This window comes from Coregonus clupeaformis, unplaced genomic scaffold (genome assembly GCF_020615455.1).
Source record: "Coregonus clupeaformis isolate EN_2021a unplaced genomic scaffold, ASM2061545v1 scaf0237, whole genome shotgun sequence".
Taxonomy (NCBI): domain Eukaryota; kingdom Metazoa; phylum Chordata; class Actinopteri; order Salmoniformes; family Salmonidae; genus Coregonus; species Coregonus clupeaformis.
In genome coordinates this window covers 20,665-153,974 of record NW_025533692.1, presented here as the reverse complement: position 1 = coordinate 153,974, position 133,310 = coordinate 20,665, and the positions used below count along the sequence as shown (strand labels likewise).

Here is a 133,310-nt window from a genome sequence, read left to right as displayed (position 1 = left end):
AGACCATGTGACCTGGTAGCAAAGCTACAGTGTTTCGCTTGTTAATTTTATGTTTCTCTAACATTCAGTCAAGTGAGTAATGAAGAGAGTAAAAGTCAAGTCTAGTTAGGTGTTCAGCAGCTAAATCGGTCAAACCTTATTGTTGGGACAAAAATGCAAATTCCCGTGAGATGATATGGCCCAGGAGGGTGCAACCTCGCATGATGGTAAAAGGCCACACCCTCCCATGCGATCCCATGCCAATTGGCCAGATGGTGGCGCTATAACAAGTGGTTGAACATGCACAATTTGAAAGCTCACGCCCCGCACACCATGTGACCTAGAGTCGTGAAATTTCGTACATAGGTCTCTCGCCTCTCAAGGAAGAAATCTGCCTCAGAACCTATAAAATCCGCTATGATGGATTTCCCGCCATTTTGAATTTTGTGAAAAACACTTAAAACGGTACTTCCCTGGCACCGAATGACCGATCGGCGTGAAACTTGATACATGGCATGTATTGACCAAGGGTCTCTCAACGCTAAATTGTGCAGGCTAGTATTTCAAACAACGTGTGGGCGTCGTCTAGCATTTAAATGCAATTAAATCAGACACCGGTATTCATATTGTAACAAAACTTGGTACACATCTTCCAGACACTGTCAAGACTCACCAAATGCGAGCACATTCAGATCGACCACACGGTGGCTCTATAATGGGCTCATGTTCATTATCGCTCAATCTGTTTGATTCAGAGTGATGAAATGTGCCACACGTGCTCAGGATATGAGTCTAGCTAACCTGTGAAGTATGGTTCAGTTATGCCACATGGTGGCGCTGTTGAAACCATTCATGCAAGCTCATTGTCTCATAGCGGCCATATTAATTGAGCTAGAGTCCTGGAAAATGTTTCGTTTAAAGACAAGAAGAAGACGTTTAAAGACATGGGTACATCGATGATGTACCAAACTTGCCAATCGGTCCAGTGGCCCTGGAGAAGAAGACGTTTAAAGTAGTCAACATCATTGAAAATGATTCAAAATACCTCAAAAGTATTCTGCATGATCTGTTCGATGTTGAGTTCTGATATTTGGCAAGTGTGGTAAACAGTGCAGCAGTAGCTCATCCTAGGGCCGGATGGGGGCACACAGCTGAACCCAGGCAAGGGGGTAATAGTGTAAGCCCATCAAAAGATACATCTGTTTTTTTTGTGCAAAAAGGGTTTAGAAGAAAAAGTCCAGGGAATTCCAGAATATAAGAACGCTGTTATCTTGGAGGAAACTCCCAGATAGAAAGAGAGAGTGAGAGAGAGAGGCTGTGAACGATCTGAGAGACAAGGCAAGTAGGGCTTTCTATGCCATAAAAAGGAACATAAAACTCGACATCCCAATGTTGGCTAAAGATACTTGAATCAGTTCTAGAACCCATTGCCCTTTATGGTTGTGAGGTCTGGGGTCACCAACCAAGAATTCATAAAATGGGACAAACACCCAATTGAGACTGCATGCAGAATTCTGCAAAAATATACTTTGTGCAACGCAAAAACCCAAACAATGCATGCAGCTCAGAATTAGGACTATACCCGCTAATGATCAAAATCCAGAAAAGAGCTGTTAAATTCTACAACCACCTAAAAGGAAGCGATGCCCACACATCCCACCACAAAGCCCTCACCTACAGAGAGATTAACCTAGAAAAGAGTCCCCTCAGAAAGCTGGTCCTGTGGCTCTGTTCATAAACACAAACAGACCCCACAGAGCCCCAGGACAACAACACAATTAGACCCAACCAAATTATGAGAAAACTACAAGATAACTATTTGACACACAGGAAAGAATCAACCAAAAAACAGAGCAAATTGGAATGCTATCCGATGCTAAACAGAGAGTACACACTGGCAGAATACCTGACCACTGTGACAGACCCAAAATTAAGAAAATCCTTGATTATGTACAGACTCAGTGACCATAGCCTTGCTATTGAGAAAGGCCGCCGTAGGCAGACCTGGCTCTCAAGAGAAGACGTTACGTGCACACTGCCCACAAAATGAGGTGGAAACTGAGCTGCACTTCCTAACCTCCTGCCAAATGTATGACCATATTAGTGACACATATTTCCCTCAGATTACACAGACCCACAAAGAATTTGAAAACAAATCCAATTTAGATAAACTCCCATATCTATTGGGTGAAATACCACAGTGCCACAAGAAAAGGGCAACCAGACAGAGAGAGAGAGCGACAGAGACAGAGAGAGAGAGAGAGAGAGAGAGAGCAGAGAGAGAGAGAGAGAGAGAGAGAGAGAGGACAGAGACAGAGAGAGAGAGAGAGAGAGAGAGAGAGAGAGAGAGAGAGAGAGAGAGAGAGGACAGAGAGAGAGAGAGAGAGAGAGAGAGAGAACAGAGACAGAGAGAACAGAGACAGAGAGAGAGACATAGAGAGAGAGAGAGAGAGAGAGAGAGAGAGAGAGAGAGAGAGAGAGAGAGAGAGAGAGAGAGAGAACAGAGAGAGAGAGAGAGAGAGAGAGAGAGAGAGAGAGAGAGAGAGAGAGAGAGAGAGAGAGAGAGAGAGAGAGAGAGAGAGAGAGACAGAGAGAGAGAGAGAGAGAGAGAGAGAGAGAGAGAGAGAGAGAGAGACAGAGACAGAGAGAGAGACAGAGAGACAGAGAGAGAGAGAGAGACAGAGAGACAGAGAGAGAGAGAGAGAGAGAGAGAGAGAGAAGAGAGAGAGAGAGAGAGAGACAGAGAGAGAGAGAGAGACAGAGAGACAGAGAGAGAGAGAGAGACAGAGAGAGAGAGAGAGAGAGAGAGAGAGAGAGAGACAGAGAGAGAGAGAGAGACAGAGAGACAGAGAGAGAGAGAGAGACAGAGAGAGAGAGAGAGACAGAGAGACAGAGAGAGAGAGAGAGAGAGAGAGAGAGAGAGAGAGAGAGAGAGAGAGAGAGAGAAAGAGAGAGAGAGAGAGAGACAGAGAGACAGAGAGAGAGAGAGAGAGAGACAGAGAGAGAGAGAGAGACAGAGAGACAGAGAGAGAGAGAGAGAGAGAGAGAGAGAGAGAGAGAGAGAGAACAGAGAGAGAGAGAGAGAGAGAGAGAGAGAGAGAGAGAGAGAGAGAGAGAGAGAGAGAGAGAGACAGAGAGAGAGAGAGAGACAGAGAGAGAGAGAGAGAGAGAGAGAGAGAGAGAGAGAGAGAGAGAGAGAGAGAGAGAGAGAGAGAGAGACGAGAGAGAGAGAGAGAGAGAGAGAGACAGAGAGACAGAGAGAGAGAGAGAGAGAGAGAGAGAGAGAGAGAGAGAGAGAGAGAGAGAGAGACAGAGAGAGAGAGAGAGACAGAGAGACAGAGAGAGAGAGAGAGACAGAGAGACAGAGAGAGAGAGAGAGAGAGAGAGAGAGAGAGAGAGAGAGAGGATGTAGCAGCTCACATTGTTCTAGAATGAGATCACCTCAGAGTTCTCAGAATAAACCTTGCTCCTCTCTCAGTCTCAGTGAACACACCCCCTAATAAGATCTCTGTCCTCACCTCCTCTCTCAGTCTCTCTGTACACACTCCCCAAGATCCATGTCTTGACTACTCAGTAACACAGTACACACATAAGATGTCTCTCTCCACACACACACAAACACAAGATGACATATCACTCTATACACACCCAAAGATACAGCTATCTTTAATTTGACCCGTTTCTAATAGCAGGAAAATAATGCTGCAGCAACAGGAAATGTTCATTATTATGGTGATTTAAATCAATGGATATTTTTGTAGAAGTTGATACATTTTTTGTTAGGGCAAATGAAGTCTGACAGTTTGATGTGAAAATGATCAACTTTAGAAGCCTTTTTAAACCTTGAATACACTAAAACTTGCATTTCCTGCTGTGCAGGGTTCTCTGTGACAACAGAGAGATCAGATTAAAGATTGCACAAAAGTAAAAGATAAAAAACGGTTAAAACATTGTGATTGTAATGTATAAATGGAAGTGCAATTGATTTTGTTTGAACTGATTCTGTTACCTTGAAGACCTCTAGCTACTAGACATCCCCCGGAAACTCACTGTTTAGATAATGCCAAGTGAGCGTGCCGTTGAAATAGACAAGTGGATAGGCCTGCTGCGGAGTCCCAAATGGCACCCTATTCCCTATATAGTGCACCCTATTCCCTATATAGTACACCCTATTCCCTACATAATGCACCCTATTCCCTATATAGTACACCCTATTCCCTACATAGTGCACCCTATTCCCTATATAGTGCACCCTATTCCCTATATAGTGCACCCTATTCCCTATATAGTACACCCTATTCCCTACATAGTGCACCCTATTCCCTATATAATGCACCCTATTCCCTATATAGTACACCCTATTCCCTACATAGTGCACCCTATTCCCTACATAGTGCACCCTATTCCCTATATAGTACACCCTATTCCCTATATAGTGCACCCTATTCCCTACATAGTGCACCCTATTCCCTACATAGTGCACTACTCTATGGAGCCCTGTTACTGTACTGTTTCATAGCAGGCTAGATAGTAGGTTAGTCATCGAAACCCTTTGACCTCACTGTCAGAGGTAGGAGACGTTTACATTTACATTTACGTCATGTAGCAGACGCTCTTATCCAGAGCGACTTACAGTTAGTGCATACATTTTATTGTTATATTTTTTTCTCATACTGGCCCCCCGTGGGAATCGAACCCACAGCCCTGGCGTTGCAAACACCATGCTCTACCAACTGAGCTACACAGGCACCCTATTCCCTATGTAGGGCTCTGGTCAAAAGTAGTGCACTATATAGGGAATAGGGTGCCATTCTCTGGTCTAAAGTAGTGCACTATATAGGGAATAGGGTGCCATTCTCTGGTCTAAAGTAGTGCACTATATAGGGAATAGGGTGCCATTCTCTGGTCTAAAGTAGTGCACTATATAGGGAATAGGGTGCCATTCTCTGGTCTAAAGTAGTGCACTATATAGGGAATAGGGTGCCATTCTCTGGTCTAAAGTAGTGCACTATATAGGGAATAGGGTGCCATTCTCTGGTCTAAAGTAGTGCACTATATAGGGAATAGGGTGCCATTTGGGACACTACCAGACAGTGACAGTCAGGACAGTGATTTCCAAACACACTGACTGAAAACCTCATCAGTCAATACGGAGCTTTACCTGTTCTGACAAAACAAAGACCTCAGCTTTCCTGTCATATAATCTTATCACGGAAACACATATTGAAATATTATCAATCACTCCAACCTTTAGACTCTGTAGCCATTAGTAACCAGGTAACTAAGGTTGCATCCCAAATGGCACCCTATTCCCTATATAGTGCACTACTTTAGACCAGAGAATGGCACCCTATTCCCTATATAGTGCACTACTGTAGACCAGAGAATGGCACCCTATTCCCTATATAGTGCACTACTGTAGACCAGAGAATGGCACCCTATTCCCTATATAGTGCACTACTTTAGACCAGAGAATGGCACCCTATTCCCTATATAGTGCACTACTTTAGACCAGAGAATGGCACCCTATTCCCTATATAGTGCACTACTTTAGACCAGAGAATGGCACCCTATTCCCCTATATAGTGCACTACTTTAGACCAGAGAATGGCACCCTATTCCTTATATAGTGCACTACTTTAGACCAGAGAATGGCACCCTATTCCCTATATAGTGCACTACTTTAGACCAGAGAATGGTACCCTATTCCCTATATAGTGCACTACTTTAGACCAGAGAATGGCACCCTATTCCCTATATAGTGCACTACTTTAGACCAGAGAATGGCACCCTATTCCCTATATAGTGCACTACTTTAGACCAGAGAATGGCACCCTATTCCCTATATAGTGCACTACTTTAGACCAGAGAATGGCACCCTATTCCCTATATAGTGCACTACTTTAGACCAGAGAATGGCACCCTATTCCCTATATAGTGCACTACTTTAGACCAGAGCCATTTGGGATGTAACCAGGATCACTAACATCATAGTACATTAGGCTGCTAAACATGGATGGTAACAAGCATCAGGCTGCTAAACATGGATGGTAACAAGCATCAGGCTACCTGCTATGGCTTTGAAGTTGGACTGATTAACTAACTGTAAGCACAATTTAGGAATCAATTGAACAAGTGTTATGATATGGGGGGGGGAAGGGTAGTGTTAGGATGTAGATAAACACCCAGGATACACTTCCACACTCTATCCCCCAGGGGGCAGCAGCAACCTTGTCCAGATGCTGAGCCTGGTTGATAAGCACGTCAGGTGCTGCCAACTAAGGTGATCGTCAGTCAGTGTCCCAGTTGGCAGAGCCGTTTGGTGATTTTCAGTCTTTAGTTTAGGCATGCCTGTTTGTAGTTTTCCTTTCTGTATATATTTGCTTCCGTCACCATCTGAACATAATAATAATCTGCTTGGGATCACCGACCCAAAGGAGTCAAGACAGAGCTGGCCCTGGACCTAAGGTAAGGTTGCTGTCTCCCTGGACCAAGGTAAGGTTGCTGTCTCCCTGGACCTAAGGTAAGGTTGCTGTCTCCCTGGACCTAAGGTAAGGTTGCTGTCTCCCTGGACCTAAGGTAAGGTTGCTGTCTCCCTGGGCCAAGGTAAGGTTTGCTGTCTCCCTGGGCCAAGGTAAGGTTGCTGTCTCCCTGGACCTAAGGTAAGGTTGCTGTCTCCCTGGACCTAAGGTAAGGTTGCTGTCTCCCTGGACCTAAGGTAAGGTTGCTGTCTCCCTGGACCTAAGGTAAGGTTGCTGTCTCCCTGGACCTAAGGTAAGGTTGCTGTCTCCCTGGACCTAAGGTAAGGTTGCTGTCTCCCTGGACCTAAGGTAAGGTTGCTGTCTCCCTGGACCTAAGGTAAGGTTGCTGTCTCCCTGGGCCAAGGTAAGGTTTGCTGTCTCCCTGGACCTAAGGTAAGGTTGCTGTCTCCCTGGGCCAAGGTAAGGTTGCTGTCTCCCTGGGCCAAGGTACGGTTGCTGTCTCCCTGGGCCAAGGTAAGGTTGCTGTCTCCCTGGGCACATGTGCATTCAACACGGTCCTCAAAATCTGATTTCTCACATAAATGCACACATTCGTTCAGGTTACAGACCAGTTAACTAGTCCTAAGACCCCTAGATAAACAGGGACTATCATAGTCCTCAGTGCAGCCCGCGTCTAGACAAACAGGGACTGTCATAGTCCTCAGTGCAGCGCGCGTCTAGATAAACAGGGACTGTCATAGTCCTCAGTGCAGCCCGCGTCTAGATAAACAGGGACTGTCATAGTCCTCAGTGCAGCCCGCGTGTAGATAAACAGGGACTGTCATAGTCCTCAGTGCAGCCCGCGTCTAGATAAACAGGGACTGTCATAGTCCTCAGTGCAGCCCGCGTCTTGATAAACAGGGACTGTCATAGTCCTCAGTGCAGCCCGCGTCTAGATAAACAGGGACTGTCATAGTCCTCAGTGCAGCCCGCGTCTCGATAAACAGGGACTGTCATAGTCCTCAGTGCAGCCCGCGTCTAGATAAACAGGGACTGTCATAGTCCTCAGTGCAGCGCGCGTCTAGATAAACAGGGACTGTCATAGTCCTCAGTGCAGCCCGCATCTAGATAAACAGGGACTGTCATAGTCCTCAGTGCAGCCCGCGTGTAGATAAACAGGGACTGTCATAGTCCTCAGTGCAGCCCGCGTCTAGATAAACAGGGACTGTCATAGTCCTCAGTGCAGCCCGCGTCTTGATAAACAGGGACTGTCATAGTCCTCAGTGCAGCCCACGTCTAGATAAACAGGGACTGTCATAGTCCTCAGTGCAGCCCGCGTCTCGATAAACAGGGACTGTCATAGTCCTCATTGCAGCCCGTCTCTCGATAAACAGGGACTGTCATAGTCCTCAGTGCAGCCCGCGTCTCGATAAACAGGGACTGTCATAGTCCTCAGTTCAGCCCGCGTCTAGATAAACAGGGACTGTCATAGTCCTCAGTGCAGCCCGCGTCTAGACAAACAGGGACTGTCATAGTCCTCAGTGCAGCGCGCGTCTAGATAAACAGGGACTGTCATAGTCCTCAGTGCAGCCCGCGTCTAGATAAACAGGGACTGTCATAGTCCTCAGTGCAGCCCGCGTGTAGATAAACAGGGACTGTCATAGTCCTCAGTGCAGCCCGCGTCTAGATAAACAGGGACTGTGATAGTCCTCAGTGCAGCCCGCGTCTTGATAAACAGGGACTGTCATAGTCCCCCAGTGCAGCCCGCGTCTAGATAAACAGGGACTGTCATAGTCCTCAGTGCAGCCCGCGTCTCGATAAACAGGGACTGTCATAGTCCTCAGTGCAGCCCGCGTCTAGATAAACAGGGACTGTCATAGTCCTCAGTGCAGCCCGCGTCTAGATAAACAGGGACTGTCATAGTCCTCAGTGCAGCCCGCGTCTAGATAAACAGGGACTGTCATAGTCCTCAGTGCAGCCCGTGTCTAGATAAACAGGGACTGTCATAGTCCTCAGTGCAGCCCGTGTCTAGATAAACAGGGACTGTCATATTCCTCAGTGCAGCCCGCGTCTCGATAAACAGGGACTGTCATAGTCCTCAGTGCAGCCAGTGTCTCGATAAACAGGGACTGTCATAGTCCTCAGTGCAGCCCGTGTCTCGATAAATAGGGACTGTCATAGTCCTCAGTGCAGCCCGCGTCTAGATAAACAGGGACTGTCATAGTCCTCAGTGCAGCCCGCGTCTCGATAAACAGGGACTGTCATAGTCCTCAGTGCAGCCCGTGTCTCGATAAACAGGGACTGTCATAGTCCTCAGTGCAGCCCGTGTCTCGATAAACAGGGACTGTCATAGTCCTCAGTGCAGCCCGCGTCTAGATAAACAGGGACTGTCATAGTCCTCAGTGCAGCCCGCGTGTAGATAAACAGGGACTGTCATAGTCCTCAGTGCAGCCCGGGTCTAGATAAACAGGGACTGTCATAGTCCTCAGTGCAGCCCGCGTCTAGATAAACAGGGACTGTCATAGTCCTCAGTGCAGCCCGCGTCTCGATAAACAGGGACTGTCATAGTCCTCAGTGCAGCCCGCGTCTAGATAAACAGGGACTGTCATAGTCCTCAGTGCAGCCCGCGTCTCGATAAACAGGGACTGTCATAGTCCTCAGTGCAGCCCGCGTCTAGATAAACATGGACTGTCATAGTCCTCAGTGCAGCCCGCGTCTAGACAAACAGGGACTGTCATAGTCCTCAGTGCAGCGCGCTGTCTAGATAAACAGGGACTGTCATAGTCCTCAGTGCAGCCCGCGTCTAGATAAACAGGGACTGTCATAGTCCTCAGTGCAGCCCGCGTGTAGATAAACAGGGACTGTCATAGTCCTCAGTGCAGCCCGCGTCTAGATAAACAGGGACTGTCATAGTCCTCAGTGCAGCCCGCGTCTCGATAAACAGGGACTGTCATAGTCCTCAGTGCAGCCCGCGTCTAGATAAACAGGGACTGTCATAGTCCTCAGTGCAGCCCGCGTCTCGATAAACAGGGACTGTCATAGTCCTCAGTGCAGCCCGCGTCTAGATAAACAGGGACTGTCATAGTCCTCAGTGCAGCCCGCGTCTCGATAAACAGGGACTGTCATAGTCCTCAGTGCAGCCCGTGTCTCGATAAACAGGGACTGTCATAGTCCTCAGTGCAGCCCGTGTCTCGATAAACAGGGACTGTCATAGTCCTCAGTGCAGCCCGCGTCTAGATAAACAGGGACTGTCATAGTCCTCAGTGCAGCCCGCGTCTAGACAAACAGGGACTGTCATAGTCCTCAGTGCAGCGCGCGTCTAGATAAACAGGGACTGTCATAGTCCTCAGTGCAGCCCGCGTCTAGATAAACAGGGACTGTCATAGTCCTCAGTGCAGCCCGCGTGTAGATAAACATGGACTGTCATAGTCCTCAGTGCAGCCCGCATCTAGATAAACAGGGACTGTCATAGTCCTCAGTGCAGCCCGCATCTAGATAAACAGGGACTGTCATAGTCCTCAGTGCAGCCCGCGTCTAGACAAACAGGGACTGTCATAGTCCTCAGTGCAGCGCGTCTAGATAAACAGGGACTGTCATAGTCCTCAGTGCAGCCCGCGTCTAGATAAACAGGGACTGTCATAGTCCTCAGTGCAGCCCGTGTCTAGATAAACAGGGACTGTCATAGTCCTCAGTGCAGCCCGTGTCTAGATAAACAGGGACTGTCATAGTCCTCAGTGCAGCCCGTGTCTAGATAAACAGGGACTGTCATAGTCCTCAGTGCAGCCCGCGTCTCGATAAACAGGGACTGTCATAGTCCTCAGTGCAGCCCGTGTCTCGATAAACAGGGACTGTCATAGTCCTCATTGCAGCCCGTGTCTAGATAAACAGGGACTGTCATAGTCCTCAGTGCAGCCCGCGTCTAGATAAACAGGGACTGTCATAGTCCTCAGTGCAGCCCGCGTCTCGATAAACAGGGACTGTCATAGTCCTCAGTGCAGCCCGTGTCTCGATAAACAGGGACTGTCATAGTCCTCAGTGCAGCCCGTGTCTCGATAAACAGGGACTGTCATAGTCCTCAGTGCAGCCCGCGTCTAGATAAACAGGGACTGTCATAGTCCTCAGTGCAGCCCGCGTCTAGACAAACAGGGACTGTCATAGTCCTCAGTGCAGCGCGTCCTAGATAAACAGGGACTGTCATAGTCCTCAGTGCAGCCCGAGTCTAGATAAACAGGGACTGTCATAGTCCTCAGTGCAGCCCGCGTGTAGATAAACAGGGACTGTCATAGTCCTCAGTGCAGCCCGCATCTAGATAAACAGGGATTGTCATAGTCCTCAGTGCAGCCCACGTCTCGATAAACAGGGACTGTCATAGTCCTCAGTGCAGCCCGCGTCTAGATAAACAGGGACTGTCATAGTCCTCAGTGCAGCCCGCGTCTCGATAAACAGGGACTGTCATAGTCCTCAGTGCAGCCCGCGTCTAGATAAACAGGGACTGTCATAGTCCTCAGTGCAGCCCGCGTCTAGATAAACAGGGACTGTCATAGTCCTCAGTGTAGCCCGCGTCTAGATAAACAGGGACTGTCATAGTCCCTCAGTGCAGCCCGCGTCTCGATAAACAGGGACTGTCATAGTCCTCAGTGCAGCCTGCGTCTCGATAAACAGGGACTGTCATAGTCCTCAGTGCAGCCCGCGTCTAGATAAACAGGGACTGTCATAGTCCTCAGTGCAGCCTGCGTCTAGACAAACAGGGACTGTCATAGTCCTCAGTGCAGCGGCGTCTAGATAAACAGGGACTGTCATAGTCCTCAGTGCAGCCCGCGTCTAGATAAACAGGGACTGTCATAGTCCTCAGTGCAGCCCGCGTGTAGATAAACAGGGACTGTCATAGTCCTCAGTGCAGCCCGCGTCTCGATAAACAGGGACTGTCATAGTCCTCAGTGCAGCCCGCGTCTAGACAAACAGGGACTGTCATAGTCCTCAGTGCAGCGCGCGTCTAGATAAACAGGGACTGTCATAGTCCTCAGTGCAGCCCGCGTCTAGATAAACAGGGACTGTCATAGTCCTCAGTGCAGCCCGCGTGTAGATAAACAGGGACTGTCATAGTCCTCAGTGCAGCCCGCATCTAGATAAACAGGGATTGTCATAGTCCTCAGTGCAGCCCGCGTCTCGATAAACAGGGACTGTCATAGTCCTCAGTGCAGCCCGCGTCTAGATAAACAGGGACTGTCATAGTCCCCCAGTGCAGCCCGCGTCTCGATAAACAGGGACTGTCATAGTCCTCAGTGCAGCCCGCGTCTAGATAAACAGGGACTGTCATAGTCCTCAGTGCAGCCCGCGTCTAGATAAACAGGGACTGTCATAGTCCTCAGTGCAGCCCGCGTCTAGATAAACAGGGACTGTCATAGTCCTCAGTGCAGCCCGCGTCTCGATAAACAGGGACTGTCATAGTCCTCAGTGCAGCCCGCGTCTCGATAAACAGGGACTGTCATAGTCCTCAGTGCAGCCCGCGTCTAGATAAACAGGGACTGTCATAGTCCTCAGTGCAGCCTGCGTCTAGACAAACAGGGACTGTCATAGTCCTCAGTGCAGCCCGCGTCTAGATAAACAGGGACTGTCATAGTCCTCAGTGCAGCCCGCGTGTAGATAAACAGGGACTGTCATAGTCCTCAGTGCAGCCCGCGTCTCGATAAACAGGGACTGTCATAGTCCTCAGTGCAGCCCGCGTCTAGATAAACAGGGACTGTCATAGTCCCTCAGTGCAGCCCGCGTCTAGATAAACAGGGACTGTCATAGTCCTCAGTGCAGCCCGCGTCTAGACAAACAGGGACTGTCATAGTCCTCAGTGCAGCTCGCGTCTAGATAAACAGGGACTGTCATAGTCCTCAGTGCAGCCCGCGTCTAGATAAACAGGGACTGTCATAGTCCTCAGTGCAGCCCGCGTCTCGATAAACAGGGACTGTCATAGTCCTCAGTGCAGCCCGCGTCTAGATAAACAGGGACTGTCATAGTCCTCAGTGCAGCCCGCGTCTCGATAAACAGGGACTGTCATAGTCCTCCAGTGCAGCCCGCGTCTAGATAAACAGGGACTGTCATAGTCCTCAGTGCAGCCCGCGTCTAGATAAACAGGGACTGTCATAGTCCTCAGTGCAGCCCGCGTCTCGATAAACAGGGACTGTCATAGTCCTCAGTGCAGCCCGCGTCTCGATAAACAGGGACTGTCATAGTCCTCAGTGCAGCCCGCGTCTAGATAAACAGGGACTGTCATAGTCCTCAGTGCAGCCCGCGTCTAGACAAACAGGGACTGTCATAGTCCTCAGTGCAGCGCGTCTAGATAAACAGGGACTGTCATAGTCCTCCAGTGCAGCCCGCGTCTAGATAAACAGGGACTGTCATAGTCCTCAGTGCAGCCCGCGTGTAGATAAACAGGGACTGTCATAGTCCTCAGTGCAGCCGCGTCTAGATAAACAGGGACTGTCATAGTCCTCAGTGCAGCCCGCGTCTCGATAAACAGGGACTGTCATAGTCCTCAGTGCAGCCCGCGTCTAGATAAACAGGGACTGTCATAGTCCTCAGTGCAGCCCGCGTCTAGATAAACAGGGACTGTCATAGTCCTCAGTGCAGCCCGCGTCTCGATAAACAGGGACTGTCATAGTCCTCAGTGCAGCCCGCGTCTCGATAAACAGGGACTGTCATAGTCCTCAGTGCAGCCCGCGTCTAGATAAACAGGGACTGTCATAGTCCTCAGTGCAGCCCGCGTCTAGACAAACAGGGACTGTCATAGTCCTCAGTGCAGCGCGCGTCTAGATAAACAGGGACTGTCATAGTCCTCAGTGCAGCCCGCGTCTAGATAAACAGGGACTGTCATAGTCCTCAGTGCAGCCCGCGTGTAGATAAACAGGGACTGTCATAGTCCTCAGTGCAGCCCGCGTCTCGATAAACAGGGACTGTCATAGTCCTCAGTGCAGCCCGCGTCTAGATAAACAGGGACTGTCATAGTCCTCAGTGCAGCCCGCGCCTCGATAAACAGGGACTGTCATAGTCCTCAGTGCAGCCCGTGTCTCGATAAACAGGGACTGTCATAGTCCTCAGTGCAGCCCGCGTCTAGATAAACAGGGACTGTCATAGTCCTCAGTGCAGCCCGCGTGTAGATAAACAGGGACTGTCATAGTCCTCAGTGCAGCCCGCGTCTAGATAAACAGGGACTGTCATAGTCCTCAGTGCAGCCCGCGTCTAGATAAACAGGGACTGTCATAGTCCTCAGTGCAGCCCGCGTCTAGATAAACAGGGACTGTCATAGTCCTCAGTGCAGCCCGCGTCTAGATAAACAGGGACTGTCATAGTCCTCAGTGCAGCCCGCGTCTAGATAAACAGGGACTGTCATAGTCCTCAGTGCAGCCCGCGTCTAGATAAACAGGGACTGTCATAGTCCCCAGTGCAGCCCACGCCTAGATAAACAGGGACTGTCATAGTCCTCAGTGCAGCCCGTGTCTAGATAAACAGGGACTGTCATAGTCCTCAGTGCAGCCCGTGTCTAGATAAACAGGGACTGTCATAGTCCTCAGTGCAGCCCGTGTCTAGATAAACAGGGACTGTCATAGTCCTCAGTGCAGCCCGCGTCTCGATAAACAGGGACTGTCATAGTCCTCAGTGCAGCCCGTGTCTCGATAAACAGGGACTGTCATAGTCCTCAGTGCAGCCCGTGTCTCGATAAACAGGGACTGTCATAGTCCTCAGTGCAGCCCGCGTCTAGATAAACAGGGACTGTCATAGTCCCCAGTGCAGCCCGCGTCTCGATAAACAGGGACTGTCATAGTCCTCAGTGCAGCCCGTGTCTCGATAAACAGGGACTGTCATAGTCCTCAGTGCAGCCCGTGTCTCGATAAACAGGGACTGTCATAGTCCTCAGTGCAGCCCGCGTCTAGATAAACAGGGACTGTCATAGTCCTCAGTGCAGCCCGCGTCTAGACAAACAGGGACTGTCATAGTCTTCAGTGCAGCGCGCGTCTAGATAAACAGGGACTGTCATAGTCCTCAGTGCAGCCCGCGTCTAGATAAACAGGGACTGTCATAGTCCTCAGTGCAGCCCGCGTGTAGATAAACAGGGACTGTCATAGTCCTCAGTGCAGCCCGCGTCTAGATAAACAGGGACTGTCATAGTCCTCAGTGCAGCCCGCGTCTCGATAAACAGGGACTGTCATAGTCCTCAGTGCAGCCCGCGTCTAGATAAACAGGGACTGTCATAGTCCTCAGTGCAGCCCGCGTCTCGAGAAACAGGGACTGTCATAGTCCTCAGTGCAGCCCGCGTCTAGATAAACAGGGACTGTCATAGTCCTCAGTGCAGCCCGCGTCTAGATAAACAGGGACTGTCATAGTCCTCAGTGCAGCCCGTGTCTCGATAAACAGGGACTGTCATAGTCCTCAGTGAAGCCCGCGTCTCGATAAACAGGGACTGTCATAGTCCTCAGTGCAGCCCGCGTCTAGATAAACAGGGACTGTCATAGTCCTCAGTGCAGCCCGCGTCTAGACAAACAGGGACTGTCATAGTCCTCAGTGCAGCGCGCGTCTAGATAAACAGGGACTGTCATAGTCCCTCAGTGCAGCCCGCGTCTAGATAAACAGGGACTGTCATAGTCCTCAGTGCAGCCACGTGTAGATAAACAGGGACTGTCATAGTCCTCAGTGCAGCCCGCGTCTAGATAAACAGGGACTGTCATAGTCCTCAGTGCAGCCCGCGTCTCGATAAACAGGGACTGTCATAGTCCTCAGTGCAGCCCGCGTCTAGATAAACAGGGACTGTCATAGTCCTCAGTGCAGCCCGCGTCTCGATAAACAGGGACTGTCATAGTCCTCAGTGCAGCCCGCGTCTAGATAAACAGGGACTGTCATAGTCCTCAGTGCAGCCCGCGTCTAGATAAACAGGGACTGTCATAGTCCTCAGTGCAGCCCGCGTCTAGATAAACAGGGACTGTCATAGTCCTCAGTGCAGCCCGTGTCTAGATAAACAGGGACTGTCATAGTCCTCAGTGCAGCCCGTGTCTAGATAAACAGGGACTGTCATAGTCCTCAGTGCAGCCTGTGTCTAGATAAACAGGGACTGTCATAGTCCTCAGTGCAGCCCGCGTCTCGATAAACAGGGACTGTCATAGTCCTCAGTGCAGCCCGTGTCTCGATAAACAGGGACTGTCATAGTCCTCAGTGCAGCCCGTGTCTCGATAAACAGGGACTGTCATAGTCCTCAGTGCAGCCCGCGTCTAGATAAACAGGGATTGTCATAGTCCTCAGTGCAGCCCGCGTCTCGATAAACAGGGACTGTCATAGTCCTCAGTGCAGCCCGTGTCTCGATAAACAGGGACTGTCATAGTCCTCAGTGCAGTCCGTGTCTCGATAAACAGGGACTGTCATAGTCCTCAGTGCAGCCCGCGTCTAGATAAACAGGGACTGTCATAGTCCTCAGTGCAGCCCGCGTCTAGACAAACAGGGACTGTCATAGTCCTCAGTGCAGCGCGCGCCTAGATAAACAGGGACTGTCATAGTCCTCAGTGCAGCCCGCGTCTAGATAAACAGGGACTGTCATAGTCCTCAGTGCAGCCTGCGTGTAGATAAACATGGACTGTCATAGTCCTCAGTGCAGCCCGCATCTAGATAAACAGGGACTGTCATAGTCCTCAGTGCAGCCCGCGTCTCGATAAACAGGGACTGTCATAGTCCTCAGTGCAGCCCGCGTCTAGATAAACAGGGACTGTCATAGTCCTCAGTGCAGCCCGCGTCTAGACAAACAGGGACTGTCATAGTCCTCAGTGCAGCGCGCGTCTAGATAAACAGGGACTGTCATAGTCCTCAGTGCAGCCCGCGTCTAGATAAACAGAGACTGTCATAGTCCTCAGTGCAGCCCGTGTCTAGATAAACAGGGACTGTCATAGTCCTCAGTGCAGCCCGTGTCTAGATAAACAGGGACTGTCATAGTCCTCAGTGCAGCCCGTGTCTAGATAAACAGGGACTGTCATAGTCCTCAGTGCAGCCCGCGTCTCGATAAACAGGGACTGTCATAGTCCTCAGTGCAGCCCGTGTCTCGATAAACAGGGACTGTCATAGTCCTCATTGCAGCCCGTGTCTCGATAAACAGGGACTGTCATAGTCCTCAGTGCAGCCCGTGTCTCGATAAACAGGGACTGTCATAGTCCTCAGTGCAGCCCGCGTCTAGACAAACAGGGACTGTCATAGTCCTCAGTGCAGCGCGCGTCTAGATAAACAGGGACTGTCATAGTCCTCAGTGCAGCCCGCGTCTAGATAAACAGGGACTGTCATAGTCCTCAGTGCAGCCCGCGTGTAGATAAACAGGGACTGTCATAGTCCTCAGTGCAGCCCGCATCTAGATAAACAGGGACTGTCATAGTCCTCAGTGCAGCCTGTGTCTAGATAAACAGGGACTGTCATAGTCCTCAGTGCAGCCCGCGTCTCGATAAACAGGGACTGTCATAGTCCTCAGTGCAGCCCGTGTCTCGATAAACAGGGACTGTCATAGTCCTCAGTGCAGCCCGTGTCTCGATAAACAGGGACTGTCATAGTCCTCAGTGCAGCCCGCGTCTAGATAAACAGGGACTGTCATAGTCCTCAGTGCAGCCCGCGTCTCGATAAACAGGGACTGTCATAGTCCTCAGTGCAGCCCGTGTCTCGATAAACAGGGACTGTCATAGTCCTCAGTGCAGCCCGTGTCTCGATAAACAGGGACTGTCATAGTCCTCAGTGCAGCCCGCGTCTAGATAAACAGGGACTGTCATAGTCCTCAGTGCAGCCCGCGTCTAGACAAACAGGGACTGTCATAGTCCTCAGTGCAGCGCGCGTCTAGATAAACAGGGACTGTCATAGTCCTCAGTGCAGCCCGCGTCTAGATAAACAGGGACTGTCATAGTCCTCAGTGCAGCCTGCGTGTAGATAAACATGGACTGTCATAGTCCTCAGTGCAGCCCGCATCTAGATAAACAGGGACTGTCATAGTCCTCAGTGCAGCCCGCGTCTCGATAAACAGGGACTGTCATAGTCCTCAGTGCAGCCCGCGTCTAGATAAACAGGGACTGTCATAGTCCTCAGTGCAGCCCGCGTCTAGACAAACAGGGACTGTCATAGTCCTCAGTGCAGCGCGCGTCTAGATAAACAGGGACTGTCATAGTCCTCAGTGCAGCCCGCGTCTAGATAAACAGGGACTGTCATAGTCCTCAGTGCAGCCCGTGTCTAGATAAACAGGGACTGTCATAGTCCTCAGTGCAGCCCGTGTCTAGATAAACAGGGACTGTCATAGTCCTCAGTGCAGCCCGTGTCTAGATAAACAGGGACTGTCATAGTCCTCAGTGCAGCCCGCGTCTCGATAAACAGGGACTGTCATAGTCCTCAGTGCAGCCCGTGTCTCGATAAACAGGGACTGTCATAGTCCTCAGTGCAGCCCGTGTCTAGATAAACAGGGACTGTCATAGTCCTCAGTGCAGCCCGCGTCTAGATAAACAGGGACTGTCATAGTCCTCAGTGCAGCCCGCGTCTCGATAAACAGGGACTGTCATAGTCCTCAGTGCAGCCCGTGTCTCGATAAACAGGGACTGTCATAGTCCTCAGTGCAGCCCGTGTCTCGATAAACAGGGACTGTCATAGTCCTCAGTGCAGCCCGCGTCTAGATAAACAGGGACTGTCATAGTTCTCAGTGCAGCCCGCGTCTAGACAAACAGGGACTGTCATAGTCCTCAGTGCAGCGCGCCTAGATAAACAGGGACTGTCATAGTCCTCAGTGCAGCCCGCGTCTAGATAAACAGGGACTGTCATAGTCCTCAGTGCAGCCCGCGTGTAGATAAACAGGGACTGTCATAGTCCTCAGTGCAGCCCGCATCTAGATAAACAGGGATTGTCATAGTCCTCAGTGCAGCCCGCGTCTCGATAAACAGGGACTGTCATAGTCCTCAGTGCAGCCCGCGTCTAGATAAACAGGGACTGTCATAGTCCTCAGTGCAGCCCGCGTCTCGATAAACAGGGACTGTCATAGTCCTCAGTGCAGCCCGCGTCTAGATAAACAGGGACTGTCATAGTCCTCAGTGCAGCCCGCGTCTAGATAAACAGGGACTGTCATAGTCCTCAGTGTAGCCCGCGTCTAGATAAACAGGGACTGTCATAGTCCTCAGTGCAGCCCGCGTCTCGATAAACAGGGACTGTCATAGTCCTCAGTGCAGCCTGCGTCTCGATAAACAGGGACTGTCATAGTCCTCAGTGCAGCCCGCGTCTCGATAAACAGGGACTGTCATAGTCCTCAGTGCAGCCTGCGTCTAGACAAACAGGGACTGTCATAGTCCTCAGTGCAGCGCGCGTCTAGATAAACAGGGACTGTCATAGTCCTCAGTGCAGCCCGCGTCTAGATAAACAGGGACTGTCATAGTCCTCAGTGCAGCCCGCGTGTAGATAAACAGGGACTGTCATAGTCCTCAGTGCAGCCCGCGTCTCGATAAACAGGGACTGTCATAGTCCTCAGTGCAGCCCGCGTCTAGACAAACAGGGACTGTCATAGTCCTCAGTGCAGCGCGCGTCTAGATAAACAGGGACTGTCATAGTCCTCAGTGCAGCCCGCGTCTAGATAAACAGGGACTGTCATAGTCCTCAGTGCAGCCCGCGTGTAGATAAACAGGGACTGTCATAGTCCTCAGTGCAGCCCGCATCTAGATAAACAGGGATTGTCATAGTCCTCAGTGCAGCCCGCGTCTCGATAAACAGGGACTGTCATAGTCCTCAGTGCAGCCCGTCTAGATAAACAGGGACTGTCATAGTCCTCAGTGCAGCCCGCTCTCGATAAACAGGGACTGTCATAGTCCTCAGTGCAGCCCGCGTCTAGATAAACAGGGACTGTCATAGTCCTCAGTGCAGCCCGCGTCTAGATAAACAGGGACTGTCATAGTCCTCAGTGCAGCCCGCGTCTAGATAAACAGGGACTGTCATAGTCCTCAGTGCAGCCCGCGTCTCGATAAACAGGGACTGTCATAGTCCTCAGTGCAGCCCGCGTCTCGATAAACAGGGACTGTCATAGTCCTCAGTGCAGCCCGCGTCTAGATAAACAGGGACTGTCATAGTCCTCAGTGCAGCCTGCGTCTAGACAAACAGGGACTGTCATAGTCCTCAGTGCAGCCCGCGTCTAGATAAACAGGGACTGTCATAGTCCTCAGTGCAGCCCGCGTGTAGACAAACAGGGACTGTCATAGTCCACAGTGCAGCCCGCATCTCGATAAACAGGGACTGTCATAGTCCTCAGTGCAGCCCGCGTCTAGATAAACAGGGACTGTCATAGTCCTCAGTGCAGCCCGCGTCTCGATAAACAGGGACTGTCATAGTCCTCAGTGCAGCCCGTGTCTCGATAAACAGGGACTGTCATAGTCCTCAGTGCAGCCCGCGTCTCGATAAACAGGGACTGTCATAGTCCTCAGTGCAGCCCGCGTCTAGATAAACAGGGACTGTCATAGTCCTCAGTGCAGCCCGCGTCTAGATAAACAGGGACTGTCATAGTCCTCAGTGCAGCCCGCGTCTAGATAAACAGGGACTGTCATAGTCCTCAGTGCAGCCCGCGTCTAGATAAACAGGGACTGTCATAGTCCTCAGTGCAGCCCGCGTCTAGATAAACAGGGACTGTCATAGTCCTCAGTGCAGCCTGCGTCTAGACAAACAGGGACTGTCATAGTCCTCAGTGCAGCCCGCGTCTAGACAAACAGGGACTGTCATAGTCCTCAGTGCAGCCCGCGTCTAGATAAACAGGGACTGTCATAGTCCTCAGTGCAGCCCGCGTCTCGATAAACAGGGACTGTCATAGTCCTCAGTGCAGCCCGTGTCTCGATAAACAGGGACTGTCATAGTCCTCAGTGCAGCCCGCGTCTCGATAAACAGGGACTGTCATAGTCCTCAGTGCAGCCCGCGTCTAGATAAACAGGGACTGTCATAGTCCCTCAGTGCAGCCCGCGTCTAGATAAACAGGGACTGTCATAGTCCTCAGTGCAGCCCGCGTCTAGACAAACAGGGACTGTCATAGTCCTCAGTGCAGCTCGCGTCTAGATAAACAGGGACTGTCATAGTCCTCAGTGCAGCCCGCGTCTAGATAAACAGGGACTGTCATAGTCCTCAGTGCAGCCCGCGTGTAGATAAACAGGGACTGTCATAGTCCTCAGTGCAGCCCGCGTCTAGATAAACAGGGACTGTCATAGTCCTCAGTGCAGCCCGCGTCTCGATAAACAGGGACTGTCATAGTCCTTCAGTGCAGCCCGCGTCTAGATAAACAGGGACTGTCATAGTCCTCAGTGCAGCCCGCGTCTCGATAAACAGGGACTGTCATAGTCCTCAGTGCAGCCCGCGTCTAGATAAACAGGGACTGTCATAGTCCTCAGTGCAGCCCGCGTCTAGATAAACAGGGACTGTCATAGTCCTCAGTGCAGCCCGCGTCTAGATAAACAGGGACTGTCATAGTCCTCAGTGCAGCCCGCGTCTCGATAAACAGGGACTGTCATAGTCCTCAGTGCAGCCCGCGTCTCGATAAACAGGGACTGTCATAGTCCTCAGTGCAGCCCGCGTCTAGATAAACAGGGACTGTCATAGTCCTCAGTGCAGCCCGCGTCTAGACAAACAGGGACTGTCATAGTCCTCAGTGCAGCCCGCGGCCTAGATAAACAGGGACTGTCATAGTCCTCAGTGCAGCCCGCGTCTAGATAAACAGGGACTGTCATAGTCCTCAGTGCAGCCCGCGTGTAGATAAACAGGGACTGTCATAGTCCTCAGTGCAGCCGCGTCTAGATAAACAGGGACTGTCATAGTCCTCAGTGCAGCCCGTGTCTCGATAAACAGGGACTGTCATAGTCCTCAGTGCAGCCCGTCTAGATAAACAGGGACTGTCATAGTCCTCAGTGCAGCCCGCGTCTAGATAAACAGGGACTGTCATAGTCCCCAGTGCAGCCCGCGTCTCGATAAACAGGGACTGTCATAGTCCTCAGTGCAGCCCGCGTCTCGATAAACAGGGACTGTCATAGTCCTCAGTGCAGCCCGCGTCTAGATAAACAGGGACTGTCATAGTCCTCAGTGCAGCCCGCGTCTAGATAAACAGGGACTGTCATAGTCCCCAGTGCAGCCCGCGTCTAGACAAACAGGGACTGTCATAGTCCTCAGTGCAGCTCGCGTCTAGATAAACAGGGACTGTCATAGTCCCCAGTGCAGCCCGCGTCTAGATAAACAGGGACTGTCATAGTCCTCAGTGCAGCCCGCGTGTCGATAAACAGGGACTGTCATAGTCCTCAGTGCAGCCCGCGTCTAGATAAACAGGGACTGTCATAGTCCTCAGTGCAGCCCGCGTCTCGATAAACAGGGACTGTCATAGTCCCTCAGTGCAGCCCGCGTCTAGATAAACAGGGACTGTCATAGTCCTCAGTGCAGCCCGCGTCTCGATAAACAGGGACTGTCATAGTCCTCAGTGCAGCCCGCGTCTAGATAAACAGGGACTGTCATAGTCCTCAGTGCAGCCCGCGTCTAGATAAACAGGGACTGTCATAGTCCTCAGTGCAGCCCGCGTCTAGATAAACAGGGACTGTCATAGTCCTCAGTGCAGCCCGCGTCTCGATAAACAGGGACTGTCATAGTCCTCAGTGCAGCCCGCGTCTCGATAAACAGGGACTGTCATAGTCCTCAGTGCAGCCCGCGTCTAGATAAACAGGGACTGTCATAGTCCTCAGTGCAGCCCGCGTCTAGACAAACAGGGACTGTCATAGTCCTCAGTGCAGCCCGCGTCTAGATAAACAGGGACTGTCATAGTCCTCAGTGCAGCCCGCGTCTAGATAAACAGGGACTGTCATAGTCCTCAGTGCAGCCCGCGTGTAGATAAACAGGGACTGTCATAGTCCTCAGTGCAGCCGCGTCTAGATAAACAGGGACTGTCATAGTCCTCAGTGCAGCCCGTGTCTCGATAAACAGGGACTGTCATAGTCCTCAGTGCAGCCCGCGTCTAGATAAACAGGGACTGTCATAGTCCTCAGTGCAGCCCGCGTCTAGATAAACAGGGACTGTCATAGTCCTCAGTGCAGCCCGCGTCTCGATAAACAGGGACTGTCATAGTCCTCAGTGCAGCCCGCGTCTCGATAAACAGGGACTGTCATAGTCCTCAGTGCAGCCCGCGTCTAGATAAACAGGGACTGTCATAGTCCTCAGTGCAGCCCGCGTCTAGACAAACAGGGACTGTCATAGTCCTCAGTGCAGCGCGCGTCTAGATAAACAGGGACTGTCATAGTCCTCAGTGCAGCCCGCGTCTAGATAAACAGGGACTGTCATAGTCCTCAGTGCAGCCCGCGTGTAGATAAACAGGGACTGTCATAGTCCTCAGTGCAGCCCGCGTCTCGATAAACAGGGACTGTCATAGTCCTCAGTGCAGCCCGCGTCTAGATAAACAGGGACTGTCATAGTCCTCAGTGCAGCCCGCGTCTCGATAAACAGGGACTGTCATAGTCCTCAGTGCAGCCCGCGTCTAGATAAACAGGGACTGTCATAGTCCTCAGTGCAGCCCGCTTCTCGATAAACAGGGACTGTCATAGTCCCCAGTGCAGCCCGCGTCTAGATAAACAGGGACTGTCATAGTCCTCAGTGCAGCCCGCGTCTCGATAAACAGGGACTGTCATAGTCCTCAGTGCAGCCCGTGTCTCGATAAACAGGGACTGTCATAGTCCCCCAGTGCAGCCGCGTCTCGATAAACAGGGACTGTCATAGTCCTCAGTGCAGCCCGCGTCTAGATAAACAGGGACTGTCATAGTCCTCAGTGCAGCCCGCGTCTAGATAAACAGGGACTGTCATAGTCCTCAGTGCAGCCCGCATCTAGACAAACAGGGACTGTCATAGTCCTCAGTGCAGCGCGCGTCTAGATAAACAGGGACTGTCATAGTCCTCAGTGCAGCCCGCGTCTAGATAAACAGGGACTGTCATAGTCCTCAGTGCAGCCCGCGTGTAGATAAACAGGGACTGTCATAGTCCTCAGTGCAGCCCGCGTCTAGATAAACAGGGACTGTCATAGTCCTCAGTGCAGCCCGCGTCTCGATAAACAGGGACTGTCATAGTCCTCAGTGCAGCCCGCGTCTAGATAAACAGGGACTGTCATAGTCCTCAGTGCAGCCCGCGTCTCGATAAACAGGGACTGTCATAGTCCTCAGTGCAGCCCGCGTCTAGATAAACAGGGACTGTCATAGTCCTCAGTGCAGCCCTCGTCTAGATAAACAGGGACTGTCATAGTCCTCAGTGCAGCCCGCGTCTAGATAAACAGGGACTGTCATAGTCCTCAGTGCAGCCCGCGTCTCGATAATCAGGGACTGTCATAGTCCCCAGTGCAGCCCGCGTCTAGATAAACAGGGACTGTCATAGTCCTCAGTGCAGCCCGCGTCTCGATAAACAGGGACTGTCATAGTCCTCAGTGCAGCCCGCGTCTAGATAAACAGGGACTGTCATAGTCCTCAGTGCAGCCCTCGTCTAGATAAACAGGGACTGTCATAGTCCTCAGTGCAGCCCGCGTCTAGATAAACAGGGACTGTCATAGTCCTCAGTGCAGCCCGCGTCTCGATAAACAGGGACTGTCATAGTCCTCAGTGCAGCCCGCGTCTCGATAAACAGGGACTGTCATAGTCCTCAGTGCAGCCCGCGTCTAGATAAACAGGGACTGTCATAGTCCTCAGTGCAGCCCGCGTCTCGATAAACAGGGACTGTCATAGTCCTCAGTGCAGCCCGCGTCTAGATAAACAGGGACTGTCATAGTCCTCAGTGCAGCCCGCGTCTAGATAAACAGGGACTGTCATAGTCCTCAGTGCAGCCCGCGTCTCGATAAACAGGGACTGTCATAGTCCTCAGTGCAGCCCGCGTCTCGATAAACAGGGACTGTCATAGTCCTCAGTGCAGCCCGCGTCTAGATAAACAGGGACTGTCATAGTCCTCAGTGCAGCCCGCGTCTAGATAAACAGGGACTGTCATAGTCCTCAGTGCAGCCCGCGTCTAGACAAACAGGGACTGTCATAGTCCTCAGTGCAGCTCGCGTCTAGATAAACAGGGACTGTCATAGTCCTCAGTGCAGCCCGCGTCTAGATAAACAGGGACTGTCATAGTCCTCAGTGCAGCCCGCGTGCTAGATAAACAGGGACTGTCATAGTCCTCAGTGCAGCCCGCGTCTAGATAAACAGGGACTGTCATAGTCCTCAGTGCAGCCCGCGTCTCGATAAACAGGGACTGTCATAGTCCTCAGTGCAGCCCGCGTCTAGATAAACAGGGACTGTCATAGTCCTCAGTGCAGCCCGCGTCTCGATAAACAGGGACTGTCATAGTCCCTCAGTGCAGCCCGCGTCTAGATAAACAGGGACTGTCATAGTCCTCAGTGCAGCCCGCGTCTAGATAAACAGGGACTGTCATAGTCCTCAGTGCAGCCCGCGTCTAGATAAACAGGGACTGTCATAGTCCTCAGTGCAGCCCGCGTCTCGATAAACAGGGACTGTCATAGTCCTCAGTGCAGCCCGCGTCTCGATAAACAGGGACTGTCATAGTCCTCAGTGCAGCCCGCGTCTAGATAAACAGGGACTGTCATAGTCCTCAGTGCAGCCCGCGTCTAGACAAACAGGGACTGTCATAGTCCTCAGTGCAGCCCGCGTCTAGATAAACAGGGACTGTCATAGTCCTCAGTGCAGCCCGCGTCTAGATAAACAGGGACTGTCATAGTCCTCAGTGCAGCCCGCGGTGTAGATAAACAGGGACTGTCATAGTCCTCAGTGCAGCCGCGTCTAGATAAACAGGGACTGTCATAGTCCTCAGTGCAGCCCGTGTCTCGATAAACAGGGACTGTCATAGTCCTCAGTGCAGCCCGCGTCTAGATAAACAGGGACTGTCATAGTCCTCAGTGCAGCCCGCGTCTAGATAAACAGGGACTGTCATAGTCCTCAGTGCAGCCCGCGTCTCGATAAACAGGGACTGTCATAGTCCTCAGTGCAGCCCGCGTCTCGATAAACAGGGACTGTCATAGTCCTCAGTGCAGCCCGCGTCTAGATAAACAGGGACTGTCATAGTCCTCAGTGCAGCCCGCGTCTAGACAAACAGGGACTGTCATAGTCCTCAGTGCAGCGCGCGTCTAGATAAACAGGGACTGTCATAGTCCTCAGTGCAGCCCGCGTCTAGATAAACAGGGACTGTCATAGTCCTCAGTGCAGCCCGCGTGTAGATAAACAGGGACTGTCATAGTCCTCAGTGCAGCCCGCGTCTCGATAAACAGGGACTGTCATAGTCCTCAGTGCAGCCCGCGTCTAGATAAACAGGGACTGTCATAGTCCTCAGTGCAGCCCGCTTCTCGATAAACAGGGACTGTCATAGTCCTCAGTGCAGCCCGCGTCTAGATAAACAGGGACTGTCATAGTCCTCAGTGCAGCCCGCGTCTCGATAAACAGGGACTGTCATAGTCCTCAGTGCAGCCCGTGTCTCGATAAACAGGGACTGTCATAGTCCTCAGTGCAGCCCGCGTCTCGATAAACAGGGACTGTCATAGTCCTCAGTGCAGCCCGCGTCTAGATAAACAGGGACTGTCATAGTCCTCAGTGCAGCCCGCGTCTAGATAAACAGGGACTGTCATAGTCCTCAGTGCAGCCCGCATCTAGACAAACAGGGACTGTCATAGTCCTCAGTGCAGCGGCGTCTAGATAAACAGGGACTGTCATAGTCCTCAGTGCAGCCCGCGTCTAGATAAACAGGGACTGTCATAGTCCCTCAGTGCAGCCCGCGTGTAGATAAACAGGGACTGTCATAGTCCTCAGTGCAGCCCGCGTCTAGATAAACAGGGACTGTCATAGTCCTCAGTGCAGCCCGCGTCTCGATAAACAGGGACTGTCATAGTCCTCAGTGCAGCCCGCGTCTAGATAAACAGGGACTGTCATAGTCCTCAGTGCAGCCCGCGTCTCGATAAACAGGGACTGTCATAGTCCTCAGTGCAGCCCGCGTCTAGATAAACAGGGACTGTCATAGTCCTCAGTGCAGCCCTTCGTCTAGATAAACAGGGACTGTCATAGTCCTCAGTGCAGCCCGCGTCTAGATAAACAGGGACTGTCATAGTCCTCAGTGCAGCCCGCGTCTCGATAAACAGGGACTGTCATAGTCCTCAGTGCAGCCCGCGTCTCGATAAACAGGGACTGTCATAGTCCTCAGTGCAGCCCGCGTCTAGATAAACAGGGACTGTCATAGTCCTCAGTGCAGCCCGCGTCTAGACAAACAGGGACTGTCATAGTCCTCAGTGCAGCGCGCGTCTAGATAAACAGGGACTGTCATAGTCCTCAGTGCAGCCTGCGTCTAGATAAACAGGGACTGTCATAGTCCTCAGTGCAGCCCGCGTGTAGATAAACAGGGACTGTCATAGTCCTCAGTGCAGCCCGCGTCTAGATAAACAGGGACTGTCATAGTCCCTCAGTGCAGCCCGCGTCTCGATAAACAGGGACTGTCATAGTCCTCAGTGCAGCCCGCGTCTAGATAAACAGGGACTGTCATAGTCCTCAGTGCAGCCCGCGTCTCGATAAACAGGGACTGTCATAGTCCTCAGTGCAGCCCGCGTCTAGATAAACAGGGACTGTCATAGTCCTCAGTGCAGCCCGCGTCTAGATAAACAGGGACTGTCATAGTCCTCAGTGCAGCCCGCGTCTAGATAAACAGGGACTGTCATAGTCCTCAGTGCAGCCCGCGTCTAGATAAACATGGACTGTCATAGTCCTCAGTGCAGCCCGCGTCTAGACAAACAGGGACTGTCATAGTCCTCAGTGCAGCCCGCGTCTCGATAAACAGGGACTGTCATAGTCCTCAGTGCAGCCCTCGTCTAGATAAACAGGGACTGTCATAGTCCTCAGTGCAGCCCGCGTCTAGATAAACAGGGACTGTCATAGTCCTCAGTGCAGCCCTCGTCTAGATAAACAGGGACTGTCATAGTCCTCAGTGCAGCCCGCGTGTAGATAAACAGGGACTGTCATAGTCCTCAGTGCAGCGTGCGTCTCGATAAACAGGGACTGTCATAGTCCTCAGTGCAGCCCGCGTCTAGATAAACAGGGACTGTCATAGTCCTCAGTGCAGCCTGCGTGTAAACAGGGACTGTCATAGTCCTCAGTGCAGCCTGCGTGTAAACAGGGACTGTCATAGTCCTCAGTGCAGCCCGCGTCTCGATAAACAGGGACTGTCATAGTCCTCAGTGCAGCGCACATCTAGATAAACAGGGACTGTCATAGTCCTCAGTGCAGCGCACATCTAGATAAACAGGGACTGTCATAGTCCTCAGTGCAGCGCACATCTAGATAAACAGGGACTGTCATAGTCCTCAGTGTCTATGGCAGGGTTTCCCAACTGGCGGCCCGCGTCTGAATCTATATATTTGCTGATCCCTGGTCTATGGGATAATATCTTTGGTAGAGAGTGTGTGGGATAATGCCTCACTCTTTGGAAACAAATCAACTTCCCCCCTCTAACTCCCCAGTGCTTTTCCTAAGAAAATACACAAATACACGTCCTCATGTTGATAAATAACTAGAATGAAGTCCCATCTGGACACACGGTACCAGCAGACAGACTGACAGACATCCCAGCTAACAATTCTAGGGAGAGAGAACGTTTTTGTAATGTTAGCTGTAATGTTCCCCTAATGTTTGCTTCCAGTTTTCTGTCAGTTAGGGGAACATTCTGTATATGTTAGCAAACACAATCTGAGAACCTTTTTAGCATGTTAGGGCGATAAGTCAATCTCAGCTCTGTTAAAAATACACTCAAGAAAAACTATTATATTGATCATAGTGATTCAGGAGTATCGTTAAAACAGGTTAACATGCCCCACCAACATTAGACAGCTATACAGAAAGCCCTTACATTTCTGAAATAAGTCGATCAAATCAATGATGAGAACAGTCAGATTAACGGACATGTAGCGGGAAGAGCCGAGTACCGTTCAAATCCCAGGTGAGGACGTGTTAAATAATAATTATATAACTGCAGAAACGACCATGCGCAATGTAATCATCTATGTCAGTGTGTCAAATATGTAAGTTGAAAACACTGTATTTTAAAAGCTCTGTGTGTGCGTGTATGTGTGTGTGTGTGTGTGTGTGTGTGTGTGAGACAGTGGAGGTTGGTGGGAGGAGCTATAGGAGGACGGGATCATAGTAATGGCTGGAATGGAATAAATGGAACAGAGTCAAACGTGTGGTTTCCACATGGTTGATGTGTTTGGTACCGTTCCATTTATTCCATTCCAGCCGTTACAATGATCCCGTCCTCCTATAGCTCCTCCCACCAGCCTCCTCTGGTGTGAGCATATCCCTAAACTTGTCAACAGACAAAGAGCTATGAATGGATCAGTGGTTCACCAATCAGGGCCTTGATTGGCTTGGTAACAGTAACAAGGCGCGATGTGTAATGAAAACATTTTTGGAGGGGGGGGGGAGAGAATGGTTATTTGCGACCATGAGGCGACGTCCTGACAACTGATACACAGAAATGTTTCTGCTACGTTCTCATGAAACGTGTCTAGAACATTCATATCATTAATATACTGTATATATAACATTTATATTTTGTCCAAGCAGTAACACACCGGATTCTACTCTTCAACTAATCACGGTCTCCAATCAATACTTATTTTTGTCAATACATTTTATTTGATCACAAGAATTGATATGTAGAAGTATAGAAACAATGTACAATATCAACAGAAATAATTAGAACTGATGTGTTCCAAAAAAACAGGATAGTCACTTATGGCCGAGCATTAGTATCTAAACGCCACTAATAAATAGTGATATTTTTATTTTTTACACCATGTGTCCAAATCCCTCCCACCTACCTGAACCTCCCATATCTGGTGGTGAGTGGAAACGCCAACCGGATGCTTCATATTTATACATCCGGTGAAACATCTGGCTCATTGATCTATCTGTGGCGGGAAGCTGTGTGTGCATCAGGATACAGAGTTTTTCCTTTTCCAGCTCAGTATTTTCTTCATAATCACAGTGTGTACTACAGAGAGAGACCTTTTTCCCTCCTCCAACGTCACAGCAGAACTTCCTGGCTAGAACTTCCACAGCTCAGGCCCCCCCCCAACCACTCAGTCAGACCAAAGGAGCCTGGTCACAGGCCTGTACAGAACCCTCCCGTTCGCCCCTGACAGTACCCATAGGCCCAAGTCCAGCTCTTCCGCGGCCAGTCAGCATGTAGGGGGACGGAAACACAGAGGAGAGGCGCAGGCCCGTGCACAGCACCCCGTGAGTACTGTCTTCAGTAGGGAGGTGCTGCTGCTTCTGTGGAGGTGATGGTCTGAAGACCAAGCTGGCTACATTCGAGAGGAAGGAGGACTGGGGGTCGTTCGTAATTCATCTAGCACGGAAATACTACTGGGACTCACGAGTGTCTGAGGGATGACGTCATCCATTTTGTTCCCTCCCAGAGTACGTCAGGGAGGACTACGACCAGCTGGTCACGCAGCTGCAGACAAGGTTTGGCCAGAAGGAACCAGCCACGACTGTGAGGAGGAAGCTATGGGAGTTTAGGCAGGGGGTGGAAACATCTGCTGAGTTTACCGAGGAGGTCATCCGCCTAGTTTTTCTTGCTTATCCTATTGTTGGCTTGGTGCTTCAGGATCAGCTTGCCACTGACGCTTTCCTTAAAGGACTTACAAACCAAAAGGTGGCCGATGAACCGGGACCCCGAGACCCGGGACCCCGAGACCCCGGGACGTTGGCTGTGACAGCGATTCAAGGCTCAACACTTATAGTGGAGTCACAGCTGGACAAGGTCACCCAGGAACAGCTTGATTCTAAGATGGAGTCACAGCTGGACAAGGTCACCCAGGAACAGCTTGATTCTAAGATGGAGTCACAGCTGGACAAGGTCACCCAGGAACAGCTTGATTCTAAGATGGAGTCACAGCTGGACAAGGTCACCCAGGAACAGCTTGATTCTAAGATGGAGTCACTGCTGGACGAGGTGAAACAGATGCGGGTGGAACTGAAAAGCCTTACACAACCCCCTGCACCCCACAAGTGACATTCAGGTCCTAACAGAGCCACCTGTTACCAATGTGGGGATGAGGGGCATTTCCGCAGACAATGTTCCAGATGCCCGAGGCCTGCCCCGTACAGAGCTTCAACTGCAGGAAACAGCTCCGCTCCAGGTACCAGCACCATCCCATCCACAGTCCCCGGTCCCCTGATATGGGCGGGTTGCACTCGGGAAGGACACTGTCGCTCCCCCTGAACATGGGTGCCTCTCCTGGAGGTCGACAACCCCAAACCTGGCGCTCGGACTGTTCTCGAGCCACTGAACATGGCTGAGGATGTCTCCTCTGACAGTGTTGCAGTTCCCCCTGAGCCATCCAAACTGCAGCAGTGGGCCAGCCTGACACCCCACCAGCCAGAGAAGGAGCCTCACCAGGGTCGTCCTCACCAGGGTCTTGACTGCAGTTCGGCGTCGTAGCCGACTTCAGTGGGAAAATGCTCACCTTCGATTGCCACTGGCACGCTGGAGAAGTGTGCTCTTTACAGATGAATCCCGGTTTCAACTGTACCGGGCAGATGGTAGACAGCGTGTATGGCGTCGTGTGGGCGAGCGGTTTTCTGACGATAACGTTATGAACAGAGTGCCCCATGGTGGCGGTGGTTATGGTATGGGCAGGCATAAGCTACGGACAACGAACACAATTGCATTTTATCGATGGCAATTTGAATGCACAGAGATACCGTGACGAGATCCTGAGGCCAATTGTCGTGCCATTCATCCGCCGCCATCACCTCATGTTTCAGCATGATAATGCACAGCCCCATGTCGCAAGGATCTGGACACAATTCCTGGAAGCTGAAAATGTCCCAGTTCTTCCATGGCCTGCATACTCACCAGACATGTCACCCATTGAGCATGTTTGGGATGCTCTGGATCGACAGCGTGTTCCAGTTCCCTCTAATATCCAGCAACTTGCACAGCCATTGAAGAGGAGTGAGACAACATTCCACAGGCCACAATCAACAGCCTGATCAACTCTATGCGAAGGAGATTCCTGAATGAATCATGAATAATGATGAGTGAGAAAGTTACAGACGCACAAATATCATACCCCAAGACATGCTAACCTCTCACCATTGCACATATAATCTCTTGCACATCTAGCATTCCAGTGTTAATATTATTGTAATTATTTTGCACTATAGCCTATTTATTGCCTTACCTCCATAACTTGCTACATTTGCAAACACTGTATATATATTTTCTGTTGTATTTTTGACTTTGTTTTGTTTACCCCATATGTAACTCTGTGTTGTTTTTATCGCACTGCTTTGCTTTATCTTGGCCAGGTCGCAGTTGTAAATGAGAACTTGTTCTCAACTGGCTTACCTGGTTAAATAAAGGTGAAATTAAAATTAAAATTAAAAAATTACAATAACAGGGAAGGTTAGCATTTTATATCATACCCCCAAGAGATGCTAACCTCTCACCATTACAATAACAGGGAAGGTTAGCATTTTATATCATACCCCAAGAGATGCTAACCTCTCACCATTACAATAACAGGGAAGGTTAGCATTTTATATCATACCCCCAAGAGATGCTAACCTCTCACCATTACAATAACAGGGAAGGTTAGCATTTTATATCATACCCCCAAGAGATGCTAACCTCTCACCATTACAATAACAGGGAAGGTTAGCATTTTAGAGTGGGTATGATATTTGTGCGTCTGTAACTCCCTCATCATTATTCACGATTCATTCAGGACTATCCGTAACCATGGTAGCATCCACATCAATGTAGAAGTGTTTAGAAACATATTCTATTCTTATTTACAATGAAAGTGACTCCAAAATGACACAATACATTATTTACCATTAATTTCTATTGGGCACAAAATTATCTGAAACCCAACCAAAACAAACAACAAATGCATCCAACAAGTTGGTGGAGTCACAAGCTTCATGTGATCGTTGTGTGCTACGAATATGGGACCAAATACTACACTTTTTACTACTTTAATATATACATAAGTGAATTTATCCCAATACTTTTGGTCCCATGTTCAAAAAGTTCTGTAATTTCTAAACGGTTCACCCGCTATGGATGAAAATACCTTAAAATTAAAGCTGACAGTCTGCACTTTAACCTCATAGTCATTGTATAATTTCAAATCTAAAGTGCTGGAGTACAGAGACAAAATAAGAAAATTGCTTCACTGTCACATTAATTATGGTGGGCACCGTATGTGCATGAGTTGCAGTGTTATGTTGGCATCATTCACATTTGGGGTCAACTTGGTAGTAGAACTTAGCCAGCTTGGCCAGCTTGTGACTTCTATGTATCACTTATCCAACCCTGTTCCTGGAGAGCTACCCTCCTGTAGGTTTTCGCTCCAACCCTGTTCCTGGAGAGCTACCCTCCTGTAGGTTTTAACTCCAACCCTGTTCCTGGAGAGCTACCCTCCTGTAGGTTTTAACTCCAACCCTGTTCCTGGAGAGCCACCCTCCTGTAGGTTTTAACTCCAACCCTGTTCCTGGAGAGCTACCCTCCTGTAGGTTTTAACTCCAATCCTGTTCCTGGAGAGAGCTACCCTCCTGTAGGTTTTAACTCCAACCCTGTTCCTGGAGAGCCACCCTCCTGTAGGTTTTAACTCCAACCCTGTTCCTGGAGAGCTACCCTCCTGTAGGTTTTAACTCCAACCCTGTTCCTGGAGAGCTACCCTCCTGTAGGTTTTCGCTCCAACCCTGTTCCTGGAGAGCTACCCTCCTGTAGGTTTTCGCTCCAACCCTGTTCCTGGAGAGCTACCCTCCTGTAGGTTTTCGCTCCAACCCCAGCTGTAACTAACCTGATTCAGCTTCATTTAAACAATTGACTGTCTGTGATGGATAAAAAAAGGGAGGTTAATATCATTAGACGCCTAAAAGGCATCCGATCGCGTAGAGTGGGATTACCTCTTAGCAACGTTAGGAAAATGTGGACTTGGCTGCAGTTTCATTTCCTGGGTCAAATTATTGTATGCTTTACCATGTGCTTCAGTAAGAACGAATGGCCACAAATCACAATATTTATTCAGTAAGAGCGAATGGCCACAAATCACAATATTGATGCCTTGCTTAAGTCCGCTGGGGCTGATATGCTTGATCCATTTCTGCTGCAGCTCTCTGCCCCCCGATTGCTGAATCATTAACCCATATTTTAACCTGACGATTACAGTGGCTTGCGAAAGTATTCACCCCCCTTGGCATTTTTCCTATTTTGTTGCCTTACAACCTGGAATTAAAATTGATTTTTGGGGGGTTTGTATCATTTGATTTACACAACATGCCTACCACTTTGAAGATGCAAAATATTTTTGTTGTTGTTAAACAAACAAGAAATAAGACAAAAAAACAGAAAACTTGAGTGTGCATAACTATTCACCCCCCAAAGTCAATACCGCACAAGGAGAGGCACCAACTCCGCCGAACGCCGCACAAGGAGAGGCACCAACTCCGCCGAACGCCGCACAAGGAGAGGCACCAACTCCGCCGAACGCCGCACAAGGAGAGGCACCAACTCCGCCGAACGCCGCACAAGGAGAGGCACCAACTCCGCCGAACGCCGCACAAGGAGAGGCACCAACTTCGGCGGAAGTCGTGACAGACCCACCAGGGCAATTGAACTGATTCCAGAGGCTGATCCAAAACACCGCCAGCGGAGAAGAGGTATTCGGAGTGGACTTCTAGTCCGACTCAGGAGGCGCGCACACCATCTACCGCTTCCAAGTATATTACTCGCTAGTGTTCAGTCTCTGGATAATAAAGTAGACGAGCTCAGGGCGAGGATCTACTTCCAGAGAGACATTAGGGATTGTAACATACTCTGTTTCACGGAAACATGGCTCTCTCGGGATATACTGTCTCCATCCATTCAGCCAACTGGGTTCTCAGTTCATCGCGCAGACAGGAATAAAGAACTCTCTGGGAAGAAGAAAGGTGGGGGTGTATGTTTCATGATTAACTACTCATGGTGTGATTGTGATAACATACAGAAACTCAAGTCCTTTTGTTCACCCGACCTAGAAAACCTCACAATCAAATGCTGACCGTATTACCTCCCAAGATAATTCTCTTCTGTTATAGTCACAACTGTGTATATTCCCCCTCAAGCCGATACAACGACAGCCCTCAAATAACTACACTGGACGTTATGCAAACTGGAAACCACATATCCTGAGGCCGCATTTATTGTAGCTGGGGATTTTAACAAAGCAAACTTGAGGAAAACGCTACCGAAATTCTACCAACACATTGACTGTAGCACTCGCTCTGAGAAAACATTGGATCACTGCTACTCAGCTTTTCGAAATGCCTACAAGGCCCTCCCCCGCTCTCCCTTCGGCAAATCTGATTACGACTCCATTTTGCTCCTCCCTTCCTATTGGCAGAAACTCAAACAGGAAGTTACCCGTGCTAAGGTCTATTCAACGCTGGTCTGACCAATCGGAATCCATGCTCCAAGATTGTTTTGATCACGTGGATATGTTCTGGGTAGCCTCTGAGAATAACATCGACGAATACATGGATACGGTGACTGAGTTTATCAGGAAGTGTACAGGAGATGTTGTACCCACTGTGACTATAAAACCTATCCAAACCAGAAACCGTGGATAGATGGCAGCATTCGTACAAAACTGAGAGTGCGAACCAAGCAAGGTGACTGGGAATATGGCAGAATACAAACAGTGTAGTTATTCCCTCCTTAAGACAATCAAACAGGAAAAACGTCAGCACAGAAACAAAGTGGAGTCGCAATTCAACGGCTCAGACACGAGACGTATGTGGCAGGGTCTACAGACAATCACGGACTACAAAGGGAAAACCAGCCACGTCGCGGAAACCGAAGTCTTGCTTCCGGACAAGCTAAACACCTTCTTCGCCCGCTTTGAGGATAACTCAGTGCCACCGACGCGGCTCACTACCAAGGACTGTGGGCTCTCCTTCTCCATGGCCGACGTGAGTAAGACATTTAAGCGTGTTAACCCTCGCAAGGCTGCCGGCCCAGACGGCATCCCTAGCCGCGTCCTCAGAGCATGCGCAGACCAGCTGGCTGGAGTGTTTACGGACATATTCAATCTCTCCCTATCCCAGTCTGCTGTCCCCGCATGCTTCAAGATGTCCACCATTGTTCCTGTACCCAAGAAAGCAAAGGTAGCTGAACTAAATTACTATCGCTCCGTAGTACTCACTTCTGTCATCATGAAGTGCTTTGAGAGGCTAGTTAAGGATCATATCACCTCTATCTTACCTGACACCCTAGACCCACTTAAATTTGCTTACCGCCCCAATAGATCCACAGACGATGCAATTACCATCACACTGCACACTGCCCTATCCCATCTGGACAAGAGGAATACCTATGTAAGAATGCTGTTAATTGACTATAGCTCAGCATTCAACACCATAGTACCCTCCAAGCTCATCATTAAGCTCAGGGCCCTGGGTCTTAACCCCACCCTGTGCAACTGGGTCCTGGACTTCCTGACGGGCCTCCCCCAGGTGGTGAAGGTAGGAAACAGCACCTCCACTTCGCTGATCCTCAACACAGGGGCCCCACAAGGGTGCGTGCTCAGCCCCCTCCTGTACTCCAGGTTCACCCATGACTGCATGGCCAAGCACGCCTCCAACTCAATCATCAAGTTTGCAGACGACACAACAGTAGTAGGCCTGATTACCAACAATGACGAGACCGCCTACAGGGAGGTGGTGAGGGCTCTGGGAGTGTGGTGCCAGGAAAATAACCTCTCTCTCAACGTCAACAAAACAAAGGAGATGATTGTGGACTTCAGGAAACAGCAGAGGGAGCACGCTCCTATCCACATCGACGGGACCGCAGTGGAGAAGGTGGAAAGCTTCAAGTTCCTCGGCGTACCCATCACTGACGATCTGAAATGGTCCACCCACACAGACAGTGTGGTGAAGAAGGCGCAACAGAGCCTCTTCAACCTGAGGAGGCTAAATAAATTTGGCTTGGCACCTAAAACCCTCACAAACTTTTACAGATGCACAATTGAGAGTATCAGTTTGTATAACCGCCTGGTACGGCAACTGCACCGCCCGCAACCGCAGGGCTGTCCAGAGGGTGGTGCGGTCTGCCCAACGCATCACCAGGGGCAAACTACCTGCCCTCCAGGACACCTACAGCACCCGATGTCACAGGAAGGCCAAAACTATCATAAAGAGAGAGTGGGCATGGCAGAGAATTATTCTCGCCACTCAAACATACGGATTATTGCAAATATACCAGATAAATCTGAAGGACCGAATCCGGTTAATATTATCGCTTTTTTCGAGGAGGTCCTGGGTAAAGGATTGGAGCGAACTCACTGGAACTCACTGGAGCAGGCCAGACAGACAGAACTCCAAGCCCCACCCCTTCATTACTTTCCATTACTTTTGAGATAAAAGGAGCACATCATCCAACCAAGGCTTTGATTAGTTGAATCAGGTGAGGAAATAAATAAACAAAATAAATAAATATAAGTATGGGTTGTATTTACAGTGGTGTTTGTTCTTCACTGGTTGCCCTTTTCTTGTGGCAACATGTCACAAATCTTGCTGCTGTGATGGCACACTGTGGTATTTCATCCAATAGATATGGGAGTTTATCAACATTTGATTAGTTTTTTTTTAATTCTTTGTGGGTCTGTGTAATCTGAGGGAAATATGTGTCTCTAAAATGGTCATACATTTGGCAGGAAGTTAGGAAGTGCAGCTCAGTTTCCACCTCATTTTGTGGGCAGTGTGCACATAGCCTGTCTTCTCTTGAGAGCCAGGTCTGCCTACGGCGGCCTCTCTCAATAGCAAGGCTATGCTCACTGAGTCTGTACATAGTCAAGGATTTTCTTAATTTTGGGTCTGTCACAGTGGTCAGGCATTCTGCCAGTGTGTACTCTCTGTTTAGGGCCAAATAGCATTCAAATTGTTATCCGTTTTTTGGTTGATTCTTTACAGTGTGTCAAATAGTTATCTTTATGCTTTCTCATAATTTGGTTGGTGATTCGACCCCAGACCTCACAACCATAGAGGGCAATGGGTTCTATAACTGATTGAAGTATTTTTTGCCAGACCTTAATTGGGATGTCAAGTTATGTTCCTTTTGATGGCATAGAAGGCCCTTCTTGCCTTGTCTCTCAGATGGTTCACAGCTTTGTGGAAGTTACCTGTGGTGTTGATGTTTAGGCCGAGGTAGGTATAATTCTTTGTGTGCTCTAGGGCAACGGTGGATAGATAGACTTAATATTTGTTGTCCTGGCAACTGGACCATTTTTTGAACACCATTATTTTTGTCTTACTGAGATTTACTGTCAGGGCCCAGGTCTGACAGAATCTGTGCAGAATATCTAGGTGCGGCTGTAGGCCCTCCTTGGTTGGTGACAGAAGCACCAGATCATCTGCAAACAGTAGACATTTGTTTTTCCCCCAACACTGCTTTCCATCAATTTTGTATAACAGACCGTCATGCCAAATTGAGCCAAAAGCTTTTTTGAAATCAACAAAGCATGACAAGAATATTTTTCTCTCTCTCTCTCTCTCTCTCTCTCTCTCTCTCTCTCTCTCTCTCTCTCTCTCTCTCTCTCTCTCTCTCTCTCTCTCTCTCTCTCTTTCTCTCTAGAGATGATCTGTCAGTGGGATCTGCTGTTGCTGTGTACTCTCCCTGTGTGGACCATTCACTCAGAGAGATGTCAGTGTCCAGGAGCCACTATTTTGGTCCAGTTTCCACCTGTCCTACCCGCTGAGGCCTGCTGTCTGAATTACTCCGGCTCCACGTTCGGCCATGTTCCCTGGGCCAGGCTCACCAACGGGACCACACTACAGGTCCTGGACCTGTCACACTGTAACATAACTCAGATCAACCTGGAGGACACAGAGACCACACGCTCTCCTCTCCAGGAAGTCTACCTGGGTCACAACAGACTGAACACCATCCCAGGGGACTTCCTGTCAGATTTAGCCAGCCTGAAGGTGCTGGAGCTGGGCATGAACCAGCTGAGGGAGCTGCCTGAAGATTTCCTCCAGGGATCTGATGGCCTCCAGGAGCTGGATCTCAGGGGGAACCTCCTCCGCTCCCTCCCCGCCTCTGTCCTCTCCCTGCCGGGCCTGGCGAGGCTGGAGCTGGGGGACAACCCCTGGGACTGCTCCTGTTCTCTGGTGGAGGGGCTGGTGGCCGGTGGGGGCCAAGGAAACAACAACAACAACAGCAGCCTGCAAGGGATCGTGGGTAACATCACCTGTGCATCTCCTCGGAGCATGGCGGGTTGGCTCGTGTGGTCGGTGGCACCGGGAGACGTCTGCCGCTCTCCGGGTCTCACCACACTCTTCATCCTCCTGCCCCTCCTCATCCTCATCGGTCTGGTCCTCTGCTGGTGCTGCGGGAGGAAGAGGAAGAGGAAGGAGGCGCCCGCGTTCGGCTCCTCCAAGAAGAAGGCCTCCCACTCCCATTCATCCAACGGCCACCGACACCACCACCGCTCTAAGCCCCCAGCGGGAGGAGGAGGAGGAGCGGGCAACGTCCCCATGGCAGGGGACAGCAGCAGGGAGGGAATTTTGAAGAACCAGCTCCTCCTGCGACCCTCCTCCACTCCCCTGGGCTCCACCAGGGTCATCTATGAGGAGGTGGAGATAAAGCTTGGTGGCTCTGTGGAGTCTCTCCCCCGCTCCCTACCCCCTCCCTCTCCTGGGTCCTCCTCCACAGAGGGGATCTCGGCCTGGCCGGCGTCCCAGACAGACGGCCCAGAGGTAGCCATGTGCAGGCAGGCAGAGCTGGACGCGGTGAGTGTGACGGAAGTGATGAAGGACTCGGCAGACAGGGAGAAGGCTTATATGACCCAGTCCACTGAATACTACAGTCTGGTGCCTGGCTTAGACCTGGAGGACTCCGACCACACCTCGGATCACGGCTAGGATCACGCAGCATCAACCTGTCGTGAAAACGGACATAGGTTCACTAGAGAGAGTGTGTCTGGCTGAGTGTGTGTGTGTGTTGTTACAATTCAACCCCACCATGGTGACCTTTAACCCCATGGTGAGTTAGAGAGAAGGAGAAAGAGAGTGGTATGTTACACCTAGACTGAGACATCTGGTCAGAACACTGAATAAGCAGTGAGAATGGGAAACTATTGAGTCTCTTTGACTTAAGCCTCGCAATCATCTAACAGGAAGTGATGTCACATTGAGCTCTTCAGGAAGGGACTGACATCATCACTCTGAGCTCCACTTCCTGTGGGACCAGAGAGCAGCTCAGTCCACCGTGTGAACAGGACAGGGAGAGGAGAGAACAGGACAGGATCAGTCAGCGTAGTTATTATGCAGTAACTGTAGAGTAACTATGCAGCTGGCATCCGTCAGCGTAGCAGCAATAAGCCTCGTAGATCACCGTTTTTAGAGCTAGTGTATGGATATCCCTCCTCCTACCTCTGCCAAGACAAGCAGCTGTGTTCTGTTGCCGTCTGCATAGTTTCCTCAGCCTTCAGTCCTGTCTGACCTGGCAGCCTCTCCCTCTCAGGCTGAACTGGCTTTCAGTCCTGTCTGACCTGGCAGCCTCTCCCTCTCAGGCTGAACTGGCCTTCAGTCCTGTCTGACCTGGCAGCCTCTCCCTCTCAGGCTGAACTGGCCTTCAGTCCTGTCTGACCTGGCAGCCTCTCCCTCTCAGGCTGAACTGGCTTTCAGTCCTGTCTGACCTGTTAGTTGGAACATAACTGACTGATGTTCTTGATTAATGCTCCTGACATTCAGTCAGAACAGAAAATGGCTTGGCTATGACTACACAACCAACCACTGCTACTGTTGGTATGAGGAAGGAGTTATTGCCATCGAACTCTTAACTCCTTGGGTATGAGGAAGGAGTTATTGCCATCTAACTCTTAACTCCTTGGGTATGAGGAAGGAGTTATTGCCATCTAACTCTTAACTCCTTGGGTATGAGGAAGGAGTTATTGCCATCTAACTCTTAACTCCTTGGGTATGAGGAAGGAGTTATTGCCATCGAACTCTTAACTCCTTGGGTATGAGGAAGTTTTACCATGAATGAATGCAAAAAAATTACAAAGATCCTTGCGTGACAGAAGAGGAGAAACGTGCTTGCTTCTACTGCTGGTGGTGATTGTGTCTTTTCCTGTCCTGTCATGTAGTGAAATGTGCCCACAGGTTGGAAAATACCAGGTCTGTCTGTCAGATCAGGATGCTGGTTGTAGATCTCAGATCTAGGCCTGGGCTCTGCTCTGCTCTGCTGGCTTCGGCCTGGGTGGGGCTCTGCTCTGCTCTGTAGTCTTCAGCCTGGGCTCTGCTCTGCTCTGTAGTCTTCAGCCTGGGCTCTGCTCTGCTCTGCTCTGCTCTGTAGTCTTCAGCCCGGGCTCTGCTCTGCTCTGCTCTGTAGTCTTCAGCCCGGGTGGGGCTCTGCTCTGCTCTGTAGTCTTCAGCCTGGGCTCTGCTCTGCTCTGCTCTGTAGTCTTCAGCCTGGGCTCTGCTCTGCTCTGTAGTCTTCAGCCTGGGCTCTGCTCTGCTCTGCTCTGTAGTCTTCAGCCTGGGTGGGGCTCTGCTCTGCTCTGCTCTGAAGGTTGACAGGAGGTGTTGATGGACATATAAAGGTCTGGTCTGGGCCCATAGACTGTGATCTAGGATCAGTTTTGTCTGTTAGATCATAATGAATAAGACCACATGGACAGGAATAGCCTGGTCCTAGATCAGCGCTCCTACTCTGAGATTCTTTATGACTCTTTATGACTTGATGTAATATAATACGGGCCGGGCCCAGGTCTGGTCAGTTCTGGTTTAGTGATGTAATATAATACGGGCCGGGCCCAGGTCTGGTCAGTTCTGGTTTAGTGATGTAATATAATACGGGCCGGGCCCAGGTCTGGTCAGTTCTGGTTTAGTGATGTAATATAATACGGGCCGGGCCCAGGTCTGGTCAGTTCTGGTTTAGTGATGTAATATAATACGGGCCGGGCCCAGGTCTGGTCAGTTCTGGTTTAGTGATGTAATATAATACGGGCCGGGCCCAGGTCTGGTCAGTTCTGGTTTAGTGATGTAATATAATACGGGCCGGGCCCAGGTCTGGTCAGTTCTGGTTTAGTGATGTAATATAATACGGGCCCAGGTCTGGTCAGTTCTGGTTTAGTGATGTAATATAATACGGGCCCAGGTCTGGTCAGTTCTGGTTTAGTGATGTAATATAATACGGGCCCAGGTCTGGTCAGTTCTGGTTTAGTGATGTAATATAATACGGGCCCAGGTCTGGTCAGTTCTGGTTTAGTGATGTAATATAATACGGGCCCAGGTCTGGTCAGTTCTGGTTTAGTGATGTAATATAATACGGGCCCAGGTCTGGTCAGTTCTGGTTTAGTGATGTAATATAATACGGGCCGGGCCCAGGTCTGGTCAGTTCTGGTTTAGTGATGTAATATAATACGGGCCCAGGTCTGGTCAGTTCTGGTTTAGTGATGTAATATAATACGGGCCCAGGTCTGGTCAGTTCTGGTTTAGTGATGTAATATAATAAGGGCCCAGGTCTGGTCAGTTCTGGTTTAGTGATGTAATATAATACGGGCCCAGGTCTGGTCAGTTCTGGTTTAGTGATGTAATATAATACGGGCCGGGCCCAGGTCTGGTCAGTTCTGGTTTAGTGATGTAATATAATAAGGGCCCAGGTCTGGTCAGTTCTGGTTTAGTGATGTAATATAATACGGGCCCAGGTCTGGTCAGTTCTGGTTTAGTGATGTAATATAATACGGGCCCAGGTCTGGTCAGTTCTGGTTTAGTGATGTAATATAATACGGGCCCAGGTCTGGTCAGTTCTGGTTTAGTGATGTAATATAATACAGGCCCAGGTCTGGTCAGTTCTGGTTTAGTGATGTAATATAATAAGGGCCCAGGTCTGGTCAGTTCTGGTTTAGTGATGTAATATAATACGGGCCCAGGTCTGGTCAGTTCTGGTTTAGTGATGTAATATAATACGGGCCCAGGTCTGGTCAGTTCTGGTTTAGTGATGTAATATAATACGGGCCCAGGTCTGGTCAGTTCTGGTTTAGTGATGTAATATAATACGGGCCCAGGTCTGGTCAGTTCTGGTTTAGTGATGTAATATAATACGGGCCGGGCCCAGGTCTGGTCAGTTCTGGTTTAGTGATGTAATATAATACGGGCCGGGCCCAGGTCTGGTCAGTTCTGGTTTAGTGATGTAATATAATACGGGCCGGGCCCCAGGTCTGGTCAGTTCTGGTTTAGTGATGTAATATAATACGGGCCGGCCCAGGTCTGGTCAGTTCTGGTTTAGTGATGTAATATAATACGGGCCCAGGTCTGGTCAGTTCTGGTTTAGTGATGTAATATAATACGGGCCCAGGTCTGGTCAGTTCTGGTTTAGTGATGTAATATAATACGGGCCCAGGTCTGGTCAGTTCTGGTTTAGTGATGTCATATAATCACGGGCCCAGGTCTGGTCAGTTCTGGTTTAGTGATGTCATATAATACGGGCCCAGGTCTGGTCAGTTCTGGTTTAGTGATGTAATATAATACGGGCCGGGCCCAGGTCTGGTCAGTTCTGGTTTAGTGATGTAATATAATACGGGCCGGGCCCAGGTCTGGTCAGTTCTGGTTTAGTGATGTAATATAATACGGGCCGGGCCCAGGTCTGGTCAGTTCTGGTTTAGTGATGTAATATAATACGGGCCGGGCCCAGGTCTGGTCAGTTCTGGTTTAGTGATGTAATATAATACGGGCCGGGCCCAGGTCTGGTCAGTTCTGGTTTAGTGATGTAATATAATACGGGCCCAGGTCTGGTCAGTTCTGGTTTAGTGATGTAATATAATACGGGCCCAGGTCTGGTCAGTTCTGGTTTAGTGATGTAATATAATACGGGCCCAGGTCTGGTCAGTTCTGGTTTAGTGATGTAATATAATACGGGCCCAGGTCTGGTCAGTTCTGGTTTAGTGATGTCATATAATACGGGCCCAGGTCTGGTCGGTTCTGGTTTAGTGATGTAATATAATACGGGCCCAGGTCTGGTCAGTTCTGGTTTAGTGATGTAATATAATACGGGCCGGGCCCAGGTCTGGTCAGTTCTGGTTTAGTGATGTAATATAATACGGGCCGGGCCCAGGTCTGGTCAGTTCTGGTTTAGTGATGTAATATAATACGGGCCCAGGTCTGGTCAGTTCTGGTTTAGTGATGTAATATAATACGGGCCCAGGTCTGGTCAGTTCTGGTTTAGTGATGTAATATAACACGGGCCCAGGTCTGGTCAGTTCTGGTTTAGTGATGTAATATAATACGGGCCCAGGTCTGGTCAGTTCTGGTTTAGTGATGTAATATAATACGGGCCCAGGTCTGGTCAGTTCTGGTTTAGTGATGTAATATAATACGGGCCCAGGTCTGGTCAGTTCTGGTTTAGTGATGTAATATAATACGGGCCCAGGTCTGGTCAGTTCTGGTTTAGTGATGTAATATAATACGGGCCCAGGTCTGGTCAGTTCTGGTTTAGTGATGTCATATAATACGGGCCCAGGTCTGGTCAGTTCTGGTTTAGTGATGTAATATAATACGGGCCCAGGTCTGGTCAGTTCTGGTTTAGTGATGTAATATAATACGGGCCGGGCCCAGGTCTGGTCAGTTCTGGTTTAGTGATGTAATATAATACGGGCCGGGCCCAGGTCTGGTCAGTTCTGGTTTAGTGATGTAATATAATACGGGCCCAGGTCTGGTCAGTTCTGGTTTAGTGATGTAATATAATACGGGCCCAGGTCTGGTCAGTTCTGGTTTAGTGATGTAATATAATACGGGCCCAGGTCTGGTCAGTTCTGGTTTAGTGATGTAATATAATACGGGCCCAGGTCTGGTCAGTTCTGGTTTAGTGATGTCATATAATACGGGCCCAGGTCTGGTCAGTTCTGGTTTAGTGATGTAATATAATACGGGCCCAGGTCTGGTCAGTTCTGGTTTAGTGATGTAATATAATACGGGCCGGGCCCAGGTCTGGTCAGTTCTGGTTTAGTGATGTAATATAATACGGGCCGGGCCCAGGTCTGGTCAGTTCTGGTTTAGTGATGTAATATAATACGGGCCCAGGTCTGGTCAGTTCTGGTTTAGTGATGTAATATAATACGGGCCCAGGTCTGGTCAGTTCTGGTTTAGTGATGTAATATAATACGGGCCCAGGTCTGGTCAGTTCTGGTTTAGTGATGTAATATAATACGGGCCCAGGTCTGGTCAGTTCTGGTTTAGTGATGTCATATAATACGGGCCCAGGTCTGGTCAGTTCTGGTTTAGTGATGTAATATAATACGGGCCCAGGTCTGGTCAGTTCTGGTTTAGTGATGTCATATAATAAGGGCCCAGGTCTGGTCAGTTCTGGTTTAGTGATGTAATATAATACAGGCCCAGGTCTGGTCAGTTCTGGTTTAGTGATGTAATATAATAAGGGCCCAGGTCTGGTCAGTTCTGGTTTAGTGATGTAATATAATACGGGCCCAGGTCTGGTCAGTTCTGGTTTAGTGATGTAATATAATACGGGCCCAGGTCTGGTCAGTTCTGGTTTAGTGATGTAATATAATACGGGCCCAGGTCTGGTCAGTTCTGGTTTAGTGATGTAATATAATACGGGCCCAGGTCTGGTCAGTTCTGGTTTAGTGATGTAATATAATACGGGCCCAGGTCTGGTCAGTTCTGGTTTAGTGATGTAATATAATACGGGCCCAGGTCTGGTCAGTTCTGGTTTAGTGATGTAATATAATACGGGCCCAGGTCTGGTCAGTTCTGGTTTAGTGATGTAATATAATACGGGCCCAGGTCTGGTCAGTTCTGGTTTAGTGATGTCATATAATACGGGCCCAGGTCTGGTCAGTTCTGGTTTAGTGATGTAATATAATACGGGCCCAGGTCTGGTCAGTTCTGGTTTAGTGATGTAATATAATACGGGCCGGGCCCAGGTCTGGTCAGTTCTGGTTTAGTGATGTAATATAATACGGGCCGGGCCCAGGTCTGGTCAGTTCTGGTTTAGTGATGTAATATAATACGGGCCCAGGTCTGGTCAGTTCTGGTTTAGTGATGTAATATAATACGGGCCCAGGTCTGGTCAGTTCTGGTTTAGTGATGTAATATAATCACGGGCCCAGGTCTGGTCAGTTCTGGTTTAGTGATGTCATATAATACGGGCCCAGGTCTGGTCAGTTCTGGTTTAGTGATGTAATATAATACGGGCCCAGGTCTGGTCAGTTCTGGTTTAGTGATGTAATATAATACGGGCCGGGCCCAGGTCTGGTCAGTTCTGGTTTAGTGATGTAATATAATACGGGCCGGGCCCAGGTCTGGTCAGTTCTGGTTTAGTGATGTAATATAATACGGGCCCAGGTCTGGTCAGTTCTGGTTTAGTGATGTAATATAATACGGGCCCAGGTCTGGTCAGTTCTGGTTTAGTGATGTAATATAATACGGGCCCAGGTCTGGTCAGTTCTGGTTTAGTGATGTAATATAATACGGGCCCAGGTCTGGTCAGTTCTGGTTTAGTGATGTCATATATACGGGCCCAGGTCTGGTCAGTTCTGGTTTAGTGATGTAATATAATACGGGCCCAGGTCTGGTCAGTTCTGGTTTAGTGATGTAATATAATACGGGCCGGGCCCAGGTCTGGTCAGTTCTGGTTTAGTGATGTAATATAATACGGGCCGGGCCCAGGTCTGGTCAGTTCTGGTTTAGTGATGTAATATAATACGGGCCCAGGTCTGGTCAGTTCTGGTTTAGTGATGTAATATAATACGGGCCCAGGTCTGGTCAGTTCTGGTTTAGTGATGTAATATAATACGGGCCCAGGTCTGGTCAGTTCTGGTTTAGTGATGTAATATAATACGGGCCCAGGTCTGGTCAGTTCTGGTTTAGTGATGTCATATAATACGGGCCCAGGTCTGGTCAGTTCTGGTTTAGTGATGTAATATAATACGGGCCCAGGTCTGGTCAGTTCTGGTTTAGTGATGTCATATAATAAGGGCCCAGGTCTGGTCAGTTCTGGTTTAGTGATGTAATATAATACAGGCCCAGGTCTGGTCAGTTCTGGTTTAGTGATGTAATATAATAAGGGCCCAGGTCTGGTCAGTTCTGGTTTAGTGATGTAATATAATACGGGCCCAGGTCTGGTCAGTTCTGGTTTAGTGATGTAATATAATACGGGCCCAGGTCTGGTCAGTTCTGGTTTAGTGATGTAATATAATACGGGCCCAGGTCTGGTCAGTTCTGGTTTAGTGATGTAATATAATACGGGCCCAGGTCTGGTCAGTTCTGGTTTAGTGATGTAATATAATACGGGCCCAGGTCTGGTCAGTTCTGGTTTAGTGATGTCATATAATAAGGGCCCAGGTCTGGTCAGTTCTGGTTTAGTGATGTAATATAATACAGGCCCAGGTCTGGTCAGTTCTGGTTTAGTGATGTAATATAATAAGGGCCCAGGTCTGGTCAGTTCTGGTTTAGTGATGTAATATAATACGGGCCCAGGTCTGGTCAGTTCTGGTTTAGTGATGTAATATAATACGGGCCCAGGTCTGGTCAGTTCTGGTTTAGTGATGTAATATAATACGGGCCCAGGTCTGGTCAGTTCTGGTTTAGTGATGTAATATAATACGGGCCCAGGTCTGGTCAGTTCTGGTTTAGTGATGTAATATAATACGGGCCCAGGTCTGGTCAGTTCTGGTTTAGTGATGTCATATAATAAGGGCCCAGGTCTGGTCAGTTCTGGTTTAGTGATGTAATATAATACAGGCCCAGGTCTGGTCAGTTCTGGTTTAGTGATGTAATATAATAAGGGCCCAGGTCTGGTCAGTTCTGGTTTAGTGATGTAATATAATACGGGCCCAGGTCTGGTCAGTTCTGGTTTAGTGATGTAATATAATACGGGCCCAGGTCTGGTCAGTTCTGGTTTAGTGATGTAATATAATACGGGCCCAGGTCTGGTCAGTTCTGGTTTAGTGATGTAATATAATACGGGCCCAGGTCTGGTCAGTTCTGGTTTAGTGATGTAATATAATAAGGGCCCAGGTCTGGTCAGTTCTGGTTTAGTGATGTAATATAATACGGGCCCAGGTCTGGTCAGTTCTGGTTTAGTGATGTAATATAATACGGGCCCAGGTCTGGTCAGTTCTGGTTTAGTGATGTAATATAATACGGGCCCAGGTCTGGTCAGTTCTGGTTTAGTGATGTAATATAATACGGGCCCAGGTCTGGTCAGTTCTGGTTTAGAAAACATGCTCTGCTTCCCCTTTGTTGCTTTGTATGCAGAGAGAGACTGGAGCTTCCTAGAAAGTAAAGAATAACTGAGAGGTGTATTGTCCAGACAGAGTTTAATAATGTCTACCACATTATATTTCAGTTAACACTGAAACTGAAATACTACCCACGGGGCAGAAACGGGTTGAATCAATGTTGTTTCCACGTCATTTCAACCAAAAAGATCAATCACTCAATGACGTTGAATCAAGGTGGAAAATGCTTGGATTTGCAAAAAGTCATCAACGAAAGGGCATTTCGGGGGTTTTTCACCCAACTATTAACCTAAATCCAATGACATGGTGACATTTTTTTGTTGATTTCACGTTGAATTCATGTTAGTTGACGACTCAAACAAATGAAAACTAGACGTTGAACTGACGTCGGTGCCCAGTGCGAACAGACACTGGGATAAAACAAAGAACACGGATGTTTTTCAGTTAACTGCTGTCGAACCTATTATATGCATTGTTATACCCTGGAGTTGAAAACATGACTTTTTGTGTGACTGACTCCAATACATTGAGAACTAGTGTATAAGGGCCAATGTGAAGGAGTGTGGACGTTTGAGCGAGAGGAGGTCGTTTCATTTGTTAGTTCGTTCTTACACCGTTATCGTGGCAGAATGTTGTAGAAACTGTAGGTGTGACCACTGCTTGCTATTGCACAGATTTGATTTTCAATGTTCACATGTATACATTTTGTACTTTGTCTGAATTGCATATAAATGTTATTGGGAGAAAAAAAAAATCTCCTTTCATGCTGCTTTCTTGTGACTTGAGTCTCTTGCTGTGAATGGTTCTGACTGCCAATAGGTAGATATCACAGTAGGAGGCTAGGAGTAGGTTATCACAGTAGGATGCTAGGAGTAGGTTATCACAGTAGGAGGCTAGGAGTAGGTTATCACAGTAGGATGCTAGGAGTAGGTTATCACAGTAGGAGGCTAGGAGTAGGTTATCACAGTAAGGAGGCTAGGAGTAGGTTATCACAGTAGGAGGCTAGGAGTAGGTTATCACAGTAGGAGGCTAGGAGTAGGTTATCACAGTAGGAGGCTAGGAGTAGGTTATCACAGTATAAGGCTAGGAGTAGGTTATCACAGTAGGAGGCTAGGAGTAGGTTATCACAGTAGGAGGCTAGGAGTAGGTTATCACAGTAGGAGGCTAGGAGTAGGTTATCACAGTAGGAGGCTAGGAGTAGGTTATCACAGTAGGAGGCTAGGAGTAGGTTATCACAGTAAGGAGGCTAGGAGTAGGTTATCACAGTAGGAGGCTAGGAGTAGGTTATCACAGTAAGGAGACTAGGAGTAGGTTATCACAGTAAGGAGACTAGGAGTAGGTTATCACAGTAAGGAGGCTAGGAGTAGGTTATCACAGTAGGAGGCTAGGAGTAGGTTATCACAGTAGGAGGCTAGGAGTAGGTTATCACAGTAGAAGGCTAGGAGTAGGTTATCACAGTAGGAGTAGGTTATCACAGTAGAAGGCTAGGAGTAGGTTATCACAGTAGGAGTAGGTTATCACAGTAGAAGGCTAGGAGTAGGTTATCACAGTAGGAGAATAGGAGTAGGTTATCACAGTAGAAGGCTAGGAGTAGGTTATCACAGTAGGAGTAGGTTATCACAGTAGAAGGCTAGGAGTAGGTTATCACAGTAGGAGAATAGGAGTAGGTTATCACAGTAGAAGGCTAGGAGTAGGTTATCACAGTAGGAGTAGGTTATCACAGTAGAAGGCTAGGAGTAGGTTATCACAGTAGGAGTAGGTTATCACAGTAGGAGGCTAGGAGTAGGTTATCACAGTAAGGAGGCTAGGAGTAGGTTATCACAGTAGTAGGCTATGAGTAGGTTATCACAGTAGGAGGCTAGGAGTAGGTTATCACAGTAGGAGACTAGGAGTAGGTTATCACAGTAAGGTGGCTAGGAGTAGGTTATCACAGTAGGAGGCTAGGAGTAGGTTATCACAGTAAGGAGGCTAGGAGTAGGTTATCACAGTAGGAGGCTAGGAGTAGGTTATCATAGTATAAGGCTAGGAGTAGGTTATCACAGTAGGAGGCTAGGAGTAGGTTATCACAGTAGGAGTAGGAGGCTAGGAGTAGGTTATCACAGTAAGGAGGCTAGGAGTAGGTTATCACAGTAGGAGGCTAGGAGTAGGTTATCATAGTATAAGGCTAGGAGTAGGTTATCACAGTAGGAGGCTAGGAGTAGGTTATCACAGTAGGAGGCTAGGAGTAGGTTATCACAGTAGGAGGCTAGGAGTAGGTTATCACAGTAGGAGGCTAGGAGTAGGTTATCACAGTAGGAGGCTAGGAGTAGGTTATCACAGTAGAATGCTAGGAGTAGGTTATCACAGTAGGAGGCTAGGAGTAGGTTATCACAGTAAGGAGGCTAGGAGTAGGTTATCACAGTAGGAGGTTAGGAGTAGGTTATCACAGTAAGGAGGCTAGGAGTAGGTTATCACAGTAGGAGGCTAGGAGTAGGCTATCACAGTAGGAGGCTAGGAGTAGGTTATCACAGTAGGAGGCTAGGAGTAGGTTATCACAGTAGCAGGCTAGGAGTAGGTTATCACAGTAGGAGGCTAGGAGTAGGTTATCACAGTAGGAGTAGGTTATCACAGTAAGGAGGCTAGGAGTAGGTTATCACAGTAGGAGGCTAGGAGTAGGTTATCACAGTAGGAGGCTAGGAGTAGGTTATCACAGTAGGAGGCTAGGAGTAGGTTATCAAAGTAGGAGGCTAGGAGTAGGTTATCACAGTAGGAGGCTAGGAGTAGGTTATCACAGTAGGAGGCTAGGAGTAGGTTATCACAGTAGGAGGCTAGGAGTAGGTTATCACAGTAGGAGGCTAGGAGTAGGTTATCACAGTAAGGAGGCTAGGAGTAGGTTATCACAGTAGGAGGCTAGGAGTAGGTTATCACAGTAGTAGGCTATGAGTAGTTTATCACAGTAGGAGGATAGGAGTAGGTTATCACAGTAGGAGGCTAGGAGTAGGTTATCACAGTAGGAGGCTAGGAGTAGGTTATCACAGTAGGAGGCTAGGAGTAGGTTATCACAGTAGGAGGCTAGGAGTAGGTTATCACAGTAGGAGGCTAGGAGTAGGTTATCAAAGTAGGAGGCTAGGAGTAGGTTATCACAGTAGGAGGCTAGGAGTAGGTTATCACAGTAGGAGGCTAGGAGTAGGTTATCACAGTAGGAGGCTAGGAGTAGGTTATCACAGTAAGGAGGCTAGGAGTAGGTTATCACAGTATAAGGCTAGGAGTAGGTTATCACAGTAGGAGGCTAGGAGTAGGTTATCACAGCAGGAGGCTAGGAGTAGGTTATCACAGTAGGAGGCTAGGAGTAGGTTATCACAGTAGGAGGCTAGGAGTAGGTTATCACAGTAAGGAGGCTAGGAGTAGGTTATCACAGTAGAATGCTAGGAGTAGGTTATCACAGTAGGAGGTTAGGAGTAGGTTATCACAGTAAGGAGGCTAGGAGTAGGTTATCACAGTAGGAGGCTAGGAGTAGGCTATCACAGTAGGAGGCTATGAGTAGGTTATCACAGTAGGAGGCTAGGAGTAGGTTATCACAGTAGGAGGCTAGGAGTAGGTTATCACAGTAAGGAGGCTATGAGTAGGTTATCACAGTAGGAGGCTAGGAGTAGGTTATCACAGTAGGAGGCTAGGAGTAGGTTATCACAGTAGGAGGCTAGGAGTAGGTTATCACAGTAGGAGGCTAGGAGTAGGTTATCACAGTAGAAGGCTAGGAGTAGGTTATCACAGTAGGAGTAGGTTATCACAGTAGGAGGCTAGGAGTAGGTTATCACAGTAAGGAGGCTAGGAGTAGGTTATCACAGTAGAAGTAGGTTATCACAGTAGGAGTCTAGGAGTAGGTTATCACAGTAGGAGGCTAGGAGTAGGTTATCACAGTAAGGAGGCTAGGAGTAGGTTATCACAGTAGGAGGCTAGGAGTAGGTTATCACAGTAGGAGGCTAGGAGTAGGTTATCACAGTAAGGAGGCTAGGAGTAGGTTATCACAGTAGGAGGCTAGGAGTAGGTTATCACAGTAGGAGACTAGGAGTAGGTTATCACAGTAGGAGGCTAGGAGTAGGTTATCACAGTAGGAGGCTAGGAGTTGGTTATCACAGTAGTAGGCTAGGAGTATGTTATCACAGTAGGAGTAGGTTATCACAGTAAGGAGGCTAGGAGTAGGTTATCACAGTAGGAGGCTAGGAGTAGGTTATCACAGTAGAAGGCTAGGAGTAGGTTATCACAGTAGGAGGCTAGGAGTAGGTTATCACAGTAGGAGTAGGTTATCACAGTAGGAGGCTAGGAGTAGGTTATCACAGTAAGGAGGCTAGGAGTAGGTTATCACAGTAAGGAGGCTAGGAGTAGGTTATCACAGTAGGAGGCTTGGATAAGGTTATCACAGTAGGAGGCTAGGAGTAGGTTATCACAGTAGGAGGCTAGGAGTAGGTTATCACAGTAGGAGGCTAGGAGTAGGTTATCACAGTAGGAGGCTAGGAGTAGGTTATCACAGTAAGGAGGCTAGGAGTAGGTTATCACAGTAGAAGTAGGTTATCACAGTAGGAGGCTAGGAGTAGGTTATCACAGTAGGAGGATAGGAGTAGGTTATCACAGTAGGAGGCTAGGAGTAGGTTATCACAGTAAGGAGGCTAGGAGTAGGTTATCACAGTAGGAGGCTAGGAGTAGGTTATCACAGTAGGAGGCTAGGAGTAGGTTATCACAGTAGGAGAGTAGGAGTAGGTTATCACAGTAGGAGGCTAGGAGTAGGTTATCACAGTAGGAGGCTAGGAGTAGGTTATCACAGTAGGAGGCTAGGAGTAGGTTATCACAGTAGGAGGCTAGGAGTAGGTTATCACAGTAGGAGGCTAGGAGTAGGTTATCACAGTAGGAGGCTAGGAGTAGGTTATCACAGTAGGAGGCTAGGAGTAGGTTATCACAGTAGGAGGCTAGGAGTAGGTTATCACAGTAGGAGGCTAGGAGTAGGTTATCACAGTAAGGAGGCTAGGAGTAGGTTATCACAGTAGGAGTCTAGGAGTAGGTTATCACAGTAGAAGTAGGTTAGCTTCATAGAGAATGATAGAGATTTCTAGTGGCCAAAAGGTCGTATTAGCATGGCCAGAGCCACTGAACGCTTCCACCATTTTAATGTAGTCAACTGGGTGGGACTTCCAACTTAATTGGCTGATCCCTCCTGGTGACCTGGTTGACTGGTTGGAATCATGTCCACCCGGTCATCAGGAGGGATCAGCCAATCGTGAAGAAGAAAATGGACTACTTCAAAATGGAGATTGTCTCAGTGGCGCTGCCCATGCTGTCACAGACGATATAGAGGTCGCCAGCTTGCAGTCCTAAAAACCGGAAATGAGTTACCTCTGGTTCGTTCAGCCATTCCTATGGGGAAAAAATGAATGGGGTTAAGAATAGGGTTTTGGGATAAACACCTAAAATAAGGTCTGAGGTTAACACAGGCTTAGGAGATCTTATACGTTTTGTTCTATGAGATAATATCAGTCAGTTAACATGACCTTCATGAATTATGAAGCCTTAATGTGATTTATGCAGTTTTTTTTATTACATAAATGCTTAGAAATGCACAAAAAGTGACGTTAGCTGATGAAGATTATCTTGTGTTTACCACAGACCTTCTTTTCGGGGTTTATCCAAAGACCCTATAAAAACCATTCATTTTCCACATAGACTTTGTCCAATGAACCATGGCATAGTTAGTGCCTACAAAAAGACGCCGTTACTATTGCTCTCTATAATGGCACAGATACAAAGACGAGTCCTCTATCTATCTCTATGGTTAGCTTCCGTTAGCTACAGCAGGCACAAGCCAAACAAGTTACTGCCACCTTGTGGCCTGGAGTATTTAAACAGATCAGAGGTAAAACTGTCCTGTGTGAACAACAAAAAGTGAACTGCCGACACTCTGGGCAGAGGTGCTAAGCACCTACTGGCAGTCAGATTTATCCGTGTGTCTGACCCTAGAAGGAAGACTAATATTAGCTTGCGAAATGTTCATAGTAGGCTACCAAATGTACATCAAGGCTATCCTAGGTAAGCCTGGTCACAGCTGAGAGACCAGGTAATGTAGGCCTATATGGAGACACATTCCAAATCCAGACCTCTTCATGTGAACCTTTTTACATTTTTAAAATTTTAGTGATTTAGCAGACGCTCTTATCCAGAGCGACTTACATGAGCAATTAGGGTTAAGTGCCTTGCTTAAGGGCACATAGACTGATTTTTCACCTAGTCGGCTCGGGGATTAGAACCAGCGACCTTTCGGTTACTGGCACAACGCTCTTAACCACTAAGCTACCTGCCGCCCCATTGGCCTCTCAGCCTCTCTCTGTCCCCACAGCGACCCAGGACCCAGCTACCAGAAATCCCTCCTTACCTGAAGTCTCTCCCCAGCCAGAGAGCCACGGTGCCGGGTTCTGATTTCCCCCACCGTGGGAGGTAGTGATTATAGCGTTATAGCGTTGGATTACCAGGTGCCTAGAATTTAGACACTCATCCAGGGCTGGAGTGGAGCTGCCCCTTTCTGTCTGTCCGGTTCTCACAGAGGTCTGAGACAGAATTTGAATGATTGGAATTAGAACCATAGAATTATAATCACTAGAATGGACGGACATTACCCGTTCCATGGGGTGGACCAGCAACTATATTGAATAAACCAGTCAAATTGCAGTGGTCTGTCTCTAAGTGCCTTCCTGCAGTCTTCTATACCGGGCTAGTTCTCTGGCTTATTTGTTTTGTCAGAATATGCAGAGGGTAGAGTGAGAGTGTAGTTTCCTAGGCAACATGGGCTGGGTGGGTCCAACAACTTCCCTAACAAGTAGAGCGACATCCTGTGACAGGAATGGGAGCTGTGGCTTGTAAAAACCCATTGACCACACATGATGAAGCCCCCTCTACTGAACTACTGAATAATTACATACATTTCTGTTAAATATATACCTTTTTGTTGTATATTGAAACATGCACTTGCAAAAGGTCAAGATAATTTCCAAGTATTTTGCAGTAAAATATAGGCTAGCCTACAGTATTGGTCACGTGGACGGACCAGTTAGAATTGTAACATAGAAGAAGGGGTGAATTTGTGAGGATAAAGCGACGCTGGCTCAGACTGCAGATGGACATACAGCAGATGGACATACAGCAGATGGACATACAGTAGCTAGACATACAGCAGATGGACATACAGCAGATGGACATACAGCAGATGGACATACAGCAGATGGACATACAGCAGATGGACATACAGCAGATGGACATACAGCAGATGGACATACAGCAGATGGACATACAGCAGATGGACATACAGCAGATAGACATACAGCAGATGGACATACAGCAGATGGACATACAGCAGATAGACATACAGCAGATGGACATACAGCAGATGGACATACAGCTGCCAGACATTTATAGTATGTTTTGGTATTTCTACTCCTTTCACCAACTAGACCAAAGAGGAAGAGGAGAAGCAAGAGGGCTGACTCTGCTCCAAAATCTGTCAAGCATGAAGCAGACAAAGTGGAGATGTTTTGTATGGAGGTCAATGAGAAAGTCTCGAATTCAGTCAGCTTTTGATTATGTTTTTCAGTTGGTCTGTTGGTAGTCGAATCTCACATGCTCCTGGTAGGTGCCCTGTGAAATAAGACAGAGTGGTGAAATTATTAGGTTATGGAACCGCCTTATCAATATGCCAGAGGACAGAATAACAGACGGTTTTCAACTGGGATAAAACAGACAACTACACTTAGACAAAGGAACTCAATGCCATATTTAAGGAAGCTGATCTACAACACATATTTAGAAACAATTTATGCTGCAATGTCAACATGATCAAACACAAGTTTATACTATAAGTTTTAAATTGGCTGTCAGTTGAAGAGAGAAGAACATAAGACATTGTGGTCCTCTGTAGCTCAGCTGGTAGAGCACGGCGCTTGTAACGCTAAGGTAGTGGGGTTCGATCCCCGGGACCACCCATACACAAAAAAAAATGTATGCACGCATGACTGTAAGTCGCTTTGGATAAAAGCGTCTGCTAAATGGCATATTATTATATTATTATAAAGAAGGCCAGAGTTGTTCCTTTGGAGAGACAGATGGACCCATAAATAGGGTGTCAGTCAGGAGAGAGAGAGAGAGAGAGAGAGAGAGAGAGAGAGAGAGAGAGAGAGAGAGAGAGAGAGAGAGAGAGAGAGAGAGAGAGAGAGAGAGAGAGAGAGAGAGAGAGAACAGAGGACAAACAGAAGAGGAGGATAAAACAGTCCTGGAGATAAGAGAGTGATTTATAGTCCACTGACTGGTGAAACTCGGCACAGACATTCATATGAGAAAACAGATACGTTAGCTGAATACCAGCAACAACGACCAAGAGGACAAGACAGTTGTTCATCATCTAGCTCTGGTCCAGGGCGTTAGTGCATCATCTAGCTCTGGTCCAGGGCGTTAGTGCATCATCTAGCTCTGGTCCAGGGCGTTAGTGCATCATCTAGCTCTGGTCCAGGGCGTTAGTGCACGTTAGTAGAGGAATGCTCTAACACCCTGGACAAGAGCTAGGCAACAGGCTACATGTCTGGCTGATGGGCTGACGGTCTGATGGGCTGACGGTCTGATGGGCTGACGGGCTGTACACACATCTGTCACTGAGATATGCATTAAAGCGGTACATTTACATTTTACATTTTTAGTCATTTAGCAGACGCTCTTATCCAGAGCGACTTACAGTTAGTGAATACATATATTTTTTTATTTTTTATACTAGCCCCCCGTGGGAATCGAACCCACAACCCTGGCGTTGCAAACGCCATGCTCTATCAACTGAGCTACATCCCTGCCGGCCATTCCCTCCCCTACCCTGGGCCAATTGTGCGCTGCCCGTGAGTCTCCCGGTCGCGGCCGGCTGCGACAGAGCCTGGATTCGAACCAGGATCTCTAGTGGCACAGTTAGCACTGCGATGTAGTGCCTTAGACCACTGCGCCACTCAGGAGCATTTATTTTGTTCAAGTTGGGTGGTAGAGCTACCTAGCCTGGTCCCAGATCTGTTTGTGCTTTTCTTGCCAACTCATTTACATTTACATTTACGTCATTTAGCAGACGCTCTTATCCAGAGCGACTTACAAATTGGTGCATTCAACTTATGATAGCCAGTGGGATAACCACCTTTTTTATTTTATTTTATTTTATGGGGGGTGGGGGGGGGGGGTAGAAGGATTACTTTTATCCTATCCCAGGTATTCCTTAAAGAGGTAGGGTTTCAAGTGTCTCCGGAAGGTGGTGAGTGACTCCCATGGTCAATGGCATGCCAACGACCATACAGCACAAACGGATCTGGGACCAGGCTAGGCTAGGTAGCTCCTAGTTGTCTTACGAGATGAGTGGAGCTATACCAGTCAGAGGAGGCTGGTGAGAGGAGCTATAGGAGGACGGGCTCGTTGTAATGGCTGGAATAGAACCAATGGAACGGAGTCCAACACCTTGTTTCCATGTGTTTGATACCGTTCCATTGGTTCCATCCCAGCCGTTACAACGAGCCCGTCCTCCTATAGCTCCTCCCACCAGCCTCCTCTGATACCAGTCTTCCTATCATCCTCTGAACAGTACTGTCAGGGACGGACTGGGACCAGAAATCATCACGGGCATTTCTAACACATGGCCCAATTATTTCCTTGAGGCCACCACCCATTTTTCTTCCTCAAGGCCCGATGATTAGTCAAATAATTTTGTGCCAAAACCCCAATCTAGACAGGCCCACTTTGATAAAAATGGACCAGCGCGTCTGGCAATTGCCCGACCTGGCCTATGGCCAGTCCGCCCCCGAGTACTGTGGAGTTATCTTCTCAATGCAGTCAATCACAGTGTATGTTTGTTTATTTCACACGGCAGGGTTTGGAGATTAATTTAAAGGTCAACTGCACTTCCTGATTTGGCCTCGTTTTTCATCAATGCTCATTAAAGAAATGCTAACGGCGCAGACAGAAAGAAAACGAGAGTTGTCTTGGGGGTGTGGTTTGACGTGGACACATACACACACAGTCACTGTTCTATATGACCAAATGGCAGTTAGGATAGGTGCTATCTGACACACAAACAGATACTATGCTGAAGTTTCAACAGGTCAGACTAAACCTACCTAATTCTGTTCTCCCCATCGACGACCGTTGGTTATCAGGCAAGAGGTGGAGGCTGGAGGCGAGGTCTTTGCCAGAGCCCCGTTGATGGGCATAGCAGCGTAGATCAGCTCCTGGCCCCTCATCAAAGATACTGGTCGGTCACACTCAAACAGAGCACTGATTACATTATCAATGGTGGTTGTGATTAGCCTGGTCGAACCAACCTGATCGTTGTGTTCACCTTTCTATTTCACTTCAACTACTACATTTACATTTAAGTCATTTAGCAGACGCTCTTATCCAGAGCGACTTACAGTTAGTGAGTGCATACATTATTTTTTACATACAGGCCCCCCGTGGGAATCGAACCCACAACCCTGGCGTTGCAAACGCCATGCTCTACCAACTGAGCTACATCCCTGCCGGCCATTCCCTCCCCTACCCTATTTATTATGGACACTTTGTAGTCAATTCTGACACTATAATACATGTTTCTGACTCATGTGGATGCCACAGGCCGTTTTCAAAGGGATTAGTTGTATTTTTTAGGGGCAGTCGTTCTTTAATACTTGTTTGTACTTCCTCACATGTGGGCCCAAAGGTGAACTGGACTTGACATGTTTGTCGGCAGGAAACTTCTTTAACACATGGTTCCCAGCCTATAAATCTCAGGATGATCAGGATCCAGGAAACTTCTTTAACACAGGGTTCCCAGGCTATAAATCTCAGGATGATCAGGATCCACTATCTCACATAGTAATGATGATGATGGATTCTGACAGGATGACATAAGGTAGAGGGTTCAGATGAGAGGAGAGGGAAGTCAGTCTCTTTCTCAGGACAGAGGGACTGGATACACGAGTACAGGTGCTTCAGCAGCCATTACAGGTAAGAGGGTCCCGTGCCTTTAAAATGCTATGAGAAAAATCATCTAACGTTTGAAATCAAGTTCAATATTTCAAGACTTGGACATTTTGGCAGCTATGTAATGTACAACTGCAATTTCCCTGTCTATTTTACAGGTGCTTTACTCCACAACAACACAACAATGACGATCTCCTACACCCTAGAAGTGGCCACTGCTAAGTTTGGAGGGTTTTCCAAGCTGCTCTTCAGGTGGAGGGGAAGCATCTACAAGCTGCTGTATAAAGAGTTCCTGGTGTTCTGTCTTCTGTACAGCTTCTTCAGTGTTTTCTACAGGTAAATGATGAGCAGCTGCCCTCAGTGTCTTTTATTGGGAGTAGAATCGTGTTTTTGGTGTTTTTTCTAGAATAGACTAGAGAAAATAGAATAGAGAACAGAATCTCTTTAATTTTCCCAGAGGGAACTTCAGTTAGGCAAGTCGGATTGACTTTAGCATCGCTGTATTAAAGGTCCCGAACAGTCATTCTGATTCCCATGTATTTACATTTACATTTTAGTCATTTAGCAGACGCTCTTATCCAGAGTGACTTACAGTTAGTGAGTGCATACATTTTTTCATACATGTATAAACTTTTGAGTGACTAAAACATCACGCACAAAAGTTTTCAACATTAAAATGTAAAGAATCTGAGAGAAATTACTTTATTAATTACTTTTTCTTTCATGTCAAACTATCAGGAAGTCTGAAAAGACAGACTGAGTGGGCGGGGAGCTAGTAGACTGAGTGGGCGGGGAGCTAGTAGACTGAGTGGGCGGGGAGCTAGTAGACTGAGTGGGCGGGGAGCTAGTAGACTGAGTGGGCGGGAGCTAGTAGACTGAGTGGGCGGGAGCTAGTAGACTGAGTGGCGGGGAGCTAGTAGACTGAGTGGGGGAGCTAGTAGACTGGGGAGCTAGTAGACTGAGTGGGCGGGGAGCTAGTAGACTGAGTGGGCGGGGAGCTAGTAGACTGAGTGGGCGGGGAGCTAGTAGACTGAGTGGGCGGGGAGCTAGTAGACTGAGTGGGCGGGGAGCTAGTAGACTGAGTGGGCGGGGGAGCTAGTAGACTGAGTGGGCGGGGAGCTAGTAGACTGAGTGGGCGGGAGCCAGTAGACTGAGTGGGCGGGGAGCTAGTAGACTGAGTGGGCGGGGAGCTAGTAGACTGAGTGGGCGGGGAGCTAGTAGACTGAGTGGGCGGGGAGCTAGTAGACTGAGTGGGCGGGGAGCTAGTAGACTGAGTGGGCGGGGAGCTAGTAGACTGAGTGGGCGGGGAGCTAGTAGACTGAGTGGGCGGGGAGCTAGTAGACTGAGTGGGCGGGGAGCTAGTAGACTGAGTGGGCGGGGAGCTAGTAGACTGAGTGGGCGGGGATCTAGTAGACTGAGTGGGCGGGGAGCTAGTAGACTGAGTGGGCGGAGATCTTACCTTGACTGACAGTTCTTTGAAAACGCCTATGTCAAGCAACATGGACGCAGTGAGCAGTGTTGCAGTCAGATTATCTCAAGCAACATGGACGCAGTGAGCAGTGTTGCAGTCAGATTATCTCAAGCAACATTGCTGATACACAAAGCAACTCAAACAACATTCAAATTGCAACATCCAATCCTGTGTCATACATCACATCATGGTTTCACAAATTATTTGTTTATCCAACTGTTTGGTTACTGTAACAGCATGAATATATGTCAACATGTTGGCTATATAATTTAGCTAGCTAGCCCAAATGGAATTGTCAGCGCTGTTAATCAAGCTAGCTAGTTCATCTTGGACCATTTTAGTTGTAGTTTTACAGGGTGAGGTCTGAGTACATTACATACACTGAGTAGACCAACCATTAGGAACACCTTCCTAATATTGAGTTGAAGTGGATTTAACAAGTGGCGTCAATAAGGGATCATAGCTTTTACCTGGATTCACCTGGTCAGTCACCTGGATTCACCTGGTCAGTCACCTGGTCAGTCACCTGGTCAGTCACCTGGTCAGTCACCTGGATTCACCTGGTCAGTCACCTGGTCAGTCACCTGGATTCACCTGGTCAGTCACCTGGATTCACCTGGTCAGTCACCTGGTCAGTCACCTGGATTCACCTGGTCAGTCACCTGGTCAGTCACCTGGATTCACCTGGTCAGTCACCTGGATTCACCTGGTCAGTCACCTGGATTCACCTGGTCAGTCACCTGGTCAGTCACCTGGATTCACCTGGTCAGTCACCTGGATTCACCTGGTCAGTCACCTGGTCAGTCACCTGGAGTCACCTGGTCAGTCACCTGGTCAGTCACCTGGTCAGTCACCTGGTCAGTCACCTGGTCAGTCACCTGGAGTCACCTGGTCAGTCACCTGGTCAGTCACCTGGTCAGTCACCTGGTCAGTCACCTGGATTCACCTGGTCAGTCACCTGGTCAGTCACCTGGATTCACCTGGTCAGTCACCTGGTCAGTCACCTGGTCAGTCACCTGGATTCACCTGGTCAGTCACCTGGATTCACCTGGTCAGTCACCTGATCAGTCTATGTCATGGAAAGGGAAGGTGTTCTTCATGTTTTGTACAATCAGTGTGTATACAATGTTCATATACTGTATCATGACTATCAATGATGTCAAGAAGTTTGTATGAATCTCCCGTTTGGCATGTCTCTTGATGTAATGACATGACAACTTGTCAGAGCTTTGGGCAACCCTTCCCCCGCTTTGGTTCCCTGCTGGCTGAAGACCTAGCTAGATAGTACTCCTGAGTGGCGCAGTGGTCTAAGGCGCTGCATTGCAGTGCTAGCTGTGCCACTAGAGATCCTGGTTCGAATCCAGGCTCTGTCGTAGCCGGCCGTGACCGGGAGACCCATGGGGCGGCGCACAATTGGCCCGCGTCGTCCGGGTAGGGGGGAATGCCAGCAGGGATGTAGCTCAGTTGGTAGAGCATGGCGTTTGCAACGCCAGGGTTGTGGGTTCGATTCCCACGGGGGGCCAGTATGAAAAATAAAAAAAATTTTGCACTCACTAACTGTAAGTCGCTCTGGATAAGAGCGTCTGCTAAATGACTAAAATGTAAATGTATAGTAATTATGTTCCATGCTGGCTGAAGACCTAGCTAGATAGTAATTATGTTCCCTGCTGGCTGAAGACCTAGCTAGATAGTAATTAGCTAACACCGGACACAGATAAAAGTGGAAACCTATAAGTATATTTGCCTTAGATGAATAGGGGAAACCTATAAGTATATTTGCCTTAGATTAAATAGTTTTTTTGCCTTATCAATCTACACACAATACCCCACAATGACAAAGCAACAACAGGTTTTTAGAAATGTTTGCAAATTTATAAAAATTGAAAAAACTGAAATAGCTTATTTACATAAGTATTCAGACCCTTTACTCAGTACTTTGTTGAAGCACCTTTGGCAGCGATTACAGTCTTGAGTCTTCTTGGGTATGACGCTACAAGCTTGGCACACCTGTATTTGGGGAGTTTCTCCCATTCTTCTCTGTAGATCTCTCTAGAGATGTTTGATTGGGTTCAAGTCCGGGCTGGGCCACTCAAGGGCATTCAGAGGCTTGTCCCAAAGCCACTGCTGCGTTGTCTTGGCTGTGTACTTAGGGTCATTGTTCTGTTGGAAGGTGAACCTTCGCCCCAGTCTGAGGTCCTGAGCGCTCTGGAGCAGGTATTCATCAAGGATCTCTCTGTACTTTGCTCCGTTCATCTTTGCCTCGATCCTGACTAGACTCCCAGTCCCTGCCGCTGAAAAACATCCCCACAGCATGATGCTGCCACCACCATGCTTCACCGTAGGGATGGTGCCAGGTTTCCTCCAGATGTGACGCTTGGCATTCAGGCCAAAGAGTTCAATCTTGAATTCATCAGACCAGAGAATCTTGTTTCTCATGGTCTGAGAGTCCTTTGGTTGCCTTTTGGCAAACTCCAAGCGGGCTGTCATGTGCCTTTTACTGAGGAGTGGCTTCCGTCATAAAAGCCTGATTGGTGGAGTGCTGCAGAGATGGTTGTCCTTCTGGAAGGTTCTCCCATCTCCACAGAGGAACTCTGGAGCTCTGTCAGAGTGAGCATCGGGTTCTTGGTCACCTCCCTGACCAAGGCCCTTCTCCCCCGATTGATCAGTTTGGCCGGGCATCCAGCTCTAGGAAGAGTCTTGGTGGTTCCAAACTTCTTCCATTTAAGAATGATGGAGGCCACTGTGTTCTTGGAGACCTTCAATGCTGCAGAAATGTTTTGGTACCCTTCCCCAGATCTGTGCCTCGACACAATCCTGTCACGGAGCTCTACGGACAATTCCTTCAACCTCATGGCTTGGTTTTTGCTCTCACATGCACTGTCAACTGTGGGACCTTATATAGACAGGTGTGTGCCTTTCCAAATCATGTCCAATCAATAGAATTTACCACAGGTGGACTCCAATCAAGTTGTAGAAACATCTCAGGGTTTTATACATGTGCAAAAATGTCTAAAAACCTGTTTTTGCTTTGTCATTATGTGGTATTGTGTGTAGATTGATGAAGAAAAACATTTATTTAATCAATTTTAGAATAAGGCTGTAACGTAACAAAATGTGGAAAAAGTCAATGGGTCTGAATACTTTCCGAATGCACTGTATATTTGCCTTAGATGAATAGGGGAAACCTCTTTGCTGAGATGCAGCAGTCAAATTCTGGAACCTGTAGACTAGCTACCTACCTATGTAAACCACGCCGCTCTGCGAAGACACGCCTTCTGCCATGTTGGTTATAAGGCGGTACTTCATTAAATTAAGTAAGAGAATAAGACATTACCGTTAATAATCCCGCCTCCATCCCGCCTCCTGAATCCAAGTGTTTGACATTGGGAAGGGGACCAGCAACTTTATGATCGAACTTGATCAATGTAGAAGCAACAGTCATTTTTCATTATTTGGTAGTCCTACTTTGATCTGGTTTCATCCAAATATTATCCAATTTCATGAAAAACTGTTCAGGACCTTTAATGGAGGGAGTTACTACCAGAAAAATATGTATGTTTGGTATCAATAATGAGTTATCTTGGATTGGATATATTATGTTTTCAATATCATTTCTTTGCAGGTTCTTCCTCACTGAGAAACAACAGTTGTTGTTTGAAAATGTAGCCCTTTACTGTGACCAGTATGCCAACTTTATTCCAATGTCCTTTGTGCTGGGTAAGTCAACTTTATCTCAATGTCCTTTGTGCTGGGTAAATCAACTTTATCACAATGTCCTTTGTGCTGGGTAAATCAAAACCTCTTAGGTGGGATTTGTCATGCTTTTGTTGATACAGATGTAGGATCTTAATTTGATCACCCTGTTGCAGGATAACTTTCAAACGTTTCAAACGTGTAGTCTATTTGAGGTTTAAAAAGGCTTCTGACGTTTGTAATTTCCACTTTGACATTTCAGACTTGATTTTCCCTTACGAAAAATTTATCAACCCCTACAAAAATGTTCATTAATTATAATCCACATAATAATTCACATTTCCTGTTGCTGCAGGATTATTTTCCTGCTGTAGCAAACTGGCTCAAATTAAAATCCTAATTATCTCTATGAGAATACTATGAAAATGCTATAGTACTGTGTGTTATAGTTACTGATGAGCACCTGAGCAGGTAGACTACAGACCAGTCAAAGTCACCTGATGTAACCCTTTCTGCCCTCATGTAGGCACATTTACAAAGACAAAAAACTACAAATCCCTTGTCTGTCACGAGCGTTAAATTAAATTTGAATTTGAATTTACTCTGCCGATTGTCCGTGGGGTTGGTCCTTCGGTGGGTCGAAATTTGAGACAAAATATCCACAGAAAAGTATTATTAAACCGATTTCAAAACGTGTGAAATCAAGATGTGTTTGCTTCTGACCTAAGGCACGTGCGCAAGACGGAAGGACATGCAGCCGATGCATACTGAAGTCTAGCAGGTGGTTACATTGGCCCCCTCTGATTCATCAGCCCTCGGGATGCTGAGTATCACAGTACCCTCTGATTCATCAGCCCTCGGGATGCTGTGTATCACAGCACCCTCTGATTCATCAGCCCTGAGGATGCTGTGTATCACAGTACCCTCTGATTCATCAGCCCTCAGGATGCTGAGTATCACAGTACCCTCTGATTCATCAGCCCTGAGGATGCTGAGTATCACAGTACCCTCTGATTCATCAGCCCTCGGGATGCTGAGTATCACAGTACCCTCTGATTCATCAGCCCTCAGGATGCTGAGTATCACAGTACCCTCTGATTCATCAGCCCTCAGGATGCTGAGTATCACAGCACCCTCTGATTCATCAGCCCTCGGGATGCTGAGTATCACAGTACCCTCTGATTCATCAGCCCTCAGGATGCTGAGTATCACAGTACCCTCTGATTCATCAGCCCTCAGGATGCTGAGTATCACAGTACCCTCTGATTCATCAGCCCTCAGGATGCTGAGTATCACAGTACCCTCTGATTCATCAGCCCTCAGGATGCTGATTATCACAGTACCCTCTGATTCATCAGCCCTCAGGATGCTGAGTATCACAGCACCCTCTGATTCACCAGCCCTCGGGATGCTGAGTATCACAGTACCCTCTGATTCATCAGCCCTCAGGATGCTGAGTATCACAGTACCCTCCGATTCATCAGCCCTCAGGATGCTGAGTATCACAGTACCCTCTGATTCATCAGCCCTCGGGATGCTGAGTATCACAGTACCCTCTGATTCATCAGCCCTCAGGATGCTGAGTATCACAGTACCCTCTGATTCATCAGCCCTGAGGATACTGAGTATCACAGTACCCTCTGATTCATCAGCCCTCGGGATGCTGAGTATCACAGTACCCTCTGATTCATCAGCCCTCAGGATGCTGAGTATCACAGTACCCTCTGATTCATCAGCCCTCAGGATGCTGAGTATCACGCACCCTCTGATTCATCAGCCTCGGGATGCTGAGTATCACAGTACCCTCTGATTCATCAGCCCTCGGGATGCTGAGTATCACAGTACCCCTCTGATTCATCAGCCCTCAGGATGCTGAGTATCACAGTACCCTCTGATTCATCAGCCCTCAGGATGCTGAGTATCACAGCACCCTCTGATTCATCAGCCCTCGGGATGCTGAGTATCACAGTACCCTCTGATTCATCAGCCCTCAGGATGCTGAGTATCACAGTACCCTCTGATTCATCAGCCCTCAGGATGCTGAGTATCACAGTACCCTCTGATTCATCAGCCCTCAGGATGCTGAGTATCACAGTACCCTCTGATTCATCAGCCCTCGGGATGCTGAGTATCACAGTACCCTCTGATTCATCAGCCCTCAGGATGCTGAGTATCACAGTACCCTCTGATTCATCAGCCCTCGGGATGCTGTGTATCACAGTACCCTCTGATTCATCAGCCCTCAGGATGCTGAGTATCACAGCACCCTCTGATTCATCAGCCCTGAGGATGCTGAGTATCACAGTACCCTCTGATTCATCAGCCCTCGGGATGCTGAGTATCACAGTACCCTCTGATTCATCAGCCCTCAGGATGCTGAGTATCACAGCACCCTCTGATTCATCAGCCCTCAGGATGCTGTGTATCACAGTACCCTCTGATTCATCAGCCCTCAGGATGCTGTGTATCACAGTACCCTCTGATTCATCAGCCCTCAGGATGCTGAGTATCACAGTACCCTCTGATTCATCAGCCCTCGGGATGCTGTGTATCACAGTACCCTCTGATTCATCAGCCCTCAGGATGCTGAGTATCACAGTACCCTCTGATTGTAGAAGTCACATATGTATTTTCACAAGTAAACAAAGTCACAGGATTCTATGTAAGAAAACTTGGATTCTATGTTTAAAAGACTTGAGGGATCAGAGACTTAAAGACTCACTCACAGAGTGGAGGGAGCAGACACTTTTTAACCTTTTGCTGAACATATTATTTGATCTTCAGCGCCTGCTAACCCTAACCCTGCTAACCCTAACCCTGCTAACCCTAACCCTGCTAACCCTAACCCTGCTAACCCTAACCCTAACCTAACCCTAACCCTGCTAACCCTAACCCTGCTAACCCTAACCCTAACCCTAACCCTGCTAACCCTAACCCTAACCCTAACCCTAACCCTAACCCTAACCTGCTAGCCCTGACCTGCTAGCCTCCTAACCCTAACCTCTGCCTACCTAGCCTGGCCTGGCCCTGCTAGCCTAGCCCTGCTAACCCTAGCCTGCTAGCCTACCTGCTGGCCTACCTAACCCTCCGCAACCTCCTGCCGGCCTAACCCTAACCTGCTAACCCTAGCCCTGCTAACCGTGTCCTGCTAACCTACCTACGCCTGACCCTAACCTAACCTAACCCTACCCTAACCCTGCTAACCCTAGCCTGCTAACCGTGTCCTGCTACCCTAACCTCGCTAACCCTAACCCTAACCCTAACCTGCTACCCTAACCTAACCCTAACCTCTGGCCTGACCCTACCCTACCCTGCTAACCCTAACCTGCTAGCCCTAACCTGCTAACCCTAACCCTAACCCTAACCCTAACCCTGCTAACCGTATCCCTGCTAACCCTAACCCTGCTAACCCTAACCCTAACCCTGCTAACCCTAACCCTAACCCTGATAACCCTAACCCTAACCCTGCTAACCCTAACCCTGCTAACCCTAACCCTAACCCTGCTAACCCTAACCCTGCTAACCCTAACCCTGCTAACCCTAATGTCCTTCCTGATTATTTGGTATTTATTAGGATCCCCATTAGATGCTGCAAATGCATCAGCTACACTTCCTGGGGTCCACATGAAGCATGACATAATTCATAGTACAGAACATTATTAGTCAAGGACTGAAATACATACATTTAAAACGTCACACATAGCCTACATATCAGTACATACACACACTATCTAGGTCTAATACATAATACAGTGCAAATTACAATACAATATATATAAAATGGCTGTGTCTCTTCACAGATCCCTTTGTGCAGTAAAGTGTTCTTTTATCTGTTTTTTTTAACTGGTTTTATTGCTAGTTTGGGTTACCTGGGGTGGCAGAGAGGTCCATGTAGTCATGGCTCTATTTAATACTGTGCGTTTCCCAGCCTCTGTTCTGGACCTGGGGACTGGGAAGAGACCTCTGGTTGCATGTCTTGTGTTGTACCAATGAGTGTCTGAACTGTGTGCCAACCGCTTGAACAGACAGTTTGGTACCTTCAACACCTCGCACAAAGACCAATAGTGATGCAGTCAATCTCTCCTTTGAGCCAGGAGAGACTGACATGCATGTTACTGACACTTTCCCTCCGTGTACATCTAAGTGCGATACATGCTGCTTTGTTCTGGACCAAGTGCAATTTACCTGTGTCCTTCTTTACCACACATGACCATACATCTGGGCAGTAGTCCAGGTGCAACAAAACTAGGGCCTGTAGGACCTGTCTGGTCGACTGAGATGTCAAGAAGGCAGAGCAACGCCCTATCATGGACCCTAACCCTAACCTCTTCCCATTTTAGCAAACATTGAGTCTATGTGTTTTGACCATGAAAACTTGCTATCTAGGGTTACACCCAGCAGTATAGTCTCTTCAACTTGCTCAATAGCCACATTATTCAATAATAGATCTAAACGAGGTTTAGAGTTGAGCGAGTGATTTGTCCCAAAGATTATGCTTTTAGTTTTTGAGATATTTAGCACCAGCCTATTGCAAGTTACCCATCCTGAAACTGACTGGAGCTCTATGTTAAGGGTGTCAGTTATTTATTTTACTGTTGCAGTCGACGTGTATCCTGTTGAGTCATCAGCGTACATAGACACACAGGCTTTATTCAAGGTCAGTGGAAGGTTATTAGTAAAAACAGAAAACAATAATGTCCCTAGCTGGCTGCCCTGCAGTACACCACACTCAACTGAATTTGCATGAGAGAGGCTTCCATTACCGAAAACCCTCTGTGTTCTATTAGATATGTAACTCTCAATCCATGATAAGGCAGAGGATTCAAATCCATAACACCTACGTTTTTTCAGCAATAGGTTATGATCAATGACATCAAAAGCTGCACTGAAGTCTAACAAAACAGCTCCCACAATCTTCTTACTATCAATTTATTTCAGCCAATCATCAGTCATTCTTGTCAGTGCCGAGCATGTTGAGTGCCCTTCCCTATAAGCATGCTGAAAGTCTGTTGTTAATTTGTTTTCTGTAAAATAACTTAGCATTTAAAAAAAAAAGTTTGCTAAGCACTTGTAACAGGCCGATTGGTTGGCTGTTTGAACCATTAAAGGGTGCTCTACTATTCTTGGGTAGTGGAATGACCTTTACCTCCCTCCATGTCTGAGGGCACACACCGTCTTCTAGGCTTAACTTGAAGATGTGTCAAACAGGAGTCACAATTCCGCTACCAACCTCAGCAATTTACCATCCAGGTTGTCGGTACCAGGTGGCTTGTCCTTATTTATAGATAGCAACAATTTTTTCACCTCTTCCACACCCACTTTGTGGAACTCAAAACTACAGTGCTAGTCTTTCATTATTTGGTCCATTAAGCATGAATATGAAGGCTCAGCATTTGTTGTTCGCATATCATGCCTAAGTTTGCTAATCTTGTCAACAAAAAACGTTATTCAAGTGGTTGGCAAATATCAAAGGGTTTTGTTATGAACAAGCCATCTGCCTCAGTGAAAGATGTTACTTGGACATGTTCACATTTTTATTTTTTACTGTTGAAGGAGCTGGCAATACAAGCATTTCTCTGCACCTGTAGTAACACCTGATAAACTGTGTACGTGGCGAAGAAACTTTTGATTTGATGTGCACGTCATATTTTCCTGTAAGGTTTCTATGTAACCCTGGCGTTCAACCGTTGGTGGGGTCAATACACCAGCTTCCCCCTGCCTGATAACCTGATGATGGTGGTGTCAGGGAACGTCCACGGGGTCGACGAGAGGGGCCGGCTGCTCCGACGCACACTCATGAGATATGTTAACCTCTCCTCTGTCCTCATCCTGCGATCCATCAGCATTAGAGTACGCAGACGGTTCCCAACCCTGGAGCACGTGGTGGATGCAGGTGAGGATGTGTGTGTGTGCATGCGTCCGTGCATGTCCTTTCATGTCCTTTAATGTCCTTTCATGTCCCAGGGTTAATGCATAGGCTATACACCTCTATGGCTGCATTTACACAGGCAGCCCAATTCTGATTTTTTGCCCAATTATTGTCGAAAGATCTGATTGGTCAAAAGAGATCAGATTTGTGCTGCCTGAGTTACATTCCTCTGCAGGGTTTATGACACCACCTCTTATCTCCTGGTGCAGGGTTTATGACACCACCTCTTATCTCCTGGTGCAGGGTTTATGACACCACCTCTTATCTCCTGGTGCGGTTGCGTGCAGGTTAGACACCACCTCTTATCTCCTGGTGCAGGGTTTATGACACCACCTCTTATCTCCTGGTGCAGGGTTTGTGACACCACCTCTTATCTCCTGGTGCAGGGTTTATGACACCACCTCTTATCTCCTGGTGCAGGGTTTATGACACCACCTCTTATCTCCTGGTGCAGGGTTTATGACACCACCTCTTATCTCCTGGTGCAGGGTTTATGACACCACCTCTTATCTCCTGGTGCAGGGTTTATGACACCACCTCTTATCTCCTGGTGCAGGGTTTATGACACCACTGGAGCATAAACAGCTGGATGGTCTGTACTCTGACTTCAACAAGTACTGGATGCCTCTGACGTGGTTCACTAACCTGGCATCACAGGCCAGACAGGAGGGCCGGGTCAGAGACGACATCGCTCTACGACTGCTCATGGATGTGAGTGCTTTTCTCTGAATACTGAACCTGTGAATTGACCGCAAATACGCAGATGGGGGATACATAGCCCCAGAGACCCCCATAGCCCCAGAGACCCCCATAGCCCCAGAGACCCCCATAGCTCACATGAGCCCTTCTCCATCCCCAGGATTCCATTTGACTGACTTTACTTAAAGACAATAGTATACATCATGACATAACGGCTAGGAGTTCTTTCTGGACAGTTCACATGGTCAGGTAAAACTCCTGGCACTAACTATGAAGCTCTATTTGTCCTCCTGTCCCTAGGAGCTGAATAACTACAGAGGCAAGTGCAGCCTGCTGTTTCACTATGACTGGATCAGCATCCCTCTAGTCTACACTCAGGTAACCCTAACCTCTGACCCCTAACCTCTAACCCCTAACCCTAACCCCTAACCTCTAACCCTAACCCCTAAACCTCTAGTCTACACTCAGGTAACCCTAACCTCTAACCCCTAACCTCTAACCCTAACCCCTAAACCTCTAGTCTACACTCAGGTAACCCTAACCTCTAACCCCTAACCTCTAACCCTAACCCCTAAACCTCTAGTCTACACTCAGGTAACCCTAACCTCTGACCCCTAACCTCTAACCCTAACCCCTAAACCTCTAGTCTACACTCAGGTAACCCTAACCTCTAACCCTAACCCCTAAACCTCTAGTCTACACTCAGGTAACCCTAACCTCTGACCCCTAACCTCTAACCCTAACCCCTAAACCTCTAGTCTACACTCAGGTAACCCTAACCTCTAACCCTAACCCCTAAACCTCTAGTCTACACTCAGGTAACCCTAACCTCTAACCCTAACCCCTAAACCTCTAGTCTACACTCAGGTAACCCTAACCTCTAACCCCTAACCTCTAACCCCTAACCCCTAAACCTCTAGTCTACACTCAGGTAACCCTAACCTCTAACCCCTAACCTCTAACCCTAACCCCTAAACCTCTAGTCTACACTCAGGTAACCCTAACCTCTAACCCTAACCCCTAAACCTCTAGTCTACACTCAGGTAACCCTAACCTCTAACCCCTAACCTCTAACCCTAACCCTAACCTCTAGTCTACACTCAGGTAACCCTAACCTCTAACCCCAACCCTAAACCTCTAGTCTACACTCAGGTAACCCTAACCTCTGACCCCTAACCTCTAACCCCTAACCCCTAAACCTCTAGTCTACACTCAGGTAACCCTAACCTCTAACCCCTAACCTCTAACCCCTAACCCCTAAACCTCTAGTCTACACTCAGGTAACCCTAACCTCTAACCCTAACCCCTAAACCTCTAGTCTACACTCAGGTAACCCTAACCTCTGACCCCTAACCTCTAACCCCTAAACCTCTAGTCTACACTCAGGTAACCCTAACCTCTAACCCCTAACCTCTAACCCTAACCCCTAAACCTCTAGTCTACACTCAGGTAACCCTAACCTCTAACCCCTAACCCCTAAACCTCTAGTCTACACTCAGGTAACCCTAACCTCTAACCCTAACCCCTAAACCTCTAGTCTACACTCAGGTAACCCTAACCTCTAACCCTAACCCCTAAACCTCTAGTCTACACTCAGGTAACCCAACCTCAAACCCTAACCTCTAACTCCTAACCCCTAAACCTCTAGTCTACACTCAGGTAACCCTAACCTCTAACCCTAACCCCTAAACCTCTAGTCTACACTCAGGTAACCCTAACCTCTAACCCTAACCCCTAAACCTCTAGTCTACACTCAGGTAACCCTAACCTCTAACCCCTAACCTCTAACCCTAACCCCTAAACCTCTAGTCTACACTCAGGTAACCTAACCTCTAACCCTAACCTCTAACCCTAACCCCTAAACCTCTAGTCTACACTCAGGTAACCCTAACCTCTACCCCAACCTCTAACCCTAACCCCAAACCTCTAGTCTACACTCAGGTAACCCCTAACCTCTAACCCTAACCCTAAACCTCTAGTCTACACTCAGGTAACCCTAACCTCTAACCTAACCCTAAACCTCTAGTCTACACTCAGGTAACCCTAACCTCTAACCCCTAACCTCTAACCCCTAACCCCTAAACCTCTAGTCTACACTCAGGTAACCCTAACCTCTAACCCTAACCCCTAAACCTCTAGTCTACACTCAGGTAACCCTAACCTCTAACCCTAACCTCTAACCTAACCCCTAAACCTCTAGTCTACACTCAGGTAACCCTAACCTCCCCTAACCTCTAACCCTAACCCCTAAACCTCTAGTCTACACTCAGGTAACCCTAACCTCTAACCCTATCTACCCTAACCCCTAAACCTCTAGTCTACACTCAGGTAACCTAACTCAACCTACCCTAACCTCTAACCCTAACCCCTAAACCTCTAGTCTACACTCAGGTAACCCTAACCTCTAACCCTAACCCTAAACCTCTAAGTCTACACTCAGGTAACCCTAACCTCAACCCCTAACCTCTAACCCTAACCCTAAACCTCTAGTCTACACTCAGGTAACCCTAACCTCTAACCCCCTAACCTCTAACCCTAACCCCTAAACCTCTAGTCTACACTCAGGTAACCCTAACCTCTAACCCCTAACCTCTAACCCTAACCCCTAAACCTCTAGTCTACACTCAGGTAACCCTAACCTCTAACCCCTAACCCCAACCTCTAGTCTACACCGTAACCTAACCTCTAACCCTAACCCCTAAACCTCTAGTCTACACTCAGGTAACCTAACCTCTAACCCCTAACCTCTAACCCTAACCCCCTAAACCTCTAGTCTACACTCAGGTAACCCTAACCTCTAACCCTAACCCCTAAACCTCTAGTCTACACTCAGGTAACCCTAACCTCTAACCCCTAACCCTAAACCTCTAGTCTACACTCCAGGTAACCTAACCTCTCCCCTCAACCCCTAACCCCTAAACCTCTAGTCTACACTCAGGTAACCTAACCTCTAACCCTAACCTCTAACCTAACCCCTAAACCTCTAGTCTACACTCAGGTAACCCTAACCTCTACAAAAACCCTAACCCCTAAACCTCTAGTCTACACTCAGGTAACCCAACCCCTAACCCCCAACCTCTAACCCTAACCCCTAAACCTCTAGTCTACACTCAGGTAACCCTAACCTCTAACCCTAACCCCCTTAAACCTCTAGTCTACACTCAGGTAACCTAACCTCTAACCCTAACCTCTAACCCCTAAACCTCTAGTCTACACTCAGGTAACCCTAACCTCTAACCTCTAACCCTAACCCCTAAACCTCTAGTCTACACTCAGGTAACCCTAACCTCAACCCCTAACCTCTAACCCTAACCCCCTAAACCTCTAGTCTACACTCAGGTAACCCTAACCTCTAACCCTAACCCCTAAACCTCTAGTCTACACGGTACTAACCTCTAACCCTAACCCTAAACCTCTAGTCTACACTCAGGTAACCCTACCTCTAACCCCTAACCTCTAACCCTAACCCCTAAACCTCTAGTCTACACTCAGGTAACCTAACCTCTAACCCCTAACCCCTAACCCTAACCCCTAAACCTCTAGTCTACACTCAGGTAACCCTAACCTCTAACCCCTAACCTCTAACCCTAACCCCTAAACCTCTAGTCTACACTCAGGTAACCCTAACCTCTAACCCCTAACCTCTAACCCTAACCCCTAAACCTCTAGTCTACACTCAGGTAACCCTAACCCCTAACCTCTAACCCTAAACCCTAAACCTCTAGTCTACACTCAGGTAACCCTAACCTCTAACCCCTAACCCCTAAACCTCTAGTCTACACTCAGGTAACCCTAACCTCTAACCCTAACCTCTAACCCTAACCCCTAAACCTCTAGTCTACACTCAGGTAACCCTAACCTCTAACCCCTAACCTCTAACCCTAACCTCTAACCCTAACCCCTAAACCTCTAGTCTACACTCAGGTAACCTAACCCTGACCTCTAACCTCAACCCTAACCCCTAAACCTCTAGTCTACACTCAGGTAACCCTAACCTCTAACCTAACCTCTAACCCTAACCCCTAAACCTCTAGTCTACACTCAGGTAACCCTAACCTCTAACCCCTAACCTCTAACCTAACCTAAACCTCTAGTCTACACTCAGGTAACCCCTAACCTCTAACCCTAACCTCTAACCCTAACCCCTAAACCTCTAGTCTACACTCAGGTAACCCTAACCTCTAACCCCTAACCTCTAACCCCTAACCCCTAAACCTCTAGTCTACACTCAGGTAACCCTAACCTCTAACCCCTAACCCCTAAACCTCTAGTCTACACTCAGGTAACCCTAACCTCTAACCCCTAACCTCTAACCCTAACCCCTAAACCTCTAGTCTACACTCAGGTAACCCTAACCTCTGACCCCTAACCCCTAAACCTCTAGTCTACACTCAGGTAACCCTAACCTCTGACCCCTAACCCCTAAACCTCTAGTCTACACTCAGGTAACCCTAACCTCTAACCCTAACCTCTAACCCTAACCCCTAAACCTCTAGTCTACACTCAGGTAACCCTAACCTCTAACCCCTAACCTCTAACCTCTAACCCCTAAACCTCTAGTCTACACTCAGGTAACCCTAACCTCTGACCCCTAACCTCTAACCCTAACCCCTAAACCTCTAGTCTACACTCAGGTAACCCTAACCTCTAACCCTAACCCTAAACCTCTAGTCTACACTCAGGTAACCCTAACCTCTAACCCCTAACCTCTAACCCTAACCCCTAAACCTCTAGTCTACACTCAGGTAACCCTAACCTCTAACCCTTAACCTCTAACCCTAACCCCTAAACCTCTAGTCTACACTCAGGTAACCCTAACCTCTAACCCTAACCCCCTAAACCTCTAGTCTACACTCAGGTAACCCTAACCTCTAACCCCAACCTCTAACCCTAACCCCTAAACCTCTAGTCTACACTCAGGTAACCCTAACCTCTAACCTAACCTCTAACCCTAACCCCTAAACCTCAGTCTACACTCAGGTAACCCTAACCTCTAACCCCTAACCTCTAACCCCTAACAACCTCTAGTCTACACTCAGGTAACCCTAACCTCTAACCCTAACCTCTAACCCCTAACCCCTAAACCTCTAGTCTACACTCAGGTAACCCTAACCTCTAACCCCTAACCTCTAACCCTAACCCCTAAACCTCTAGTCTACACTCAGGTAACCCTAACCTCTAACCCTAACCCCTAAACCTCTAGTCTACACTCCAGGTAACCCTAACCTCTAACCCCTAACCTCTAACCCTAACCCCTAAACCTCTAGTCTACACTCAGGTAACCCTAACCTCTAACCCCTAACCTCTAACCCTAACCCCTAAACCTCTAGTCTACACTCAGGTAACCCTAACCTCTAACCCTAACCCCTAAACCTCTAGTCTACACTCAGGTAACCCTAACCTCTAACCCTAACCCCTAAACCTCTAGTCTACACTCAGGTAACCCTAACCTCTAACCCTAACCTCTAACCCCTAACCCCTAAACCTCTAGTCTACACTCAGGTAACCCTAACCTCTAACCCCTAACCCCTAAACCTCTAGTCTACACTCAGGTAACCCTAACCTCTAACCCTAACCCCTAAACCTCTAGTCTACACTCAGGTAACCCTAACCTCTAACCCCTAACCTCTAACCCTAACCCCTAAACCTCTAGTCTACACTCAGGTAACCCTAACCTCTAACCCCTAACCTCTAACCCTAACCCCTAAACCTCTAGTCTACACTCAGGTAACCCTAACCTCTAACCCCTAACCCCTAAACCTCTAGTCTACACTCAGGTAACCCTAACCTCTGACCCCTAACCTCTAACCCTAACCCCTAAACCTCTAGTCTACACTCAGGTAACCCTAACCTCTAACCCTAACCTCTAACCCTAACCCTCTAGTCTACACTCAGGTAACCTAACCTCTAACCCCTAACCTCTAACCCTAACCCCAAACCTTAGTCTACACTCAGGTAACCCTAACCTCTAACCCCCTAACCTCTAACTCTCCCTAAACCTCTACCTCAGGTAACCTAACCTCTAACCCCTAACCCCTAAACCTCCTAGTCTACACTCCGGGTCAACCCTAACCTCCTAACCCTAACCCTAAACCTCTAGTCTACACTCAGGTAACCCTAACCTCTAACCCTAACCCCTAAACCTCTAGTCTACACTCAGGTAACCTAACCTCTAACCCTAACCTCTAACCCTAACCCCTAAACCTCTAGTCTACACTCAGGTAACCCTAACCTCTAACCCTAACCTCTAACCCCTAACCCCTAAACCTCTAGTCTACACTCAGGTAACCCCTAACCTCTAACCCTAACCCCTAAACCTCTAGTCTACACTCAGGTAACCCTAACCTCTAACCCCTAACCTCTAACCCCTAAACCTCTAGTCTACACTCAGGTAACCCTAACCTCTAACCCTAACCCCTAAACCTCTATCCTCCGTTAACCCTAACCTCTAACCTCCTAAACCTCTAGTCTACACTCAGGTAACCCTAACCTCTAACCCTAACCCTAACCCTAACCCCTAAACCTCTAGTCTACACTCAGGTAACCCAACCTCTGACCCTAACCTCTAACCCTAACCCCTAAACCTCTAGTCTACACTCAGGTAACCCTAACCTCTAACCCTAACCCCTAAACCTCTAGTCTACACTCAGGTAACCCTAACCTCTAACCCCTAACCTCTAACCCTAACCCCTAAACCTTTTAGCACTTTATCTCTTAGCACTTTGTCTTCTAGCGCTTATATATGTGGATATAATTGTGTTTGTATATGTATTATTAAAGCATCTATCCCCTGATCCCTTGTATATTTTAATATCTCAGTCCCTTCATGGTCCTAGATAACCACTCAGACTATCATTTAGAAACAATAATAACCTACTTACTTTTGGTAAGTTTGGAGGGGGTAATCTAGATAATTTTAACAGTTGAATGGTTTATAGCATTATATTGGAGGGGCACACAACAATAGGCCTGCAGCACCACAAGACAAACCAGTCTCTTTTTAACCCTACCTTATTCAAAACCTAACCCCTAAACATCTGTCTACCTCAGGTAACCCTAACCTCTAACCCCTAACCTCTAACCCTAACCCCTAAACCTCTAGTCTACACTCAGGTAACCCTAACCTCTAACCCCTAACCTCTAACCCTAACCCCTAAACCTCTAGTCTACACTCAGGTAACCCTAACCTCTAACCCACTAACCTCTAACCCTAACCCCTAAACCTCTAGTCTACACTCAGGTAACCCTAACCTCTAACCCTAACCCCTAAACCTCTAGTCTACACTCAGGTAACCCTAACCTCTAACCTCTAACCCTAACCTCTAGTCTACACTCAGGTAACCCTAACCTCTAACCTCTAACCCTAACCTCTAACCCCTAAACCTCTAGTCTACACTCAGGTAACCCTAACCTCTAACCCTAACCCCTAAACCTCTAGTCTACACTCCAGGTAACCTAACCTCTACCCCCTAACCTCTAACCCTAACCCCTAAACCTCTAGTCTACACTCCAGGTAACCCTAACCTCTAACCTAACCCCTAAACCTCTAGTCTACACTCAGGTAACCTAACCTCTAACCCCTAACCTCTAACCCTAACCCTAAACCTCTAGTCTACACTCAGGTAACCCTAACCTCTAACCCCTAACCCCTAACCCTAACCCCTAAACCTCTAGTCTACACTCAGGTAACCTAACCTCTAACCCTAACCCCTAAACCTCTAGTCTACACTCAGGTAACCCCTAACCTCTAACCCTAACCCCTAACCCTAACCCCTAAACCTCTAGTCTACACTCAGGTAACCCTAACCTCTGACCCCTAACCTCTAACCCTAACCCCTAAACCTCTAGTCTACACTCAGGTAACCCTAACCTCTAACCCCTAACCCCTAAACCTCTAGTCTACACTCAGGTAACCCTAACCTCTAACCCCTAACCTCTAACCCTAACCCCTAAACCTCTAGTCTACACTCAGTTAACCCTAACCTCTAACCCTAACCCCCAAACCTCTAGTCTACACTCAGGTAACCTAACCTCCTACCCCCTAACCTCTAACCCTAACCCCTAAACCTCTAGTCTACACTCAGGTAACCCTAACCTCTAACCCTAACCCCTAAACCTCTAGTCTACACTCAGGTAACCCTAACCTCTAACCCCTAACCTCTAACCCTAACCCCTAAACCTCTAGTCTACACTCAGGTAACCCTAACCTCTAACCCCTAACCTCTAACCCTAACCCCTAAACCTCTAGTCTACACTCAGGTAACCCTAACCTCTAACCCCTAACCTCTAACCCTAACCCCTAAACCTCTAGTCTACACTCAGGTAACCCTAACCTCTAACCCTAACCCCTAAACCTCTAGTCTACACTCAGGTAACCCTAACCTCTAACCCCTAACCTCTAACCCTAACCCCTAAACCTCTAGTCTACACTCAGGTAACCCTAACCTCTAACCCTAACCCCTAAACCTCTAGTCTACACTCCGGTAACCCTAACCTCTAACCCCTAACCTCTAACCCTAACCCCTAAACCTCTAGTCTACACTCAGGTAACCCTAACCTCTAACCCCTAACCTCTAACCCTAACCCCTAAACCTCTAGTCTACACTCAGGTAACTCTAACCTCTAACCCCTAAACCTCTAGTCTACACTCAGGTAACCCTAACCTCTAACCCCTAACCTCTAACCCTAACCCCTAAACCTTTTAGCACTTTATCTCTTAGCACTTTGTCTTCTAGCGCTTATATATGTGGATATAATTGTGTTTGTATATGTATTATTAAAGCATCTATCCCCTGATCCCTTGTATATTTTAATATCTCAGTCCCTTCATGGTCCTAGATAACCACTCAGACTATCATTTAGAAACAATAATAACCTACTTACTTTTGGTAAGTTTGGAGGGGGTAATCTAGATAATTTTAACAGTTGAATGGTTTATAGCATTATATTGGAGGGGCACACAACAATAGGCCTGCGCACCACAAGACAAACCAGTCTCTTTTTAACCCTACCCTAATTCAAAACCTAACCCCTAAACCTCTAGTCTACACTCAGGTAACCCTAACCTCTAACCCCTAACCTCTAACCCTAACCCCTAAACCTCTAGTCTACACTCAGGTAACCCTAACCTCTAACCCCTAACCTCTAACCCTAACCCCTAAACCTCTAGTCTACACTCAGGTAACCCTAACCTCTAACCCCTAACCCCTAAACCTCTAGTCTACACTCAGGTAACCCTAACCTCTAACCCTAACCTCTAACCCCTAACCCCTAAACCTCTAGTCTACACTCAGGTAACCCTAACCTCTAACCCCTAACCTCTAACCCCTAAACCTCTAGTCTACACTCGTAACCCTAACCTCTAACCTCTAACCCTAACCTCTAGTCTACACTCAGGTAACCCTAACCTCTAACCCCTAACCTCTAACCCTAACCCCTAAACCTCTAGTCTACACTCAGGTAACCCTAACCTCTAACCCTAACCCCTAAACCTCTAGTCTACACTCAGGTAACCCTAACCTCTAACCTCTAACCCTAACCTCTAGTCTACACTCAGGTAACCCTAACCTCTAACCTCTAACCCTAACCTCTAACCCCTAAACCTCTAGTCTACACTCAGGTAACCCTAACCTCTAACCCCTAACCTCTAACCCTAACCCCTAAACCTCTAGTCTACACTCAGGTAACCCTAACCTCTAACCCCTAACCCCTAAACCTCTAGTCTACACTCAGGTAACCCTAACCTCTAACCCTAACCTCTAACCCTAACCCCTAAACCTCTAGTCTACACTCAGGTAACCCTAACCTCTAACCCTAACCCCTAAACCTCTAGTCTACACTCAGGTAACCCTAACCTCTAACCCCTAACCTCTAACCCCTAACCTCTAACCCCTAACCTCTAACCCTAACCCCTAAACCTCTAGTCTATACTCAGGTAACCCTAACCTCTAACCCTAACCCCTAAACCTCTAGTCTACACTCAGGTAACCCTAACCTCGACCCCTAACCTCTAACCCTAACCCCTAAACCTCTAGTCTACACTCAGGTAACCCTAACCTCTAACCCCTAACCTCTAACCCCTAACCCCTAAACCTCTAGTCTACACTCAGGTAACCCTAACCTCTAACCCTAACCCCTAAACCTCTAGTCTACACTCAGGTAACCCTAACCTCTAACCCCTAACCTCTAACCTCTAACCCCTAAACCTCTAGTCTAAACTCAGGTAACCCTAACCTCTAACCCTAACCCCTAAACCTCTAGTCTACACTCAGGTAACCCTAACCTCTAACCCTAACCCCTAAACCTCTAGTCTACACTCAGGTAACCCTAACCTCTAACCCTAACCTCTAACCCCTAACCCCTAAACCTCTAGTCTACACTCAGGTAACCTAACCTCTAACCCCTAACCTCTAGTCTGCCCTCCGGTACCCTAACTCAACCCCTACCTCTAGTCTACACTCCAGGTAACCTAACCTCCCTAACCCCTAACCTCTAGTCTACACTCAGGTAACCCTAACCTCTAACCTCTAACCCTAACCCCTAAACCTCTAGTCTACACTCAGGTAACCCTAACCTCTAACCCCTAACCTCTAGTCTACACTCAGGTAACCCTAACCTCTAACCCCTAACCTCTAACCCTAACCCCTAAACCTCTAGTCTACACTCAGGTAACCCTAACCTCTAACCCCTAACCTCTAGTCTACACTCAGGTAACCCTAACCTCTAACCCTAACCCCTAAACCTCTAGTCTACACTCAGGTAACCTTAACCTCTAACCCCTAACCTCTAACCCCTAAACCTCTAGTCTACACTCCGGTAACCCTAACCTCTAACCCCTAACCTCTAACCCTAACCCCTAAACCTCTAGTCTACACTCAGGTAAATGTGACAGACTGTGTTCGAACCCCAAGACTGTTAGCCCACTGAGCTAAAGTCTAGGCATTAGCTTAGGGAGCTAACACAAGTCTTCAGGTCTCAGGCAAGTTTATTTATCAGGCAAGCTTGGTTCACTTAACTACCTCTGTTACATGTGGTGAAAGTATCTTCAGCTGTAAAAACAAAAGATATTACTATAAACTGCTGAGGCCCAAATTACTGCCGTAAAATACCAAACTGCTGCCTGTATAATATCAAACTGCTGCCTGTATAAGCTGGCCGCGACCGGGAGACCCATGGGGCGGCGCATAATTGGCCCAGCGTCGTCCAGGGTAGGGGAGGGAATGGCCGGCAGGGATGTAGCTCAGTTGGTAGAGCATGGCGTTTGCAACGCCAGTGTTGTGGGTTCGATTCCCACGGGGGGCCAGTATGAAAAAATAAAAAAAATAATGTATGCACTTACTAACTGTAAGTCGCTCTGGATAAGAGCGTCTGCTAAATTACTAAAATGTAAATGTATAATACCAAACTGCTTCCTGCATAATATGATGATGTCATAATATGATGATGTCATTACGTCCCTCCACACAAGGTAGTGACCCTGGCTGTGTACTCGTTCTTCGGCTTCTGTCTGATTGGTCGACAGTTCCTGAACCCTGAGAAGGGATATAAAGGCCACCAGCTGGACATGTATGTCCCCGTTTTCACCCTGCTTCAGTTCTTCTTCTATGCAGGCTGGCTCAAGGTGAGTTCCTTATTGATTGATTGAACATTGATGAGTTGGCTGATTGGATATTGATTGGTTGGTTATTTGGTTGATTGTATATTGTTTGGTTGGTTAATTGATTGATTGGATATTGATTGGTTGGTTATTTGGTTGATTGTATATTGTTTGGTTGGTTAATTGATTGATTGGATATTGATTGGTTGGTTAATTGATTTATTGGTTTTCGTTCTTGCTTATGCTAAAGTCCTTGACTGTCCTCCCTTCTCTCTGTTCTCTAGGTGGGGGAGCTGATCATCAATCCCTTCGGAGAGGACGATGACGACTTTGAAACCAACCAACTAATTGACCGAAATATTCAGGTGTGTTTAGCTCACTTCACTTGAATATAGGCCATCAATTACCATCGACTGCTGAGTGATAAAGTAATTATCTGAGATTTTGTACCTTTTGCTGTATTTCCCATTTTTTATCTCAGTTCACTTTCCTGAACCAATCATTTACCATCGCCTATAAAGTATTGTCTGACCTTATGGACTGGTGGTGTTTCATCCAGTGACAGATCAGTGATAGATCTGCTGTCATTCATTGTTTGTTTTGCTATCTTTCTCCCCTCACGTTTCTTCCCAGGTATCCATGCTGGCTGTGGATGACATGCACCAGAACCTGCCCCCGACGGAGAAGGACAAGTTCTGGGTGGAGAGATACTTCTCTGTCCCTTATTCTACCGCTGCTGAGACCCTCAGACCTACCTTCATGGGCTCAACATATGACATAAGGTAGCCTACAATGACTGTGATTCATTCATTTGTTTGTTTGTTAATTCATCAATTGATTTGTTTGTTCATTCATTGATTCATTGGGCAGGTTCGACTCTGGTCAGGACGTCTCCATACCCTTCATCTATAAGGATGAGTGTGGTGAAATGGACAGGAAGGTGGAGGATGTGTCTTTAGTGAGAGACAGACAGCTGAAGGTGTCTCATCTGCAGACAGAACGAGGGGAGGGGCAGTTCAAGGTGGCTGTGGAACTCATCCCAGCCAATGACAATGAGCAGAGCTCTTGTTGAAAGATCTGGGCAACTTGTCTATGGCTTTTGTTTATTTTGGGATAATTCATGCATTTTCCATGCACCTGTGTGTCAATGATTGTGTGAAATGTATTCTACAATCATGTTTAGATTGTTTGTAATCCTGGTTATTAAAAAATGATTTTGTAAAACATGCCTGATACTTTTTAATAATAATTTTGTGTACAGCCTATGTCTATAAAAAACATGACTTTTAACTTTGAAGCCTGATACCATCGATATACATTGCAGATTGATTTCACGAACAAAATGTGTGTATCTACATAAATGAACATACTGTTGGTAGTGAACCAATCTGCCAAGACTGACATATGTAAGTAAGGAAAAGGGTGTGATTGTTTTTCATGTTTTTTTATATAGTCTTTATTTGCTGGTGTATTTCCTATGCAATTTGTTGTGTAATTGTAAGATGCAGGGCTTCCTTGGTCTCAATTGGACTCCCTGTTAAAATAAAGGTCAAATAAAAGGTTAAAATGTTTCGATAGCTATGGAATGTAAACACATGGCTAGCTTCCTCGTGGAATGTTAGCTAGCTAGCCAGCTAAATAGAAGGCTACCTTTCTGCCGATGCTTTAGCAGTGTAACAGTCTTTGGTGTAAGCTAGCTCGCTAAGCTACTTGCAGACGGAACCCGACACCGTAACATAACTTAATGGGCGTTTCGCCCTTTAGATCCGGTTAACTGCTACCGGTGAGAGCTACGGAAAGTGTCCGCTAGCTGTCAGTTAGCTGAAGCGGTGGCACCGGATGAGAATGTTCTGTTTCGTCTGAAACGGGCAGTGGATAAATAGCTTTTGTGTTGTCTTGTTTGTTCAGTATAGAGCAGGTTTTCCACGACAATCCCCGGGGGGGCAACAAAGGGAGAACCGAACCGAAAAACTGAAATGTCAGGTGACGTCCACCGTTCAACTGTGGTGTTGACTGTGACGCATAGCTAGCTAGTTAACTAGCCCTGCGACGGACTGTGTTGTGCCCGGCTAGCTTGAGTTAGCTAGCTTTAAAAAAAACAGAGATGTCACCGGGCGACAACCCTCACGTTCTACTGGGACGGATTCGGTTTCTGAACAAGTGCATAGAAAGTTTCAGGAAGAGCGAACCTGTGCCCGAGTGCCTATGTTTCGTCCCAAAAGAGGTCTGTTATAAAATCTGCAAAGATTCGTCGTCGAATTCAACCGCCTCGTCCAGTACGTCCGTCGCCAACTCATCCGTCGGTAAGACCCTCGTTTCAGTGTGGGAGAGCCCCCATCAAGCTCTCCAAAGCAAGAAGCTATGCAAGTGCAACATCGAACCAAAGAAAGGGACATGTATTCGGACAACAGGGGAAGAGTATTGCAACAGCCACGGCCTTTGGGTCAAAATCAACAAGGTAAGAAAGAGTTGAATGATTCATTGCTTTACACACTTCCTGGTTCGTGAAGTCATGGCTCCATTCTTGTCGCAGGACTGATCGCCTTTACTCAGTACACATTTACATCATTTAGCGGACACTCTTATCAAGGCAGTTGTCCTTTTAACTCTCGTGTGTGTCTGCTTGTGTGTCTTTATGTGTGTGTTATAGGATCAGTTGGAAGAACACCGTGTGGGTCAGGAGTGTGAGGAGGGTTGGGTCCTGGTCTGTAAACACACAGAGGGAGGAGACCGACTGGTACCAGTAGAATCACCTGAGACACTCGGCAGACACCAGCAGCTCTTCGGATATGACCACAAACCCTGCGACAGGTAGGTGTGTGTGTGTGTGTGTGTGTGTGTGTGTGTGTGTGTGTGTGTGTGTGTGTGTGTGTGTGTGTGTGTGTGTGTGTGTGTAACAGAGTTGGTGAGTAGTGGTGAGTAACTTTGCTCGAGACCTGAAGACTAGTAATGGTGCCGCCCGAACTAAGGTATAAGCTTTAGCTCAGCGGTTTTAATACGGTCTGCTCTCTGTCAGGTGGGAACAGGTGGTGGATGTAGAGAGTTCTCTTCACATCGGCTCTAAACCCAAGGTCGCAGAGTGTGACGAAGCGGCCGTCCAGAAGCTCAGGTGAGTGCGTTTGGAAGCGAAGCTAGCCAACGGTCTAGCCCAGGCCCATCGGTGATGGGTGATAACAGGCTCTGGTGACCTACAGACATGCTGTGCAGTTTGGACACTTTCTGTAAAAACTCCCATGAAGTTGATAATGACATTAAGGTAGTCTGGTCTAACCAACACTACTACTGTTCGCTTCTCTGTTTTGCCAGATATGTCCCTCCCACCTGGACGTTTGAATGTGATGAGGATCTGGTGCACTACTTCTACGACCACATAGGAAAGGAAGATGAGAACCTGGGAAGTGTCAAACAGTGTGTTACCAGCATCGACGTGTCCTCCTGCTCAGTGAGTAGTGTGTGTTTCTGGCTGTGTGTCCTCCTGCTCAGTGAGTAGTGTGTGTTTCTGGCTGTGTGTCACCAGCATCGATGTGTCCTCCTGCTCAGTGAGTAGTGTGTGTTTCTGGCTGTGTGTCACCAGCATCGATGTGTCCTCCTGCTCAGTGAGTAGTGTGTGTTTCTGGCTGTGTGTCACCAGCATCGACGTGTCCTCCTGCTCAGTGAGTAGTGTGTGTTTCTGGCTGTGTGTCCGATCGCGTGTCCTCCTGCTCAGTGAGTAGTGTGTGTTTCTGGCTGTGTGTCACCAGCATCGACGTGTCCTCCTGCTCAGTGAGTAGTGTGTGTTTCTGGCTGTGTGTCCCAGCATCGCGTGTCCTCCTGCTCAGTGAGTAGTATGTGTTTCTGGCTGTGTGTCACCAGCATCGACGTGTCCTCTGCTCAGTGAGTAGTGTGTTTTCTGGCTGTGTGTCACCAGCATCGACGTGTCCTCCTGCTCAGTGAGTAGTATGTGTTTCTGGCTGTGTGTCACCAGCATCGGCGTGTCCTCCTGCTCAGTGAGTAGTGTGTTTCTGGCTGTGTGTCACCAGCATCGACGTGTCCTCCTGCTCAGTGAGTAGTATGTGTTTCTGGCTGTGTGTCACCAGCATCGATGTGTCCTCCTGCTCAGTGAGTAGTGTGTGTTTCTGGCTGTGTGTCACCAGCATCGACGTGTCCTCCTGCTCAGTGAGTAGTGTGTGTTTCTGGCTGTGTGTCACCAGCATCGATGTGTCCTCCTGCTCAGTGAGTAGTGTGTGTTTCTGGCTGTGTGTCACCAGCATCGACGTGTCCTCCTGCTCAGTGAGTAGTGTGTGTTTCTGGCTGTGTGTACGTATGTATTGAGTGTGTGTGTCTTAACTGTGTGCGTGTGTCAGTATTAATTTCGTCATCAACCTTTTTTCCTGACTAAAACTAGGACGGTAACGAGAACGAGATGCCCTGGAATAAAACTATAACTATTCAAATTACTTTTCATTTTAGTCGACGGAAATGTGAGGAGATGAGAATTCCATGCGAGACTAATGGACTTTTTTTATTTTATTTATTTATTTATGTACCTCCTGAGTGGGGCAGTGGTCTAAGGCGCTGCATTGCAGTGCTAGCTGTGCCACTAGAGATCCTGGTTCAAATCCAGGCTCTGTCGTAGCCGGCCGTGACTGGGAGACCCATGGGGTGGCACACAATTGGCCCAGCGTCGTCCAGGGTAGGGGAGGGAATGGCCGGCAGGGATGTAGCTCAGTTGGTAGAGCATGGCGTTTGCAACGCCAGGGTTGTGGGTTCGATTCCCACGGGGGGCCAGTATGAAAAATGTAATTTAAAATAATGTATGCACTCACTAACTGTAAGTCGCTCTGGATAGGAGCGTCTGCTAAATGACTAAAATTGGCTGATCTGCCCAGCTTCTCCCACACTGCTCCCAGGCGATCTGATTGGCTGATCTGCCCAGCTTCTCCCACACTGCTCCCAGGCGATCTGATTGGCTGATCTGCCCAGCTTCTCCCACACTGCTCCCAGGCGATCTGATTGGCTGATCTGCCCAGCTTCTCCCACACTGCTCCCAGGCGATCTGATTGGCTGATCTGCCCAGCTTCTCCCACACTGCTCCCAGGCGATCTGATTGAGCTGATCTGCCCAGCTTCTCCCACACTGCTCCCAGGCGATCTGATTGGCTGATCTGCCCAGCTTCTCCCACACTGCTCCCAGGCGATCTGATTGGCTGATCTGCCCAGCTTCTCCCACACTGCTCCCAGGCGATCTGATTGGCTGATCTGCCCAGCTTCTCCCACACTGCTCCCAGGCGATCTGATTGAGCTGATCTGCCCAGCTTCTCCCACACTGCTCCCAGGCGGTCTCTTCAGTCAATCTTTTGAACTGATGTGAAGCCAGGACACTGGACTTGTAACTAACCTCAACCTTTACTCTCTCTCTCTTACTTCCATGAAGGCTATTGTTGCTTTGATCACATCAGAAGCTCTATTTTCCCATGTGCGCTGTTATTCATTAATCTGTGTTGCCACGGTCACACCATGGTCCGCAAATGCGAGTTGCAGTTGATTTTTTTCCTATGGGAAAAACTAATGGTATTTGTTGAATATTAGGAGAACAGTAATACTACAGTAGAGTACAGTAATACCTATAGGAGTACAGTAATACTACAGTATAGTACAGTAATACCTATAGGAGTACAGTAATACTACAGTAGAGTACAGTAATACCTATAGGAGTACAGTAATACTACAGTATAGTACAGTAATACTACAGTAGAGTACAGTAATGCCTATAGAAATACAGTAATACTACAGTATAGTACAGTAATACCTACAGGAGTACAGTAATACTACAGTATAGTACAGTAATACTACAGTAGAGTACAGTAATACTACAGTATAGTACAGTAATACTACAGTATAGTACAGTAATACCTACAGGAGTACAGTAATACTACAGTATAGTACAGTAATACTACAGTAGAGTACAGTAATACTACAGTATAGTACAGTAATACTACAGTAGAGTACAGTAATACTGACATTGTTGGAAAGTCACATTCTCCCCTTTTCAAGGAAACCAGTTATTTGCCCTTTAGTCATTTATGCACTGACTAAAATGGCCGACTAAAATGGCTGACTAAAACTAGACAAAAATTGTCCAGAGTTTTAGTCGACTGATAACTAAGGATGAAATGACTAAAATGGGACCAAGACTAAAAGGTATTTTGAAACTAAAATAGGTGACAAAATTAACACGTGTGTGTGTATTTTGACTGTGTGTGTCTTGACTGTGTGTGTATTTTGACTGTGTGTGTATTTCAGGAGGACCCTAGTGGTGGGGCAGGTTGTCTGACAGATGGAGACACAGACACATACTGGGAGAGTGATGGGATGCAGGGACAACACTGGATCAGACTGCACATGAAGAGAGGCACCGTAGTCAAGTAAGGCTTACTGTCATACAGTCCTGTCACTGCCATGGCCAACCTGCGATTTATGTAGATGGAGAATGGTGTGGGGCTTAGTATGGAACCTGGGGTACTCCCTTGGTGACAGATGGAGAATAGTGTGGGGCTTAGTATGGAACCTGGGGTACTCCCTTGGTGACAGATGGAGAATAGTGTGGGGCTTAGTATGGAACCTGGGGGTACTCCCTTGGTGACAGATGGAGAATAGTGTGGGGCTTAGTATGGAACCTGGGGGTACTCCCTTGGTGACAGATGGAGAATAGTGTGGGGCTTAGTATGGAACCTGGGGGTACTCCCTTGGTGACAGATGGAGAATAGTGTGGGGTTTAGTATGGAACCTGGGGGTACTCCCTTGGTGACAGATGGAGAATAGTGTGGGGCTTAGTATGGAGCCTGGGGGTACTCCCTTGGTGACAGATGGAGAATAGAGTGGGGCTTAGTATGGAACCTGGGGGTACTCCCTTGATGACAGATGGAGAATAGAGTGGGGCTTAGTATGGAACCTGGGGGTACTCCCTTGGTGACAGATGGAGAATAGAGTGGGGCTTAGTATGGAACCTGGGGGTACTCCCTTGGTGACAGTACATCATCAGATGACCACTAGCCCACCAAAACCATGACTTTGGTCAGCCGGTGGCTTTAATACTTGAAGTCTTAGGAAGACATGCGAATAAACGTTAATTTGTATTGTTTTTTTGTCTTGTCCGTCAGTAAGCTTATCTTGACGGTGGACTCAACCGATGACAACTACATGCCTAAGAGAGTGACGGTGTTCGGAGGAGAAGGAGACAATCTGAAGAAGCTCAGTGATGTCACCATAGACGAGTAGGTTACTCCAAAGAACACCTGGGCAGTATTCAGCAGAGCGAACAGGGCAGTATTCAGCAGAGCGAACAGGGCAGTATTCAGCAGAGCGAACAGGGCAGTATTCGGCAGAGCGAACAGGGCAGTATTCGGCAGAGCGAACAGGGCAGTATTCGGCAGAGCGAACAGGGCAGTATTCGGCAGAGCGAACAGGGCAGTATTCAGCAGAGCGAACAGGGCAGTATTCGGCAGAGCTAACAGGGCAGTATTCGGCAGAGCGAACAGGGCAGTATTCGGCAGAGCGAACAGGGCAGTATTCAGCAGAGCGAACAGGGCAGTATTCAGCAGAGCTAACAGGGCAGTATTCAGCAGAGCTAACAGGGCAGTATTCGGCAGAGCGAACAGGGCAGTATTCGGCAGAGCGAACAGGGCAGTATTCGGCAGAGCGAACAGGGCAGTATTCGGCAGAGCGAACAGGGCAGTATTCGGCAGAGCTAACAGGGCAGTATTCGGCAGAGCTAACAGGGCAGTATTCGGCAGAGCTAACAGGGCAGTATTCGGCAGAGCGAACAGGGCAGTATTCGGCAGAGCGAACAGGGCAGTATTCGGCAGAGCGAACAGGGCAGTATTCGGCGAGCGGAACAGGGCAGTATTCGAGCGGAAGCGAACAGGGCAGTATTCGGCAGAGCGAACAGGGCAGTATTCGGCAGAGCGAACAGGGCAGTATTCGGCAGAGCGAACAGGGCAGTATTCGGCAGAGCGAACAGGGCAGTATTCGGCAGAGCGAACAGGGCAGTATTCGGCAGAGCGAACAGGGCAGTATTCGGCAGAGCGAACAGGGCAGTATTCGGCAGAGCGAACAGGGCAGTATTCGGCAGAGCGAACAGGGCAGTATTCGGCAGAGCGAACAGGGCAGTATTCGGCAGAGCGAACAGGGCAGTATTCGGCAGAGCGAACAGGGCAGTATTCGGCAGAGCGAACAGGGCAGTATTCGGCAGAGCGAACAGAAACAGAGGAGGAGCTGTAACTTTGTTTATTTCTCTCTCCCTCAGTAATCTGATTGGTGAGGTGTGTGTGCTGGAAGACATGACGGCCCACCTGCCAGTCATAGAGGTCCGCATCGAGGAGTGCAGGGGTGAGAATGGTGGCTACACATTGAATAATTAATATACACACAACTGTACTAATCATTTCCGGGCCTGTATTGGCAATGCATCTCAGTAGGAGTGCTGGTGTAGGATCCGTTTAATGAATAACATATGGACAGGGGAGGAGACCTGCTCTTAAAACAGTGCTCTTACTTTGAGATGCTTTATGAACACAGGGCTCTGATCATGACTGACATCAAATTCTGTCCAGCTGGTAAACTAGAAGAATCTTAGATTTACCCTGTGACCTCATCTGGGAGTGGCTCAGTGTCTTTGTTGGCACACTGTAGATATCAGCTTGGACTTTGGAAATAGAGAACTGTGCCTTGAATGAAATACTGTATCAATCCCAGCCTTATCCACTCGTGTAGTCCCATGTAGCTCAGTTGGTAGAGCATGGCGCTTGCAACGCCAGGGTTGTGGGTTCGTTTCCCCACGGGGGCAGTATGAAAATGTATGCACTCACTAACTTTAAGTCGCTCTGGATAAGAGCGTCTGCTAAATGACTATAATGTAAAATGTCAGGACCTCAATGTCCCTTCAGTAAAACATAAAAATAATAATAATAATCCTAATTGAAAATTATTTGAAATGGACTCAACCCCTTCCTAACCTGTCTCTGGCTTTTCTCCCCCCGTCTCTCAGACGAGGGGATAGACGTTCGGATCAGAGGGCTGAAGATCAAGTCATCATGTGAGAGAGACCTGGGGCTCAACGCTGACGTGTTTCAGTCTCCTAACCTGGTGCGCTATCCTCGACTGGAGGGTACCCTGCCTGATGTCCTCTACCGCAGAGCCCTGGTTATACAGAGGTAAGACCCTAACCTACCTGGAGGCTACCCTGGTTATACAGAGGTAAGACCCTACCCTACCTGGAGGGTACCCTGGTTATACAGAGGTAAGACCCTAACCTACCTGGAGGGTACCCTGGTTATACAGAGGTAAGACCCTACCCTACCTGGAGGGTACCCTAGTTATACAGAGGTAAGACCTAACCTACCTGGAGGGTACCCTGGTTATCCAGAGGTAAGACCCTAACCTACCTGGAGGGTACCCTGGTTATACAGAGGTAAGACCCTACCCTACCTGGAGGGTACCCTGGTTATACAGAGGTAAGACCCTAACCTACCTGGAGGCTACCCTGGTTATACAGAGGTAAGGCCCTAACCTACCTGGAGGCTACCCTGGTTATACAGAGGTAAGACCCTAACCTACCAGGAGGCTACCCTGGTTATACAGAGGTAAGACCCTAACCTACCAGGAGGCTACCCTGGTTATACAGAGGTAAGACCCTAACCTACCTGGAGGGTACCCTGGTTATACAGAGGTAAGACCCTAACCTACCTGGAGGCTACCCTGGTTATACAGAGGTAAGACCCTAACCTACCTGGAGGCTACCCTGGTTATACAGAGGTAAGACCCTAACCTACCTGGAGGGTACCCTGGTTATACAGAGGTAAGACCCTAACCTACCTGGAGGGTACCCTGGTTATACAGAGGTAAGACCCTAACCTACCTGGAGGGTACCCTGGTTATACAGAGGTAAGACCCTAACCTACCTGGAGGCTACCCTGGTTATACAGAGGTAAGACCCTAACCTACCCTACCAGGAGGGTACCCTGGTTATACAGAGGTAAGACCCTAACCTACCCTACCAGGAGGGTACCCTGGTTATACAGAGGTAAGATCCTAACCTACCTGGAGGGTACCCTGGTTATCCAGAGGTAAGACCCTGGAGCTTGTAGTGATCATCATGAAAAGCTCCTGACCATACTCCTATACTACCAAGATGAATGCTGGTGAATGGATGTCTGGATGTGGTGCTCTAACCCTGTCTGGGTGTGGGGCTCTAGCCCTGCCTGGATGTGGGGCTCTAGCCCTGCCTGGATGTGGTGCTCTAGCCCTGCCTGGATGTGGGGCTCTAGCCCTGTCTGGATGTGGGGCTCTAGCCCTGTCTGGATGTGGGGCTCTAGCCCTGCCTGGATGTGGGGCTCTAGCCCTGCCTGGATGTGGGGCTCTAGCCCTGCCTGGATGTGGGGCTCTAGCCCTGCCTGGATGTGGGGCTCTAGCCCTGTCTGGATGTGGGGCTCTAGCCCTGTCTGGATGTGGGGCTCTAGCCCTGTCTGGCCAGTTGGTGTTGTGACTCAGCTTGTGTGTGTCCTCAGGTTCATCTCTCTGCTGGACAGTCTCCTGCCCCACCTGGTTCCAGCCTGGGACTACAGCCTGGCCACCTTCAACCACATCAAGGTACGTCTAGTGCTGGGCTGGAACAAAAGCCTGCTCACCCTGCACTAGCTCTCCAGGACCAGGGTTGGAGACCACTGGTCGACAGGGACTCCCCACGAATGTCATGTCTGTAATCTGCTGGTGTCCTCCCTTTTTAATTTCATCATCTTTAAAGGGATTCTGCCAGATTTCGTTTATTTACTTACCCAAGAGTCAGATGAACTCATGGAGACCATTTTGAATAGAGATCACAGTGTTGTATCTGTCCCATTTACGCACAGGCATCGCCATGAGACGGCTACAACGTTGCGATCTCTTCAACAACTGGGACAGAATGAGGATGTGGATAGAATCTGGTTTCTTATGATTATCAGTGAAATTAACAAATGTATAAAATGTTGATGACTATGTATAGCATTTTAAGACTGTAAATGGCCAACCACCCAGTTTAGGAGTAGTTAGATAGTGTATTCCCCTGCCTTTGAGAGGAGCTGGCTACTGTACAGGGAGACTTCCAGCCATTGCGCTAAGCTAACGACACGCTAACTTCAATCATCCCCAAACTGCACGCAGAGACATACAGATAGTATCCATGAGTTCGCCTGGCTCTGGGTTAGTAGATAAACGACCGAAATCTCGCAGCATCCCTTTTTTTCAAGCGCATTATTACATTTAAGTACATTGACCTTTTTGTGCTGTAGAGTATCAAGCCGTTCCTGCTGCTGTCGAAGCGTCGCTCGGCCCTGATCACACAGTGTCTGAAGGACTCGGAGACCAGCAAGCCCAACTTCATGCCCCGGCTCTATATCAACCGCAGACTGGCCATGGAGCACAGAGACAACCCCTCACTGGACCCTACTGCTAAGAACGCTGTCTTCACACAGGTAGTGGGGGGGATGAGTGTGTTGGGGAGATGTGTGTGTTGGGGAGATGTGTGTGTTGGGGAGATGAGTGTGTTGGGGAGATGTGTGTGTTGGGGAGATGAGTGTGTTGGGGAGATGAGTGTGTTGGGGAGATGAGTGTGTTGGGGAGATGAGTGTGTTGGGGAGATGAGTGTGTTGGGGAGATGAGTGTGTTGGGGAGATGAGTGTGTTGGGGAGATGAGTGTGTTGGGGAGATGAGTGTGTTGGGGAGATGTGTGTGTTGGGGAGATGTGTGTGTTGGGGAGATGAATGTGTGTTTTTAGCTAAATGATTTTGACGTCTGGTTTTAACCCATGCAGGTGTACGAGGGTCTGAAGCCATCCGATAAGTTTGAGAAGATTTTGGACTACAGGTACAGTGATTCTCTCTCTAACCAGCATCTTATTGACCATCACATTTACTCAACTGTCATTCTCAGGAAGCTGGATTTGTCATCTAAAAGATGGTGAAATTAATGTGTAATAATAAGCTGTTACCATAACAGACTTCCAAGTTGTCAGGAAAATAAACCAGCAATGAATATGATGTTGTTGTTGATCAGATGGCCAGCGCGCTATGACCAGTGGTGGGAGTGTAAATTCATAGCGGAGGGCATCATTGACCAAGGCGGTGGGTTTAGAGACAGTCTGGCAGACATGTCTGAAGAGCTGTGTCCCAGTTCAGCTGAATGTCTTCTGCCCTTACCCTTCTTCACCAGGACATCTAACCAGGTAACTAACCCTAACCTCTACCTCCTTTACAACTAACCAGGTAACTAACCTCTACCTCCTTTACAACTAACCAGGTAACTAACCTCTACCTCCTTTACAACTAACCAGGTAACTAACCCTAACCTCTACCTCCTTTACAACTAACCAGGTAACTAACCCTAACCTCTACCTCCTTTACAACTAACCAGGTAACTAACCCTAACCTCTACCTCCTTTACAACTAACCAGGTAATGAATCCTACTACTGTTCTCTCCAGCCCAGACCCATTTTTACCCATGTGGGTTCAATACTGAAATATGAGGATTCATTGTTTTCGTACTTTGCTAAATGTTTGTTATTTGGAAGAAGTGGTGTCAACTGAAACCAGGGGAAGTCTAGTAGTTACAACCAGGGGAAGGTTAGTTACAACCAGGGGAAGGTTAGTTACAACCAGGGGAAGGTTAGTTACAACCAGGGGAAGGTTAGTTACAACCAGGGGAAGGTTAGTTACAACCAGGGGAAGGTTAGTTACAACCAGGGGAAGGTTAGTTACAACCAGGGGAAGGTTAGTTACAACCAGGGGAAGGTTAGTTACAACCAGGGGAAGGTTAGTTACAACCAGGGGAAGGTTAGTTACAACCAGGGGAAGGTTAGTTACAACCAGGGGAAGGTTAGTTACAACCAGGGGAAGGCTAGTTACAACCAGGGGAAGGTTAGTTACAACCAGGGGAAGGCTAGTTACAACCAGGGGAAGGCTAGTAGTACAACCAGGGGAAGGTTAGTTACAACCAGGGGAAGGCTAGTAGTACAACCAGGGGAAGGCTAGTAGTACAACCAGGGGAAGGCTAGTAGTACAACCAGGGGAAGGTTAGTTACAACCAGGGGAAGGCTAGTAGTACAACCAGGGGAAGGCTAGTAGTACAACCAGGGGAAGGCTAGTAGTACAACCAGGGGAAGGTTAGTTACAACCAGGGGAAGGCTAGTAGTACAACCAGGGGAAGGTTAGTAGTACAACCAGGGGAAGGCTAGTAGTGAAACCAGGGGAAGGTTAGTTACAACCAGGGGAAGGCTAGTAGTGAAACCAGGGGAAGGTTAGTTACAACCAGGGGAAGGCTAGTAGTGAAACCAGGGGAAGGTTAGTTACAACCAGGGGAAGGCTAGTAGTACAACCAGGGGAAGGTTAGTAGTACAACCAGGGGAAGGTTAGTAGTACAACCAGGGGAAGGCTAGTAGTGAAACCAGGGGAAGGTTAGTAGTACAACCAGGGGAAGGCTAGTAGTACAACCAGGGGAAGGTTAGTAGTACAACCAGGGGAAGGTTAGTTACAACCAGGGGAAGGCTAGTAGTGAAACCAGGGGAAGGCTAGTAGTACAACCAGGGGAAGGTTAGTTACAACCAGGGGAAGGCTAGTAGTGAAACCAGGGGAAGGTTAGTTACAACCAGGGGAAGGCTAGTAGTGAAACCAGGGGAAGGTTAGTTACAACCAGGGGAAGGCTAGTTACAACCAGGGGAAGGTTGGTTACAACCAGGGGAAGGCTAGTAGTACAACCAGGGGAAGGTTAGTAGTGAAACCAGGGGAAGGCTAGTAGTGAAACCAGGGGAAGGCTAGTAGTGAAACCAGGGGAAGGCTAGTATTACAACCAGGGGAAGGCTAGTAGTGAAACCAGGGGAAGGCTAGTAGTGAAACCAGGGGAAGGCTAGTAGTGAAACCAGGGGAAGGCTAGTAGTGAAACCAGGGGAAGGCTAGTAGTGAAACCAGGGGAAGGCTAGTAGTACAACCAGGGGAAGGTTAGTAGTGAAACCAGGGGAAGGCTAGTATTACAACCAGGGAAGGCTAGTAGTGAAACCAGGGGAAGGCTAGTAGTGAAACCAGGGGAAGGCTAGTAGTGAAACCAGGGGAAGGCTAGTAGTGAAACCAGGGGAAGGCTAGTAGTGAAACCAGGGGAAGGCTAGTAGTACAACCAGGGGAAGGTTAGTAGTGAAACCAGGGGAAGGTTAGTAGTGAAACCAGGGGAAGGCTAGTATTACAACCAGGGGAAGGTTAGTAGTACAACCAGGGGAAGGTTAGTAGTACAACCAGGGGAAGGTTAGTAGTACAACCAGGGGAAGGTTAGTAGTACAACCAGGGGAAGGCTAGTAGTGAAACCAGGGGAAGGCTAGTAGTGAAACCATGGGAAGGCTAGTATTACAACCAGGGGAAGGTTAGTAGTACAACCAGGGGAAGGTTAGTAGTGAAACCAGGGGAAGGCTAGTAGTGAAACCAGGGGAAGGCTAGTAGTGAAACCAGGGGAAGGCTAGTAGTGAAACCAGGGGAAGGCTAGTAGTGAAACCAGGGGAAGGCTAGTAGTGAAACCAGGGGAAGGCTAGTAGTGAAACCAGGGGAAGGCTAGTAGTGAAACCAGGGGAAGGCTAGTATTACAACCAGGGGAAGGCTAGTAGGACCACCAGGGGAAGGTTAGTAGTACAACCAGGGGAAGGCTAGTAGTTACAACCAGGGGAAGGCTAGTATTACAACCAGGGGAAGGTTAGTAGTACAACCAGGGGAAGGCTAGTTACAACCAGGGGAAGGCTAGTAGTGAAACCAGGGGAAGGCTAGTAGTGAAACCAGGGGAAGGCTAGTATTACAACCAGGGGAAGGCTAGTATTACAACCAGGGGAAGGCTAGTATTACAACCAGGGGAAGGCTAGTATTACAACCAGGGGAAGGCTAGTATTACAACCAGGGGAAGGCTAGTATTACAACCAGGGGAAGGCTAGTATTACAACCAGGGGAAGGCTAATAGTGAAACCAGGGGAAGGTTAGTATTACAACCAGGGGAAGGCTAGTATTACAACCAGGGGAAGGCTAGTATTACAACCAGGGGAAGGCTAGTATTACAACCAGGGGAAGGCTAATAGTGAAACCAGGGGAAGGTTAGTAGTACAACCAGGGGAAGGTTAGTAGTACATGATCTTCAGTTAGTTTTCTGCTCCCAGGGAACCGGTGAGGCCAGAGACCACTATGTTCCCAACCCGTCCTGCAGAGAGTTCCACAAGTTTGAGTGGATCGGACAGCTGATGGGAGCCGCTCTCCGAGGAAAGGACTTCCTGGTGCTGGCTCTGCCTGGTCTGGTGTGGAAACAGTTAACAGGGGAGGCAGTCAGCTGGAGCAAAGACTTCCCTGCTGTTGACTCCGTCCTGGTGAGCACTGCACTGCCCTGTTGTCACGTCTACAACTTTCACAACATCATAACTGACTTGAGGGTAAATCATACATTGAGGTGAAAGATAAAACTGTGAAAATGGCAGAACTCAAGTTAGGATTCAGTCCACAAACCTTTTCAGCCTGAAGCTTGTATCTGTTCTATAGGCGATACAATCACTAGTTGCAATATTCTGACAATGCATTGGATAATGTGATTCCCGACGTCTGTGTTTTTAAAATGTTAGTTAGTTTGCTCACTGCTTCTGTCCTATGTTACTCTCCTCTGTGTCTCTACAGGTGAAGCTGCTGGAGGCGATGGAGGTAATGGACCAGGAGACATTTGACTTTAAGTTCGGAGAGGAGCTGGTGTACACCACCTTGCTGAGTGACGGCAGACTAGTAGAGCTGCTACCAGGGGGCAGCAACCAGGTGGTACGGTACCGTGACCGCAGGGAGTTCATTCACCTGGTACAGAAGGCACGTCTGGAGGAGAGCAGACACCAGGTGGGACGGGGGAGGCTGATGAGTGTTGACCTGCCCTCATGCAGGTCTGGGTTGGCTTGTGTGGAGGGAGATGGTGTCTCACCATAAAGTGTGTGTTTTGTGTTCCAGATCTGTGCCATGCAGGCGGGGCTGGTGAAGGTCGTCCCCCAGGCAGTGTTGGATCTGCTGACCTGGCAGGAAGTGGAGAAGAGAGTTTGCGGAGACCCAGAGATCACCGTGGAGGCACTCAAACGACTCAGTGAGTAATCAAGACGGACCTTGAATGTGGTTGAAGAGGGCCGGGCTGTAGTCCCCTCGCCACATTAGGTGGATATTAACCCATAGTGTTGTCTCTCACCACATTAGGTGGATATTAACCCATAGTGTTGTCTCTCACCACATTAGGTTGATATTAAACCATAGTGCTGTCTCTCTCTCCCCTACAGCTCGATATGAGGACTTGGAGCAGACTGATGTCAGGGTACAATACCTGTGGGAAGCTCTCATGAACTTCACTAACGGTCAGTTAAAACAGTCTTCTTTCTCTCTCTCTCTCTCTCCCTGTCTTCTGTCCTCCATTCTCTTTTCTCACTCACTCACTGACTGTTCTCTGCCCTCCGCTCTTCTTCTCTTCCAGAGGACCGCAGCCGGTTCCTGAGGTTTGTGACAGGGAGGAGCCGTCTTCCTGCTCCCATTTACATCTTCCCTGACAAACAAGGGTACGTTAGTAGGACGCATTATAACGTACGTTAGTAGGACGCATTATAACGTACGTTAGTAGGACGCATTATAACGTACGTTAGTAGGACGCATTATAAAGTATGTTAGTAGGACGCATTATAATGTACGTTAGTAGGACGCATTATAACGTACGTTAGTAGGACGCATTATAACGCACGTTAGTAGGACGCATTATAACGTACGTTAGTAGGACGCATTATAACGCACGTTAGTAGGACGCATTATAACGTACGTTAGTAGGACGCATTATAACGTACGTTAGTAGGACGCATTATAACGTACGTTAGTAGGACGCATTATAACGTACGTTAGTAGGACGACATTATAACGCACGTTAGTAGGACGCATTATAAAGCATGCGTTAGTAGGACGCATTATAACGTACGTTAGTAGGATGCATTATAATGTACGTTAGTAGGACGCATTATAATGCGCGTTAGTAGGACGCATTATAACGTACGTTAGTAGGACGCATTATAACGTATGTTAATTGGATGCATTATAACGTACGTTAGTAGGACGCATTATAACGTACGTTAGTAGGACGCATTATAACGCACGTTAGTAGGACGCATTATAACGTCACGTTAGTAGGACGCATTATAACGTACGTTAGTAGGGACGCATTATAACGTACGTTAGTAGGACGCATTATAATGTACGTTAGTAGGGACGCATTATAACGTCACGTTAGTAGGACGCATTATAACGTACGTTAGTAGGACGCATTATAACGTACGTTAGTAGGACGCATTATAACGTACGTTAGTAGGACGCATTATAATGTACGTTAGTAGGACGCATTATAACGTACGTTAGTAGGACGCATTATAACGTACGTTAGTAGGACGCATTATAATGTATGTTAGTAGGACGCATTATAACGTACGTTAGTAGGACGCATTATAACGTCGTTAGTAGGGACGCATTATAACGTACGTTAGTAGGACGCATTATAACGTACGTTAGTAGGACGCATTATAACGTACGTTAGTAGGACGCATTATAACGTACGTTAGTAGGACGCATTATAATGTACGTTAGTAGGACGCATTATAACGTACGTTAGTAGGACGCATTATAATGTACGTTAGTAGGACGCATTATAACGTACGTTAGTAGGACGCATTATAACGTACGTTAGTAGGACGCATTATAACGTACGTTAGTAGGACGCATTATAACGCACGTTAGTAGGACGCATTATAACGTACGTTAGTAGGACGCATTATAACGTACGTTAGTAGGACGCATTATAACGTACGTTAGTAGGACGCATTATAACGTACGTTAGTAGGACGCATTATAACGTACGTTAGTAGGACGCATTATAACGTACGTTAGTAGGACGCATTATAACGTACGTTAGTAGGACGCATTATAATGTACGTTAGTAGGACGCATTATAACGTATTATAGGGTATTATTATAACGTATTATTATAACGTATTATTAGTAGGACGCATTATAACGCACGTTTGTAGGGACGCATTATAACGTCACGTTAGTAGGACGCATTATAACGTACGTTAGTAGGACGCATTATAACGTACGTTAGTAGGACGCATTATAAAGTATGTTAGTAGGACGCATTATAATGTATGTTAGTAGGACGCATTATAACGTACGTTAGTAGGACGCATTATAACGTACGTTAGTAGGACGCATTATAATGTACGTTAGTAGGACGCATTATAACGTATTATAGGGTATTATTATAACGTATTATTATAACGTATTATTAGTAGGACGCATTATAACGTACGTTTGTAGGACGCATTATAACGTACGTTAGTAGGACGCATTATAACGTACGTTAGTAGGACGCATTATAACGTACGTTAGTAGGACGCATTATAAAGTATGTTAGTAGGACGCATTATAACGCACGTTAGTAGGACGCATTATAACGTACGTTAGTAGGACGACATTATAACGTACGTTAGTAGGACGCATTATAACGTACGTTAGTAGGACGCATTATAATGTACGTTAGTAGGACGCATTATAACGTACGTTAGTAGGACGCATTATAATGTACGTTAGTAGGACGCATTATAACGTACGTTAGTAGGACGCATTATAACGTACGTTAGTAGGACGCATTATAATGTATGTTAGTAGGACGCATTATAACGTACGTTAGTAGGACGCATTATAACGTACGTTAGTAGGACGCATTATAATGTATGTTAGTAGGACGCATTATAACTTACGTTAGTAGGACGCATTATAACGTACGTTAGTAGGACGCATTATAACGCACGTTAGTAGGACGCATTATAACGTACGTTAGTAGGACGCATTATAACGTACGTTAGTAGGACGCATTATAACGCACGTTAGTAGGACGCATTATAATGTACGTTAGTAGGACGCGCATTATAACGTACGTTAGTAGGACGCATTATAATGTACGTTAGTAGGACGACATTATAACGCACGTTAGTAGGACGCATTATAACGTACGTTAGTAGGACGCATTATAACGTACGTTAGTAGGACGCATTATAACGCACGTTAGTAGGACGACATTATAACGTACGTTAGTAGGACGCATTATAATGTACGTTAGTAGGATGCATTATAACGTACGTTAGTAGGACGCATTATAACGTACGTTAGTAGGACGCATTATAACGTACGTTAGTAGGACGCATTATAATGTATGTTAGTAGGACGCATTATAACGTACGTTAGTAGGACGCATTATAACGTACGTTAGTAGGACGCATTATAATGTACGTTAGTAGGACGCATTATAACGTATTATAGGGTATTATTATAACGTATTATTATAACGTATTATTAGTAGGACGCATTATAACGTACGTTTGTAGGACGCATTATAACGTACGTTAGTAGGACGCATTATAACGTACGTTAGTAGGACGCATTATAACGTACGTTAGTAGGACGCATTATAAAGTATGTTAGTAGGACGCATTATAATGTATGTTAGTAGGACGCATTATAACGTACGTTAGTAGGACGCATTATAACGTACGTTAGTAGGACGCATTATAATGTACGTTAGTAGGACGCATTATAACGTATTATAGGGTATTATTATAACGTATTATTATAACGTATTATTAGTAGGACGCATTATAACGTACGTTTGTAGGACGCATTATAACGTACGTTAGTAGGACGCATTATAACGTACGTTAGTAGGACGCATTATAACGTACGTTAGTAGGACGCATTATAAAGTATGTTAGTAGGACGCATTATAATGTATGTTAGTAGGACGCATTATAACGCACGTTAGTAGGCGCATTATAACGTACGTTAGTAGGGACGCATTATAATGTACGTTAGTAGGACGCATTATAACGTATTATAGGGTATTATTATAACGTATTATTATAACGTATTATTAGTAGGACGCATTATAACGTACGTTTGTAGGACGCATTATAACGTACGTTAGTAGGACGCATTATAACGTACGTTAGTAGGACGCATTATAACGTACGTTAGTAGGACGCATTATAAAGTATGTTAGTAGGACGCATTATAATGTACGTTAGTAGGACGCATTATAACGTACGTTAGTAGGACGCATTATAACGTACGTTAGTAGGACGCATTATAACGTACGTTAGTAGGACGCATTATAACGTACGTTAGTAGGACGCATTATAACGTACGTTAGTAGGACGCATTATAACGTGCGTTAGTAGGACGAATTATAACGTACGTTAGTAGGACGCATTATAACGTACGTTAGTAGGATGCATTATAACGTACGTTAGTAGGACGCATTATAACGTCACGTTAGTAGGACGCATTATAACGCACGTTAGTAGGACGCATTATAACGTACGTTAGTAGGACGCATTATAACGCACGTTAGTAGGGACGCATTATAACGTACGTTAGTAGGACGACATTATAACGCGCGTTAGTAGGATGCATTATAACGTACGTTAGTAGGACGCATTATAACGTACGTTAGTAGGGACGCATTATAACGTACGTTAGTAGGACGCATTATAACGTACGTTAGTAGGACGCATTATAACGTACGTTAGTAGGACGCATTAAACGCGTGCGTTAGTAGGACGCATTATAACGTACGTTAGTAGGACGCATTATAACGTACGTTAGTAGGACGCATTATAACGTACGTTAGTAGGACGCATTATAACGTACGTTAGTAGGACGCATTATAACGTACGTTAGTAGGACGCATTATAACGTACGTTAGTAGGACGCATTATAACGTACGTTAGTAGGACGCATTATAACGTACGTTAGTAGGGACGCATTATAACGTACGTTAGTAGGACGCATTATAACGTACGTTAGTAGGACGCATTATAACGTACGCTAGTAGGACGCATTATAACGTGCGTTAGTAGGGACGCATTATAACGTACGTTAGTAGGTCGCATTATAACGTACGTTAGTAGGACGCATTATAACGTACGCTAGTAGGACGCATTATAACGTACGTTAGTAGGACGCATTATAACGTACGTTAGTAGGACGCATTATAACGTACGTTAGTAGGACGCATTATGACGTACGTTAGTAGGACGCATTATAACGTACGTTAGTAGGACGCATTATAACGTACGCTAGTAGGACGCATTATAACGTACGTTAGTAGGACGCATTATAACGTACGTTAGTAGGACGCATTATAACGTACGTTAGTAGGGACGCATTATAACGTCACGTTAGTAGGACGCATTATAACGTACGTTAGTAGGACGCATTATAACGTACGTTAGTAGGACGCATTATAACGTACGTTAGTAGGATGCATTATAATGTACGTTAGTAGGACGCATTATAATGTACGTTAGTAGGACGCATTATAACGTACGTTAGTAGGACGCATTATAACGTATGTTAATTGGATGCATTATAACGTACGTTAGTAGGACGCATTATAACGTACGTTAGTAGGACGCATTATAACGTACGTTAGTAGGACGCATTATAACGTACGTTAGTAGGACGCATTATAACGTACGTTAGTAGGATGCATTATAACGTACGTTAGTAGGACGCATTATAACGTACGTTAGTAGGACGCATTATAACGTACGTTAGTAGGATGCATTATAACGTACGTTAGTAGGACGCATTATAACGTACGTTAGTAGGGACGCATTATAACGTACGTTAGTAGGACGACATTATAACGTGCGTTAGTAGGACGCATTATAACGTCACGTTAGTAGGACGCATTATAACGCACGTTAGTAGGACGCATTATAACGTACGTTAGTAGGACGCATTATAACGTACGTTAGTAGGACGCATTTTAACGTACGTTAGTAGGACGCATTATAACGTACGTTAGTAGGACGCATTATAACGTACGTTAGTAGGATGCATTATAACGTACGTTAGTAGGACGCATTATAACGTACGTTAGTAGGACGCATTATAACGCATCGTTAGTAGGACGATTATAACGTACGTTAGTAGGACGCATTATAACGTACGTTAGTAGGACGCATTATAACGTACGTTAGTAGGACGCATTATAACGTCGTTAGTAGGACGCATTATAACGCGTCGTTAGTAGGACGCATTATAACGTACGTTAGTAGGACGCATTATAACGTACGTTAGTAGGACGCATTATAACGCACGTTAGTAGGACGCATTATAACGTACGTTAGTAGGACGCATTATAACGTACGTTAGTAGGACGCATTATAACGTCACGTTAGTAGGACGACATTATAACGTCTGCGTTAGTAGGACGCATTATAACGTACGTTAGTAGGACGCATTATAACGCACGTTAGTAGGGCGCATTATAACGTACGTTAGTAGGACGACATTATAACGTACGTTAGTAGGACGCATTATAACGTACGTTAGTAGGGACGACATTATAACGTACGTTAGTAGGACGCATTATAACGCACGTTAGTAGGACGCATTATAACGTACGTTAGTAGGACGCATTATAACGTACGTTAGTAGGGACGCGTTATAACGTACGTTAGTAGGACGCATTATAACGCACGTTAGTAGGACGCATTATAACGTCACGTTAGTAGGACGCATTATAACGTACGTTAGTAGGACGCATTATAACGTACGTTAGTAGGACGCATTATAACGTACGTTAGTAGGACGCATTATAACGTACGTTAGTAGGACGCAATCCCAAAGCAAATACCTTATAAGATACTGCTCTTATGGCTGATGTTACTGCACTTTTTACAACGTCTTTGGTTTCCCTTCCCTCCAGCTCTGAGACTACAGATGCATTGCCACAGTCCTCCACCTGCTCCAGTACTCTGTATCTACCCAACTACCCCAGGTGAGTCCTAATGGCAATTCTCTCTACTGTTATCAGAATACTTACAAGATAACCCACTTATCTTTGGTTCCATATAACGGAGATTGTAGATGTGAAATTTCAATGGTTGTACTCTTCCACATTCTCTAGTAAGATTTACATTTGACATTTTAGTCATTTAGCAGACGCTCTTATCCAGAGCGACTTACAGGAGCAATTAGGGTTAAGTGCCTTGCTCAAGAGCACATCGACAGATTTTTCACCTAGTCGGCTCGGGGATTAGAACCTTTTGGTTACTGGCACAACGCTCTTAACCACTGAGCTACCTTCCACATTCTCAAGCTCATTAAATAATACTTAAGTATCTAATTCCCTAACTTTGTGTGTCCCTGCAGTGCGAAGGTGTGTGAGGACAAGCTGCGCTACGCTGCCTACAACTGTGTTGCCATCGACACTGACATGAGTCCCTGGGAGGAGTGACCACGCCCCCCCCCCCCCTGCCACGCCCATATAGCAGTTTTATGCCACGCCCACCTGTATTTATGCAGCGTTTATAACAAGTGGGGGGGAAAAAATAGTACTTGTAAATTGGGAGCAACAAGTTGTGTGCATACATGTGCTTTGAACTTGTTGAGAACGCTGATTGGCTAATGGCATGAAGGCAGCGTTAGCAACACTTTCAGGAGCTGCTGCCAAGCTTGCTATCATGTACACCATATCTACACCGTTGCCAAGCTTGCTATCATGTACACCATATCTACACCGTAGCATGAAGGCAGCGTTAGCATCCCTTTCAGGAGCTGCTGCCAAGCTTGCTATCATGTACACCATATCTACACTGCTGCCAAGCTTGCTGTCATGTACACCATATCTACACTGCTGCCAAGCTTGCTGTCATGTACACCATATCTACACTGCTGCCAAGCTTGCTGTCATGTACACCATATCTACACCGTAGCCAACCTATTACAGCTGTACTGTACATAATAAACTAATATGAGGAAATATAATAATCATGACTTCTGATGTTGTTTTATGTCACCTCATAATATGGGGAATATTCCAATGTATGACCCCGAAAAAAAGAAGAAAAAAAAGGTTACGATTTTATGTTTTCTTAAATGTGAAGAGTTACTTGCAGCACAAGTCTTTCTTGGAATAGTAAGAATTGTCTAACCTTTTCACACACTGAGGCCATATATGAGGCATATATGAGGCCTACAGGCAAAGACTCACAACAATTTATGGGAGATGGTGAGAATGAGAGCAATTCAACTGTAGATTAGATGTCACTTTACCACTACTTACATGTACTAATTACCTCGACTAACCTGTACCCCAGCCCATTGACTCAGTACTGGTACCCCCTAGTAGCCTATTTGATTGTGTTATTATTTTTTTTTAAGTATTACTTTAGTTTATTTAGTAAATATTTTCTTAACTCTATTTTCTTAACTGCATTGTTGGTTAAGGGCTTGTCAGTAAGCATTTCACGGTAAGGTCTACACCTGTTGTACTCGGCGCATGTGACAAAGAATATTTCATTTGATGAGTTTAGTCACATGCACAGGGTCACAAATGTAATCGCGGTGTACAGTGAAATTCTTAAACTCCAACAGTGCAGGTCCAAAAATGTGAGTACTGTCAAAAGTAATGAAACGTCCCCCTGTGGACAGTTTCCCAGCCTCCAACATGCAATTTTAGTTCCCTACATGTATAAATCTATGCAGTACTCATTTTGGGGGCTTTCACGTTTATCCCGGTTGGTGCACAAATCACACACAGATGGCGGAAGTCAATGTTTCAGTTTGCGCGCATGTATTTCGAGAGTTCTCGTACAATCTCGCGATATCTGACACCGTGAAACTTCCCCATGAGCCTTTGCGCGTCCTCTTTCTAGCCGGCGCCTGAGAATGGGTAAGTGTTTTCATCCTCGGGTCGCTGCGAGAATCCTTGTCCATCAGTTGTTTTACATCAGGAATATAACAATAATGGTTTGGCAGGTAACATTTTATTTGAATATCTACGGGTATGTTGTTAAATTAGGGCAATATCCCCCGTAGATTTTTTTTCCGCTGAATTATTGTAAAATGATGTCTGACATGTTACAAGATGGCGGCTCTCATGGGCTAGTCTACTTGACTTGCAAATATTTCTCAAATTGCACTGTCGCTTGTATTAATATTTTCCAAGTTTAGTCTATCTTCTCAGACCTAATATACATTGCTCTGTTACATTTTGTTTTGGTAGAAATTTTGCTGGAAGGTCTTCCTCGTTAGTTAGCGATGTTGCAGTTGTAAGCTAGCAATAGGCCTTTGAAAAAGTGTTGTCCGTTTTCTCAATTTAGTACGTTAACTAATTAATCTATTTTGCTATATTGACTAAATCGGTGAATGTTTACGAAGAAAATGTGTATCTACTAGACTATGTTCAGTGACTGAACGGGCTACTCTTTCTCGTTAGTACTATGTCGATGTTGGCCAATGGTTACTCACAACCACGCTAACCAAGGCGGACGTGCTAACATGTGTACCCCGCTAGGTAGTGGTGCACTCCGCTCGGAGAAGCTGTGTGCTTGAGTGAATATGATGACCAATAGGTTTCCGAGATTACTGTGCGGATAACCACCTTGGAGAACTGACACTCGCAAGCACAATGGCTTCCATTGGCGTGTGTTTTTTTGTAGAGTTTGCTCCTTTCTCACTAGTGTCTTGCCTCTGTTTCTGTGACTCCAGGTATCTCTAGGGACAACTGGCATAAACGCCGCAAGACCGGCGGCAAACGCAAGCCCTACCACAAGAAGAGGAAGTATGAGTTGGGTCGTCCCCCTGCAAACACCAAGGTAAAGAAGACACGCAGACCACGTGTAGTGGTATTGTGGACAGAAGCTAGTAAAAGACGAGGGTTGATTGTTTGTGGTGTGGATGATTAGAAATTGACCATAGGTAGGTCTGTTTTGACCGTTTTGGTTCAAAGTTTAAGGACCTGCCAATGACCCGGACTGTCATAGTTACACTGACACACTTATGCCAAACAATGGGACACGTGTGGCCACTTTGGTATCCCATTTAATGCAATGAATTCACTTTTGGTTTGGTTTCTACTGCTCTTGTCCTAGATCGGACCTCGCCGTATTCACACGGTGAGGACCCGTGGTGGCAACAAGAAGTACCGTGCTCTGAGGGTCGACGTGGGCAACTTCTCCTGGGGCTCTGAGTGTAAGTCTCCACACAGTCGTTCTGTTATGGATATCAGCTGTACACAAGTTAAATCTGTAAGGGAGTAGTGAGTCTTTCCATGAAGATATCCATGTCCAGTTCTGCTACTGAATGTTTGTGATGCTATTCGTGACTCTGAGAAAGACTAGCTAGATTCGCCCATGAAACTAAATGTTTGAGAACTTGATTAATTTCACTTGATTTAATACGTACAAGTGTGCATTTGGCAATAATGCTACTTTTGAAATGTAGTAAACTATACTGAAAGAATATGAACGCAACAGGTAAATATTTTCCAGAGTTAGTTCAATAAAGGAAAAGAGTCAATCAAAATTAATTAGGCCGTAATCTATGGATGTTACGACTGGGAATACAGATACCTTAAAGAAAGGTAGGGCGAGGATCAGAACCAGTCAGTATCTGGTGTGACCGTTTGCCTCATGCAGCGCGACACTTCTCCTTCGCATAGAGTTGATCTGGCTGAGTGTGGCCTGTGGAATGTTGTCCCACTCAAAGTTGCTGGTTGTTGGCGGGAACTGAAACATGCAGTTGTACACATCCCGAACATGCTAAATGGGTGACATGTCTGAGTATACAGGCCATGAAAGAACTGGGACGTTTTCAGCTTCCAGGAATTGTGTACAGATCTTTACAACATGGGGCTGTAGCAGAGGGAATTCTGGGTGCAGCACCGCCTTAAAAAAACCTGGAGAGAAAATACAAATACATATTTTTTGGGATAAATATTTTTCCCACAAGAAGTGCGCTGGGCCTTTACTAGTCTTGTATTAGCAGACCGATATAGCCTTCTGTGGTGGGGGGGGATTACAGCGCTGCAATATATCGGTTTATTGCGTAAATCATGCATGCATTGGATTGCAATGCTGGTGTGGTAAAATAATCTGGTTCAATTTTAATGAGTTACAGTGTAGGCGAATACTCAATGGAAAAGGTTTAAACGTGGTCAGTGGCAAAATAGAGGAACGAAGTCTCCAAGGGCCGTTATTACCCTGTAATGGGACGGTTGCATTTTGGCTTCCAGGTGGATGAACACATGCAGCAGACCGACCCAGATCTGACTTGCAGTGGTTTACTGCTGTTTCTTTTAGATGAGGGAGCTCAAATAAAATATGTATGTCATTTCTTCAATCAAGGTCTGTACCGACAGGCTCTCAACCCTGTTCCTGGAGCACTACTGTCCTGCAGGGTTTCACTCCAACCCCAGTTGTAACTAATCTTATACACAGATAATTATTAGAATCAGGTGTGCTAGATTAGGGTTGGAATGAGAACCTACAGGATGGTATCTCTCCAGGAACAGGGTTGAAGATCCCGGTTCTAAAATATGCATACTCCAATTGCAACATCTGCCTATGCCCACACATTGGATTTTTTTGTTTTTGTTATACCCTCAAACAGTTAGTTTGACATACCCATAGTCCAGCACTGTCAGTCATGAATTATAATCACGTTTGACCAGTGAAACTGCATCTGCATGCCAAACATGCGATTTTGATCAGTTTCATGAGAATAGCCGATGCATTTCAATCTTCCTTGAATTAATGTTTCGTGAGCAAATTGGAGTAGATGTTAACTAATAGCCTTTTATATTTTGTTTCAGGCAAGGCGTACAGTGCATTCGGGAAGTATTCAGACCCAATCACCGCCTTGTTCTAAAATGGGTTAATACAGAAACTTGTCCTCAATCTATGCACTATGCCCCCTAATGAAAAAGATCAAAACAGGTTTAGAAATTTTAGCAAATCTTTTTAAAATAACATCATATTTACTTAACTATTCAGACCCTTTAATCAGTACTTTGTTGAAGTACCATTGGCAGCGATTACAGCCTCGAGTCTTCTTGCGTATGACGCTACAAGCTTGGCACACCTGTATTTGGGGGAGTTTCTCCCATTCTTCTCTGCAGATCCTCTCAAGGCCTTTATTATACATAATTACTCCTCTTCACCCACACTGGTTGTGTGGCCGGTTGGACGTACTGCCATATTATGTAAAGCGACGTTGGAGGCGGCTTATGGTAGAGAAATGAACATTAAATTCTCTTGGAACATCTTTGGTGGACATTCCTGCAGTAAACATGCCAACTGCATGCGCCTTCAGCTTGAGACGTCTGTGGCGTTTCAAAGTGGTATCTTATTATCTTATCTATATGTCAGGTGGATGGATTATTTTGGCAAAGGAGGAAATGCTCACTAACAGGGATGTAAACAAATGTGTGCATACAATGAGAGAAATAAGCTTTGTGCGTATTGAACATTTGGGATTTTTACTGTTAGATCATTAAACATGGGACCAACACTTTACATGTTGCGTTTATATTTTTGTTCAGTGTAGTTTTTGCGATATACAGATGTACATTTGGCCATTTGAAAGCTACTTAAACACTAATGTTCCTGTGTTTTTATTTAATTTTACAGGCTGTACTTGAAACCATGTTTCATAACTAAAGTAATTTCACCACTACACGCACAGGTGGGGAAAGTAGGTGTTTGACACGTCTTGTGTTCATTCTACAGGCTGCACTCGTAAGACCAGGATCATTGATGTGGTGTACAACGCCTCCAACAATGAGCTGGTGAGAACCAAGACCTTGGTGAAGAACTGCATCGTCCTCGTGGACAGCCTGCCCTACAGGCAGTGGTACGAGGCCCACTTCGCCACTCCTCTGGGGCGCAAGAAAGGAGCCAAGCTGGTACGTATGTTCTGTCCCGTGTAGCTCAGTTGGTAGAGCATGGCGCTTGCAACGCCAGGGTTGTGGGTTCGTTTCCCACGGGGGGCCAGTTGGTAGAGCATGGCGCTTGCAACGCCAGGGTTGAGGGTTCGTTTCCCACGGGGGGCCAGTTGGTAGAGCATGGCGCTTGCAACGCCAGGGTTGAGGGTTCGTTTCCCACGGGGGGCCAGTTGGTAGAGCATGGCGCTTGCAACGCCAGGGTTGTGGGTTCGTTTCCCACGGGGGCCAGTTGGTAGAGCATGGCGCTTGCAACGCCAGGGTTGTGGGTTCGTTTCCCACGGGGGGCCAGTTGGTAGAGCATGGCGCTTGCAACGCCAGGGTTGTGGGTTCGTTTCCCACGGGGGGCCAGTTGGTAGAGCATGGCGCTTGCAACGCCAGGGTTGTGGGTTCGTTTCCCACGGGGGGCCAGTTGGTAGAGCATGGCGCTTGCAACGCCAGGGTTGTGGGTTCGTTTCCCACGGGGGGCCAGTTGGTAGAGCATGGCACTTGCAACGCCAGGGTTGTGGGTTCGTTTCCCACGGTGGGCCAGTCTGAAAATGTATGCACTCACTTAACTGTAAGTCTCTCTGGATAAGAGCGTCTGCTAAAATGACTAAAATGTACTAAAAGTCTCAAATGGTGTGCACTACTTTTGGTACATACTATACTGAAAAAAATATATAAATGCAACATGTAAAGTGTTGGTCCCATGTTCAATGATCTAACAGTAAAAATAAAAAAATCCTGACCATTTTCCAGACTCACTAAAAACTTATTTATCTCGTGTGCACATTTGTTTCCATCCCTGTTGGTGAGCATTTCTCCTTTGCCAAGATAATCCATCCACATGACAGGTGTTGCATATCAAGAAGCTGATTAAACAGCATGATCATTACACAGGTGCACCTTGTGCTGGGGACAATAAAGGCCACTTTAAAATGTGCAGTTTTGTCACAACACAATGCCACAGATATCTCAAGTTGAGGGAGCGCGCAATTGGCATGCTGACTGCAGGAATGTCCACCTGATTTGTTGACAGAGAATTGAATGTTAATTTCTCTACCATAAGCCACCTCCATCATTTTTTGGGTATCTGTGACCAACGGATGCATATCTGTATTCTCAGTCATGTGAAATCCATAGATTAGGGCCTGATGAATTTATTTCAATTGACTGATATTAACTGACTTAAATGTGCACTACTTTTGGTCGGAGCTTCTGCTGGTATCTACTACAACCACTCAACAATCTAAATTAAATAATAATAATATGCCATTTAGCAGACGCTTTTATCCAAAGCGACTTACAGTCATGCGTGCATACATCTTTGTGTATGGGTGGTCCCGGGGATCGAACCCACTACCCTGTCGTTACAAGCGCCGTGCTCTACCAGCTGAGCTACAGAGGACCACAATCTGTGTCCCAAATTGCTCCCTAATGTAGAGCACTACATTTTAGTCATTTAGCAGACGCTCTTTATCACGCTACTTGTGACTTACAGTCAACAACCGACGGCTAAGTCCAGAAGCTGCTACTCTGTTCCCTTCACTTTCTGTGTGAAACATTGTTGTCAATATGTTGATTTTTAGAATCTCTGGTCTTTCTATGAAGATACCTTTGTCCAGTTCTGCTACTGAATGACTGTGATTGATATTAGTGACTCTGAGAACGACCTTGGGTTTTATTACCAGACAACTGAGTGACACTAAATGTACTGGAGAATGGGATTTTTTTTTTTGATTTTGTAGCTAAATTACGTGTTATCAGCAGGCCAGGGGTTAACGATCGTTAGTTGATCAGTTCATTCACACAGCAGGTATAAACAGTGCAGTGAAATGTTTTCTTGCAGACTCAACAGTGCAATACAAAAAACTTTTTTTGAAATTGTGCCATTTGTGCCCATCATTAATCGCCTAATGTCTTTATTCCCTGTGTTAGACTCCCGAGGAGGAGGAGGTGATTAACAAGAAGAGGTCGAAGAAGATCCAGAAGAAGTTTGACGAGCGCAAGAAGAACTGCAAGATCAGCTCTCTCCTTGAGGAACAGTTCATGCAGGGGAAACTCCTCGGTGAGTCTACAAGCTCTGCTGTGTTTAGTCCCAGAGTAGGATCAGGAACGACTTGGATCTCTTCTGAAAGGCTTGATACACAGTCCAGGTTACTGCGCTGTTCTTCCATCCATATCCTGGGACTCAGACTTGTTTCCAGACATGCACCAACACACGTGAGGGATCTAATCATGATTTTCAGTGTGGGTCAGAACTGGCTGATTTTTTTTTAGGGTGTTGGTGCATGGCTGGAACAAAAGCCTGCACTCCCTGTAGCTTTTGGGCTTGGTGTTGGGTGCTCACAGGATGTGTGCAGGCTCTCGTTCCTCCCCGGCGCTAACACCTAATTGACCGAACTTCATAAGTTGAATTGGGTGGTGCTGGGCTGTAACAAACCCTGTGGGTCTTCAGGGCCAGCTGTGAGGAACACGGCGTTACAAGGTTGTGGTCCAGTTATTCATGAGGAATTCTTATCCAGTTCTGCTACTGAATCCTCAGCGACGATAACCCCTTAACCAATTTTCTGATGAGATTTCTGTTAACTGCTAGTTGGTGCTCTTGTCTGACTTAGTAATAATTGTTCTTCCTCCTGTATTTCCCTCCCTTCCTTCCTCTTTCTCACCTCTCACACGCTTTCTCTTTCTCTCCTCCCACTCTGTATCCCTCTCCCCTCTCTCTCTCCCTTCCTGCAGCCTGCATTGCCTCCAAGCCGGGCCAGTGTGGCAGGGTGGACGGTTACGTGTTGGAGGGCAAGGAGCTGGAGTTCTACCTGAGGAAGATCAAGGCCAAGAAGGGCAAATAGATCCATCAGCTGTTTTGATACCATGTCAATAAAAACACAAAAAGTCTCACAAGCTTCAAGGTCTTTCTTTTTAGCTGTAACTAATCAACCTTAGTCCCAAGATAGGACACGTTACATGTGCCAGCGTTGCCAAATTTGTTGTTCAAACATTTCATCCACACTGCATGTGCGTGTCAACAGGTGTCTGTGTATCCAGTTGTTAAAATAGAACTTGGTTCTATTTGAGACTCTTGACGCGCTACAAGTCGCGCCTCAACCGTCTACTCGGTTTTTCAGGAACATTCAAACCCATGTGGGTATTTGAACGACTGCTGAGGAGAGATGAATCATACATAACTAGGTTTCCTTTTATCTGGATCAACACAAGAAGCGCCAAGAGCATTTTGAGGTTAATTAAAAATTTTAACTACTGTAGTTTAGACTACATCTATGATTATATGTGAAATTAGTTTTGATAAATGCAACTAACACCTACAGTTTCGGTTTCATGAGCTGAAATTAAAGATCACAAATGTCCTGTAGCTCAGTTGGTAGAGCATGGTGTTTGCAACGCCAGGGTTGTGGGTTTGATTCCCACGGGGGGCCAGTATGAGAAGAAAAAAATGTATGCACTCACTAACTGTTAAGTCGCTCTGGATAAGCGCATCTGCTAAATGACTAAAATGTAAATGTTCCAGACTCACAAAAAGCTTACATTCCTGTTAGTGAGCATTTCTCCTTTGCCAAGATAATCCATCCACCTGACAGGTGTGGCATATCAAGAAGCTGATTAAACAGCATGATCATTACACAGGTGCACCTTGTGCTGGGGTCACAAAGGCCACTCTAAAATGTGCAGTTTTGTCACACAACACAATGCCACAGATGTCTCATGTTTTGAAGGAGTGTGTAATTGGCATGCTGACTGCAGGAATGTCCACCGTTCATTTATCTACTATAAACTGCCTCACAACGTTGTTTTAGAGAATTTGGCAGTACGTCCAACCTGCCTCACAACCGCAGACCACGTGTAATAGCGTCATGTGGGCGAGTGGTTTGCTGATGTCAAGGTTGTGAACAGAGTGGCGGTGGGGTTATGGTATGGGCAGGCATAAGCTACGGACAACGAACACAATTGCATTTTATCGATGGCGCTTTGAATGTGCAGATACACAGTGAAGAGGCCCATCCTCGTGCCGTTTATCCAACCGCTATCACCACATGTTTCAGCATGATAATGCACGTCTCCATGTCGCAAGGATCTGTACACAATTCCTGGAAGCTGAAAATGTCCCAGTTCTTCCATGGCCTACATACCCACCAGACATGTCACCCCGTTGAGCATGTTTGGAATGCTCTGGATCGACGTGTACGACAGCATGTTCCAGTTCCCGCCAATATCCAGAAACTTCTCACAGCCGTTGAAGAGGAGTGGGACAACATTCCACAGGCCACAATCAACAGCCTGATCAACTCTATGTGAAGGAGATGTGTCGCGCTGCATGAGGCAAATGGGGGTCACACCAGATACTGACTGGTTTCCTGATCTACGCCCCTACCTTTTTAAGGTATCTGTGACCAACAGATACATATCTGTATTCCTATTCATGTAAAATTCATAGATTAGGGTCTAATGAATTTATTTAAATTGACTGATTTTCCTTATGAACTGTTACTCAGTAAAATCTTTGAAATTGTATGTTGCGTTTATTTTTGTTCAATATAGTTTAGGTGTAGTTGCGATGGGCCATTGTCAGATGGCAGCCAACTGGTGAAGGACATGTGGGAGGAAAAAGTTACATCCTCAAACTGCTTATATCAAACTTTGTGATACTGAAATTCTAACGACTTCATCGTTTAAGCGATCAACTCCAAACCAATGTTTATGTTCAGACTACCCCAAATTAGGTTGCATGAGAATTTGATAGCATTTATACTTTAAATGAGCTACCAATGAATTTGAATGGCAAAAGTGCCATAGACTTACATTGGGTACATTTTGAAATGCATCACCTCCTACACCATTTAAGCTATCAATGCCAAACTAACATTCAGGTTCATCTTTAAGCGATCAACGCCAAACTGGTTCAGACTGACCCAACTTAGATTGTTTGCATTCAGAATTTTGGTAACGTTTATATTTACTGTAAGCATTTCAAATGTGCATAAATTAACATGGTTTGAATTAGAAAAACAGTAACTGGTAGCTATTTAAAATGGTCCTACTCCTTGGCCAGTTAAACTGTAAGACCAACTTTAAAACATTCACGCTATCCTGACTTCAAATTCTTAAACTTATCAACTATAACTATATACATTTGCATAAAATAAAATAACGCGCCAACAGTAAGTCTTGAACCATTCAAGCTAGAGACACTGACCCAACTTCATATGTTCAGGCTAGCATGCACACCATTTTCTTAAGGAAAAGTACTTTTCTATACTAAACAAAAATATAAACACAACATACAACCATTTCATTGATTTGACTGAGTTACAGTTCATATGGGGAAATCAGTCAATTGAAATCAATAAATTAGGCCCTAATCTATGGATTTCACATGACTGGTAATACAGATATGCATCTGTTGGTCACAGATACCTTTTAAAAAAATGTGCCTCAAGATCTCGTCATTGTATTTATGTGCAATCAAATTGCCATCGATAAAATGCAATTGTGTTCGTTGTCCGTAGCTTATGTCTGCCCACACCATAACCCCACCGCCACCATGGGGCACTCTGTTCACAACGTTGACATCAGCAAACCGCTCACCCACACAACGCCATACACATGGTCTGCAGTTGTGAGGCCGGTTGGACGTACTGCCAAATTCTCTAACACGATGTTGGAGACTGCTTATGGTAGAGAAATGAACATTCAATTATCTGGCAAAAGCTCTGGTGGACATTTCTGCAGTAAACATGCCAATTGCATGCTCCCTCAACTTGAGACATCTGTGGCGTTGTATTGTGTGACACAACTGCTAATTTTAGTGGCCTTTTATTGTCCCCAGCACAAGGTGCACCTGTGTATTGATCATGCTGTTTAATCAGCTTCTTGCTATGCCACACCTGTCAGGTGGATGGATTATCTTGGCAAAGGAGAAATGCTCACCAACAGGGATGTAAACAAATTTGGCCACACAATGATAGAAATACCACTGGATTGACCTCTACTCTGGTAGCCATGAGGCCCATAATGTGTTAAAGACCATTAATCTGGCTCTATGACATACTGTATATATTGTACAACCTGTCATTTTCCATTCTGTACAAGTTGTAACTTGAAACTGTATTTTCCCACTTTGCTTGACCTTGTTATATAATGTGTGAAAATGTATGAACTCACTACTGTAAGTCGCTCTGGATAAGAGCGTCTGCTAAATGACTAAATAATTATGACAGGACAAGAGCTTATCTTGTCTATTATAACTACCCTGGCCATCATCACATTCCTGTGACAGACTTATCCAACATGATAAAATATAGGGAATAACATATCTCTAAGGAAATATATTATTTTAAGAGGATATTATTTAATTTGATAATGTATTATATACAACGTTTATATTATATTCCAATATAGAATAAACTCACTTGGTTTTAGAGTTCAATATGGTACATCTCAACGCAATAACAATTCTCCTGAAGTGGGACACTGGGTTTGGAGTGTTTTTTAACCAAAGTTCTGTATGGTTGGACACTGGTCTAAAAGATATGATGGGTTTGCATGGTGTCATTATCCTGTATTAGCGTATGGTTTCTATTGCCAAGTTCACTAATTTATTCACAATCAAAGAACATAATTATTGTCCTTACACAAACTATGGTTAGTCTATACAAATATATATGATTTAATTTAATTATTTCAAATGATTTCTTTCGTAAAATGAGAATATTGTGTTATTGTTAAAATGTAAGCGAAAAAGTAGATTTTGTGTGCGCTACATCATCACGCACTGATTTTTTATCTGCAATAAGTCAGTTTGGTGGAAACCTACTTTTTTACAGTAATGTATATGGTGGAAACACCACCGCTGGGAAGTGAGCATATTTTCTTTATGCAGATTTTTGAATATTCGCATGATTATTTTTTTTTGGGGGGGGCCAATTGGATAGAAACCTAGCTAATGAAAGCGTGTCGAATTTGGTCAAAACATTTTTTATTTATTGCTAATTTGCTCATTGGCTAGAATGGTCCCACCTGATCTCACCCTGCCTTCCATCTCTGATGACATGTATTTCTATTGTTAGAGCGGTCACTCGTCTATCTCGCTAATATTATAGAACATCTTTGGCTTAGGTAAGAAAGTAGGTGAAAAGTCAAAAGTAACGTCATGTGACAGAACCCGCAGCCCTGATTGGATAAAACATTGACTTTCTTCCTGTGGGACAAAGGCGAAGTTGGTGCGCAAAGATTTTATAACACGGACGTCTGTAGTGCAACCATAGCAATGCTTTTCAACAAGGTAAATACAGCTAATGAACAAATAACAGACGTGCTTTAACAGTTACTGAAGATGTCTTTTAAGCTTTGTGTAGTTCCTAGTTGACAGGTTTCTCGAGAAATCGAGGAATTTTTCACATTTGATAGCTTGTCTTACTAGCTGAGAAAATGCACGCTAGCATTAAGTTAGCTAGCTAGCTAACTATAACGTTAATGAATGCCTAACGTTAGTGTGAAAAGCATTGGTTCCTTTCTGCGCTACATGTACATGCTAGCTTTCTTGTAGGTTATAGCTTTGCCGTTTGTTGTGAAAATGTGTTGTGAACTAGCTAGTGGACATGACGCATCTAACCCCATATTCAAACCATTTCAATCAACCTCTTGATCTGTCAATTGATGACGTAACATTTCTGGCACTTTTGTAAACCTAACTACTGTAGACCAGAAGTAAAGATCCCTCTAAAATAAAATTGAAATCGTAAGTAATCTACAAATTTATAGTAATCTGCTTGTTTTTCTCTCCTCTGGCTTGTATTCATTAGCTAGTGGGATGAGGTCTCAAACGGCACCCTACTACCTATGGGCCCAGGGGGGGAGAGGGTGCCGTTTTGGACGGAGTAACTGTGTCCCCTCGCCTTGGCCCTTGCGCAAACATAAGGTTATTGTAGTTGTTGATTTGTTCTGTGCCCTCTCCTCACCGCTCCTCAAGTCTCTGAGAGTGGGTGTGCAGTCTGTCCTGCGGCTCCAGAGCACCAGTGCTGCAGCCGTGGCCGCCACCAGCTCTCAGAATGCTCCATCAACTGGGTTCTGCTTTGGTGAGTAGCTGTTAGCCAGGGCTCTCTGTGAGTAGCTGTTAGCCAGGGCTCTCTGTGAGTAGCTGTCAGCCAGGGCTCTCTGTGAGTAGCTGTCAGCCAGGGCTCTCTGTGAGTAGCTGTCAGCCAGGGCTCTCTGTGAGTAGCTGTCAGCCAGGGCTCTCTGTGAGTAGCTGTCAGCCAGGGCTCTCTGTGAGTAGCTGTCAGCCAGGGCTCTCTGTCAATGCATACCTGTGTATTTATAGACTTTCTCTGTCTGTCTCTCCCCCTTATCTCCTTCCCTCCCTACCTCTGTCTAACTACCAACAGAGATGACAGACCAGCAGAAAGAGTTCCAGGAGCTAGCCAGGAAGTTTTCCCGGGAGGAGATTGTCCCTGCTGCAGCAGCCTACGACAGGAGTGGAGAAGTGAGTAGAAGACATCAACTTGGTACTCAGGTCTTTCTCAACCTGTTTGTATACCAAGCAGTGGCATGCTGTCATCTGTGTTGAATTAGATTAGTGTCCATTGAGTAGCTGTCAGTCCAGCCAGCAGCAGCTTTGTATTGGACCACCCTAACCCTTCTTATCCCACAGTATCCTTTCCCCATCATCAAGAGGGCATGGGAGCTGGGCCTGATGAACTCTCACATCCCAGAGGACTGTGGTGGAATGGGTCTGGGCATATTCGACTCCTGTCTCATCACAGAAGAGCTGGCCTATGGTTGCACAGGAGTTCAGACCGCCATCGAGGCCAACTCTCTTGGAGTAAGTTCACATTGTCATTGAGTTGTAAAACTGTAAAGAGTGAAAAAAAACTAAGATTTGAATCAAGGTTGATTTGTCTTTCCAAGTGTTCCGTTTTTTACATGTGTAATGGATACATTGCTGATGAGATCTATTGCTATTGATCCTGCTGTGTATTGGAGGTTCATAGTGGCAGTTTGTGTGTAATCTTGTAACCCTGGTTCCTACAGATCTCTTCTTAGGCTGGCGAAGTTCAGACATTCCCCAAATTCTCTGGTTTTCTAGAAATCCTGGTTGGATGATTCCTAGATTTTCCTGCTTATTCTCTTGTAATTCCAGGAATCGTCCAACCCGGATTTTCTGGAAAGACATGAAATTGGGGGGAGAGTGACCAGATTTTTGCAACCCTATACAGGCATCACAAAGAGCTTTGCAACCCTATACAGGCATCACAAAGAGCTCTTCTGTTTCTTCCTTACAGCAAATGCCTGTGATCATAGCAGGTAACGACGTCCAGAAGAAGAAGTACCTGGGAAGAATGACAGAGGAACCTCTCATGTGTGTAAGTGTTGCTTTTTCTGTTCTCTTTTATAGTCCATCGTATGAAATACAGGAAGGAATTAGTAGACCATCGTATGAAATACAGGAAGGAATTAGTAGACCATCGTATGAAATACAGGAAGGAATTAGTAGACCATCGTATGAAATACAGGAAGGAATTAGTAGACCATCGTATGAAATACAGGAAGGAATTAGTAGACCATAATATGAAATACAGGAAGGAATTAGTAGACCATCATATGAAATACAGGAAGGAATTAGTAGACCATCATATGAAATACAGGAAGGAATTAGTAGACCATCATATGAAATACAGGAAGGAATTAGTAGACCATCATATGAAATACAGGAAGGAATTAGTAGACCATCATATGAAATACAGGAAGGAATTAGTAGACCATCATATGAAATACAGGAAGGAATTAGTAGACCATCATATGAAATACAGGAAGGAATTAGTAGACCATCATATGAAATACAGGAAGGAATTAGTAGACCATCATATGAAATACAGGAAGGAATTAGTAGACCATCATATGAAATACAGGAAGGAATTAGTAGACCATCATATGAAATACAGGAAGGAATTAGTAGATCATCGTATGAAATACAGGAAGGAATTAGTAGACCATCGTATGAAATACAGGAAGGAATTAGTAGACCATAGTATGAAATACAGGAAGGAATTAGTAGACCATCGTATGAAATACAGGAAGGAATTAGTAGACCATCGTATGAAATACAGGAAGGAATTAGTAGACCATCGTATGAAATACAGGAAGGAATTAGTAGACCATCGTATGAAATACAGGAAGGAATTAGTAGACCATCATATGAAATACAGGAAGGAATTAGTAGACCATCATATGAAATACAGGAAGGAATTAGTAGACCATCGTATGAAATACAGGAAGGAATTAGTAGACCATCGTATGAAATACAGGAAGGAATTAGTAGACCATCGTATGAAATACAGGAAGGAATTAGTAGACCATCGTATGAAATACAGGAAGGAATTAGTAGACCATCGTATGAAATACAGGAAGGAATTAGTAGACCATCGTATGAAATACAGGAAGGAATTAGTAGACCATCGTATGAAATACAGGAAGGAATTAGTAGACCATCGTATGAAATACAGGAAGGAATTAGTAGACCATCGTATGAAATACAGGAAGGAATTAGTAGACCATCGTATGAAATACAGGAAGGAATTAGTAGACCATCGTATGAAATACAGGAAGGAATTAGTAGACCATCGTATGAAATACAGGAAGGAATTAGTAGACCATCGTATGAAATACAGGAAGGAATTAGTAGACCATCGTATGAAATACAGGAAGGAATTAGTAGACCATCGTATGAAATACAGGAAGGAATTAGTAGACCATCGTATGAAATACAGGAAGGAATTAGTAGACCATCGTATGAAATACAGGAAGGAATTAGTAGACCATCGTATGAAATACAGGAAGGAATTAGTAGACCATCGTATGAAATACAGGAAGGAATTAGTAGACCATCGTATGAAATACAGGAAGGAATTAGTAGACCATCGTATGAAATACAGGAAGGAATTAGTAGACCATCGTATGAAATACAGGAAGGAATTAGTAGACCATCGTATGAAATACAGGAAGGAATTAGTAGACCATCGTATGAAATACAGGAAGGAATTAGTAGACCATCGTATGAAATACAGGAAGGAATTAGTAGACCATCGTATGAAATACAGGAAGGAATTAGTAGACCATCGTATGAAATACAGGAAGGAATTAGTAGACCATCGTATGAAATACAGGAAGGAATTAGTAGACCATCGTATGAAATACAGGAAGGAATTAGTAGACCATCGTATGAAATACAGGAAGGAATTAGTAGACCATCGTATGAAATACAGGAAGGAATTAGTAGACCATCGTATGAAATACAGGAAGGAATTAGTAGACCATCGTATGAAATACAGGAAGGAATTAGTAGACCATCGTATGAAATACAGGAAGGAATTAGTAGACCATCGTATGAAATACAGGAAGGAATTAGTAGACCATCGTATGAAATACAGGAAGGAATTAGTAGACCATCGTATGAAATACAGGAAGGAATTAGTAGACCATCGTATGAAATACAGGAAGGAATTAGTAGACCATAGTATGAAATACAGGAAGGAATTAGTAGACCATCGTATGAAATACAGGAAGGAATTAGTAGACCATCGTATGAAATACAGGAAGGAATTAGTAGACCATCGTATGAAATACAGGAAGGAATTAGTAGACCATCATATGAAATACAGGAAGGAATTAGTAGACCATCGTATGAAATACAGGAAGGAATTAGTAGACCATCGTATGAAATACAGGAAGGAATTAGTAGACCATCGTATGAAATACAGGAAGGAATTAGTAGACCATCGTATGAAATACAGGAAGGAATTAGTAGACCATCGTATGAAATACAGGAAGGAATTAGTAGACCATCATATGAAATACAGGAAGGAATTAGTAGACCATCGTATGAAATACAGGAAGGAATTAGTAGACCATCGTATGAAATACAGGAAGGAATTAGTAGACCATCGTATGAAATACAGGAAGGAATTAGTAGACCATCATATGAAATACAGGAAGGAATTAGTAGACCATCATATGAAATACAGGAAGGAATTAGTAGACCATCATATGAAATACAGGAAGGAATTAGTAGACCATCATATGAAATACAGGAAGGAATTAGTAGACCATAATATGAAATACAGGAAGGAATTAGTAGACCATAATATGAAATACAGGAAGGAATTAGGGATGTGACAAGTGGAAAACATTTCTTCATGTTTAAACGGCCATTGTTTCATCAGTTTTCCGTTAAAACGATAAGAACAATTAAAAAAATAAATCCATGTGAATTCACAATGCAGATATCCATATGGTCCTATTGCGTATGACTCACGGTGCGCCCCCCCCCCCTTTTCAGGTGGTTAAGCATTGAACCTGTACTGCCGTTTACTGTACCTCAATTCCACCTCGCAACGTTTGCATTTTACCACCTTGTCTTTTTAACTTGTCAAAGTGTTGCCATACAGGACTTCACTGTTGTCGCTTGCCTTTCTCTGCCATTTGTCAGACGGTTAACGACGAAATCCACGTCAATTCACAATGCAGAATAATGATCCTATTACGAATGCATGACTGCTAGGGCCTGGCAATGAAGTTCTATGTACCACAACCCTTCACAGAGACCTGGAACACAGCCACAGTAACCTGTCAATAGACTATTTAAAAAAGTGGCACATCTGTAGGCCTACCTTTTCAGACAGTACCCATCTGTAGGCCTACCTTTTCAGACAGTACCCATCTGTAGGCCTACCTTTTCAGACAGTACCCATCTGCAGGCCTACCTTTTCAGACAGTACCCATCTGTAGGCCTACCTTTTCAGACAGTACCCATCTGCAGGCCTACCTTTTCAGACAGTACCCATCTGTAGGCCTACCTTTTCAGACAGTACCCATCTGTAGGCCTACCTTTTCAGACAGTATAATTATTCTCCGGCCTAAAATGTTGTTTTATTTTTTTCCCCTGACAACAATAAACGTTGCTGATTTAATGTGCTGTTGTGTTATTGTTTATGGTATTGTAGCTAGATGTGTTTTATTTCTACTAAATGTCTTGGTACATCACAGTATTTAATAAACTTTAAAGTGTTAGTTTTTTTTAGGAGAGAGTGGTCTGCTGCAGGCAGGTCGATATTATTTGATTGACAGTTCTGGTTGCCTAGTGATGGATGTTTAGTCCTGCTTCAGAAGCAGCAATCCTTTACAGACAAGTAAAATGCCTGTTCATCCACCCGGAGGTTTCGTGTCTACATTTAACATATTACATATTAGTCATTTAGCAGACGCTCTTATCCAGAGCGACTTACAGTTAGTGAATACATTTTATTTTATACTAGCCCCCCGTAGGAATCGAACCCACAACACTGGCGTTGCAAACGCCATGCTCTATCAACTGAGCTACATCCCTGCCGGCCATTCCCTCCCCTACCCTGGACGACGCTGGGCCAATTGTGCGCCGCCCATGAGTCTCCCGGTCGCGGCCGGCTGCGACAGAGCCTGGATTCGAACCAGGATCTCTAGTGGCACAGTTAGCGCTGCGATGCAGTGCCTTAGACCACTGCGCCACTCAGGAGTATAAAAAAAAAAGCCGTAGTGTTGCCTACCCTAACAGACAAACATGCCATAGCTGAGGCGCTTTCAAGGCGCCACATTCCATTATGTCTGAAAAGGGTCATCGATGAGAGAGAGAGAGATCAAATATTTGTATAGTATGATAAAATGCTGAGGGTGTTTCTGGATGCATGTGTGTTGACTACCAGGCGTACGGTGTGACGGAGCCCGGGGCAGGCTCTGACGTGGCGGCCCTCAAGACACGGGCGGTGAAGAAAGGAGACGAGTACGTTGTTAACGGTCAGAAGATGTGGATCACCAACGGAGGCAAAGCCAACTGGTGAGAGGAGAAACGCACACCGTTATAAAGTCATTTCTCAATAAAGATGTCCCCCCCCCCATGCTGAACACTTTAATGCCTCTTTGTGGAATTAAACATTTTCTCTATAAAAGATGAGGAACAGTGTCTGGGCCTTTACGTTTCTTCCCCAGGCAGCAGTATAATGTGTTGTGATATGACACCGTCTGTCCTCTCATTGCTCACAGGTATTTCCTGCTGGCCCGTACTGATGTTGACCCGAAGTGTCCAACCAGCAAGGCTTTCACAGGCTTCATCGTCGACGCGGACACACCTGGAATACTAGTGGGCAGGAAGGTGAGGATCTGGTGTCTCAATGGCTAATCAATTATATCACTCTGTCGCCATTCTGCTTGGATCAATAATTCTACGTAGTAGTGACCGGATCCATTTTTTTTTTGTTGCGCATACATGCCCAATGATTTTAGCTAGCTAGAACGAATGAAATGACTCACTTGTGTATGCTGCAAACTGTAGAGGATCTGAGATTGGTGTCTGAACATGGTTACTATACTAAGCTATAATATTGCTCTGTGTGTAGGAGTTGAACATGGGCCAGCGGTGCTCTGACACCAGAGGAATCACCTTTGAGGACGTCAGGATACCCAAGGAGAACGTTCTGATTGGAGAAGGAGCCGGCTTCAAGATCGCCATGGGAGCTTTCGACAAGACCAGACCACCAGTGAGTCATTGTTTCCTAGACAACATGGCGGGCTGCATGTTTGACACCACTGCCGTTATGTTAGCAACATTTCCGGTAACCATCCCAAAATCCTCAGGTTTTCCAGAAAGCTAAAGGATTGCAGGGTTTATTCCCTACTGAAAACCTGGGAATTGTGGGAAAGTTACCAGAATTTTGCAACCCTACCTGCCATATTATGAGTTAGTGATGAGAGTTCCTCTGTGTATCCAGGTGGCTGCAGGGGCTACAGGTCTGGCTCAGAGAGCTCTGGATGAAGCCACTGGCTACGCTCTGGAGAGGAGGACCTTTGGAAAACTCATCGCTGAGGTTAACCACTTCATTTCAATATCCACAGTTCCACACCACATAGAAATACATGAAGCGACGTTAGTATGGGTGTTTAGAATGTTGAAGAGATTAATCAATTCAGCCTCAACAAGAGCTCATCGCAATCGAAAGTGCTTTTCAGTCCAGGAGTAGACTTCGTCTTAGTCTGGGGAAACTGGCCCTAGTGCTCTAAGGTTTGACCTTTGGCCTCATACCATTTTATAATTTTTTACACAATTGATAATGCTACCGCAGTCTCACTTGAAAGTGCCTTTTCGTCAGGAGTAGACTTCATCTTAGTCTGGGAAACTGGCAACAGGGCCACGTTCAGTTGCGAGTAGAAATTCCACAAAAAGAGCCAACCATTACTCTTTATTCTACATATCAGAGGCATGTTTGTTCTACATAGCATATTTCTATCTGAAAGTTCCAAAATGTTGCGTCTTGCTGAACACATCCCCAAGGTTTGACTGTCTCCCTCCTCCCTACAGCACCAGGCGGTGTCGTTCCTGTTGGCTGAGATGGCCATGAAGGTGGAGCTGGCCAGGATGGGCTGGCAGAGGTCAGCGTGGGAGGTTGACAACGGGAGGAGGAACACGTACTACGCCTCCATCGCTAAGGCCTTCGCCGGGGACATCGCCAACCAGGTGGCCAGCGACGCCGTGCAGGTGTTTGGAGGAAACGGCTTCAACTCTGAATACCCCGTAGAGAAACTGATGAGGGATGCCAAGATCTACCAGGTGGGGGGCATTTCTACCTCATAAACTGTTTTTAAAATTCTGTAAGCATGCTGAACAACCAGTAAGTAGCCAGCACCACTATCAATGTAAATGTTATCTGACCAGGGCCTGTATTCACAAAGCATCGGAGTGCTGATCTAGAATTCGTTTTCCCTTTTTTAGCTCATAAGGAGTAAGATTATATGGATGGACGGGACCTGATCCCAGATCAGCTTTGTGAATACGAGCCCTGCGGACTTTGGGTCCTAGCTTTAGACTATTTCCTGGGTTGTGTTCAGCGGCGGGACATTACCACCTGAACTTAAGCAATCATTTTTGGTTTCCGTTGCAAAATGTTTAGCCACGTTGTGCCTCACTGAACACTTCCCTAGTCCAGTCAACTGGTTAGGAAAAACTCCTTGCTCAATTTATGGAAAATGATATAAATGGTCTCCAATTTAAATCTTTCTGCTTGTCTCATTCCAGATCTATGAAGGCACCGCCCAGATCCAGAGACTGATCATCTCCCGTGAGCACTTCAGCAGGTTCAAGAAATGAGTCAACACCTGTCGAGTCACCAGTCCCTTCCTCGCTGAACGAACACCTGTCGTCTTCCTTCCCTGTTCTGTTCTAACCACTTTTATATATTAATGTGAATAGAAATGATCAATTCAATACAACTCAGGATGCAGTCACACCTGGGTAAAATACAGGATGTCAAGTACTGGAGGTGTGTTTGATTGAACTTGAGCGACATGCAGGGTGGTGCATAGCCGCGGGTATTAGGCCTGCTGCAGCACCCCCTGAAAATCAAAAGAAAAATCTTAGCCCCACCCCCAAAACATCTTTCAGCAACTATGTTGAGCACTTATGGGCACTGAACTGCATAGGGAATAGGGTGCCCTTTCAGACCCACACTTTGAAGTGTAGAATGCTGTACAGAATGTTGGTGGCATCATCACAACACACCACGTGCCTTGTTGCCCTGTTAGTTTCAGAGTTCAACTGTAGCTGGAGTGTTCAATGTCTTTGTGTGGGAGTGTTACATTTCTTTGTGTGAAGCAGTTTGTAACTTTATGAAAATATAACCGATCAAATGAGAGTTGACGACAAAGGAAACATGACCCGTGTAAACTTTTTTTTTCTGACTGATAAACCTCAAGACAGTCCACCTCGGCTTTTAGCAGCGCTTTGTTGAAATGTAATAAACGATGTATATCGAATTACTTGTAATTATTACTTTACAGTCATTGTGTATGAGAAGGTAAATGAAGTATCGTATAGAGCCCTTTCCAGGACACCACACACTGACGTCACACACATGCGAACGACTCTTTGTGGCAGAAAGAAAGCTATCGCATCTGCACTCATTCAACAGCCTAGATTTACGTTTTTATTTATTCTAAAACAAAATCACTTTCTGGGGTTCTCGTACGCTTACAAGGATGTTTTTGATTCTTGCTTGAACAGCAGCAAAGATTATATTTGGTTATGATCTTTGCAAAATAACTATTTTGGATGCAGCAGTTAGCTAGAATGCTAACGCTCATTGATATAGGCTGTAGCAAAAGCTAGCCAAAGAGCCATTTTACTGCTTGAAGTGTTTAAAAAAAAAAAAGTATAATGCAGTTGATTTGCGATGACATAAACATTATATTAAGCAGGGCATTCATACGAACCTTAAAATCCAACTATAATCCAAAAGTAGTGTGAAATGCACTCATAAGCAACATGTAAAAATAGGCTTTTTTTGCTGGCGCGCATCGCCCTCGTACGGCAATGTTTGCAAACACAGAAAGGAGTCTTAGAATAAATATATTATCTGTTGTGTTTTGGAAAGTCCTGTTTGGTAAAATGTTTTCACCCGTTTATTAAAAGAGAAAGCTTTTTGTTGCTGTGCGTTTTTGCTGCCAACTTTACTTTATTTTGCTAGCTGACAACTTTATGTTTTTTTTGTTTTGTTTTGTTTTTAATTACCGTTTATATTTTTAGTTTTTCCATCGCAACTTTTTTCCCTCATTCAACTTTTTCACTCCGGACGCTTTATCTGGACATGGTTCGTCAACATCTTCAACAGCCGAAGCTAAGTAGTAACATTAACATGATGTCTTCTAATTGCAGTCGCTGTACTCATAATATACAGGAGAACGATCGCCTTACGGCGAGAATAGCTGTGCTACAAGCCCAGCTTCAGACGCAATCGTTAGGCAAGGGTAATTTCAGTGTAGGAAAGGAAGAAACAGCGTCTGTGCCACCAGTAAGTACAGATAGTAACGTTAGTATAAATCCCCCGCACAGTCCCCGCAGCCGGACAACTTTCTCATGGCTTCTGGAGGGAAATACTGTTGGAATGCTCAACCGGTGTCGCTCATTCAGCCGACAGAAACTTTCAACCGGTTTTCCCCATTATGTAGCGAGTCGGAGTCTGAGTCTGAGTCTTCTCTTGTCTCTACTCCTCCCGTTACGGGGGTCTGAGACGCCGAAGGCTCCCACCATTAGCTCTGACAAATTGAAAACCCTAGTCATTGGCGACTCCATTACCCGCAGTATTAGACTTAAAACGAATCACCCAGCGATCATACACTGTTTACCAGGGGGCAGGGCTACCGACGTTAAGGCTAATCTAAAGATGGTGCTGGCTAAAGCTAAAACTGGCGAGTGTAGAGAGTATAGAGATATTGTTATCCACGTCGGCACCAACGATGTTAGGATGAAACAGTCAGAGGTCACCAAGTGCAACATAGCTTCAGCGTGTAAATCAGCTAGAAAGATGTGTCGGCATCGAGTAATTGTCTCTGGCCCCCTCCCAGTTAGGGGAGTGACTGAGCTCTACAGCAGAGTCTCAGCACTCAATCGCTGGTTGAAAACTGTTTTCTGCCCCTCCCAAAAGATAGAATTTGTAGATAATTGGCCCTCTTTCTGGGACTCACCCACAAACAGGACCAAGCCTGACCTGCTGAGGAGTGACGGACTCCATCCTAGCTGGAGGGGTGCTCTCATCCTATCTACCAACATAGATAGGGCTCTAACTCCTCTAGCCCCACAGTGAAATAGGGTGCAGGCCAGGCAGCAGGCTGTTAGCCAACCTGCCAGCTTAGTGGAGTCTGCCAATAGCACAGTCAGTGTAGTCAGCTCAGCCATACCCATTGAGACTGTGTCTGTGCCTCGACCTAGGTTGGGCAAAACTAAACATGGCGGTGTTCGCCTTAGCAATCTTATTAGGATAAAGACCTCCTCCATTCCTGCCATTATTGAAAGAGATCGTGATACCTCACATCTCAAAATAGGGTTACTTAATGTTAGATCCCTCACTTCAAAGGCAGTCATAGTCAATGAACTAATCACTGATCATAATCTTGATGTGATTGGCCTGACTGAAACATGGCTTAAGCCTGATGAATTTACTGTGTTAAATGAGGCCTCACCTCCTGGTTACACTAGTGACCATATTCCCGTGCATCCCGCAAAGGCGGAGGTGTTGCTAACATTTACGATAGCAAATTTCAATTTACAAAAAAAAAATGGCGTTTTCGTCTTTTGAGCTTCTAGTCATGAAATCTATGCAGCCTACTCAATCACTTTTTATAGCTACTGTTTACAGGCCTCCTGGGCCATATACAGCGTTCCTCTCTGAGTTTCCTGAATTCCTATCAGACCTTGTAGTCATAGCAGATCATATTCTAATTTTTGGTGATTTTAATATTCACATGGAGAAGTCCACAGACCCACTCCAAAAGTCTTTCGGAGCCATCATCGACTCAGTGGGTTTTGTCCAACATGTCTCTGGACCTACTCACTGCCACAGTCATACTCTGGACCTAGTTTTGTCCCATGGAATAAATGTTGTAGATCTTAATGTTTTTCCACAAAATCCTGGACTATCGGACCACCATTTTATTACGTTTGCAATCGCAACAAATAATCTGCTCAGACCCCAACCAAGGAGCATCAAAAGTCGTGCTATAAATTCTCAGACAACACAAAAATTCCTTGATGCCCTTCCAGACTCCTTCTGCCTACCCAAGGACGTCAGAGGACAAAAATCAGTTAACCGAGGAACTCAATTTAACCTTGCGCAATACCCTAGATGCAGTTGCACCCCTAAAAACGAAAAACATTTGTCATAAGAAACTAGCTCCCTGGTATACAGAAAATACCCGAGCTTTGAAGCAAAAGCTTCCAGGAAATTGGAACGGAAATGGCGCCACACCAAACTGGAAGTCTTCCGACTAGCTTGGAAAGACAGTACCGTGCAGTACCGAAGAGCCCTCACTGCTGCTCGATCATCCTACTTTTCCAACTTAATCGAGGAAAATAAGAACAATCCAAAATTTCTTTTTGATACTGTTGCAAAGCTAACTAAAAAGCAGCATTCCCCAAGAGAGGATGGCTTTCACTTCAGCAGTAATAAATTCATGAACTTCTTTGAGGAAAAGATCATGACCATTAGAAAGCAAATTACGGACTCCTCTTTGAATCTGCGTATTCCTCCAGGGCTTAGCTGTCCTGGATCTGCACGACTCTGCGAGGGCCTGGGATCGGGAGAGACACTTAAGTGTTTTAGTACTATATCTCTTGACACAATGATGAAAATAATCATGGCCTCTAAACCTTCAAGCTGCATACTGGATCCTATTCCTACTAAACTGCTGAAGGAGCTGCTTCCTGTGCTTGGCCCTCCTATGTTGAACATAATAAACAGCTCTCTATCCACCGGATGTGTACCAAACTCACTAAAAGTGGCAGTGATAAAGCCTCTCTTGAAAAAGCCAAACCTTGACCCGGAAAATATAAAAAACTATCGGCCTATATCGAATCTTCCATTCCTCTCAAAGATTTTAGAAAAAAGCTGTTGCGCAGCAACTCACTGCCTTTCTGAAGACAAACAATGTATACGAAATGCTTCAGTCTGGTTTTAGACCCCCATCATAGCACTGAGACTGCACTTGTGAAGGTGGTAAATGACCTTTTAATGGCGTCAGACCGAGGCTCTGCATCTGTCCTCGTGCTACTAGACCTTAGTGCTGCCTTTGACACCATCGATCACCACATTCTTTTGGAGAGACTGGAAACCCAAATTGGTCTACACGGACAAGTTCTGGCCTGGTTTAGATCTTACCTGTCGGAAAGATATCAGTTTGTCTCTGTGAATGGTCTGTCCTCCGACAAATCAACTGTACATTTCGGTGTTCCTCAAGGTTCCGTTTTAGGACCACTATTGTTTTCACTATATATTTTACCTCTTGGGGATGTTATTCGAAAACATAATGTTAACTTTCACTGCTATGCGGATGACACACAGCTGTACATTTCAATGAAACATGGTGAAGCCCCAAAATTGCCCTCGCTAGAAGCCTGTGTTTCAGACATAAGGAAGTGGATGGCTGAAAACTTTACTTTTAAACTCGGACAAAACAGAGATGCTTGTTCTAGGTCCCAAGAAACAAAGAGATCTTCTGTTAAATCTGACAATTCATCTTGATGGTTGTAAAGTCGTCTCAAATAAAACTGTGAAGGACCTCGGCGTTACTCTTGACCCTGATCTCTCTTTTGACGAACATATCAAGACTGTTTCAAGGACAGCTTTTTTCCATCTACGTAACATTGCAAAAATCAGAAATTTTCTGTCCAAAAATGATGCAGAAAAATTAATCCATGCATTTGTTACTTCTAGGTTAGACTACTGCAATGCTCTACTTTCCGGCTACCTGGATAAAGCACTAAATAAACTTCAGTTAGTGCTAAATACGGCTGCTAGAATCCTGACTAGAACCAAGAAATTTGATCATATTACTCCAGTGCTAGCTTCCCTACACTGGCTTCCTGTTAAGGCAAGGGCTGATTTCAAGGTTTTACTGTTAACCTATAAAGCGTTACATGGGCTTGCTCCTACCTATCTTTCCGAGTTGGTCCTGCCGTACATACCAATACGTACGCTACGGTCACAAGACGCAGGCCTCCTAATTGTCCCTAGAATTTCTAAGCAAACAGCGGGAGGCAGGGCTTTCTCCTATAGATCTCCATTTTTATGGAACAGTCTGCCTACCCATGTGAGAGACGCAGACTCGGTCTCAACCTTTAAGTCTTTACTGAAGACTTATCTCTTCAGTAGGTCATATGATTGAGTGTAGTCTGGCCCAGGAGTGTGAAGGTGAACGGAAAGGCTCTGGAGCAACGAACAGCCCTTGCTGTCTCTGCCAGGCCGGTTCCCCTCTCTCCACTGGGGTTCTCTGCCTCTAACCCTGTTACAGGGGCTGAGTCACTGGCTTGCTGGTGCTCTTTCATGCCGTCCCTAGGAGGGGTGCGTCACTTGAGTGGGTTGAGTTACTGACGTGATCTTCCTGTCTGGGTTGGCGCCCCCCTTGGTTTGTGCTGTGGTGGAGACCTCTGTGGGCTATACTCGGCCTTGTCTCAGGATTGTAAGTTGGTGGTTGAGGATATCCCTCTAGTGGTGCGGGGGCTGTGCTTTGGCAGAGTGGGTGGGGTTATATCCTTCCTGTTTGGCCCTGTCCGGGGTTTCTTCGGATGGGGCCACAGTGTCTCCGGACCGCTCCTGTCTCAGCCTCCAGTATTTATGCTGCAGTAGTTTATGTGTCGGGGGGCTGGGGTTAGTTGGTTATACCTGGAGTACTTCTCCTATCTTATCCAGTGTCCTGTGTGAATTTAAGTATGCTCTCTCTAATTCTCTCGTTCTCTCTTTCTCTCTGAG

The 133,310-nt window shown here is 46.7% G+C and overlaps 4 protein-coding genes and 3 non-coding genes across 8 annotated transcripts; all 7 read left to right on the top strand.

Annotated features, from left to right (window-relative positions):
- Positions 1–58,350: 58,350 nt before the first annotated feature.
- best4 (bestrophin 4) lies at positions 58,351–83,654 on the top strand. The gene is made up of 10 exons (XM_041842947.2): positions 58,351–58,761; positions 58,896–59,073; positions 63,831–63,925; positions 69,561–69,794; positions 70,387–70,541; positions 70,830–70,907; positions 81,997–82,149; positions 82,410–82,490; positions 82,759–82,907; positions 82,996–83,654. The coding sequence occupies exons 1-10, from the start codon at positions 58,680–58,682 to the stop codon at positions 83,195–83,197; spliced, it is 1,407 nt and encodes a 468-aa protein (XP_041698881.1). The 5' UTR covers positions 58,351–58,679; the 3' UTR covers positions 83,198–83,654.
- A 284-nt stretch (positions 83,655–83,938) lies between these two features.
- hectd3 (HECT domain containing 3) lies at positions 83,939–106,048 on the top strand. 2 transcript variants are annotated; one of them, XM_045214338.1, is made up of 19 exons: positions 83,939–84,583; positions 84,776–84,936; positions 85,142–85,234; positions 85,432–85,567; positions 88,407–88,528; positions 89,264–89,377; positions 90,409–90,491; positions 91,150–91,315; positions 92,669–92,750; positions 93,431–93,613; positions 93,952–94,004; positions 94,194–94,362; positions 97,319–97,522; positions 97,824–98,030; positions 98,139–98,268; positions 98,456–98,530; positions 98,647–98,728; positions 104,980–105,051; positions 105,426–106,048. In XM_045214338.1, the coding sequence occupies exons 1-19, from the start codon at positions 84,230–84,232 to the stop codon at positions 105,508–105,510; spliced, it is 2,571 nt and encodes an 856-aa protein (XP_045070273.1). In that variant the 5' UTR covers positions 83,939–84,229; the 3' UTR covers positions 105,511–106,048. The 2 variants fall into 2 exon arrangements, with proteins under 2 accessions (XP_045070273.1, XP_045070272.1); XM_045214337.1 differs by having other exon boundaries at positions 90,409–90,500.
- Positions 106,049–106,850: 802 nt separating this feature from the next.
- On the top strand, positions 106,851–113,874 carry rps8a (ribosomal protein S8a). Its single transcript, XM_041842948.2, has 6 exons — positions 106,851–106,947; positions 107,766–107,872; positions 108,149–108,248; positions 110,786–110,961; positions 112,918–113,047; positions 113,719–113,874. Exons 1-6 carry the CDS (start codon positions 106,944–106,946, stop codon positions 113,826–113,828), a joined length of 627 nt encoding a protein of 208 aa, XP_041698882.2. The 5' UTR covers positions 106,851–106,943; the 3' UTR covers positions 113,829–113,874.
- LOC121535818 lies at positions 107,948–108,055 on the top strand. Its single transcript, XR_005994787.1, has one exon. It is a non-coding gene; the product is annotated as a small nucleolar RNA SNORD46 (small nucleolar RNA).
- Positions 108,323–108,391, top strand: LOC121535817. The gene has a single exon (XR_005994786.1). It is a non-coding gene; the product is annotated as a small nucleolar RNA SNORD38 (small nucleolar RNA).
- Positions 113,481–113,556, top strand: LOC121535825. The gene has a single exon (XR_005994794.1). It is a non-coding gene; the product is annotated as a small nucleolar RNA snR61/Z1/Z11 (small nucleolar RNA).
- A 4,296-nt stretch (positions 113,875–118,170) lies between the features above and the next one.
- Positions 118,171–127,824, top strand: acadm (acyl-CoA dehydrogenase medium chain). Its single transcript, XM_041842949.2, has 11 exons — positions 118,171–118,276; positions 118,964–119,069; positions 119,376–119,473; positions 119,642–119,812; positions 120,273–120,353; positions 124,725–124,855; positions 125,062–125,170; positions 125,415–125,555; positions 125,787–125,882; positions 126,374–126,622; positions 127,088–127,824. The coding sequence occupies exons 1-11, from the start codon at positions 118,262–118,264 to the stop codon at positions 127,157–127,159; spliced, it is 1,269 nt and encodes a 422-aa protein (XP_041698883.1). The 5' UTR covers positions 118,171–118,261; the 3' UTR covers positions 127,160–127,824.
- Positions 127,825–133,310: the final 5,486 nt, after the last annotated feature.

What these genes read in the sequence shown, in the direction of transcription:
- best4 (XM_041842947.2), top strand. Translation starts at nt 58,680, where the DNA reads ATGAGAGGAGAGGGAAGTCAGTCTCTTTCTCAGGACAGAGGGACTGGA. An exon ending in GGAGCACGTGGTGGATGCAG is followed by an intron (nt 69,795 to 70,386) that starts GTGAGGATGTGT and finishes CTCCTGGTGCAG; the next exon opens with GGTTTATGACACCACTGGAG. An exon ending in TCTATGCAGGCTGGCTCAAG is followed by an intron (nt 82,150 to 82,409) that starts GTGAGTTCCTTA and finishes TCTGTTCTCTAG; the next exon opens with GTGGGGGAGCTGATCATCAA.
- hectd3 (XM_045214337.1), top strand. Translation starts at nt 84,230, where the DNA reads ATGTCACCGGGCGACAACCCTCACGTTCTACTGGGACGGATTCGGTTT. An exon ending in TCGACGTGTCCTCCTGCTCA is followed by an intron (nt 85,568 to 88,406) that starts GTGAGTAGTGTG and finishes TGTGTATTTCAG; the next exon opens with GAGGACCCTAGTGGTGGGGC. An exon ending in TGGAGGAGAGCAGACACCAG is followed by an intron (nt 98,031 to 98,138) that starts GTGGGACGGGGG and finishes TTTGTGTTCCAG; the next exon opens with ATCTGTGCCATGCAGGCGGG.
- rps8a (XM_041842948.2), top strand. An exon ending in GTCCCCCTGCAAACACCAAG is followed by an intron (nt 107,873 to 108,148) that starts GTAAAGAAGACA and finishes CTCTTGTCCTAG; the next exon opens with ATCGGACCTCGCCGTATTCA. An exon ending in CATGCAGGGGAAACTCCTCG is followed by an intron (nt 113,048 to 113,718) that starts GTGAGTCTACAA and finishes CCCTTCCTGCAG; the next exon opens with CCTGCATTGCCTCCAAGCCG.
- acadm (XM_041842949.2), top strand. An exon ending in CCTACGACAGGAGTGGAGAA is followed by an intron (nt 119,474 to 119,641) that starts GTGAGTAGAAGA and finishes CTTATCCCACAG; the next exon opens with TATCCTTTCCCCATCATCAA. An exon ending in GAATACTAGTGGGCAGGAAG is followed by an intron (nt 125,171 to 125,414) that starts GTGAGGATCTGG and finishes CTCTGTGTGTAG; the next exon opens with GAGTTGAACATGGGCCAGCG.